This window comes from Podarcis melisellensis (assembly GCF_964234715.1).
Source record: "Podarcis melisellensis genome assembly, chromosome: 1".
Lineage (NCBI taxonomy): Eukaryota > Metazoa > Chordata > Lepidosauria > Squamata > Lacertidae > Podarcis > Podarcis melisellensis.
The window spans coordinates 85,436,587-85,577,716 of record NC_138528.1 but is presented as its reverse complement, the minus strand read 5'-3'; the positions used below and the strand labels follow the sequence as shown (position 1 = coordinate 85,577,716).

Genomic DNA, 141,130 nt, shown 5'->3' with positions numbered 1-141,130 from the left:
TTCTCACCACACCACAGAAAATGAGGGCAAGTTCACATGATCATGCTACACATAGTCAGCAGAAACCCTCCCTGCCTCTCCAACCAAGGCTGTGCTAAGCACGTAGCAAGTAAGTTGCCCAAACAGCTGCGTGTGGCAGCACAGCACTGCTTAAACCGCACAAGCCACGTGTCAGTGGGCCCTTGTGACAAATCCTGAGGATGATCCACTCGACTGAGTTCGCTTCGACTGACCCACCTCTCCTTCCCTTTATCTCCGTTCCTTCCAGGGGCAGCTGGGGCCCATTGGGATTAGGAGGGCAGAGGCCAAGGAGCCCAACAAGAGCTGGGGGCCAAGCCAAGGCCAGGCAGAGCCAATAAAAGCCAGTCTCCTTCCTATCTGCCCTCTCTCTGCAACACACCTCCTGTGAATGAAGTTGACAGGCCTGGGCACCCTTTGGCACAAGCAGTTTGGGGTCTGGCCGGCAGTAGACTGAGTTGGATGGGACAGAGACCCCTTCACCCTAACGGGCCAGCTCCTGAAATGGCTGCCGTTGTCCCCTCAGAGTCCTGCACACCTGCCACCACCCAGCTCCTTCTAAACCCCCTTCCTTTCCCTGCTTCCCTTTTATTCCTCCCCTCCCTTTAAAAAAAAAGTTTCTGACTCTTCTTAGCTGCCTCTCTCCCTTCACACCCCCCTGACTTTCTCCTCAGGGACTCATTACTCACCCTTGGCAGCTGCTTCCTTTTCTGAGGCGCCGCCGCCGCTGTCCCTCGGTGCCTCAGTGGCCCGGGCAGGGGAACGGGCCGAGGGCTCCCCTCACAGCACACCAGGCTCACGGTACATCCCATTCAACCCGGTTCCCGCGCAAAGCCTGCCAGGGGAAGGGGAGGGGACTGAGGCAGCGAAGAAGCCCCTGCACTCCAGGCTTCGAGAGCTCCAGCTGCCCGGAGAAGGGGGCAGCTCAGGGCAACCCAAAGCTGCAGGTGCTTCGAGGGGAGAGTTGCCTGAGTGTGGAAAGGGCTGCCTGGCTCAACCCGCTGGGCTGCTGCTGCTCCTCCTCCCCTCCTCCTCCCCTTCTCCTCCCTGAGGTTGGGTCAAGGTACCTTCCCCCCCTAGCTCACGCGCGCGCGCTCGAACGAACTTCTCCCCACTTCTGCGCCTCTCTCCAAAAGGGACGCGAGAGGGGAGGATTCAAGGGCGAACCCCCCCTCCACAAACACGCACCTCGCTTGGGGGGGCGGAGGGAGGGAAAGCTCACCCGGCCCGAGGAATTTCTCAGAATCAGGTGGCACCCTGCCTAGAGAGAGGGGAGCGATTGGGGTGTGTGGGTGTCGCCTATGGAGGCAGACGGACCCATTTGCTAGCGCAGGGACGGTGTCCCAGAAAGAGGGGAGAGAGGAAGCTCAGGGAAAGCTGGCACAGGCATGCACACACGATCCTCTCTCCTCAGGAAAGAACAAAGGGGAAACTGTGCAGGGCTGTGAAAGAAAGAGAGCGAGGGAGAGGGAGATGGCACAGTGGGGCAGGGCACCCTGACACTGGAGCGGGCACGCAGGAGAAGGAAGGTCGCAGGGGGAGAAAGAGCAGTAAACTCCCCCAAAGGCGCCCTGGCTGGCTCCCTCACAGCCTGTCACAGAGACCCACAGAACTGGCACCTGTGTTATGCCTGCCTTGCTTCCCATGGGATATATGCCCGTGCAGAGTGCCCATAATGTTGACTTCACGACCTTCATAGGAATGGGGATCCCTCTATGTACCGATTAGATTCGTGAGCTGCCGCTTCCTCTGGATGGAAACAGCTGTCCCTTCCTAGACTGAGCACAGGGCAGATGGCATTGTCCAACTCTTTGGAATCAGGAGCTGGGGAGCTTTTTCAGCCCTAGGGGCCACATTCCTCAGGGGCCACACACTGGGGTGTGTGGGGCCAAAGGCAAAAGAGGCGGGGCAATGGGTGCGGCTCTTACTTTTGCACTGTAGGCTAGGCTACATACCAGCAGCACAAAAAGTCAGAGGTTTCTAGGCTCAGACTCCCATCTCTACCATCTTCTAGCTAGACAAGCAAGAGGTACTACTTTTGCTCAAGGAAGAACACATTCCAGCTGGGCAAATGCACTTGAGGATGTGGAGCAGAGCCAGTGAGGGGTGTGACCTGGGGAAAGTCCTGAGGGCCAGACAGAGAGGCATTTGGCCCCCAAGCCTTAGGTTCCTTTCCCCTATTGTAAAGCATAAAGCGCTATCATAGATGCAGTGTTGCTATGGTAGCTGATCTAGTCCCTTGGGCTCGGCAGGGACTACAATTTGGGGGCAGGCATGTGGGGATGGATGGACATATCAGACAAAAGTAGTTATATAAGTCCTCACGACACACTTTGGGGGAAATATATCTATAAATGCCAAACATATAGGATCGATTACAATAGAAAACTTAACCATGTTAGCAACAATCTTCTTTAAAACTTGGAGAGAGCTGCTTCACTTCTAAGAAAATGGCATGCAAGTTTTGTTAGGTACAGTGAAACTTCATGGAAAACACAACTGACGCCACCCTGTATGAAATTACTGCAGCACTCTAAACCGTTTGCCCCGTGTGTGCACAGAAAAGAGTAGATTCAGCTGAGAGGCAGCACATGGAGATCTGCACTGACTGCTGCATTGCATTTTAATTATTATTGTTGTATAATTATAAGATTATTGCATAATTCTAGAAGTTTGCGTAATCTTAGAAGGGGCATGGCTGTGAGCAGGCATGGCTGCATCTATCAATTCTGCTTTTCTGAACTAACCACAGCTGCAAAGGATCCCAATAGCTAAAGGCTCTCATTCAAGACACCAAAGAGCTCTCACCAACCCAATATAAGGTAGTCTTCCCTCCCACCCTCCCTCCTTTCTTCCTTTTACATTTGCAAATAGCCAGGTTTAGGGTTGGGGGTTAGTTTTATTTCTATTACACTGTGTGAAACAGCACTGCTCCTTTAGAGAATTCCCCATAGTCTCCATGGTGAGAAATAACATAGGAAATAAAAAGAGACATGTTTACAAGCAGGCATAATTTCTGCTTGCGTGGGCGTGCAATTTCACAATTCTCACCAGAGATTTTGAAAAGGGATGCCTGTCCAGTTGTTGGTTGTGTCAAGCAAAGGGAAGAGACCTCTGCTTTTCTGAACACTGCCTGCTCCAGCTCTAACCTGTCCCGCCCCCCACTCCCAAATAGGTCCCAAAACATAACTGGAAACAGCTGGGGCAGCCTGACCCTTATTTGTCTATGATTATAGTTCTGGTTCTACATTTTGCACTGGGAAAATAGGTGCCTCTTTAAAGAGGTTCTAATTCCCTCCCCATAAAGTCCCTCACTACATCAGAACAGACATCAGGAGGGATACTGACCTGCTTTAAGCTTGTCCTTGAAATTATAGGCAAGTGTCTATATATACTCACTACAAATTCTGTTTGTGATGAGGTAGCTGGGCCCGCAAAAGGCCGGCGTGTTTACCATCAGTAAATGCTCTTGCAATTTGAAACAGCAGCCTTGGGCAGTGACCTAAACATACTTGAACCATGCATAGAATCATAGAATCATAGAGTTGGAAGAGACCACAAGGGCCATTGAGTCCAACTCCCTGCCAAGCAGGAAACACCATCAGAACATTCATGACATATGGTTGTCAAGCCTCTGCTTAAAGACCTCCAAAGAAGGAGACTCCACCACACTGCTTGGCAGTAAATTCCACTGTCGAACAGCTCTTACTGTCAGGAAGTTCTTCCTAATGTTTAGGTGGAATCTTCTTTCTTGTAGTTTGGAACCATTGCTCCGTGTCCGCTTCTCTGGAGCAACAGAAAACAACCTTTCTCCCTCCTCCATGTGACATCCTTTTATATATTTGAACATGGCTATCATATCACCCCTTAATCTCCTCTTCTCCAGGCTAAATATGCCCAGCTCCCTTAGCCGTTCCTCATAAGGCATTGTTTCCAGGCCTTTGACCATTTTGGTTGCCCTCCTCTGGACACGTTCCAGTTTGTCAGTGTCCTTCATGAACTGTGGTGCCCAGAAATGGACACAGTACTCCAGGTGAGGTCTGACCAGAGCAGAATACAGTGGCACTATTACTTCCCTTGATCTAGACGCTATACTCCTATTGATGCAGCCCAGAATTGCATTGGCTTTATTAGCTGCCGCATCACACTGTTGGCTCATGTCAAGTTTGTGGTCAACCAAGACTCCTAGATCCTTTTCACATGTACTGCTCTCAAATCAGGATGCCCTTGAGTCCATCATCCAAGTCGTTGATAAAGATGTTGAATAAGACCGGGCCCAAGACAGAACCCTGTGGCACCCCACTAGTCACTCTTCTCCAGGATGAAGAGGAACCATTGATGAGCACCCTTTGGGTTCGGTCAGTCAGCCAGTTACAAATCCACTGAGTGGTAACATAGTCAAGACCGCATTTTACCAGCTTCTTTACAAGAATATCATGGGGCACCTTGTCAAATGCCTTGCTGAAATCAAGGTAGGCTACATCCACTGTGTTCCCTTCATCTACCAGGCTTGTAATTCTGTCAAAAAAACGAGATCAGGTTAGTCTGACATGACTTATTTTTCAGAAATCCATGCTGACTATTGGTGATCACAGCATTCCTTTCTAGGTGCTCACAGACTGTTTGCTTAATGATCTGCTCCAGAATCTTCCCTGGTATTGATGTCAGACTGACTGGGCGGTAATTATTTGGGTCCTCTCTTTTCCCCTTTTTGAAAATAGGGACAACATTTTCAGTTCCATCTTCGTATCTTCATTTATGAAGATAAAAGCCTCTAAAAAAAGTTAGTCTCAATGTGCCATTGAACACATTTCTTTCTCTCTGCGTTATGAAAGGCTAGCATAGCTCTTCCGTTGTTTACACTTGGAAGAGGCCATCCATCCTGTCAGCTCAAGTGGATGCTTCCAGGTGGATTTATTTGGAAGTAAATCCACCTGGCTTAACACGTCACATTTGTCCCTTGTTGCGCCACACCCCTCATTGTTTCTCTTCTCATCTTTACACAGATATATTGAACAAATGCAAAAAGCATTACACAACAGGGGGGTAGGGGTGGAAAGCAGCAAAACAGGCTGGGTGTGGACCTAGCTCCCCACCCCCCACCCCGTGCAGTCTTTCTATTCTGCATTCATGCTGGTATCTGGCTGGGTATACTCGATCCTGCTTGCAAAAGTGTTTTTACCTGCAAAGGTTTTGGGGAGGGCATGCTGCTTTGCTTCCAGTTAGTACATGCGCCTTAACTTCCTGCTGAAATCCTCTTTTTATACCACAAATGTTCTGGTATACCTTTTGGTCTACTTCTGTTGCACTATATAGCACAAGTGTGCCTCTAAAGGCAGCAATAATACAATAATATTGGGGAAGCATTGCAGAACAATTCATAAGGCAGAATGAGGTATGAACAGACAGTCCAGTATAAAGGCACTAGTTTGAAGGGGTACCTATTCTTAAATGAGAGAGGCTCGATTTTGGCATCTAATTACACAGGCATATGTCCCAGTGTAGGGCTTCACCAAACTCTTTCTTTCACCACATGGATGTTTATACCGCTCTTGGATTTCATGTGGAGTATGGCAGAGTGGGGAGGAATCTCCATCCTTAAGATCTAGTCATGGACATATGCCCACACTCTTTTGTCCTGTCCCCAGATCTCACTTGTTGCTAGGCAAATCCCAGGCAAATGTTGATTAGCTTTTAAAAATAAATCTCTGTTTGAAAATTACAACTGGAAGTTCAGGACCTGCAGTTCTTTGGAGTTATTTTTGGTGTAGCTGGAAGAACTGGAACTGAGGCAAGAGGACTGGGTCAGCAACAGCAGCGAAAAACAGATGAAAGTCTGGAAGAGGAACAAGATGGGATTGCAGCTGTGTAAGTCCATGATTGTCTTCTTTTTGGACTGTGTGTGGGGACAGAGTCTGTGACCCTGATCACTGACAAAGCAGAGGGGAAGATGACTGCTGCGTCACTCTCTCATGAGTGGAGAACAACTTGGAACTCAGCCTCTTTCAGGCTTCAGTCCTTCAAGTGCAGCTACTATCACAGCATCTGCAACACAGACAGAGGAGTCCCCCACAGTTAGTGATAGCAATGATTAAAGCAGGCACTTCCCAGAGCCAAAGGCTCATAGCAGACCTGCATATCCTATGTAGGTAAATCATAGTGAAAGAAGTAGAACACGCAAAAGCACTCAGGCAAAATCTCACTATTTAGATCAGGGATGGGGAGCCTGCAGCTCTCCTGATATTACTGGGCCACAATTCCCATCATCCCTGGTCATCAGTCATGCTGACAGGGATGGATGAATGTTGGAGTCCAGAAGCACCTGGAGGCTTGCATGTCCCGTCAGATAAAGACCTGTCAAATTTTTGATGAGGTTTTGAATGAATAGCAATGCATAAGATGATGTATATGGTCTCCAGCTCTTCCTGCAATAGCTTTGAATGGCAAAGTCTTACACCATCAGGAAGTATCTGTACTTCTTGGCCTTCACCTGGACTCAGCCCGATTACCTGCGCTACAAATACAAGGCTACTTGATGGCAGACTAGACCTGTTTTGTCAGTTTATGCAGATGGGATGGAGTGCGCAGACAGGAGACCAGGATACCAGGGGATCAAGGGGCAGGAGAGGGCTCAGAGCCTATGGACACAATCCCAACCTCCACTTCATGTGTATTGTGTAAGGATAGGACCTACGTTGTTGCTTTGCTGACGTCTCCCCCAAGCTGCCCCAGGTGGAAATGAAAACTGCCAAATAAAACAATAAAGTCCTGATCCGCTGATCCAACCTTAATGGCCTTCAAATGTCAAGAGGCAAGAATGCAGCCAGGGGAGGGAGTTAGTCTAACTCAGACAGAGTCTGACCTCGTGCCTTCCCTCCCCAGCAGCGTTCACCATTACACCATCAATTTCCTTCATAGAGTGAAAGCCCAGGTCAGTCCCCTGCTTGGGGGGGGGGTTACATTCCTGCCATATCTCAACTAATTGAAATCAGGAGTTGACAGTCACCACAGGGCATGGGAATGGAGCTGGGCGGGTGGGGTTTGCTGGAGAGATCCAACTCTCTGAATTCAAGTTGTGCCTAAGAGTGCGCATCTAGCATAACCGTGTGTGACAAAGGAACTTCACAATTCTCCTGAAGGTCTTGCATGGAACCAACAGGAGGTGCTGCAGTTCATGATTTTCTCCTAAACATTCGACACTCCACCACTACTTTTAGCTGGTGTGTGTTTCCCAATCCATGAGACTTGAGCCTGCTTGCCTCTCCCTCCTTGTGTGACTGTGCTGTACCATTCGAACAGAGAAGAAAGGGAGAGGGCAATGGCTGAGCAAAGCAGAGGCATGGTGAATATTACCCGCAAATTATATTAATCAGATGAGACAAGAAGGAGCACAGCTGGGACAATGAATCATAGGCAGCCTACACACCATACATTTAAAGCTGGAGCTGTAGTTTGCCCCTTACAGAACTACGCTTCCCAGAACCTGTAACAAACTACAGTTCCCAAAATTCTTTGGAGGGCAAGTCACGTGCTTTAAATGTAGGGGATGTGTGTGCAGCCATAGATGGATGGGATGGAATGTTCTGATTGCAGAGGGCATCTGGCCCACTCTCTGCCCTGTGTAAGGAGCATTCAGAACTAAGCAAAGCTCTGGATGTGTACACTGAGCTTGTTTTCTCTATGATCATGCAGATGGCCATGAATGCATGTATTTTCTATGTCTAGAAAAAAAGGCATAATTCTACCTCTGCTTATGTTAACACACCTCTCTGTAAATCTCACCAGTGGGAAGCAATCACTTTGGGAAGAGCTATGCAAATCTCTCTTTTGACCTCCGCACCAGAAACTGTAAGATTTACAGAGGGAGCTCTTAGTCAGCACCCCCCTTACTCATGTATATATTCTGCTACATTGTTTTCTGTGTGTGTGTGTGTGTGTGTGTGTGTGTGTGTGTGTACGCACACATGTGAATACACATTAGCATGAAAGAGAGATGATGTCAGAGTTACCATAGGAAATAAATTGCCTTGAAGAATGGTGAGCTTTCCTGAGATGCTCCCCTCCACACACACATTTAAACATTAACAGGGACAGTTAATTAAATGCAATGTTCTCATCTGGAATTTATTACATCTGACTTTTCTCTGCACTAATCCTAACACTGGCAAGCTGTATACGTTTGTGCATTTGAAAGTGCCTGCACACATGTAAATCTGCATGAGAGTAAATCTGGGCATAATGTTTTTATAGACATCATCCACGCATTTCTGATTGGGAGGAGATTGAAGTTGATCAATAAGGGGTGATCCAAGCACTGGTCACTACTTTGGGGAAAATGCAGCTTGAAATCTACAAAACCTAATAATGGACAGATTGTTGCACTCAGACCTATAATCCGGTCTACCATGAAGTTCATTTGCTTGCTTTGGGCAAGTCACCATTTCCCATCCTACCTAATGGAATTGTTGACAAGAGATATGGAATAACCTCGTGGAACTTGGAGGGAGAAGTTTCCTGTTGCAGACTTTGTAAGCAGGAGACTAGAGTGTTCCTTAAAGAAACTTTCATTTGATCCGTGCTAACATGTACACTGGGACTGTGTCTTATGTGGTGTTCCCAAGAAATATGTCCCTCCTGTCCAACCACACAGAACAATTTGGTTCCTACTAATGATCCTATGACTGAAGGTGGGTTACATAGTTGAGAAATCATTTATAAGCCAAACTAGATCATTCCCCACTCTGTGCCAAAAAATATGCAAAACTATTATTTTATTTTTATTTAGTGCCTTTACACCTTTCTTGTATCATGGTATTCAAGATGGCATACATGGGATTCCCAGGCAATTTTCATTCCCGGCACCGACGAAATCCAGATGTGTTTGGCTTTAGTAAGGTGGCTGCACCAGCTGCACAACCCTCAGAAAACAACAGTCAAAGGTATTGGTGTCCTGTTTACACACCCCATAATGGTTCAGCTTCATTTTGAAGAATGAATTATTGGCATTAAGATTTTTATTGAAGTTTTTCATGCTATGGTAAGATATAGAAACCTAATGTAATTTTTTTTTTTAAAAAAAGGACAAACGCAGCCACATTTTCCTTTTCTCCTTTCCTTACTTACTCCCATTTTGCAGAATGAACTATTCATGACTCTTGAAGATGGACAACTTTAGGTGGTATGTTTGGTTGACATTGTTAAAATACCGTACTCCTAGAGAAGAGGTTGTGATTATATACCTATAAGCAGGCAATTAAAAAGAAAGTGGATTTAGTTTCTTACACAAGCCAAGCTCCCTAGAGAACTCACACTAGCTTCAAGTTTCTAAAGGAGTAGATCAGGGGTCAGCAAACTTTTTCAGCAGGGGGCTGGTCCACTGTCCCTTAGACCTTGTGGGGGGCCAGACTATATTTTGAAAAGAAAATGAACAAATTCCTATGCCCCACAAATAACCCAGAGATACATTTTAAATAAAAGCACACATTCTACTCATGTAAAAACACCAGGCAGGCCCCACAAATAACGCAGAGGTGCATTTTAAATAAAAGGACACATTCTACTCATGTAAAAACACACTGATTCCCAGACCATCCACATCTGGCCCCGGGCCTTAGTTTGCCTACCCAGGAGTAGATTTACCTCTGACTTGTGAGATTGGATCACACAGTTTGAATCTAGAATCTCTCTCTCCCAGCCCTTCAGGCAGTTTGGTTTCAGCAACATTCCATAGCTGGACAGCTCCATATGGAAAAGCAGAACAGGGTATGCTCCATACATTTAAAGCACTCCTCCCACAAGAACCCTGGGAACTGTAGTTTGTTAAGGGTGCCGGGAATTTTAACTCTGTGAGGGGTAGACTACAGTTCCCAGGATTCTTGGCGGGGGGACTTACTTTAAATGTATTGTGTCTGCGCTGCCCAGGTCTCAAACCAGAGTCTGATCCAAGACACACTCACAATATCTCCAATTTGTAGGTAAAATGGGGACAGGAGGAGGAGGAGACACAATTTCCCCAAGGAAAGTAGAAATCCTTGCAAGCTTCCCTTTAGCTGATGACTTCGCTCCCCTATATATGGTTGGTGTCTGTCCAATAAGACAGAATTATGTAAGGCAAAGTCCCTTGGTGGATTTTTAATTAAAACGTTGAGCATTAAGGGAAATTGAAAAAGGCATCCTAATTCAGGGCTCTTTGGAGGATGGAAACAAGAAATCTCCCTATCTTAATTGGCAAGGAAGTTGCCCACCTGGCCAAACACAGAAAACGCTCCTTCCCCAAAGAAATAGAGTCATTCACCAGCCCAATATTGTACGCGACTGTCAGCCCCTTATCGGTCCATCATTGCACACATCGCAACCTATAATTCACAACACCACCTGGCCAATATAAAAAAGAATTGCAACATTTAGAGGGTCCCTTTATTGCCAAGGAGAATGACCATCTGCTACAGAGGCCTGTGCTAACCATGCAATTAACAGTCCCAGAAATGAGGAGAGGGAACCAATGTGGGCATTTTGTAACAACAACAACAACAACCACACCTTCCCTCCTGTCCTTTAAGCCTATTCTGCAATGTCATGTAGAAGGGCTGCAGCTCAATGATAGAGCAGAAGGGCATTGGTCCAGTCCCTGGACTGCCTCCAAGTAAGACTAGGGAAAACCCCTACCTGACATCATGGAATCAGTATAGGCAATACTGAGCTGTATGGACCAATGGTCTGACTCAGTACAAGACAGCTTCCTATATGTTTGAGAGGAGAGTCCCATTATTTTCACCTTTTGTTCCGGCACCTCCTTCACTTTTTGTGGGCAGAGCCTGCCAGACCATTAAAAATGGATGGCCAATTGAAAGCCTTGTTTCAAGAGGCAATGTCATCTTTGATTGAGAAAGATACTAATGGCTACCCAGGTATCCTAGCTCAGAGGATCAATGCCTTTTAAGAAGCACTTGTCACTAATTAAATCATTCACAGTGTTTGCGTGAAAGGGAGGCAGGCATGTTATCAGTTGTTTAATTCTGTTACAGCTAACACTTTTTGGCAGTTCTAGGAGTCCTACAGTGCCTGCAGGCTGCATGCAGAGACTTGAAGCACTTGCTTTTGGCCGCCTGATGGCATGTGAGGAACTTGGACACAACCATCTTTCCTGCAGTAAATCTTCTCGTTCTCATCATTATGAAAAGTTTGAGTCTGAGATGGAGAAGGATCTTTCCCACCACCTTGCTTGCTGCCTGATACTTTTGTCCAGAGACCTTGACACAAGGTCATTGTGGGGTTGTTAGGGACTGGACCTTCTGCAGCGAAAGTGTGTTCTCCATCTGCGCAGGACCTGCCTGGAGAGCAGCCACATTCTTGCTGCAACACACAGAGTGAAGATACGGGGTATTTTAAGTGTTGCTCGTGCCAACCAGCAAACAAACAAACTTTCTCTTTGCCCCACAGCCCTGCCACACTGGCAACAGGAAGTCACTCCAGCAATGGGGTCTGCTGAGACTTGGAAATATTTGTCTGAAAGAAGGATTGGCACAAAAGAACCATCTTAGTCTGGTCAATTATTAATAAGCATTCCAAGCTGCAGCCAGACTGGGCCGGAAGCACATTTATCGGGCAACAAACACAACGTGGGAGAGTGGGGCTGGTAGATTCAGGATTGCCACCCGCCCCCTTGGTACTGTAAAAGCACTGCTTCCCCCCTAGACAATCGCCTTCAAAGGCTCCCTGGGATGTTCAATGGAGCTCTTGTCTTGGCAAAATACCTCTGGCTTCGCAGCAATCAAGCACTGTCCCGTCTCTGATATGCCTTGGCAGCCTCTGCTGGGTGACACGTTTTCACTTGTCAAGGCACAAAGGGATTGTGCAATGAAGCCAGAGCAGTGGGAGTGTTTTAGGCACTGTCCTGCAAACAACCATTACACAAACACACTGGCCAAGTCGTAAAAGGCAACTTGGCTGCAGCAATGATTTGGGAGGCCAGGAAGGGAGCGATCTGTAGGGAGCAACCCAGCTATGTGGCGGGCCAGCCTGAAAGAGGAGTTGCTTGCTAGTTTAGGAAAACAGGGAAGGCAGGCAAGGACCCACAGCCCAGGTAGGGCTTGCTAGCTCGGGGAAAAGGCATGTGATTCCTCAGCTGGAGTAGGCTCAGGACAGGTGAGGGTCACATGCGTCACCAAGGCAAGAAAGTATAAAAGAAAGCCAGCCTACTGGGCAAAGGCTAACATAGGTTGCTTCACCCATCTTTGTCCCTTACCCTGTTCAACAATGGCATATGATCCCTGGAAGTTGTCCAGAAGTGAAAGCAGCACTTGGTTCAAAAACAGGTTTTCCAACTGGATCAAGGTACCCAGGGAGTTTCCTGGCCAAATGGGATTGTATCCAGATCTCCTTAGTCCTAGTCTGATACTCTAACCACATGGTCTCCAACACAGCACCCCCAGACACCCCCTTGGGTGCCCACAAAAACTAACTACCCTTCTCAAATTTTATTTTTGTTGTATTTGGGGAGGTTGTCTGCTTGTTTGGTTTTTGTCTACGTTTTGTTTGTTTTGAGAAGTATAGGTGATTTGTCTGGATTTCCATGTGTGTTTCTGAATACCCTCAATTTTAATTTTGTATTTTTTGGTGGCCACAACAGTTTCTTAGATTGCCAAATGGGCCCTGGGGCTCACTTGATCTTATTGTACTAAGTGGCATAATCACACTTCACCTCTGTAATATTTAAAATTCCCCTCTATTGAGGCCTGGACTTTTATCTTCTTTGTAAGAGGAGTCTAGGCAGAGGGGTTACCTCCCTCTTTTTCATTGGCTCTGAATTAAGCAGATTCCAGGCTTGTCTTTTTGAAAGATAGTCTTCTGTTTTTCCCCTCTATGCCCAGAAGATGGTGCTACCATACCATGCACAAATAACTCCTGGAGGAAACACTGGGGATACAGTGCTATCTTGCAGAGGACACTTTTCTGGATTGAAGAGTGCATGATTTATTGTGCCCCAAAGCATATCTTGGGGTAGGCTTGGGGTATTTTTGGTAAAATTCTTGGCAAATTTTGGTGTACATAGATGTGCTTGACCATGCCTTGTGCCCATAGGAAACTCTGGACTTGGCAGAACTGAACACGATTACAAAGAGGAGTCTCTCTAGGATGCAGGTGTGTATGATCTGTAGCAGTCTGAAGTGTATTTTGGGATGGGAATTCCAGTTTTTACTTTTTTTATTACAATGTCGCCACACATTCATGAGTGTTGCAGAAGCAGAATTTGGAATGAAGGGCTTGCTGGGCTTTGCTGGGCTTGAACATGAGCTTTCTAAAGGAAATCAAGTTATTGAGCTTTTCTTGGGAAATCATGAGTGAAAATACCACATAAATACCACATTGCAAGGGGCAGGCTTCTGCGGGAGAGGTGGGGCGCAGAACCTCAGATATTTGAGTACTTTCAATGTTTTTCAATGATAATTGGGGGGGGCAGGGCCGGATTTAGGTTTGACGAGGCGCTAAGCTACTGAAGGTAACGGGGCCCTTTATATGTCCAGCTGTCCTTTGTCAACAACAAATTGTCGCCTTTTTGTGTTGAATATATGCTATATGGTAATTTATGGACCTAAAAGGTATCTAAAGCCATTTACACATAACAAAATATGTATTTTATCAACGTTCTAGATTCAAGTAGGTAGCTGTGTTGGTCTGACGCAGTCAATATATATATATATATAGAGAGAGAGAGAGAGAGAGAGAGAGAGTCCAGTAGCACCTTAGAGGCCAACTAAGTTTGTTCTTGGTATAAGCTTTTGTGTGCACGCATGTATCTGAAGAAGTGTGCATGCACACGAAAGCATATACCAAGAACAAACTTAGTTGGTCTCTAAGGTGCTACTGGACAATTTTTTTATTTTTTAAATATATTTTATCAAAGTAGTTGTTGAACTGAAATACAATTAAGAAGAATTATCCATTTTTACTTTTCTTTAAAATTTTTGGGGGCCCCCAAGAGAGTGGGGCCCTAAGCTATAGCTTGTTAGCTTATATGTAAATCCGGACAGCTCCCACCGCATCACATGGCTACGCCCATGGCCTCGAAGTCGAGAGTCCCCCAGTCCTAGAGATATATGATGTGGGGGAACCCCAAAGCTGATTTTGGAGTTCAGTGTGACGCAATGAACTTTTCCTTCTTCTTTTAGATTTGGAACAAATGAGGAATTGGGAACTAGTAACCAACTTCGGCATCGTCGAGAGCCTCAATTTTGCCAGATCAAGCGCGCGCGCGCGCGCACAGACACACACACACACACACACACACACACACGGCTCTTTGACTTGGCCCTTCCTCTTAGGGGAAGCCTTGGTGGCTGCGCGCCCGCAGCCCCAGTTGCGGAAAAGGCGCTGGTTGGAACGCCTTGCGCCAAGGTGGGCGTTGCTTCCTGGTTTCCGTCCCCAGGTACAGGTCGGGAGAGGCGGAGTCTGCTTTTTCCTCTCCTGTGCCAAGGATCGGAGAGCGAAGGCAGGAGGGTGAGTCTCACAGCCAGGCTGTTGCTTGGCTTTGCCCTAGACGAGGGACACTCACACAACGCGCCATTGCAAAGTGCCGGGCCCATATTGTGACCCTAACGCCTGCGCTCGGGAGAGTGTTTACACGGGAGAGTGGAGCCCCCTGTCGCTTTCACACAACCCGTTCGCCCCGCAAATAATCTTCCACTGTTGGGACTCCTTCATTGATACTTGCAAGAGGCTTCGCTGAAGTTTGTATCTCCGGTGTAGTCAGTTTCGGTTCCTGTGCAATTTTGAGCACCGGATAAATGCTCCCCCTCTTTGGCACAAGGGCACAAGTCATCCGGCTTTGAGAGAGAAAGAGAAAGTGTGTGTGTGAACAGAGAGAGAAAGAGAAAGATCAGCAGGGCTTTGCCCTTCTTTCGGTCCTGGCGTCTTGCTCCCTTTCCTCTCTACGAGGCTGCCCGTCGAGGGCTGAATGCCGCGCTGTGGCATTTGAATCGGGGCTTGCAAGCAGGGCCGGATTTAGGTTTGATGAGGCCCTAAGCTACTGAAGGTAATGGGGCACTTTATATGTCCAGCTGTCCTTTGTCAACTACAAATTGTCGCTGGTTTTTTTGTGTTGAATACAGTGGCGTAGCGTGGGTTGTCAGCACCCGGGGCAAGGCAAGTAACCCGTGGATTTGCGCCCCCTAACCCCCAGATGTTGCGGCCGGTGCGGCCGGCCCCCCTGCACCCCCCACGCTACGCCACTGGTTGAATATATGCTATATGGTAATTTATGGACCATTGTTGAACTGAAATACAATTAAGAAGAAGTACAGTCATACCTCATGTTACGTTTGCTTCATGTTACATTTTTTCAGGTTGCATCCCGCGGCGACCCGGAAGTACCGGAAAGGGTTACTTCTGGGTTTCGCCGCTTGCGTGTGCACAGACGTGCAAAATGACATCACGCGCATGCGCAGAAGCGGCAAATCACAACCCGTGCGTGTGCAGACGCGCCACTGCGGGTTGCATTCTTTTCATGTTGCGAACGGGCCTCCAGAACAGATCCCGTTTGCAACCAGAGGTATCTGTGAAATACAATTAAGAAGTAGTATATTAATAGTGAAATGATTATTAAGCTATTAAGGAGCCTATGCAACACAAAACACTGTTGCTGTATGTAGGTTTTATTTTATTTGTTTTTTATCTTATATTTTGGAAATGTACATCCAGGTTTTTCTCCCCTTAAATTTTTTGAGGGGGCCCAAGAGAGTGGGGCCCTAAGCTATAGATCAGGCTTCCTCAACCTTGGCCCTTCAGATGTTTTGAGACTACAGTTCCCATCATCCCTGACCACTGGTCCTGCCAAAAACATCTGGAGGGCCGAGGTTGAGGAAGCCTGCTATAGATTGTTTAGCTTATACGTAAATACGGCACTGCTTTTAAGGCTAAACTCCAGAAACAGTAGCTTGTGGGCAGGGCACTGCTGGCTGAGGCCTCCTCCCCTGCTGCCTTGTCTGGAATCCAGGGGGATTTCCTCATATGCTTTGCCTTTGGGAAGCAATGACTTGCAAAGGAAAGAGGAAGCTGCCAGCAGATGCCCCTGAGCTCAAACAGATGAGTCCTGAGGCACCAGGACAGAGACCAGCGCTTAATGCAGTGCTCTGCTGAGATCCAGCCTCTCATTCCAGGTATGTGTGGGAGCTCCAGTCCTCTGGCTACACAGGACATAGGTAGCAGTGTTCAGTGGTGGGATTTTGTCCAAGGAGGGCAGAGAAATCAGGGAAAGGGCCAAGGGGTGCCAGGAGGCAGGCTTCATCTGCATAAAACTCTCAAATCTGCCCTGATATCTCAAGCTGAAGATCTCACGCAGACACCGTGGCTAGTTCTCAAGTTTCTTGAAGCATTATATTTTCAATTCGTTGCAGGAAAAAAACGAGGTGTCTGTGAGTCAGGGCCCACCACACCACAGTGTGTTCAGGCTAGACCCACACCCCACGGATTCAGGAAGTAGGGAATATTCAGCTTAGATGTAAGAGAATCTTTAGAGCTGAGACCTATTCGACTTTTGCATGAGAGCATACGGAAATTCATGTATCTGCACACAAGACTTGTTTTAGTACCAACTGTTTTGGCAAAGGAGAGAAACAGGTAGCAGTTGCTATTGTGTGGCCAGCATTTCTCAGGCAAAGCTATGAGTAGAAAAGTGTGCTAGATGGCTGGAGAGGAATGGCATGTTTGTTTGGCTTTCTAGAGCAATTTTGGGAGTGGTGTTCTTGTTTTTCTCCTCCCACTCCAGAGTTGGTCCTGAGAATAGATGTGACTCTCTCTGTCTCTCCCTCTCTCCTTCTCTCTCTCTCACATGCACACGCACACAAAATTTCCTTCCCCACTCCATTCAATTATTAACATGTGGAAGGGTGAGTGACTGGGTTTCACCAGCAGTCTCTTTGTCATAGAATTTTTAGCTGTCCTGTAAGCAATGTTAAAAAAAAAAATTCAAAAGTGTGGGGAGGAGGCAGGAGGTCTGGGCCCCAGCACAAAAGACCCAAGGCTCAGGTCCCCTAGTCCACCTCTTCACAACAGCCCTGTATGGAAGGAGCCACAGAGATGCCTTAGAAAAGAAAAGTGTATACCTACGGTACATGTAAAGCATGTTTAAAGCACTTCTCCCCCCCCCCCACCGAATCCTGGGAAATGTAGCTACGTGAGTATTAAACTAAAGCTTGCATGATTCTTAGGGGGGTGTAAGCAAATGGCTGTATTGTGGGCTGGGTAAGGCTACAGAAAATACCACTACAGTTGCAGATGACATCCTTGTGAAAGGCCTGGCCTGGTCAATTCTGGCCACTTGAAACTAGTTGCTTTAGTTCCTTGTGTATTTAGGGAAGGAATGATTGCTCAGAATCTTGGGTCCTTTCTGGATGCAGGGAAAATGCACACCAGGTTTTTCCTTTAGCATTGCAGTAGTGCTAGTCACCATCAAATGTCATCAGCATGATATATTGCCTTCCCGTGAGCATGGCGGAGCATTGCTGCAAGTAATAGCCAACCATGTGCATATTTCCCCCTGTTTGTTTGTTTGTTTGTTTGTTGCCCAGGGTGCTGCTGTGGTCTAAACCACTGAGCCTCTTGGGCTTGCCAGTCGAAAGGCCGGCAGTTCGAATCCCCGCAACAGGGTGAGCTTCCGTTGCTCTGTCCCTGCTCCTGCCAACCTAGCAGTTCGAAAGCACACCAGTGCAAGTAGATAAATAGGTACCGCTGCGGTGGGAAGGTAAACGGCATTTCCGTGCACTCTGGTTTCCATCACGGTGTTCCGTTGCACCAGAAGTGGTTTAGTCATGCTGGCCACAAGACCTGGAAAGCTGTCTGTGGACAAATGCCAGCTCACTCAGCCTGAAAGCAAAATGAGCGCTGCAACCCCATAGTCGCCTCTGACTGGACTTAACTGTCCAGGGGTCCTTTACCTTTAACCTTGCTACACTTGGGCTCAGGGGACAAAAAAGGCTCTCCACCCCTCTCCTCATGAATGGTTGTTTGCTTTGTAGGCAAGCTGAGGCAGAGCTATGGCCAGTGACAAAGAGATTCTTCGTGTGGTCAAGGACTTAAAGAGTAAGTGCACATGATTTTCTTATGTGCTTCTTCCCTTTCCTCCATGTGAGCGCATGCATACAAAACATGATTTGGGGGTCTTTCCCCTCTTGTGTTAACTATCATGTGCACCTCCAAATCTCTGGGTTCCCCAGTGCTTGCAGATATCTCCCTCTTGTTTCCCAGAGATGCTATTTTGGCTATAAACCTATTGTTCTGCCCTGCATTACAGGGCGTAGTAGGGTAGCAGGGCTGGAACATTTAATGCTTTGGAATGTGGTTTAATTGCACCCCTTTCTTTATCTAGATACCGTGACCAAGTTAAACAAAAACTACCAGGAGCAGGGACTACCGGTGACAGACGGGAGTCGGGAGCTACAACAATTCTGTGCCCAGTTGGAGTTCCTGTTGCAGGTAAGAAACCTCTAACAGACTTGGGTTGATGATGTGATAGAAGCAGACATCGTGCAAACTGCAGCTTATGTTGGTGCACCCACAAAGTCTGCAGCATGTGACTCATGCTGCCCTGCTCTGGTGCTGCTCTTCCCACGAACCTTTTCTGCATTCTGTAGCAAAGTGCGGGTGATCCTCGAGGTTGTGTCATCTTAAGCTGAGTGATAAATATCTGAGAGGGCAGGTTTTTTGTTCGTTTCTATTTTTTCTGTGCTGCAACTGCAGCCCATTAATATGAATGCAAAGGGCCCAACTTAGTTAGCTATTATTGTTCTTTCAAAAGCAAATGTATGCCCTGCCCACACAATGCAGTCACAATGCTTGGAGCAGCTTACAAGAAGGTCAGAGCACAAGGCAAGTCCTGCTGGAGCAGGGCAAAGGTCCATCCAGTCCAGCAACTTCTTCTGACCATAGGCAACCTGATGCCCATGGAAAACCTGCAGGCGGGACCAGTTTGCAGCAGCAGTCACCCTGCTTGCAATTCCCAGCAACTGGTATCCAGAGGCAAGTCAACAATTTAAAGCAGTAAAACATCCACATGAGCAAACCTGGACCCTAAGATCTTGGGAGGCTTGAAAGTGTGATGGGCGGCTACTGTGAAAAGCGCCTTTTTGGTGGATGCCCCTCCCTAGAGAGACTGGTCTTGAGCCTATCTTAGCCTCTTTCCAGTGGCAGGTGAAGACTTCTTCATTTTCTCAGGCTTCTTGGAACCATACATTTTTATCCATGGAACCTTGCAGTGGTGTTGCTGTGTATCCTCGTCTGTTGTTTTACTGGTGGCAACTGAAACATCTGTGTAACTTCTTGTTGCTTTATTGATTGGTGTTGCATTTTAATTGGGAGTTTTTAAATATACAGTGGTATCTTGGTTCTCAAACTTAATCCGTTCCAGCAGTCTGTTCGAAAACCAATGTGTTCCAAAACCAAGGTGCACTTTCCCATAGAAAGTAATGCAAAATTAATTAATCTGTTCCAGATTTTTAAAAACAACCCCTAAAACAGCAATTTAACATGAATTTTGCTATCTAACGAAACCATTGATCCATAAAATGAAAGCAATAAACAATGGACTGCAATCAAACAATCAATCAGTAGCTGAACTGGGTTCCACACAGTCACAAAAACACAAAAGAGAGCTGCGAAAACACAAAAACAGACAGGCCTGCTTAACACTCAAAACGGAAGTGTGGCACTCAAAACGGAAGCATAACACTCAAAATTGAGCATGTTCAGCTTCCGATAAAAGTTTGCAACCTGGAACACTTACTTCCAGGTTTGCAGTGTTTGGGTTCCAGGTTGTTTGAGTATCAAGGCGTTTGAGAACCAAGGTACCTCTGTATATAATTTTATTAAGTTTTCTGTTTTACAATTTAAAATACTCATTTTACATTCTTAAGATATCAGTGACTTCCCTTCTTTTCTTTCCTTGGTTCATTTTACATATCACAAATCCCTGCATATTTTACAAAAAATATATACCATTCAGTATTCCATTATTGCATCCATCAAAACTTGTTTACACTGTTGAATTTATCTTAATGCTGCCAGAGTTTTCAGCATGTTGCTTTTTAATTGTTGGGTGTGGGATTCAAATACTACTGGAAATGAGTAAATAAAAATTATCTTTGCTTTCCCCCCACTCTGCCTGGTCATTATAGTATGATCTGAAAGAAAAGAGAAACCTCTTTGGGCAAAGGAAAGATTACTGGGACTTCCTGAGCCGAATCCTGACCAGGCTGCACAGTGGTGTGCATGCAGGGGTGCAACATGTCACCTCCCTCGACAAAGTAAGATTGGCTGATACTATTAATAGTATCGCCACTATTATTTATTCAATTTCTTACTCATTCTTCACTATATGGTCCCAGGGCATGTTACAACCATTTTAAAATACAATGTGAAAAACAGTTTAAAACAGTCAAGAGAATAGGGTGGATCCTCAAATTTGCATCTTGTGTTGTCAGAGGCCAGAGCTGCACCTTCAGTGTATGACAAAAACTACACAATAAATGTTCCAGATGCATCTTTGTGGGGATAAATTTCCACAACTTGTGAGCATTGGGGGCAGGAATGGGTACATGTGAAGAATTGGGGGACGAGAAAGGGGGACATGGGCATAGCCAGGGGGGCAACTGCCCCCCAATCAAGTAAATAAAGAAAAATACTTAATAAACCAACCAATTGCATCACAGGTAACTTGGTTCTGTCCCCCTAAAATAAAGTCTGCCCTCCCAGCTACGCCCATGTCTCCCTTTGTCCTTCCCCAGTTCTTCACATGTACCCATTCCTGCCCTAAAATAAATCCTGGCTATGCTCCCCACCCAGAAGTACGATGTGATGGCACTGTCTCTTGTCAACAGGATCTGCCTGAGGCAGTGCTTCTCATTCGAAGGAGATCCTGCAGAGCAGGGACCAGGAATCAGGGAGATGCTGCACATAATTTGTTCTAGTAATCAAAAGGATGCTCATATGAACAAAGGCAAACATCCCTTAGGGGTTATTTGATAAGGAAGCCTCCCCTAAATCTGGTGCCTTGGGCTGGGTGTGGCTGATGGGAGTTGTAGTGCAAAACATTTGGAGGGCACCAGGTTGGGGAAAGCTCAGGTGTGCCCTTTTAATGAACCACTACGGATTGCATTGGAGCATAGTATAAACAGTATATAAAAGAATTGCTGAATAATCACAGGGAAATCATGCCATATTTTCAGGGCTGGCCCTAGCATTGGGCAGTGTGTGGTGACCGCCTCAGGCAGCAAATGCAGAGGGGCAGTGGGCATAGCCCTTTGATTGTTCCTCTTGAACCCCAAACCCAGAATTTATGCCAGGCCAGATGGGGTAGAAATGGTGTCAATAAAGAATCACCTAATGAATAGGGCAACTCTTGGAGGCTTTCCCACCTTTGAATGTGAATCTGTTTCCCTTGGTAGCTGAAAACAGCCGTGGGAAAGGGCCGTGCTTTCATTCGTTATTGCCTGGTCCATCGGCAGCTGGCGGAGACCTTGCAGCTTTGTTTCATGGAGCCAGAAGTCATCAGGTAAGAGCTTGAGTGAAAGTGGCATGGCAGTGGGAGAGGAAGCTTGTGATGCAGGAAAACAAGGTTGCACACTATCCTCATAGTGCAAAGGAAAAGGGCAAAACGATGGGGAAGTTGGGATAGCACAGGGATCTCCAAGGGGACACTTGTGGGCACCACAGTGCCCTGAGATGCACACACGCACTCCTGGTAGCTGCCAAGGCTCTCTGCCCCTCCCAGTTTTTTATTCTTCAAAATAGTAAGACTTCTATGCCTTAGAGAAAGTTGGCAGGTGGTTGTTGTTATTATTTTCCATTCATTCATTCATTCATTTAAGGATTTATAAACCACCTCCCAATAAATGTTTCTGAAACAGCATGCAACTTATCTTAGTAAAAGTGGAATATATAAAACTTTTTTTAAAAAAACAAACTAACTTTAAGATAACAGCATTACAAAATTATGTATGCATTTATTTGGGCCAGCTGCTTTTATGCATCTGTGTTATTTGTTTGGAAGTTCATGTAGCTAGTTTTCCCATTGTTGCTGTCATCTTTTGGTTTGGGGAAGGGGGAGGTTTGAGCATCGCCAGTTTTGCTCTGTGAGATGAGCATTTTGTGGCACCCAGGACATTTTCTTAGATTTCCAAATGTGCACCTGGGCCCCAAAAGGTTAGAGTCCCCCAGCACAATGAGTTTGTTTAAAGTCTCTGCTATGTATGTATTTATGGTTTGCTCTTTGCAGTGAGTGGTACTACGCACGCAGCCCTTTCTTGGATCGAAAGCTGTGGACGGACATCTTGGGCTTCCTCTATGAGCTGGATGGCATGGCCTTTCATCTGGCCCTGCGCAGAGCAGACCTGGATGCTGCATGGCCCGTGGTCTCTGAGTGAGTAGCAGGTGCTGCTTATTTTCCATGGATGCAGATACAGCCTCCCCACTCTAAGCTTTCTGAGTAAGGCAATCGAAGGAAGCGGGTGAGGGGAGGGGCTTTGTTGCATGTTGTCACCAGCAGAAGGTGCTCTTCCCTCCTCAAAGGTTTTCGCACCAGAGCATTTGGTTCAGGTCTTGTTCTGCTACTGCTAAGCTTCTGTTATTTTGCAGGCGGCTTCACAGCATGAAGCCACGGAAGTGGTAAACCTCGTAGAAACAGAAAAAAGTACTGAGATGCAAGCTCTGCACTAATAGAATCAGTTCAGCAAACTAAAACAGTGAAAACAGCCATACAAATGCTAAAAATAACAAAACAATTTCACAAAATTGGCCTTCCATAAACGACTGGGCTACACCTCCGGGAAAGCCTTCCTAAACAAAAATGTCTTCATTTAGGCACCTAAATATCATCATGGGAGACACCTGTCTGATTTCAGCTAGTAATTGATCCCAGAGAGCTGAAGCTGCCAAAAGCCCACTTTCTAGTACAGGCTAAGTGCATCTCTGGATGCTAATACTGATTTCATCAGCATCCTTGCAAATCTGCTGCTCTGATCTCTTCCAGGGTTTTGCCACGATGTTCCAACCCAGCTTCTATGCACTCCAAGCAGAAGGAAGCACCCTCTGAGGTACATATTCCCCACTTCCTTGCTTATCCCATTGCAAAATACTTCCTGCCCTAAGAGCCCAGCAATGATTTTGGCTCACTGGTGTACCTTGAGAGCTTTTCATTTCCCTGTCATGAAAATTGATCTAGAACCTGCAACCCCTTCCCAGCCCAAACACAGGAGAGCTGTGGTGGTCACTCGTTCCCCATTCCTGGTTTAGGAAAACATGTCTTGGTGGTGGCATGGGCTGTAGCCAATCAACACTCTCCACAGCTGGCTTTTCCTCACCTCAGATGTGCAGAGCCAGTTTTGTGGAGCTCACACTAAGAGAGGAAAGGGTACATTTGTATTAAACACTCTGGGGGCACTTCAAAACCTGTCCTCATTACTTTACAAATGTTGTGTCTGTCTTTATCTTACCTCGCATTAAAAAGGGAGGGGGCTCCTAACTTGGCAAACCTTAGATTGTTGTTCAGCCTCTTGTTCACTTTTTTCATTCACAGTAGTTTAGAGGCCTTTATTCCTGGCTGTGAACCAACTTTTGAATCTAGCACCCATTGATAATATTCTAATTTCTTAGGATCCAGCCTTATCCCATCACTCTGTACCAAACAATTTATGTGTTTGTTGACCATAGGTTGGGAACTCAAACAGAGACTGCGGGAACCACCAAGGGGCCACCAAAGTTCATGAGAGCTCGCCAAGAACCACTAGTGACCAACATGCTGTTGAGCCAACTGCTGATGATCGACTCAGTACTGGGCTGGAAAACTCCATGGAGAAATGGGTTGGCATCTGGAGAAGCAGGAAGAACAGTCTGCTGCAGATGGGTGCTCTCTTGAAGCTGAGTCATTTTATGGAGGCGGATCCAGCTGCTGGCAAGGAGGTGCAGAAGGGAAATGGTGAGCTGCAGACCCAAGTGGAGAAGCTGAGCAAGGAGCAGCCAGGAAGCATCTCTTCCATCGAGGAACGATGTTCCCTGCTTCATCCCTCAGATCACTGCCTGTGTGGAAAGATGGAGAGGCCACCTACTGAAGGTGACACCAGGTGGAAGCAGGACTTCAAAACACTGATGTGGGAGCTTGCTGCTCTGCGGCAAAAGTTGGCCCAGCAGCAAGAGGAGAATGCATCTCTGAGACTAGCCCTTTTGGAGGAAAACCAGCTTCTGAAAGAGGAGCGGGCAAAACATGAGCAGCAACACAAGGAGAAGATGGAAGAGCAGGAAAAACAGCAGCAGGAGTTGGCCAAAACCATCAAGGCCCTCAGGGAGGCAGAGGACAAGGTTGCCAACCTGACTGGTGAATGCCAGGAGGCCTGGTCCAAGAGAGATGCCGCTGAGAGGTCTCTAGAGGAGGCAGAGCAAAGGCTGATTTCTCTGGAGACAGAGAGGAGGGAGCACTTGGCAGACATTGAGGCCCAAGAGTTGAGGCGCCAGCAGCTGGTCTCTCGGTGTCAGGTCCTGCAGGAAAAGCTGAAGGTGTGCGAAGAGAGCTTGGAGAAGTGGGAAGCCCAAGTGGTAGCTCTGAAAAGCCAAGGTGGCCAGCTGGGAATGAATGAGGAGCAGCCAGAAGGCATGAGCTGCAGGGCAGCAGAAAGGGAAGAACATCCAGCCATGTTGGAATGGGGTCCTCTAAGGGGGAAATTGGAGAGGAGCCTTGCTGAGATACAGGTACTAGAGAGGGAGAAGGAGACTCTTATGGAAACTCTGGTGTCCCAGGAGAAAAGTCTGGTGTTTTCAAAACTAGAGGTTCAGGACCTTCAGAAGGAGCTGTCGGCATGTCAGGAGCATGTTGCCACTCTCCGGACATCTCTGGAGGAGCAAGTGAAGGTCCTAAGGGTCAAGGAAGAAGCAGCTCAGGGTTTGCAAAGAGAGTTGAATAGCCAGTTGGCCCAGCTACAGGAAGCCCTGGAGAAAAACACTACGCTGGAGGCTCATTTAGAGGAAGCGGCCAGCAAGAAGTCTCAGCTGGAAGGTCAAGCTGTTGAGGAGCAGGCCAGGCATGAAAGGACTTTGCAGGAACTAGGGAACCAGCTGGGAACTTTTGAAAAGGAGGTGGCCACACTGCAAGAGGAGAGGCAGCAGCTGCGGGCCACCTTGCAGCAAGCCCTCAAAGAAGGAGAGGCCTTGGCAATGCAAGCTGAGAGCATGGCTTCTGCTCTGGACAGACGGACACAGGAGGCTACACAGCTTCGGAAAGAGCTGGAGGAGCTCAAGGCCACCAGCAAAGCACAACAGACATCCTTGCAGGAGACAAATGAAGTAGTGGCCTCAGCCCTAAGGGAAGAGTGCCTGCAGCTGAGAAATCAACTGGAACAACTGGAACAGGAGAAGATGTGGGCCACAAACATGGCGGAGCAGCTGAGCGAAGACTTGGAGCAGGGCTGGGAATGGCCCAGGGAGGAAGGCGCTCTAGAGAGGACATGGCCTCCTCCTGTCACTGTGCTGGACTCAGCCTGCAGGGCCAGAGATGAAAAAGGCAGGGACCTGGTCAGGAAGAGGGGCATTGCTGAGGAAAACAGCCATGGAGGAGCAGGGTCACGGCCAATGAACACAGAGTTTCTTCAGGTTGATGGGCTGCAAGATGCGGCAAGTCCTGTCAAGAAAGGGGCCGGTGCTAAGCCTAGTGCAGAAGCCCATGGGAAGGTAAGGGACTCATGTTCCATGTACAATGTGAAGATACATGATAGTTGAGAAACAGTGTGCTACTGATCCTGACCATATGGAGGCACTGCCTGCAACTGGCATCCCTCTTCTCCAGTGAGAGAAAGTCTGCGGAAGGGGTAGCCAATGTGGTGGCCTCCAGAAGTTGTTGGACTCCAACTCCCATCAGCCCTAGCCAGTGTAGCCAGTGGCCAGGGATGCTAGAAGTTGGAGTCCAACCACATATGGTGGGCACCATGTTGACTAGCTCACATGTATGGCAAGTCAAAATAACTATGAAGTTTGAGTTTTATATGTCAGGTGCTGAACTCTTAAATTTGGGGTGAATCTAGAGTTTCATCTAGGACTCAGATTTTAGGCAATCCTCAAATTTATGTGACAAAACTTGAATTTCAATACTCAAATCTGGAAATTGAAACTAAACATTTGGTCTCTAAAAACCAATCCCCTAATTCTGATTTATTTTTTTCAAAAATAAAATCAAACCGTTAACTTAAAAGCTATGTTTTTCTGTAGCATTATTTCAGGGGGGGGGGACATTGGAGACAGGAACAAACAGCGTGTGTATCAGAAAAAAGTAAAACCATTTTTTCTATGCAAAGTCCTGGTGTGCTGGTGAAGCTCCAGGCCAGAAAGTATTGTGAGCAAAAATATAGGCTCATTTAGAGTGCTGGGCAAAAAAAGCAGCTAAGTAAGTTCTGAAATTTAGCAGGCCATTACCAATGGCATTTTCTGAAGGAGTGCTGCCCCAGCAACTTCATTTTGCAGATGCTGCTACAGCCTTGAAAACGCAGCAGTCGAATTTGAAGCCTTGGCAATACCCCCACAGTTGCATGCTCCTGGGTCTGTGTGATCTCTCTAACTGGGACCCACTGATTTTCTATTGTGCTCCCCCCCTTTACCTGATTCCCCTCAGTGTCTAACTCACCATCTGAAGAAAATGACGGCTGATGTGCAGCAAGCAAAGCAAATGTTTGCTGCCAAGGAACAAACGATGATGCAGCTGATGGAGCAGCTGAGCCGGTGAGAGCATGAGCCTATTTCATTGGATGGTAGGTTTAAGGGAAGGGCTATAGCTCAGGGAGAGAGCAGGTGCTTTGCACGGAGAAGAGTTCATATCCCATCTCTGGTAGGACTAGGAAGACCCCTGCCTCAAACCCTGCAGAACTGCTACCGGTCACTGTACTGAGATAGATGGACCATTGGTTTGACTTGGTGTAAGTCAGTTTCCTGTGCTCCTATAAAGCAGAGATAGGGAACTAGATCTGGCCAATCACCTGTCAATCACCTGATGTCATAAAATGTCAGGTGATTCAGCTGCAAAGAAAGAATTGTGAGTGCCCTTCAGGTGCTCCAGGTCCTGTGTTAAGGAAATGCTGAAGAAATCATATATTACTCCAGGATTCTTTGAAACAGGCCATTGCAATTAAAGTGGTTCGAAACAACAGATGTTCACAGTGTGTATGTATTCAGTAGTTTCCTTTCCTCCTGCTTAGGTCTCAGCAGGAAAAAGAACAGTTGCTGCTTTTGCTGGAGAAAAGCCGACAGGAATCGGAGGAGAAGGAGAAGAGGTACAAAGGGGAGCTGTCAGAACAGGGGGAGACCATTTGCAACATGAAAGGAAAACTGCTGGAGTTACTACGGTGAGTAAACTGAGTCCATGAGGAGCAGAGGAGAAGGGAGCCGCAGTCCCTTCATGCTGCTGTCTTTGGAAATGCAGACTAGGGGACTGGGGTGGGGGGACTCCACAAAGATCAAAACACACTAGATATGCTAGAGACCAGCCAGAGTCTCATCTTCCCAGCTGGAATCCTCAGCTGCATAGCAGTGATAAAGAGCAACACACATATAAGCACCACAGAATAGCAATACAAAGCATAGTATTCAGTTCATTAAGATCAATACAGCTGCAATCTTATGTATAGGTTCCTGGGAGTGAGCTGCATTGTTACTTCAAACTGCATAGGGTCAGCTTGTAAAACACATTGAGTGCATTTCTTGAATTGACAACGGGCTACAAGAGATGATCTATAATTCTTTAAAGGCTCCATCTTTTGTCATGGGCTGGTGGCGGTCATTAGCTGCCTATAGAGCTAGAAAAAGTAAATTTCTCTGTCCTCCGTTTTCTTCTTCAGGGAAAAAGATGCCCTGTGGCAAAAGACAGAAGGCATTGCCTCCACAACAGTATCTCCAGCTCCTCAGAACCCAGGGGTGTGTGTTCAGTGCAAAAAGGATTTCAGGCTCATGTCGCGCCGATACCAGTGCAGGTAACGTCTGTCCTATTATTATTGTTGTTGTTATTATTAATTAAATTTATATTCTGCCCATCATCTGAAGATCACAGGGCAGTTCACAACATAAAAATACAAAATGAGAACACAAAATACATGATAAGAACAAGAACAAACCAATAGTCCCTCTCCCACAAACACATTTGAAATGGCATAGGCTGTTTAATTAGCCAAAGGCCGGGGAGAAGAGGCTGCTTGGTTCAGTGTAATGAAGGTGCCAGGCGAGCCTTCCCAGGGAGAACATTCTACAAATGGAGAGCCACTGCATAAAAGAAATAACTTGTGTTCAGTGAGGAGGACCAAGTGTGCAGGGCCGGATTTAGGTTTGATGAGGCCCTAAACTACTGAAGGTAATGGGGCCCTTTATATGTCCAGCTGTCCTTTGTCAACAACAAATTGTCACTGTTTTTTGTGTTGAATATATGCTACATGGTAATTTATGGACCTAGTAGGTATCTAAAGCCATTTGCCACTGTTGCTGTATGTAGGTTTTATTTGTTTTTTTATCTTATATTCTGGAAATGTACATCAAGTTGTTTTTTCCTTTAAAAAATTTGGGAGCCCCAAGAGAGTGGGGCCTTAAGCTATAACTTGTTTAGCTTATACATAAATCCAGCACTGCAAATGTGTCAAGAGTAAACAGAACTTTAGCCAGGAATTATGCTTTTTCCTCCCCCTGTTCTGTTTTTCTGCCCTACTGGATCCCACAGCATGTGGGAAAAGGGGGCTGGACCAGAGAATGGCCCTCCCCAGTGAAGTACCCCTGCAGATGGACCCCTGCAGATGGGTAGAGATGGGTCTCTTTGGTTTAGGTGAGAATGTGACACCATCAAGTGACAGAACATCCCAGTGTGTCCTTTTGCATGCGGGGACCTCTGGAGAGAGCTGACGTATATCTCCGTTGGTAATATTAGATAAGTTATGCATATCATTGAAGGGCACTCAGATGCAAAAAGGGCTGATCATTTTTTTGAGATTTAGGCACCATTCTTCTGTTACTACAGCCTCAAATTGCATTAGCTTTTTAGTCAGCTGCACCACAGCTCATATTCAGTTTCTGATCAACTCGGACTTTTCACCTGAAAGAAGTGAACAAGCACATCATAAATTAAGTGGCAATACCCTAAAACCACACTCTCATATCCTCTCCATCTCAAAAGCCTCTTTTTGTATCTTTTTCCTTGTACCATCATCCCATAGTGTGAGAAAGCTAGCTGTCAACAATTTCAGGTGCCCAGGCTGTGTCTCACATGATGTTTCCCATTTCTCGTCAGTTCTTCCCATGCTCACTTGTTTGTAAAAACCACAATGTCTTGTTTTGGATCACGACTTCTCCTTTCTACAGCTGCTGTTTACTAATGAAGGGTCTCCAGCTCCCTAGCAGGCCTAACTTGATGGGACACACATCCCCGATCAGATCTATCATCTCTCTACTTTTTAAATCTCCTGCCCTTGCCTTTAAAAACTTGTATAAACTCTTTGTTTACAGGGCAGCTAGATGCTCTGAAAGTTCAGTGCTGGTGACATGCCAGCCACCTGCCATCTTATTGTGTCTAGAGGCATCTATAGACAGGCCCTGTCAATGATCCAAGAGGACCAGGCCACTTCCAGCTTTTGAGACCCCTAGTCATAATGTGTGTAGTGCATTATCATGACTATTCAGAGCAGGTCTGGATTTTTAGCCCTGCCCTTTATGTCAGGTTGTTGCAGTTTGGCGATGGAACTGGGTAGTGAACTTTAAATAACAGCTTTGGTCTGCTTGCCAAAATTCAAGTCAAGTTTATTAAATTTGTGAGGTCCATGCCTTTACACAAAATACCATAAAACATTATTAAAAGATAAACAATAAAATTATAAAAATAAGCTAAAATTCAAGCCATGCTGTCCCAGCAAGGAAACTACCCCAAAAAACCCCACCATTCAGGAAAGAAGATACATGGCACTCACCCGAAGAGGCTTATGCAGCATGCTGGAGGGGATCGCAGCCTACTGTTCCCATAACTCACTAAAGATAAACTATGACAAAACAAAAATTGTGGTGTTCAGTAGAGCTCGCCACGCCTTTAGACGAACATGTGATTGAACAGTGCCCTTTTTTTAAATATCTGGGTGTTACATTCCAGGCTACATCTAGTTGGTTAGCCCACTTTAAGGCTGTAACCATCCTAACACGAAGAACAATTGGTGTCCTGCTTAGTTTCTTCCATACCCGGGGAGGTCAATTGGTGATCCCGGCATTAAGAGCTTTTGTTGGGAAAGCTATTCCCCAGATGTTATATAGGATAGAACTCTGGGGGTGGAACCAGAGGCTGTTGGAATGGCTTGACATTTTGCAAAATTATTATCTCAAGAGGATTCTAGGCCTTCCTCAAGGAACCCCAGCAGCTTTCTTGAGGGTGGAGGTTGGATTACCCTCTGTGTCTGTCAGGGCCCACTTAAGATTCCTACGATTCTACATCAACCTTGCAAACACTTCAAACATCTTATTGGCCAAACAAGCCTTTGTATCTCTTCAAAAGAACACCACTTGGCGTCAAAACCTATCTGAGATCCTGGTTAGATACACCCTACCAGAGTTTAATATTCTCAAACTGTGGAGCCCGGACAAAGTTCGGGAATGGATCCTGGAGAGAGATGCTCTGTTAGATATCACAAAAATACAGAACCCAGGGTCCTCCCACTGGTTTCCCCGACTGAAAACAGCCAAAACCTGCGCCAATTACTTGGCGAATATCACCAATCCCACCCTTCGGAGAGCTTTCACCATGGCCCGTTTTCAAACCATTCCTATGACCTATCTGTCAGGCAGATATGCAAAAATCCCAGTAGAGCAGCGTATATGTCCTTGTCATATGAGAACCAAAGAGGATCTCACACATTACATGTTGTATTGTCCCATCTATTCGGCCTTCAGGGATGCCATTCCCAAATCAATAGTCAATTCTGAGGACCAAGTAAAGTTTTTACTGGTGGACGCTGATCCACAGATTTCTCACGTGGTAGCGGTCTTTGTGGTGAAGGCTCTGAAAACTAGAGTATGGTTCCTGGATGAAAAGGTGAGGTCCCTCCCATTGCTTGCCAAAATTGATCAGGCCTGAAATGCTTTCTTCGGAAAAAGGAATGCAAGGATATAAAGATAAACAACCAGACCAAAACCTGAGGTCTTCCCTTGCAAGGGAATATATGGACAAAGAACCAGACCAAAAATGAAAGTCCAAAACTTTGTTGCCTAACAAAATGTTACACAGCTTTGGATGTTCTCACCCTTTTGAAGAAAAACACTGAAAAGGAGAAATAGAGATTAAAGTGAAGGAATTACTCAACCTAGCACACTAACCCTAATACACACGCAAACACACACACACACACACACACACCAAGGAGTGAGGAAGTACATACAGAAAAGAGTGTCCTGGCAAAGGAGCCTGATAAAATTAGGAAAAATAAGTAAGGCGGGAGAAAGAAGTGCCATGGTCACATCTTGCCAGAGGCGGAGCAAGGTGTGTACGGTGGGTACAGCGTACTCCAAGTGCCATCTTGACGGGGGTGACATTCAGGCCCTGCCCCCCACGACTCCCAAGCCTACAGCGAGCCGGGGAAACGGGGGAGCTGCAAAGCGGCAGGCAAGGCAAGCCTACCTGCTAGCCATCGGCTGCGTGCGGCTTTGCAGCTCCAGCTCTCTCAGAGCTACAACCACAAGCAGAGGACCCCACTGCCGTCTATACGGCACTCAAGCACCGCTGTCAGCAAACCGCCTGTTGGTGCATGTGCAGCACGTAGTGGTGCCGTGCATGCACCGTACATATGATGCATGCGCATGTGCTGTACATACGGTGCATGCACCACCAGGTGGTTTGCCACCCCCCGCACCGGGTGCCAGTTAGCCTTCCTTTGCCCCTACATCTTGCCTTTTGAAATCTCTGTTGTGCAATTATTTTCCAAATTTGCAATCCTCTTTGTGAATTGGTGTCTTCTCCAAATTGGCATTAAGAGGGATCTGTTTTTATAGGCACATAGCCTGACGAACAAAAGTTCTTTCCCATAGAATCCATAAAGCCAACTGACTTGTGAAAACAGCATTCTTCTCTGTCAAGATCCAGATTTAACTTGTCTTGAAATTGTTCTCTCCACATGCATGGGAATGTCCTCCATTTGCATAGGCCCACAGCTTCTGCATTTTAAAAGTAGCAGAATGCAGATTGCTTGCATCACAGTTCACACGCACAGCAAATCTTGTTTGCTTCTTAGCCCTCTGTAAGGGAAATCTCTCTCATGCAGACACACACAGAAAGGTAACTGTTCCATTCTGGTTGCCCTGTTGTCACTAGGGCTAGAACTATTTCTTATCAAATGTTGCTCTTTAAAGCTCACGACTTAAATTTTCAGTCCAACTGGGTTAAAAACACTGCTTACTTAATTTCAAAAATAAAAGGACAGGACAGAATTTGAGAGATATGATACATATTTTTAAGAAGCATTATATAAAGCATAAGCATACATGTCGTTAATAAACATTAACAAAGTGGTTTCCTGTGCGCACTCTCTCATTCGCTTTCTCAGGTTGTGTCGGAGCATGGTGTGTCATGCCTGCTCGGTGAGCAGCGGGCACAAGGAGCGCTGCTGCCTTCCCTGCTACCAGAAGAGAAATGGCCAGGGCACCTGACCAGACTCAGAGGTCTCAGCAAGGCAGCCCATTCCACCCAGTGGTACAGACACTGCAAGTCCAGAAAATGGCTCCCTCCCTGAGTGTCATGTGGGAATGGATGTGACTTCTGTTTGGGAATGGATGTGACTTCTGTTTGGGCATTGGTTGCAGGCTCCTCCAAATGAAGAGGGGCATATGGTGGCAGTCAGGGACATCGTAATGATAAACGGCTTAGAAATTAAATTTGTATCAGGGATGACTCTAAATATTCAGCGGGTTCCAGTGGTGTAGGAGCATCTCTCATTCTTTCCAGATCCAACACTATTAGTTAGAAGTCTCTTTTTATCTGGCGTTTCTGTGAGGCATGCAGCCAGGCACTCAGTTCAGCCATTTGCCTTCAGCCCCTGCAGCTGAATATTTCCCAAACTTCTCCTTTGCGGAATACCATGTGTTGACCCAACAAACAGTTGCTGTGGTTGGTTGGAGGTGCTGGGGACAGCAAGCACATGAAGCATGGATAAGGGCATTGTCCCAATGAACTGAGTCCATCGTTAAAGTTGAGCATATGGAAGCTGGCAAACATGGGATCTGAAAGTGAGCGACTTCATGAGCAGTTGCCCTCTTCTCTCTCAGCAGCATCACAGAAGGAGAAATTTTGTGGGATAATGCTGCAGCTACGCCAAATTCCCAAGCTAGTCCAGGGAAGCATTTTGCTTCCTACTGTACTGTTTCCTACTGCAGGTGGTGGGAACTCCTGAGGCAGCTGGGAAGATCAGGAAGAATTATGGGAGGGGAGGAGTCCCCATCGCCACCATGGATGGCAGGTGTCATGTTCCCAGTTCACTGTACTTTATTTTTACTCTGAAGATCACTATTGGAAACTGGAATCCATAATTGAATCATGTAATTGCTGTGGAAGAAATGATTATTTATGGGGTGGAGCATTCAGAAATTAAATTTTAAAGAAAATCATCTGGGTGGTTTTTGTGTTAGTTCTTTTCCTTCCTTTTTTGTGCAATAAAACATATTTTGTAGTGTTATGTTTCTCTATAATAGCAAAGGAATCCATAACAACAACAAAAATGTCAATATGTGTCAGCTGCTGCAGAAACAGTGACATTAAAATGTAGTCTTTCTCTCTCCCCATGCCTTACTTTAGCAAAGAAGGGGGGGAAGAAGCTGGTGGATCAAGCTACCTGTGGCATTTGAAATGCACTATTATATTCTCTATGTGAATGTCAGGAGGGATGTGGGTGGCACTGTGGTTTAAACCACTGTGCCGCTTGGGCTTGCCGATCGGAAGGTCAGCGGTTTGAATCCCCACGATGGGGTGAGCTCCTGTTGTTCGATCCCAGCTCCTGCCAACCTAGCGGTTTGAAAGCACGCAGTGCAAGTAGATAAATAGGTACCACTCCAGCGGGAAGGTAAATGGCGTTTCTGTGTGCTGCTCTGGTTTTGCCAGAAGCGGCCTCTGTCATGCTGGCCACAAGACCCAGAAAAACTGTCTGTGGACAAACGTTGGCTCCCTCAGCCGGTAAAGTGAAATGAGCACCGCAACCCCAGAGTCGTTCGCAACTGGACTTAACTGTCAGGGGTCCTTTACCTTTACCTATGTGAATGTCAATTTTTATTGCTCACTCTTAATGTTCATATAAAGAAGCTGCAAGAGTCAAACACATGCCTAACCAGGGCTTCAATTTGATCAACCCAATAAACTAGAGTGGAGGCACACAAATCTTTTTCCTGGTGACCACTTGAAATGGGCCGTTTACATGACTTGGTTACCATCCCATTTTGCCCAAGAGATCCTTCCCTAGAGTTGTCAAGTCAGCAGCATCCAAACTCTAAAACTCACAGGGCAAGGTCTAGTGACATCACAAGTTCCCAAGATTCTTTGGGGGAAGCAGTGGCTGATTCTGCTTTAAATGCATTGTGCAGAAGGAGCCTGATTAGCCTTGCCTTATGAGAAATAAGAACTATGTCCATGACACTTTCTCAGATTTCAAAATGGACCCATTGTCCTGAAAAGGTTGGCAACCCCTGTAAGCTTTTCCCTGCCCTATTTTTTAAAATAGTGCCAGTCCCATAAAATGGAGTGGCTACTCCAGTTTATTTATATTTTGCAATATTTCTATACTGCCTTTCACATAGTTCAAACCAGGATGGAGAACCACCTTTCTTCCTCTGTGCTTTTAACAGCAGCTGGATCTGCAAAGATTTCCATGGCATGAAGACTAGCACGATCAAAAAGCATGGGAGGAGCTGGTAAAAAAAAGATATGGCAATCTTAGCTGAAACAGATTGCCTAAAAGCACTTGGCCCTAGAGAGTTGAAGAATAAGAAAATGTGCGTTCAGCACATCCTCCATCCTGCTCTTTCTCTCTTGTCTGCAACTGTGAGGCAACTGGGTGCAACAGTGGGCAAGGGAGATGCCTCTTAGCCAACCATTTGTTCCCCTCTGCAGGCTTCCTGCTGTTCTTGCAAAAGGCTGCTTCAATGAAATCTCTTAAGCAAGAGGTTTCCCAGTGGCAACTGCAGAGGAAATGCAGAGCCTGTGAAGGAAGCATAGTCTGTACCTGTAAACGTATTAGGCCTGTCAGGTGATTAAATAAATATAAAGGCAGGGACCATGTCTACACAGAAGGAAGCCCCACTGACTTAGAATGTGTGGATAGGGTTGCAGCCTTGTTTGCTTAACTGCAGAAGTGATGAAAACTACAGGCATTTGCAAATGATTAAAATAATAGCTCTGAAGAATGAGACAAAGCATGATTTATTTGCTGAAACGATGCACAGACAGCAGGCACCATCTCAGAATAGGTGTCCTGTCCTGGGTGAGAAAAAAGCAGGATGCCTCTACAAGGGTGATCAGATGCAGTATTAGAAACTGAGATACGAAAGCTAGGAGCTAAATGGCACCTTAAACCTAGGTTATGGGTGCAACAACAGAATGTCTAGGTGCCCTTTTTATAACAAGAATACAATGCTGGAAATGAATGAATTGCAGCTGAAAACTTGTGTTCATTTTTTGAGGCCACCAAGCATGAAACGCTGCCTTCGTGTAAGGCCAGCTGAGAGGCGGAACCTATCAGCTTGCCTGACGCTGCAGTGATCTCTTGGAAATTGAGCAGGGAGGAATTTCTCCTCCCACACCCTCAGGGCCAGAAGCGGCAGTTTTAATCTGAAATCTTAGACGCAGTACCGTGGTCTGGAGCTGAGAAACTGCTCGTGTTTATGAAATTCCCTGTCACAAAACGTGCCTGGAACAATGGGAATTTCAAATACTGGGTGGGCACCATGGCTCTTTGGCCATGAAGTGTCTATACCAGCAGAACTGAATGGTGAAGTTCAGATGCCCTCCCAAATGTGCCTGTTGAGGAGATCTGAAATGTAGCATCACCCTCCCAGGATGCATCTCTCAGCTGTGATGAGTGAGGATGATGTCAGTTGTTTACAGTAGGTGAGGAGGATGTGGGGGCTTTTCTCAAAAACCAGTTGGGTAACAGCTGCTCTGGCATCCCGGAAATGACATCTGCCAGCAATCTCATAAGCACCAGTCTTGAGTACAAAGGTGGGAAATCCCTTTACAACCTTGGATTGCAACTGTCTCTGGGGCAGAGGACAGCCACTACTAGCTAGAATACCATCATCACAAAAAGGTCATAAATTGGTCAGAAAAACATCTAGTTTTGTTCAAAGTAGCTAGGGAACACAATTCTCTAAACCCAAAGGACTCTATAACGCTTAAGATAGTATCATCTGGAATTTGAGGACAGGCAAATAACTACAGTGGTACCTCGGGTTAAGTACTTACCGGTAATTTGTTCCAGAGGTCTGTTCTTAACCTGAAACTGTTCTTAACCTGAAGCGCCACTTTAGCTAATGGGGCCTCCCACTGCCACCGCACCGCCAGAGCACGATTTCTGTTCTTATCCTGAAGCAAAGTTCTTGACCTGGAGCACTATTTCTGGGTTAGCAGAGTCTGTAACCTGAAGCGTATGTAACCTGAAGCATATGTAACCCGAGGTACCACTGTACTCAAAAAATCATCACAAACAAGATGTAAATGAGTCAGAAAAATATTGTGTTTTGTCCAAAGCCTCTAATTTGTCCCTAATTTTAGAGACTGGGCAGCTCCTGCTTTGCTTATAGGTCCAGCATTGAAAATGCAGACATGATCCTACCGAATATACACATTGATTACATTGAATATGCACTAGTTCATTATTTTATTGGATTCTAGAACAGCTGTACACTTGTGAATGAAAGGAAATTTGTGGTCTCTGTTGCATCAAAAGATTCCAGTCATTATAGCAACATGATTTGTTGCAAAATACAGTCATTGGACATCATGTCCATCTGAACATTGACTAAACAAAAAAAAATCTGTTTCTGGAGAGGTCTGTAGACACATTCCCCACATCTAAAATATCTCCATCCAAAGACTGACTGACTTCTAAAGTTAAAAGACATCTAATCTGCTCATCAAGCTTTCTTCTTTCTAATGCAGTACGGAGAAATATGTTAACATTTAACCTCAGTGTGCACAGCTTGTGAAGACTCCATAGCAAGCACTTTCCTATAGAAGCACATGAGGTTTCCTAAACACTCCTTCTACACTGTTCCATGATGGTGATAAGTCCCACTAAGTTCAATGGGGCATTGTTCTGAGTAGGATGTATTGGGTTGTGCTATAAATGATTCAGGACTGCTTCCCATATTATGTGTTACTTGTATGGAAAGCAATTCCATGGACAAAATAGTGGGAAACCCATACACAGATTGTCATATGTTACATGCACAAATGCATATTATCCATTGGATGTTCATGTGCCTGGAAGCTTCAGTTGATGTGTTTTTGTGTATACACACAAACACACATATACATGCACAGACGTACACACATAAACACACACAAAAGAACACACACACACCTATTGGGAAGTGACTGATGCTACTTGGAAATTTTTAGAAACAAAAAATATTGCGATTTTTAAATGGATAGTGTAATCTGCGAGTTTGGAACCATCACATCAAAAAATAGGTGAAGTCACCTCAGTATTCAAATGGTGATGAAGTCTGCTGCCCCTGCCTCAGGAACCATTGTACTCAATTTAGTGATGAAATATTGAGAGACAACCAAACCTATGCCAAAAAATGGGCATAGGTATCAAGCATTCTTCTACAGCAGGCCCTTCTAAATGAGTGACCAAATATAAGACATGCAACTTAAGGTATCAGTGTATAATCTTGTAGAAGTCTTTTGTTGTTAGTGTTTTAATAACAACTTCATCGGATGCTGTACATGTAGAAAATATAAGAGAGATTGAATAGTTAAACCAGGATTCTTTATTGGGCCAACATCTTATATAATAAGGGAAGGTAACATGTCACCTGTTTAGAATTTGTAGGAATACATATCTACATAACATCAGCCAGACCTTCTTATTTCATACAGCTAGCTACAACACTGGCAGTATAGGCAGAGGCAGAGGGCCGATACTTTATCCCTGAGATATCATGCATCAACAGCCATGTAGACAGTTTGAAGCTCACACTAGGTCATCAGTTCTCTATTTCTGGCTGTCAGCAGCTCTCGGCTGGTTGCCCAGGAAACTATAAAGACAAGGAAAGGTTTCTTACAGTCCTTTTTTATTTCAAACTTTACAGAGAGAGGCTACAGAATCCAGCCTCTTGGATAACGGCATTGTCCCGAGTGAATCTCCATTCATCATCATCATCATCATCATCTCCTCTACAGGTGCCACTAAGTGCCCTCTGTCTTTGAGCTCTTTGCTCTCCTACTTTTAAGGCTCGCCAGGTTCTGGGAGATGGTGGGTCTGGAATGCTTTCTAGTGACAACGTGTCAGCCAGCTGCTGCTCCAACTCTGCCTGCTCCTCCTCTCCCATTATTTCTCAACTTTTCCTCCTCATCTGCCTCTGAGCTGTGACCTCCTGCAAACCACTGTTGTGAATCTATACAGTCTTCCTCCCCACTGGAAGGGTCAGGGTGGGGAGGGAGTCTCCACCACCCCTCCTCCTCTGCCCAGCCCCTGACACTGGCTCTAGATGTGCACAATGAACCTACCTAGCTTGACACAAGTGAATTATGGCAATCAGATCAATGCATCCTGTTCCTTAATTCATGGTATGTTCGCATTAGCAGCTTAAAACACAGCAAATGTTTTGTGAGGACTGCAGCAAACAGCAGTATGTCAAGAAACTACAGGATTAATATTAATTGTAAATAATGTGTGAATGCAGCTTCAAAAACTAGCAGTAGAAACACTGGATTTGGATTAAGCAGTAACGGGAAAATACCCTAACTATTAGGGAAATATGAGACCTCAGGTAAAAGTTATGGAGACGGGCCTTTTCCTTAAAGGCCATTGTGTGCATTATTCCTTATTACCACCCTCTTTCCATTGCATTGACCTAATCATAGCTCTGCAGGCAAATTTACAGCAAAATCATATTTCTATCAAGATGTATTAACAAATTCATTTTAAAGTAAACAAAAGAAAGATCTATAAAAGAATAATTAAAAATGAATTCGAGATAGAGTTGGAATTAAGTTTGTTTTCTCTCCATATATCTTATTTTTTGTTAAGCATATAAATCCACCCAGAATTTTGTCACAGGTTTCTACTTTAGACAGATTGGCTATGGAAGTACAGGATATTGTTTGGCTATCATTTATCAAAGAACTGTATATTATCTGCACTGGACATAACCTGGTAGCCATCTTGGTTTTAATGCACAGAATTCCATTTGAGAACATTATACATGTTTCTGGGTGTACAATACCTGATGTGCAAATGTTCAGGTTATTTGAATCACAAAAACTTTCTGGGAGGAAAATAGACATATTTGCTTTTCTGACAAGCATGTGGGGATGTTTTGTGTCATCAACAATCATTGCTGAATCTAAGCTAATACTGGCAGATTATTTTTATTTTATTTATTTTATTATTTCTACACCGCCCTATACCCAAAGGTATACATGTGTGTTTTTTAAGCATCTCAATGGTATCACTTTAGTGAGTCTGACTCTTGAAGCCTCGTTACAAGCATGGCTATTACAGAGTTGTAGAGGTGATGCCAGAGGTCGATGAGAAGGAGGAACCCCTTCTAAACCGAGTCAAGGCTTCTTTGCTGATGATGCCTCTTGTGACCAGGATCTTGAGGAAGTTGTTCCGGAACTTCTGCCCTATGAAGGCATATATGATGGGGTTTATGCAGCTGTGAGCAAATCCCAGGATTTCAGTACCCGAAAGGGCTGCATCAATGCTGTTGCGAAGGTCACAGGTTTCACCAATAGCCCCAGACCTCATTAACGTATCAAGAAGTAGAGAGATATTGTAGGGCAGCCAACAGACCAGGAAGACCAGCACCACAGCCAAGATGACTTTCATGGCCTTCTTTCTTTGACTGTTATTAGTCTGGTAGAGTCTGTGTACCGTCACACCATAGCAGAAAAGCATGATGATCAAGGGAAGAAAGAAGCCAAATGTTTGTGGCAGGATTCTCAGTTTCACCCTAATCTCAGATGTCTGATTCCCTTCAATATTTTCATAGCAAACGCACTTGTAGTAATCAGGTGGTAGGTAAGCCACACGGAAGATAATCCCAGGAAGGGAGAAGAGGAAGGAGAACAGCCAGATGCCAACGCAGACAAATTTGACCCAGCTCCTCTTCTGAGTGACTGCTCGGGTAGCATAAACTATTGCCAGGTAGCGATCCATGCTGATACAGGCCAGCAGGAGGATGCCGCTGTAGAAGTTGACTTCCTTCAGGAGTGACAGGATTTTGCACATGGGCGTGCCAAAGATCCATTCATGCGCTCTTTCTACAGCCCAGAATGGCAAACTAAGTGCAAAGAGGAGATCAGCAATGGCAAGGTTCAGAAGATACACATCTGTGGCAGAACGGTTTCCTTTATTGTAGGCAATCACCAGAACCACCAAGGAGTTTCCCACCAGGCTCAGAAGGCATGTGAGACCGTAGATGAATGCCACTAGGTACTTGAAAACATCTGGTGTAACATTAATTCTGCAAGGTGAGGCTGCTGCTGCTATACTGTTAGGGTCAAAGGTGCCGTAGATGTCACTGTAATTGCCATCTAGATAATAGTCCAGAAAATCCAGATCAGAAAGCACAACTGAATTTGCCATTATTGAGGTCTTGTTCTGGGCCTGTGTAGAGTATGAAACCAAAACAGACATATGAACGAGTTCATTAAGATCAGTGGGATACATATCTGTTATATATGGACCCAACCTAACTTTAACCATTCTCAAAATGCTTGAGCATTTTAACACAGAAGTTAAAACTGCTGCATCTTAAATCCTGCATATCAGTCAATGTTACACAAGAACCAAACAGTAGAGCTAAAAGGAACCTGGCACTCATCTAACATTTCCATTTCGTGCTAACATTCAAAACCTGTTGCTAAACAGAGTAGCCTTTGGAATCCAGATTATACTGCATGCAGAAAACTCTGCCACAAGTGACAAGAGTTTGCTTTGGGACAGGAGTGGAATTGTCTTCAGGCTGATTCAGGGAGAGATAACTGAGGAAAAAGATCTACTTTTTTCTATCCATACCCTCCAATATCTCACTGTTCAAAATCAGGATGCTCCATTTTTGGTCCTGAGCTCTTGGGGGAACCAGCTGACTCTTGCAGGAGGAGGTTCCCCATCACTGGTGTGTGAAAACATATAAGTGGCTGGCTTTTCCACACACAAAATTGCATTGATTTGATAAAACCAACCAGGCTTCTTTCCACACAAGAGCTTTCTGACAACATAGATATGATAGGTCAATTCCAGACAGATTCCAACGATGCAGGTTGAATGTGTGGCCATTTCTTCTACTTTTCCTAATGAAAACAAACACTGGGTTTTCTATCATTCCACAGAGGCCATAGATTGCAGCAACAGGGACATAATTTAATTATTAAAAGCATATTTTGTTCCCAAGAAGAGATGCGGGTGGCGCTGAGGGTTAAACCACAGAGCCTAGGACTTGCCAATCAGAAGGTTGGTGGTTCGAATCCCCACAATGGGATGAGCTCCCGTTGCTCGGTCCCTGCTCCTGCCAACCTAGCAGTTCAAAAGCACATCAAAGTGCAAGTACCTTCTGGCGGGAAGGTAAATGGCATTTCTGTGTGCTGCTCTGGTTCACCAGAAGTGGCTTAGTCATGCTGGCCACATGACCCGGAAGCTGTACACCGGCTCCCTCTGCCAATAAAGAGAGATGAGCGCCACAACCCCAGAGTCGGCCATGGCTGGACCTAATGGTCAGGGGTCCCTTTACCTTTACCTTGTTCCCAAGAGGGTTGTGCCTCCTTTTCAAAACTCTTTTAAGTTTTCTCTAGTTTTATTTATACCCCTTCCTTTCATTTCTCTTATTGTTTATTGTGCTTATTTTTAAAAATGTGTAATCGATCATGGATATCTGTGATTCCTGCACACAACAGGGACTCACACAGGTACTAAAGCAGCCAAAAAAAAAATTAACATATGGGAATTTCTGCAATAGGGGGATTATTTGGAAAATATTGGGTGCTTCCAGATGACCTGTTTACTGAGCACGCAAAGCTTCATTGCTCCAAAGCTTTATGGTGCTTTCCCCTGTCATTTTCCTTATACAGTACTGTAACAAAAAGTCAAAAATTGTGCAACATGAACTTGCCAGTACAGTGGAACCTCGGGTTAAGAACATAATTAGTTCTGGAGGTCCATTCTTAACCTGAAACTGTTCTTAATCTGAGGTACCACTTTAGCTAATGGGGCCTCCCGCTGCCGCCCATGATTTCTGTTCTCATCCTGAAGCAAAGTTCTTAACCTGAGCTACTATTTCTGGGTTAGCGGAGTCTGTTACCTGAAGCACCTATAACCTGAAGCATCTGTAACCCGAGGTACCACTGTACATGATTGAATCTCTCCCTAAAATAGCAACTGTCTGGAGGGGTTTATTGTCTATTCTGAGGACCAACCAGGGCTTTTTTCAGCTAGAACTCACCGGAACTCAGTTCCAGCACCTTTAAGGTGGACACAATTATAAGAGAAGAAGGGAGGCACTCATGATGAGTTCCAGAACTCATGCACAAAGTTTTCCTTTTATGAGGCTAAACTACATGTGGTGAAGAATTTGATATCTGTGCACACCAGAGATAGGCAGTATGGTGCTCTCTTTTTATCTTGGACTTCATCTCCCATTTGCTCCATTCCTCATTTCCCAATGGTCAGGGATGATAGGCGTTGTAGTTCAGCATTATCTGGAGAGCACCACATTGCCTACATCTGGCATATTACAACACACCATCATATGTGAAAACGGATCAAGTGTTTATTTTTATGTGATAAATTCAAAACATCTGTCATAACCACTGCCAAACACGTGCTATTTTGCTCTCTTCCTGTGGAGAAGATATGTCTGTGTAGCAAAACTACATGTGTGAAGTTTCACCTTTACGGCAATGTGGGGAAATCTGTGCCAATAACTTGGTTGCTTTTGCTGTTCTTGCAATAGGAAGTGTGAGCACACCTCTTTCTCAAGATGCACAGCATGTTTGCTTTAGCAGGTCTGCCATGCAAGTCTCATTCCTGAGGTCTGCGTTAATACCCAATGCATAAAGTTTTTCCTACATGGACCTTTGTTCTCTGCTTTAAGGCTAGGAAACAACCAACACTGGAGAGATGACTCCTTTCAGTATATATTCAAAATCCAGATTGACTCATTTATGTGCAAAAAATAATAATCAACCTATAGTGACATTTCCTGATATTCTTATCTTTCATATGATTTGTAAAATTTGTCTGGTGATGAGTTCAATGTAGATTTGGACATTCTGTTTCTAAAATGCTGCTGTAACATGGAATTGAACAGAAATGATTTGGCTCAGAAGCTGCCACTGAGATAGTCTCCTGTTGCAATTAAATGCTTCTCAGGGCTGACACTGTAAACTCCCTTTTGCTCGCTGGTCCAATGGAATACCCCATAATTGTTACATAGCCAGGCAGTACATGGCAGTTTGGTCTGTATCCCTGATGCATGCTGCGAAGAGTCAGGGGGAAATGTGTGGTACATTGCAATGCCAGTCTGTGTAATCACGAAGTCCTAGAAAATGCATGAGGAGACTCATGCACAGGTGCAGCTGCTGTTGAATACCTGACAATGATTTCCTGTATAAACAGGTCTCTCCTGTGGAGGCAGCTTCACTTTCGGGGTGTGTGAGTGTGAGTGTAATGAGTGTACTATTAGCTGCTTCCTTTAAGAATATAAGAGCAGCATCTTTTTCCCTTCACCTTTCTCTGTTTTTCCCAGTCAAAATTTATGCTGTAAGCTCTATGAGGCCAGGAACATGTCTTTTTGGCTTATGAAGGGTAGCAGCAACAGCTGTAGTAAATAGTTGTTGCAATTGTTGATAATGATGGTGCTGTCTATAGCTCATTATCACTTGCAGAATCCTACTCTAGATAGCTGTTCCACCTCAGAAGTCATTCTGTATTAGTTCCAAATATGTGATCTGCTTATAAACATCTACCCCACATCAGAGACAACTGCAATTCAGTATCAGGTGCATCACTTTGTATTCGAAATTCTCCATTATTATTACTACTACTACTACTGTATTATTATTATTATTATTATTATTATTATTATTATTATTATTATTTTCCCTGCCTTTTATCCCGAAGTCCCAGGATGGGCTACAACAATTATAACACAACATTAATACAGTATTTAAACACACAGTAGCACACAGTATTAGACATCTCTGTGTGTATTTTGTTTCTGATTATTCTTTAAAATTGGAAATACTGTATGCTCAATTGCAAGAAAAATATGATCAGTGCTGTAATATCACATGAAAAATGGGTTTTAGACTGGTATAATTTAATATGCTGTTCCAAATAATATTTAGTAAGATTTGAGTCTGCCGACTGACATCGCAATACAAGACAGATACAATCATCATGATGAACAGTGAGGATCTCACCGTCAAAATGCCACAGCAACTTAACTTTTATCATCTAGCTTGTTAGACATTTATGTAGAACTTTAGCACCCTGGAACACCAAGTTTTGCCTATCAATGCATTGTTCCCAATATATTAATGTATTGTCCTTATCATCATTCTCATATCCTCAGTCCTATGCAAAGTTAGACAGAGTCATCCACTTACCTGCCTGCTTTAGGGAATCGTCTTGAGGACACCAGCATGTGGTGCTGAAAGTTCGGGTTTTCTAGGAGGAACTGGCCTTTGCAAAACTTCCCTCCACAGAGCACATCAAACCCTTTGTTACATTACCTAAGAGGCGGGGTGAGGAATGGTCTGTGGATGACTATAACAGGAAACAGCTCCACTGTGAGAAGTATACTAGTAGGTGGCTCGCTCAGTTCCTTCACTTTGATTACCCCAACAAGATACAGTGCATTACCTGTAAACTTCCCCTGTATGCGAAGACAGGCTCTGGTGGACTGAGTGAATGAGACCAATAGTGGGCCCATTGGTCAAGAAGGCAGTTTCTGCACATGCTGTAGAGGGAAGTGAGAGGCAGATAGGGCTTGTCAACCTGGGTAGGTAACTCATCTAGGAGAAGGAAAACACTGTTCCTAAACCTCCACTGCCTTGTGGAAAATTTTTGGGAGAAGAAAAGGATAAGGCGTAAACCCTACATAAATGATGTTTACCAACCTCCCATCAAATTATGGCTAAGTGCCTATCCACAAAATCCTACTGCAACCATGTAGTGCAAATTCTTCGTGTTACACAACAGGATTTGTGAGGTCCACATCTGAGAACCAGGGCTGTGCAGGAGAAACGCAGATTGATGTAAAGCTTGGAGACTTGCGTTCCACCACTGCCTTTATCTCTTAACCTCACTATCTAAATGTAAAAAAAAAATTAAAGTGACTTAGGGCTCATGCCAATGAGCTATTCATTTATTCAGACTTGCTTGCACAAAGCTTACACAGAGGTTAGATTATCGGCATGCACGCACACACGCACACACACACACACACCCTAACTGGTGTTTTCTCATAGGCATATTCTTCAGCCTGTCAGTGACACAATAACAGTGCAATAGTAGTGGTTTTATACCAGACTGTCCACTCATCATTCCACTTTATTTGTTGTTATGTGACACTTCCCTAGAGTTACTGCATTATTGCCATCTGGAGGGGCACTCTTATGCTATAGTGAAGGGGTGACCAACTTCCAAGACACTTGGAACTTGGGGTTCAGGTCCAAAATCTTGAGCTTATTTTTAGGGGAGCCAAAGTTGTTGAGCTTCTTTGGGGGGAGCCAGTGATCTACCACAGACGTCCAGTGACCTACCTGTTGGACGTGCCTACATAGTGCAACAAAAGTGAAACTGCAGATTCTGCTACAAAAAAATTACAGGCAGAAAGCTATGGAACCTGCATCCATTGGAAATAAAGCTGTATATAACCATGGAGTATTACTCTGTATTAATTATGGATTATTATTCTAATAATGGATGTTGGAATTTCTTGGAGATAAAGTCATTATACTGGACTGGAGGAAGACTATTGTTGACTTTTAGCAATAATAACAATTGAGGAGCCCCTTTTGGACATTTTGTGTGGAAAGGAAAATGAATGAGATACCTGGGGTTGAATATTGGAAAAATACTGCCTAGCAGATTGATGAGCAGAGTGGTATTACCTTGGAATACAGCTGGATACTATTCTGAATGCTGAATATTTTGAATAATGTTTATATACATAATTGACAGACGAAGAATCAGAAGTCCAATTTATTTCCTTCTCGTTGCTCTCTTTCCTTTTATTTTTCATGAGCTTTACTTCTTGTGTTTTCTATTTCTCTTTCTTCTTTTATCAACTTTACTTTTGCTTTTGTTTTATTTTTTGAGGTCCTCTACTATGGGTTAATGAGGGCACACACAAGAAGGTGATGGATGGAAGGTGAAAAACCCTGCGTGAGAGACAGGGAAGGGTCTCCCAGGGTGGGAGGTTGGGAAAAGGGAAGCTCCCAGGCACCGCCAGAGGAAGAGGAGTGCGGGGGGGGAAGCGCACCGCCCCCGGCAGCTCTATCCCGGTGGGGTTCCATCGCAGCTGCTCCCCCGCCCGCACTGGGTGCCATGCCTCTGCAGGCGGCATGCCATGCCCCCAGGATACAGGTCACGCCCATGTGGGCGGCGCGCCACGCCCCTGGAACGTGCGCCAGCCCCACCCCTACCTGCTCTCCGCCCACCCACCCCCGTACCGGAGCATGAAGCTCCGCCACTGCTCACAGGTGAGAGCTGGGAGGGTCCACCCCCTTTTATGTGAGACAAAATATACAGTGGTACCTTGGGTTACAGATGCTTCAAGTTACAGATGCTTCAGGTTAGAGACTCTGCTAACCCAGAAATAGTACCTCGGGTTAAGAACTTTGCTTCAGGATGAGAACAGAAATCGCACGATGGCGGCTCAGTGGCAGCAGGAGTCTCCATTAGCTAAAGTGGTGCCTCAGATTAAGAACAGTTTCAGGTTAAGAACAGACCTCCAGAATGAATTAAGTTCTTAACCCAAGGTACCACTGTACTTCTGATAGAGGGCTTTGTATTTTCTTCTTCTTTCTCTTTTCTTTTCTTTTTTGTGGATTTCTTTTTTTACATTTTTATTTAGCTTAATCTGTTTTTTATTGTGTTCCATGCTGAAAAGTTTCAATAAAAATAAATTTAAAGGAAACAAAGCTGTATAGCTGCCCCAAAACATTTGCCAGTGTGAATGGTGCTGAAAGCGAGCTTGCATATAACCATCTCGATACCATCAAATCATCATGAATGCACAATAAAAAGGGATGTCTGAGAGGGGTCTTTGTTGAGCATTCATTCTGACTTGCTTGTTGGGTGGTTATGCAGCAACGAGCATTCATCTTGCATTCATCCTCATTTCCTTGTAAGGTATTTAAATGTAGATTTGCCAGGTCAGGAGCATCCCAAATCCTGGGGTTTCAGGGCCCAGATCTGAGACCTAAGGGCCCCGGTGATGCCACAGTGTCAGGCTTTAGAGAATCCGATCCCTCCCACAGTGGCAGCCAAGAAGCAGATAAATAAGAGGAGTCCTTACCAAGTAATTTATTCCATAATTCACAGGGAGACACAAAAGAATGCAGTCTCCCTAAGATAATGGCGTTGCTCCGAGTAAAGTCCAAGCACTCCATCTCTCCTATTCTACGTCACCCTTGCGTCGGCTAATCTGAGCTTTCTGCCTCTGAGTTTTCTGTTCTACTATCCTCAATGCTTGCCTAGTCCTAGGTTAGGGAGAGGTCAGGAATGCTCTCCAAAGACACCGAGTCTGTCAGCTGTCTCTCCCTTGGTGTTTCTTCTTCCTGCTGTTCCTCCAGTGGCATAGCATGGGGGGTACAGGGGGGCCGGCCGCACCAGGCGCAACATCTGGGGGTTAGGGTTAGGGGGCGCAAATCCACGGGTTAGGGGGCGCAAATTACTTGCCTTGCCACGGGTGCTGACAACCCACGCTACGCCACTGTGTTCCTCTCCCAATATTTCCCAGCTTCTCCCCTCTGCAGCCTCTGAACTATGACCTTCTGCAAACCACTGTTCTAAATCTATACTGTCCTCCAGTTCCTGGGAAGGTTCAGAAAAAGGGGGGCAGCCCCCACCATTCCTCCTCAGTCCAACTGCTGACACACAGAGGCAGGTCATAGTGATGTCATTAAGCATGACACATTAAGTATCAACTACAGGCACTGAGAGCAAGTCATTCAAATAGAACACATGAAGTCTAACAAATGTGCAAATACGTCACTAGTTGGAAATTAAAATAGAAACTTTAGTGTTCCTATGTCCAGCTGAAATGAGGGGGTTATTTTTTTTTCTCACCTCCTAATATAGCCTATGCTTTTTGGGGACTGCCCTTGTGAAAAATCATTGCCAATGATGCAATTGCTGTTCCGTACTGTATGCATTTAATTTCCTTCTGACCTCCTTGTATCTACACACACACACCCCTACGCTTATGCCATTATGCAATTTTTTATTCTTTCGGATGCCACAAGATATTATTGCTTGTTCAGAAAACAACAACAAAGAAAAGACATTTAAGAGTTCATAAGAAAACCTAACAACATACAATATTGCTTGCAGTGCAGGGCTACCTTTCTGACATATACAGTATATTTTTTATTTTTATTTTATTTATTTATTTACATATAAAAATATATATGTATAAACCTCTGTTCAGAAAAAGGGCAGTTTACAACAATCATACACAAAACCACGTGATAACAACCATATGAAAAAATAAAATCAGAGGTCAACTAAGAATTACAGAAGGATATTTTCTATATTGTCAGCAAAAGCTTAGCAGCATACAAATGTTTTCATAGGTGTTTAAAAATTAGAACAGAAATCAATATTTAATTTTAGCATAGTATGAAGAACAGTTGCAGAGAAAAAAACCACAGAATTCAAATTATTTTTTGTTACAAGATTAAGGGTTACCATAAAGTGTTAAAAAACATAAACATCTGTTTTCTAATTAATGTGAGTGTAGAAACAGGACTGTTTGTGCCAAAGGATGTGTTTAAAGCATTTGCTAGAGGGTTCGTGACTGACTTTAAGCATAGCACTGCAGTTTACAGCAGAAACATATTTCTATCAAGATGTATAAATATATTCGATTTAAAGTATACTAAAGACAGATCTATAAAATAATGAATTAAAAGTAGAAAGGGAATGCAGTTTGCTTACTCTCTCTATATCACATTTTTACTTAACCACATATAAAAATGATGGCTACATCCACTCAAAGTTTTGTCACAGCATTCTACTTTAGACGGAATGGTGGTAAGAGAACAGGAGATTGATTGGACATTGTTTATAAGGAACTCTGTATTAGCACTGCTGAATCTCCACTAATATTGGCAAAATAGTGGTTGGTTTTTATAGCATTTCAGTGGTATCATCTTATTGGACCTGATTCTTGAAGTCTACAAAGACCTTCATTGTAACAGCGGCTGAACATACTCTGTCTTGAGTGGTCCATTTCTCCCTTTCCCCCCCCCCCCAGCCTATTACAGAGTTGTAGAGGTGATGCCAGAGGTGGATGAGAAGGAGGAACCCTTTCTAAATCGAGTCAAGGCTTCTTTGCTGATGATGCCTCTTGTGACCAGGATCTTGAGGAAGTTGTTCCGGAACTTCTGCCCTATGAAGGCATATATGATGGGGTTTATGCAGCTGTGAGCAAATCCCAGAATTTCAGTACCCGAAAGGGCTGCATTGATGCTGCGGTGGCGGCTGCAGCTTTCAGCAATAGCTGCCATCCTCATCAAGGTATCAGCAAGCAGAGAGATATTGTAGGGCAGCCAACAGACCAGGAAGACCAGCACCACAGCCAAGATGACTTTCATGGCCTTCTTTTTTTGACTGTTCTTGGTTTGGTAAAGTCTGTGTACCGTCACACCATAGCAGAAGAGCATGATGATCAAGGGAAGAATGAAGCCAAACGTTTGTGGCAGGATTCTCAGTTTCACTCTCATCTCAGATGTTTGATTCCATCCAATATTTTCATAGCAAACCCATTTCATCTTCTCAGTTGGCAAGAAGGCCTCATGGAAGATAATTACAGGAAGGGCGAGGATGAGGGAGAGCAGCCAGATGCCAACGCAGACAAATCTGACCCAGCTCCTCTTCTGAGTGACTGCCCGAGTAGCGTGAACTATTGCCAGGTAGCGATCCATGCTGATACCGGCCAGCAGGAGGATGCCACTGTAGAAGTTGACTTCCTTCAGGAGTGACAGGATTTTGCACATGGGAGTGCCAAAGATCCATTCATGCGCTCTATCTACAGCCCAGAAAGGCAAAGTGAGTGCAAAGAGGAGATCAGCAATGGCAAGGTTCAGAAGATACACATCTGTGACAGAACGGTTTCCTTTGCTATAGGCAATCACCAGAACCACCAGGGAGTTCCCCACCAGGCTCAGAAGGCATGTCAGGCCATAGATGAATGCCACTAGGTATTTGAACACAGGTGGCATAACATGGATTCCGCAGGGTGCTTTTGCTGCTACGCTGTTAGGGTTGAAAGTGGCGTAGTAGTCACTGTAATTAGCGTCTAGATCTAGGTCTGAAAGATCGAAATCAGAAAGCACAAATGTATTTGCCATCCTTGAGGTCTTGCTGTGGACCTGCATAGAGTTTGAAGCCAAAACAGTCACATGAAGAAATTCATTAAGATCAAGAGATTATATATCTTTTATACATGGATCAGATTTACCATTGTCATTTTCAAAATGCTTCAAAAAGTTACAGCTCACCAGAAGTAAAACACACATGGCTCCATCTTAAGCCCCACAATCACCTTGGAGTAGCCTAAATGTGCCCTGGCCATTGGTCTAAAATGTCACATTTCTTTCACTGTTTGCCTGTGAGGTAGTCCATTGTTAATATTGAACTCCCACAGTTCTCATGTTAAGGAGAACATAGGATAACCAGCCTCATATACCCCAAATACATAAGTCTGATTAATTCATGAAGGGGTTAATTGTCCAGTCAAACTTAGCTATGCTACTTCCCCTTACCTTGGAAGGAAATGGGCAATCAGTCTTTGTTAGCCTTACTCTACCTGTGAACTAAGCATGTAAGGAGATTTCCAGCTCAGCCTCATGGCTTTTACCAACCTCTTGGTAAGGATTTAGGAAGTTTTATCACTTTGTAACTAAGCTACGTTTTACTGCCTGTGCAACTTTTCTGTTTGGTGTATGAAAAAGTACATGAATCTGACCTTTGAAGAGTTTGTTAGTAAATCATTTTTTAACCTACCAAATGTTTGGTCTTTTCCTATGCTGGGGAAAGAGGGAGAATTTGGAAATATTTTTTTTAAGAGGACATGTTGGAACTCACTTGGAAGAGCATACTTTAAAGGTCTAACAGCCTATATATATCCACCCTTCACTTTGTAGCATATTTTGTGACTTTAAATCTCTGCTGCGGACTATTTTGTGGGGTGGGGTAGAAAATGGGGTGAAGAGGAAATGGCACGGAGTTTTCTGGGAAAGGCATTTAAGGAAAGGCACAAAGGAAAACTGCTGAGGGTGCAGCTTGGGGATAAGTAGTGTGGACTGGGAAAGGGTGTGGCCTGGGGAAAGTGTCAATGTCCAGAGAGACATTTGGCCCCAGTCTGAGGTGTCGCCTCACTTAGGTATGAGAATATATACTTGGCTGCCTTTTCCAAAAAAAATGCATTGATTTGATGCAACTAACCAGGCTTCCTTCCATACAAAAGAGGAACTTTATGGCAACATAGATATGGTAGCTAGAGTCTAGAGAGATCCCAGCTATGCAGTTTGAACGCTGGGCCATTCATAAGTGAGATGACATTGCTTCAACCCTTTCTAGGATTTTTTTCTCATCACGTTCCTTATCACAGAAATCAGATCTTTTTGAGAAGTTGGTTTATTGTGCAAGACCTCCCGAATCATAATGTGCAACTTGAATTAGCCAGTATGTAATTGAATCCTACCCCAAAATAACAACCATCTTTCTACTGTGAGGACCACCTCACTTACCACACATTCCCTTTGCAATATGAACCTACCCATGGTAGGGAAATTGATATCTGTGTACACCAGGGCTCTTCTTTGGCCTTTGACTCCATTTCTCATCAGCTCCAGCCAGCATGGCCAATGGCCAGAGATGATGGGTGCTGTAATCCAGCATTATCTGCAGAGCACCACTTTGGCTACATCTGGTATATACTGCACACCATCATATGTGAAAACAGATCAAGTGTTTATTTTTATGTGATAACTTCGAAACACCTGTCATAACCACTGCGAAACATACATATGTGCTGTTTTGCTCTCTTCCTGTGGAGAGAATATGTCTGTGTAGCAAAACTACATGTGTGAAGTTTCATCTTTATGGCAATGTGGGGAAATCTGTGCCAATAACTTGGTTTCTTTTGCTGTTCTTGCAATAGGAAGTGTGAGCACACCTCTTTCCCAAGATGCACAGCATGTTTGCTTTAGCAGGTCTGCCATGCAAGTCTCATTTCTGAGGTCTGCATTAATATCCAGTGTAGCTGAAAACTATGGGCTGCTTCATGCATAAATACTTTCCTGCACTGACCTCTGTTCTCTGATTTAATGCTGGGAAACAGCCAACACTGGAGAGATTACTTCTTTCAATAGATTATCAAAATCCAGGCTGTCTCATTTATGTGCAAAGAAAAGTCAACCTATAGTGACATTCCCCAATACAGAGGCATAGCAAGGTAAGGTGGTACCCGGTGCGAAAAAAAATTGTCACCTCCTCCCCCCATCAATGACTCGGGGTAGGCTTAGGAGTCGCAGGCAGGCGGCGCACCGAATGTCACCCTGGGCGCGCCTCCCGCCCGTAACTCCCAAGCTTCCCCCTCAGCGATGACACCCAGGGCAGTTCACCCCCCACCCCCCTTCCTACACCTCTGCCCCAATATTCTTATTTTTTGTATGATTTATAAATTAATTTGTGGTTTTGAGTTCAATATAAATTTGGGCATCTTGGTAGGAAACAGAAATTGTTTGTCTTGGGAGCTTCCACTGAAATAGCTTCCTGTTGTGATTAGATGCTTCTTTGGACTGACGGTATAAACTCTCTCTTGCTCTGCTAGCTAGTCCAGTGGAATCCAGCCCAATTGCTACATAGCCAGGCCCCACATGAGAGTTCAGTGTGCATCACTGAGTTTGAATGTTGCAAAGAGTTAATTGTGTGGAACGTTGCAGTGCCTATCTCTGTAATGTAAATCACTAGAAAATTCACAAGGACACTCATGCAGAGGTGCAGCTGCTGTCTTTCTGACTTACGAAAAGCAAGGTATTGAGAGTGCTGTATGAGCAACAGCTGTAGTAAATAATTGTTGCAATTGCTGCTGATAATTCTATCTCTATATCATCACCAGTTGCAGGATCCTTCTCTAAGCAACCTTCCCCTCTCAGAAGTCATTCTGTGTCAAATCTATGATCTCAGTCTACCCCACATGAGAGATGCCTGATGTTCAGTATCAAGTCATAGAATCATAGAGTTGGAAGAGACCACAAGGGCCATCGAGTCCAACCCCCTGCCAAGCAGGAAACACCTTGCATTCAAGTGCATCACTTTGCATTCAAGTGCATCACTTTGCATTCAAAATTATCCCTTACTATATTATTATTATTATTATTATTATTATTATTATTATTGTCTTCCCTTCACCATAAAGTCCCAGGATGGGCTACAACAATTACAACACAACATTAATATTCAAATCCAGTATCGCATAGTATTAGTCATCTCTGTGTGTATTTTGTTTCCTATTATTATTTAAAATTGGAAATATTGTATGGTCAGTTGCAAGATAAACTATGATCAGTGCTGTGATATCACATGTAAAATGGGTTTTAGACTGGTATAATTTAATATGCTATTCCAAATAATATTTAGTAAGATTTGAGTCTGCCGACTGGCATCACAGTACAAGGCAGATACAATCATCATGATGAACAGTGAGGATCTCACCGTCAAAATGCTACAGCTGCTTAACTTTTATTTTCTAGCCTGTTACACATTTATGTAGAACTTTAGCACTCTGGAATACCAAGTCTTGCCTATCAATGCAATGTTCCCAATATATTAATATATTGTCCTTATCATTCTTATCCTCAACCTCAATCCTATGCAGAGTTAGGCAGAGTCATCCACTTACCCGCCTGCTTTAGAGAATTGTCTTGAGAGCACAAAAAATTTGATGCTGAAAGTTCGTGTTTTCTAGGAGGAACTGGCCTTTGCAAAACTTCCCTCCAGAAAGCACACCAAGTCCTCCTTTCTATTACTTAAGAAGCTGGGTGAGGAATAGGCTGTGGAGGACTATAACAGGAAACAGCTCCAGCTGTGAGAAGTATACTAGTAGGTGGCTCGTTCAGTTCCTTCACTTTGATTACCCCAACATGATGCTGAATGTGTTTACTAGTTCACAGCTCGTTCCTTGCAGATCTAAGATCAAGCTGTTCAGTCTGATATAGTGCAGAAACTCATCTACTCCTGTAGACAGTGTTTAGAAAATCTGTCTGCATACACTGAAAAATTCTAATGCAATCCGTGAAAATACTGGTATGGACTTCCATAACCATAAAAAGCATGTCCTGTTTCAGATCTGCCGGAGAGGGAAAAGCATATGTCAGAGCTGCCCAAGGTCCCAGCTCACAGAGGACCAACGCCAGTCCTTGTTATATACAAAAGTCTTTATTAAGGTTCAGTTTCGATTCCAAAGCCGCAGCGCGCAGCTCTACGTCTCAACCCTAGACCGCTGAAGCTCCGTCTGAATCTCCTCCCCCCAGACACCAGTTCAAGACCCTAGCACTGCTCCACCTCCTCCTTTGCTCCTTTCTCCTCTGGGTCCTTCTGCCCGCTGGGGTGTTGCCCTTTCTGGACTCTTCTGACGCTGAGTCCCCGGATTCTTCCCCCTGCCTCCGGCGCGCTTTAGGACCTGGCTCCCAGTCTGCGCTCCCGGCTGTCCCGCGCGTCTCTGCATTTGAACTTGGCGCGCGCGCCCAGCCTGTAACCTTCCTCCTGACCATTACACTGCTCCTTTCACTGCTCCCTCCTTCGTGGGGGCTAACTGGATCTGACTTCCCCTCTATTCCCTCACTCAGCGACAGGGGCGTGGTCAGCCCTGCCTCATCTTCTCTTTCCCCTAGAGTGGAAACCGGTCCTGACACCTGGAACTCTTCCCCCCCGCTACGCTCTGGTGGGGAACTTGGTCCCGATCTCCAGCTGCTGCTCTGGGAGTCACCGCTGGTTCCTTGCTTCTGGTGCCTCCCTCCCGGGAACCCCCTTGCTCTGGCTATGGGTGCCCCCTTCTGTGAATCTTCCGACTCACTGGACAGACTCATGGATTCTCTTGCCTCACAGTCTTCCTCACCTACACTGCCCTCGGATTGTTCCCCTTCGCTCTCCGTTTCCTCCTTCCCCTGTGCCACCACTCCTGAACCCCTGACAGCGTATTTTTAAGGACATTGTTGTTTATGATAGAGTTCAGGGGCTGCAACTGGAGGACATGATAACTGAAGGGTGTAGGGCAAATTGAACCTCCCTCTCTTTGAAAATGATGACGTATGATTCAAATGACCCCCCCCCCTATTTTTATCACTGAATGCATATACAGTAGAAGGAGATTTGTGAGATTCAATTATTTACCAATTTTGAACTGGACTTGTTCTAAGTATATAGTTATTTCTTCATTCTGGGCCAGAAGACAAGAGTAATTATTTCTGTGAGATGACATGTGAGTGACAAGCCTGAGTGAAGGCACTCACAGATTACCTGTTTGTTGCTTTCTTTTCTTCTTGATTTGTTTCTTGATTTGTTTGTGGGCAATTTAGATGATGTGTTTGCAGGGAAGTTAGATGATATGTCAACGCAAGTGGTTTCCCACATGTTCCAGGGCAGCTCCCCATCACTTTCCTTAATTGCAAAATTTTGATATTTGGGGCAGAAGGTTTTTTGCTCAAGACCTCCCAATCAAGTATATTAGTCCATCCTGAATTTTGAAGTATGTGAATCTCATCTCCAAATAGTGACAGTCTGAAAGTTCTTTTAGTTTCTTTTGCTGGACCAACACAGCATCTATCAGTACACACAATTTCTGCCCACAAATCGTTCTCTGCATAAAGGGCTATGAAACAACATCAGAGCTGCAATCACTGACAGGAAGATGGAAAGCAATTTAAAGATTTCACCAAATAATATTTTGCCATCCTAGCTGCCTGATTGGCATGCAGGAAATAATATGTGTCCCTTGATGCTCTCCTTAAAACTCCCCAGCAGAGGGAACTATTGCTTGTCTATGAAGCAGAAAGTTTGGGTGTTTTAGGGAAGCTATTTCAAATGTGAATGATTTCTGGCAATTTTTTGCTGGTGCAGGGATGTTGGGATTAGGTGATGCTCATCAAACAAAAACAATGGGACTTTTATTTATTTATTTATTAATTTTTCTGTTTTACAATTTCAAATAAACATTTTACAAACTTTAAAAAAATCCAATGACTCCCCGTCTTCTCTTTCCATGGTTCATTTTGCATATCTTACACCCCTGCATATTTTACAATAACCATTCCAATCGGTTTTCCACTATTACATCCATCAATAATTATTTACTCTATTGAATTTATCTTAATGCTGCCAGTGTTTTCAGCTGTACACAGTTATTTTCCATATACTCAATATATTCAATATTTTCCATATACTCAACAAACATTTTCCACTCTTCTTTAAACGTATATTCTTCTTGCTCTCTTATTCTATATGTTAAATCTGCAAGTTGTGCATATTCTGTCAACTTAAGTTGCCAAGCCTCTTAGTTGGGACCTCGCTCACTTTCCATTTGGGGGCTAACAAAACACGGGCCGCAATTGTTGTTTACATAAATAACCTCCTCTGACACCTGGGTATTTCAGTCTGTATATATTTTAGAATATACCGATATATATTCTATATATATTTAAGTTTTACATAAATAGAAAGGTCATGGATTGAGCTTTTTGGGGGGTATTTGATAACCATTTGGCCACACTGTTTACCATTTTTTAAATTAAAAAAAAAACTAATACTCTGTGTGTGCATATATTTGTGGGTATGACCACTGGTAAACAAAAGCTGATGCCATAATAAATATGTTAGCCTTTGGTGCCACAAGACTCTTGTGTTGTTTTTGCTACAAAGATTATACTTGATCTTTTCACACCTCACTGTCAGGCTGGCTAGCCAGTTTATGTGATTTCTGTTGCAATTGTGGCTCCTGGCCAAAAATGCACATATCCTCTGCGAATTCTGTTTCACAGTCACGCCCTTTACAGCAGCCTTACCCAACCTAGTGCCCTCCAGATGTTTTGGACTACAACTCCCATCAGCCAACTGGCAGGGACTGATGGGAGCTGTAGTCAAAAACATCTGGACAGCACCTGCTTGGGAAAGACTGCTTCAGAAACATGGCTTCTGGCTGATCATGACTTCTGCTCCAGCTCCAGCTCTGCAGTGTGTCCTATGAGTGGTGTTGCCCTAAATGCTAAGACGTCAGGTGTAGAGCCTAGCTTCTCCATCGCCTTTCTGCCTGGTGACCCTTGAAGACTGTATTGCCATCATGCCCCGAGTTGAATTCCCAGCCAGGAAAGGCTCCTTCATTTGGGGCCTGCCCACCTTGGCCATGCTTGACTTGCAAATAATGTTCTCAGGAGCTGTTCCCAAAAGCCTATTTCTGCTTTCATAAAGCTTGATTTGTTTTTCTGTGAATGTTTTCACACAGAGAGAACAAATATTGTCCTTCTGGCCCCTCCTGTTAGCTTTGGGGGTGTCTCTCGCCTTTTAGATACATTGGTAACTGAAGTCCTGCTGACAGGTAGAACCACATAATTGTTTTAATAGGGATCATAAAAACTCTCGGCTCAAATAACAATGTCTCATAAAATGCAAATCACTGAGATGGGAAAGGCTGATCTTATCCACCACTAAATAGCACACTACTCTCACCCCCTGGGCAAGGGAAGATACGCAGATGGAGTTCAGCAGGCCAAAAAGGAAGCTTCCTACATACTATGGATGCTGTATTTCCTGACCTATAACAGAAGCTTCTCCCCATAAAAAGTTGGGTGACTTGAAATGTAGTTGGCTTCAAATGTTTCAAGTTAGGTCATTCATGAACCACATTTTCAGTAATGAACAATCCTTATGAAGGAACAGGTTTGTTTGTGCAATGGGATGCATTTAAAGCAGTTGCTAAGGGGTCAGTTACTGACTTGATCATAGCTCTGCAGTCAAGATTACAGCAAAATCATATTTCTATGATGACCATATTCAGTTTAAAATGGCAAAGGCAGTTCTACAAAATAAGGAATTAAAGGTAGAGAGGGGATTAAGTTTCCTTGCTCTGTGTATTTTATTTTTAGTTAAGCTCATATAGAAATGATACATCCAGTCAAAATTTTATCACAGGATTCTATTTTGGACAGAATGGCTTTAGCAGAACAAGAGATGGTTTGGATTGTTTATAAGAAACTATATATAATATGCATGGCACAGAAGAGCATGATGATCAAAGGAAGAATGAAGCCAAACATTTGTGGCAGGATTCTGTTTCACCCTCATTTCAGATGTTTGATTCCATCCCATTTTTTCTCCCCCCCCCAGCCTATTACAGAGAGGTAGATGAGAAGGAGGAACCCTTTCTAAATGGAGTCAAGGCATCTTTGCTGATGATGCCTCTTGTGACCAGGATCTTGAGGACGTTGTTGCGGAACTTCTGCCCTATGAAGGCATATATGATGGGGTTTATGGAGCTGTGAGCAAATCCCAGGATTTCAGTACCCGAAAGGGCTGCATCAATGCTGTTGCGAAGGTCACAGGTTTCACCAATAGCTCCAGACCTCATTAACGTATCAAGAAGCAGAGAGATATTGTAGGGCAGCCAACAGACCAGGAAGACCAGCACCACAGCCAAGATGACTTTCATGGCCTTCTTTTTTGGACTGTTCTTGGTCTGGTAGAGTCTGTGTACCGTCACACCATAGCAGAAGAGCATGATGATCAAGGGAAGAAAGAAGCCAAACATTTGTGGCAGGATTCTCAGGTTCACCCTAATGCCAGATATTTGATTCCATCCAATATTTTCATGACAAACCCATTTCATCTCCTCGCTTGGCAAGAAAGCCTCATGGAAGATAATGACAGGAAGGGAGAGGAGGAAGGAGAGCAGCCAGATGCCAACACAGACAAATCTGACCCAGCTCCTCTTCTGAGTGACTGCCCGAGGAGCGTGAACGATTGCCAGGTAGCGATCCATGCTGATACAGGCCAGCAGGAGGATGCCACTGTAGAAGTTGACTTCCTTCAGGAGTGACAGGATTTTGCACATGGGCGTGCCAAAGATCCATTCATGCGCTCTTTCTACAGCCCAGAATGGCAAACTAAGTGCAAAGAGGAGATCAGCAATGGCAAGGTTCAGAAGATACACATCCGTGACAGAACGGTTTCCTTTGCTGTAGGCAATCACCAGAACCACCAGGGAGTTTCCCACCAGGCTCAGAAGGCATGTCAGGCCATAGATGAATGCCACTAGGTATTTGAACACAGGTGGCATAACATCGATTCTGCAGGGTGCTTTTGCTGCTACATTGTTAGGGTTGAAAGTGCCATAGTAGTCATAGTCACTGTAATTAGCATCTGGATATAGGTCTGAAAGATCCAGATCAGAAAACCATCCTTGCCATCCTTGAGGTCTTTCTCTGGGTCTGTGTAGAGACACAAGAACAAGTTCATTAAGATCAAGGGGTTCTATATCTGTTATACATGGACCCAATCTAAGTTTAACCATTCTCAAAATGCTTGAGCATTTTAACAAAGAATTTAAAACTGCTGCAACTTAAATCCTGCATATCAGTCAATGTTACACAAGAACCAAACAGCAGAGCTTAAAGGAACCTGGCACTCATCTAACAATTGCATTTCCTGCTACCACTCAAAACCTGTTGCTAAACGAAGTAGCCTTTGGAATCCATATATAGTGGTACCTCGGGTTAAGTATTTAATTCGTTCTGGAGGTCCGTTCTTAACCTGAAACTGTTCTTAACCTTTAGGTAATGGAGCCTCCTGCTGCTGCCGCGCCGCCGGAGCCCGATTTCTGTTCTCATCCTGAAGCAAAGTTCTTAACCTGAAGCACTATTTCTGGGTTAGTGGAGTATGGAATCCTGAAGCGTATGTAACCTGAAGCATATGTAACCCGAGGTACCACTGTAATACTGTGCTGCATGCAGAAAATCTACTACAAGTGGCAAGAGTTTGCTTTGGGGCAGAAGTGGAATTGTCTTCAGAATGATTCAAGGAGAGCCAAAACAGACACATGAACAAGGCTACGTATCTGTAATATATGGATAGAATCTAAGTTTAACAATTCTCAAAATGCTCGAGCATTTTTTAAAAGTTGAAACTTCAGCATCTTAAATCCTGATGTTGGGAGCATAACAAGTAATGTTATGCAATAACCAAACAATGGATCTGAAAAGAACCTGGCACTCATATAACAATTCCATCCCCTGCTACCATGCAAAACCTGTTGCTAAACAAAGTAGCCCTTTGAATCCATATTATACTGTGCAATGTGCAGGGAATCCTGCCAGAGGTAACCAAAAGAATTATCAATTTGGGTGGTAAAGTGGTGGTGGAATAGTTTCTAGACTGATTCAGTGAGAGGTTACTGAATAAAAACATCTACTTAGGAATCTGGTGCCATTGGCTCAGCAGGCACATTTATTCAGAATACCACAGAGAAAAGAAGATGGATATAGCTCGGAAGAAAGCAATAAATAAAATATAGTTGATGACATTGGAGAGGATTCCCCCCCCCCCCCGAACTGGGAGGATAGTGGCACACAATTTGGATAATTTCTACTGGCTTTGAAAGTATTTGAACAAGCATGTCAGAAACAATTTGGCTATTGATGGCAATCCCATGTGCACTTTCCTGGGAGTAAGACCCATGTAACAAAGTGGGTGTTATTTCCAAGTAAACATATATAGTATTGCAGTGTGGACTTGTCCAATGAAGAAACACCCTGAAAATCTAAAGGAGATTCATTGATTACTTCCTTCTACTGCTCTTACGCTGTTGACCTCATGGTATGAGGAAAAGCAACCCATCAAGATCATGTATTCATTAACTCAGACCAGAGTCCTATGTCAATGTTGAACGAAAATTAAACAGTCTCTGTTGTGATGTTTTGAAACTTTAGATTAAATTAAATTTATTTCTTTTTTTATTTGCACTGCTCTAACACTGTAAAATCTTAATTGGTTTGCCAAGCCTATCATCATTATCTTAACAAACTTTCAAGGAACTCTGGTTTGTTCTAGTTCCGTTCCTTCCGGGTTTATACTGAATTTAATTTCTAGACCAAAAGCATACCAGTAACACTGTTTGGGGAACCTGCAATTTATAAACAAGTGTTGCATTTGAAGAGAATTTAGTAAGAAGAAAAATAAACTGCCACATTGACAGTAAGGTTATGAATGGCTATGGAACTGTGTGCACACCAAACATTTTAAGCACACACCCCACCTGAAAGGCTGGATCGACCACTTCAGCACTCCAATCTTACAAATTTAAAACCATGGGCATCTGACTCCCAATCCTATAACATCACCCTCTTCATAGGCATATTTATCAGTGATTACCACCATCATTATTAACACATTCTAGGATAAGTGTCTACAGGAGAGCAGCCACTATCCCTCCATTTCAACAAACTTCAAGAATTGCTCTTCCCATCCCAATAATATTTTTTTAGATCTTCTCTGTTGAGGCACCTGCCATTCAAGTTTCAGCCAAAGCCACCAGTCCCACAAGCAATTGTTTTTTAAAAAAATAAAAAGCCTTTCCCTCTCTCCAAGTATCCACCCTCATATTTCAACAGAATCCCCACAAAATTATCCTCCCCCATTATCATTATTAACACATATGTATTTTGGTATAAGCAGGTGGTACTCAGTGTTAGTCCCATTAGAATGATTAACTTAGGTTCATTAAGTTCAATGGTTGAGTAGGACGTAGCTGAATTTAATGCAGCATGCATAGCAGAGGTGGGGAAATCTCCTTTGGTCCAAGAGCCATCATCCATTCTGGACAAGTTTCCGAGGTTCAAGTGGGCATGAATTTTAGTTTCAATACAGCGTTTTAAAATATACAGCTTGAAACTAAAATGCAACCCCCCCCCCAAAAAAAAAAAACTGTGAGAGGGCATTTTCTATCTGCAGCTTCATATTTAAATCAAAGAACAAGCACACAGAGAGCATTTTTAAATTTACACCCCCAAAATCAAATCAAAGGAGAACTATATAGGTTGCAATTTCAGCACATGCCTCCAGAATTGGGAAAAGTATTATTTTCTGCTTCCTGCACCCTAGTTTTGCAACAAAAGCAAGCAAGAAAAGGGGTTTTGCCTTCTTACCTCGGCCACTGAAACTTGTGTGAAGAGCTCTTCCCCAGTCCTCTGCCCTGCACTCAAGAAACAAAAGTAAAACAGATCCTCTTTCACCCTCACACAGAAGGCAGGCTAAACAGAGAAAATGGACAGAAGGTTCTCACTCATCGGGTATTGTGGGTGACAGGAGGGGGGGAATAGACCATGGCTTTGGCCCCAGCTATTATGGCTAATAATCAGGGATGATGGGAGATGTAGTATACAACATCTGAAGGGCATCATGTTGGCTACACTTGTGCGAGGGACAAAGACTGTGGATGCTGGGAAGTGGTCCACCAAATGCCTCTGGAAAGACCACAATCAAGCAGGGATGAAGGCAACAGTACATCTCGCATGTTGCCTCCATGTGTCCTTTGCAGGAGCACCTTGCTGACTATTGTTGGAAAGTAGTGTCCTGGGTGAATTTTTGGTCCGATACAGCAGGGCTCTTCTTAAGGAAGTCCTATTGATTTAAATAAGACTTACTCCCAAGGAAATAAGTATGTGTGCATAGAACTGCAGCATCAGCTCTGCCGTAGTCTGAATATTTTCAAATTTGTTCTAGTGTACAATAAAAATGTAAAATGCACCCAGAATATTGGGGGGGAAAATTCCAATGGCTGTTTAGGGAAAGCTTTGGTCAATTGCACATAAGATTTCTCTAAATATGGGTATAAGAGAGGATTGTTACCAAATCGTACCTAGATGGTATATTAGGTAAAGGTAAAGGGACCCCTGACCATTAGGTCCAGTCGTGGACAACTCTTGGGTTGCGGCGCTGATCTCGCTCTATTGGCCAAGGGAGCCGGCATACAGCTTCCGGGTCATGTGGCCAGCATGACTAAGCTGCTTCTGGCAAACCAGAGCAGCGCACGGAAATGCCATTTACCTTCCCGCTGCAGCAGTACCTATTTATCTACTGGCACTTTGACGTGCTTTCGAACTGCTTAGGTTGGCAGGAGCAGGGACCGAGCAACGGGAGCTCACCCCGTCATGGGGATTTGAACCGCTGACCTTCTGATCGGCAAGTCCTAGGCTCTGTGGTTTAACCCACAGCACCTTAGATGGTATATTACCCCTGCAAAAATACATGAAATAAACAGAAGCTACCAAGACACATGTCAGTGTGGTGTAATGATTAGAATGGTAGGATGCGGACCTCAGAGAGCAAGGTTCAAATCCCTATTCAGCCATAAAGCTTGCTTATTTGGAAGGTTCTGTGAAGAAAGATCATGTGGAATTGGCTTCCTACTCATTGGCAGCAACAATAATGTTATATGTTCTTATATGCACAGAGTGGTATGATAGAATTTGGGGTTATGTTTTGATGCCAAAGATAGCATCCTTTGTTAGATCTAGAGAACAAAATCAAAGACAGAATTATTTTTTGTCAATGTGGAATACCTTTATTCAACATTGTAGGAGATATGGATTACAAGTAACTTTTTGAGAAGACCCTTGAGAAGTGCTATGAAATGGGTTTTCGGCCAAGCCTTGCCCTTGACTAAAGTGGAAAGATCACAGCATGTGTTTTTTTCACTATAAGCAGGGTGGAGCCATCTCTTTGTTTAAGGATTACACCAGTGAAAAGAACCACAAAGGCGGAAGCTGCTACTGGGAAAGATGATGTTTTTTGCCCTCATATGTTCTGCAAATTTTCCGGCTAGGAGTCTTTCATGGTGACTACCCATCTATCTGAATTTTCCCATGGAGACCAATCCCACGCACTCCCAGATTACCAAATCAGTCAGCAAATTGCTAAAACTATAGTTTTAAAAACTACATGCTCTGGAAGCCGAATGTTTACATGATAGAGGAGGAAACTCTTAACCACAAGGGTTTGATACAATGAAACTGTTGATGGCTTTTGGCTCCAGCTTCTGTGGAATGTGTTCCAATATAATAATGACCAGGAAGCAAAGATCCGGTAACATATGCTAAATTCATTAAGGCTTTTTAATCTGAAAGGTTCCTTTTAAAGAATACTTCCACACCCATTCTCATCACACATTTGGCCAAAGAGGTGGGCTGATCTAGATGGTTTTAAAAGTTAATGGCACAATTCTATGCATATTGACTGAGAAGTAAGCCCTGGTGTATTCAATGGGGCATACTCCCTGGTGTGTTTAGGAACATAGCCTACCATCAAAATTGAGTGCTTGTTGAACTGTCAGATGAAATGGGCAAGAAACAGCAAGAAACCACTGCTTTCCCACTATTTGTTAAGGAAGCAAAGCTGACAAACAATTTTGCTTTAGAAGGGAAGACTTGCAGGTGGGGGTAGAGATATGTGAACCTGTCAGTTTCAGTTTCTTTCCATTTCCTCATTTTTCCGATCTTCAGTTTGCCAAATTTCCACATCAGTTTGTAATGTTTTTGTTTTTTTAAAAGACCTCATGAAAATTCATCAGCATCTTAGTGTGCATCTTGATGTACTGCTAATAGACACATTTTTGCAGAGCTTTCTATAATCTAATGCATTTTTGCATGCTATCTTCACTAATATTTGCATTTTTATGCATACTTTCCCATAATATATGCATTTTTGTACATGTTAGTTAGTTTACTTGGCTAGATAGCTGCATAGCAAAATATGGATAATTTTGAAATTCAGAGGGTAACCATGTTTTAGTTATAGCCCATCTAAGGGCTTTTCAAGCTTTTTTAACCATTTCCACCACTATTTTCGGTTGTTTGTGTGAGGAGCAAAGGAAGCATCATGTGCACACTGAGGTTATGGTACTGTTGTCATTACCTTTGCTTCCTCGGTCCTTCTCTGCCACAAAGAGGCAGAAATTAAGTGTGAAAACCTCACCCTAGGCTGGGCTATAACTAAGACACCACCCCTTCTCCCATTTAGGTGGGTGAAGGAAACAGACTTTGAGGCTGGTTTTCTGCTCAAGTACAAGTTGGGAACTTTGTTGAAGAAAATAATAAATAAAATGACTGGACTGTTTCACACACTAGTTTAAAAAATGTACATAGTATGTGTTGGGAACTGTCATGTTTGTTTTACATACAAATCTCCACTCACTCCTCTATTCTGCTCCACCCAATCCTCCTCATTGTAAGTATTTGTAGTTCTAAATAGCAAGTTGCCATTAGATTAATTGGTGTGACCATAGAATAGCACACAGTAGAGAGACAAGGACAACCACAAGTCCTTGCAAGATTACACACAGTCCTTGCGTTAGACATCTTAAAGAGACTGAAAATAACATGGCACCATTAAGCTAGTTGAAAAGAATATGAGAATGAGTGAATTTTAAGAGAAAGATAAATTTTGAATAAATAACATGCCCAAATCAGGGACTTAAGACTTAGACAAAAGTATTCAAAGTTAGGGACACAATATTGGAAATTTATAGAATAAGAATTGAAACAAGGTGATAAACTGCTGGTTAAAGCTGTATAAATTTGGAACGCAGGAGCGAGAGATGTGAGGAAGTCCAAATAGCGAAGAAAATATGGTTACTAAAAGATGCTAATTCTATATTTTCTTTTCTTGTTTTGTTTTCTGTTTTTTCTGTTATCTTTTCTATTGTACTAATAAAATCTTTAATAATTTTTTTTAAAAAAAGACATCTTAAAGAAAACGTTCCTTTTAAAGCATGGTTGGCAAACTTTTTCTGGCCCATTTTTTATCAGCCGCTGGAACCCTGTGATTGGTATGAATGTAACTTTACACATAGGTGGGTGTGTGCACGTGCATTTGTGCACACACATACAACACACACATACACACAAATACCACACATAACATACACAAATCCTGCATATATACCACACAAATCACATGTGCAGCCACACATCTAAGTGCACATGCCGGTGCACCTCTCTCACACACACACTCTGGAGGAAAGTTAGTTCTCTCAAATGGTTTTTTATTATTATTCACAGAAGTATCTGGACAGAGGATATGGTAACATTTCCACCCCTCCCCATTCCAGTAGCTGTGCTGGTGATTGAAACCCCACCTTTTATTCTTCACAAGCAGAGAGGTTTTATCTCCCCATCTCAGTGCCGAGCATCCAAGCAGTGATTGGTTGATAAAGCACACTCTGCCCACTGTTTAGAGAACACTCTCAAAAAAGCAAATAGAGCACCTTACCTCCCCATCTCAGCCCTGAATACCACAGCACTGAGATCAGGCAATAACACCTAGGAGGTGACAGGCTACTTCCTGTAGCTTTACAGGCCAGATGCAACCTGAAGCTTAGCCACCCTTGCCTTTCAACGTCATCACTCGGTGTGGCTCTATTAGGGTTGTAGTCCTATACATAGATGAAAAAAGCTCCATGAAGCAGGCCTCTGGGCAGAGGTTATTTAGAAACAGCTATGGATGTGGAGGGGATGTTTGGCTTTGCCAGGAATTGTTGACACAACGAGTAAAATTTAAAATCCAACCTACTCCACCCCACCCAATCCTCATTGTAAATAACTGTGGGTTTTCACTGTCAATTGCCAAGAAGAGTTATTTATTGCAAGTCATGTAATAAAAAGAAAAGGTAGAACAGTGTTCTTATTGTGGACAGCCATTACTACGTGAGGGAAAAGGGGCTCCACCTGTTTGCTTACTAGGGAGTGTGTGTTTGCTGGAGGGACAGGGGCCAGATTTACTCTTCCTTGTGAACTCTGATTTCTGAAGGGTGGAGAAATACACCTTTGACATATTCCCCCAAAATGCATAGTAAAACAAGTCAGTACTGTATTATACTTTTCATTTTTTAATTATTTTAATTTTACTGCAAATTCATGAGGAATGGGGAGAAGAGGGGGAAGGGAACTAGCTAAAAAAACAAGGGGGGAAAACACCTGTCAGCTCACATTAACAATACAATAACCATCACTACATCCATTTTAATTTACAGATTTAAAAGACGATTAGACAAATTTGCAGAGGATAAAGCTACCAGTGGCTAACAGCCATGATGGCTATGCTCTGCCTCCACATAGTTGGAGGAAGTAATGCTTCTGAATGGGAACTGCAGGAGTGGAGAGAGCTTGTGCAGCAGCAGCAGACTCTTCTTATGTTCTTACACGTAAAGCTCCGTAAATGCCATCCAAATGTTCAATGGTATCTAAGTAAGGTTAGCATTTATTAAAAGTGTGCTTAAATGCAGCTAGGAGGTTAAAGACTTCAGCCCCTTGTATAACAGATGAGTTTGGAGTGCAATAGTTTTACTTCAACAACCCTCCCAACATCCTGCACAAGAGCTGTATTACATTTTAAAGTTGGTAGTGAGTAGCAAGACTCACATGCAGGTCTGGAGATTCCCAACCCAGCACTCATTGGCACTATAAAGGTAAAGGTAAAGGTACCCCTGCCCGTACGGGCTAGTCTTGACAGACTCTGGGGTTGTGCGCCCATCTCACTTAAGAGGCCAGGGGCCAGCGCTGTCCGGAGACACTTCCGGGTCACGTGGCCAGCGTGACATCGCTGCTCTGGCGAGCCAGAGCCGCACACGGAAACGCCGTTTACCTTCCCGCTGGTAAGCGGTCCCTATTTATCTACTTGCACCCGGAGGTGCTTTCGAACTGCTAGGTTGGCAGGCGCTGGGACCGAGCAGCGGGAGCGCACCCCGCAGCAGGGATTCGAACCGCCGACCTTTCGATCAGCAAGTCCTAGGCGCTGAGGCTTTAACCCACAGCGCCACCTGTGTCCCATTGGCACTATAGTGCCCACAAATATCTTCCTGGTCATCTCGGTGCCCACAAACACAAGGCTGGTGACCCTCATGCATAGGATTCTTTTTTTATATAAAAAAAGATCATTTCTGTACAATTTTACTTTACCCCAAAACATATTAAGGCATTTTCAGTCTATCTTAAAACATAAAGTAAAATGCTACAATGTATTCTGAATTAAAATGTATAAGGAGAATCAAACCCCAAACACAACAAAGATCTGCATTTAAGGCAGTTAACAGAAAAACTAATTATTCCTACACCCAAAATCTGCAAATAAAAATCAAATACAAAAAGACAGTAAACTTTTTTAAAATTAGGGTTCAATTCCCCCCCCCCCCAGCAATGCTCCTGTGTCTTCAAGAACTACATGACAGGCAGAGATTCAGTATGGAAACGCTCTGAATTTCTGTCTGCTAGGCAGCTGTCAAAGGTGCAGGACTGGGAAAATCAGGTGGCAATTTAATTCTGTTTGGCACCACTGCTTTCCAGCAATGCCTCCCCCTCTGTGGAAATAGCAGAGCTGAGCAGTACAGTTGTTGGCAGCACACAAGAGCGAATGTTACCAGGCTTATCTACACAGTTATCATGTTGCACAATGAGGAAAATGGAAGTATATGGGGAGCAGTGCCGGATTTATGTATAGGCTAAGTAGGCTGAAGCCTAGGGCCTCTAAATCTAGGGGGCCTCGCCAGCCCTCCCACTCCTCAGCGGGCACTCTCCCCTCTCTCAAAATTGCAAACCCAAGACTTCATGCGAGGGCAGGGCAACTCAGGCCCAGCAACTATTAGACTCAGGGCTAGGCAGTGGGGTCCAATTTGAAGCGGTGGGATGCAACTTGATTTTTATTTTATTTTTTGTAGGGCCCCAGTTCACAGCCAAAGTCTGCAAAATCTTATAGATATAAATAAAATCCATCTAGATTACCCTGGTGCAGGGCCCCCCTTAAGAGCGGCCCATGGGGCCCAATTGCCTTAAGGTCAGCCCTGTTGAGACTGTGCAGGGGTTGGACTGACAAGCCCTGCACCTTCTAGGTCCCTGGTGCCACCATTCAGAGTACAGACTCAAGAACTTGTTATGGAAATAAAGGGGGGCACTTATTGGAAATCAATTTTGTCACCTCTTCCTGCCCCCAAACCCTGAGATATCGAGCCCAGCTACCTTTTATTCACAGTCGCATAAGGACTACACTACAGCATGGCCATAAACTTGTACGTTCAACCGCTGAAATATATACCCAATATGTAGCAATGGAGATTTATGTTACTACTTTATGAATGAACTTTGTGTTTTATGAATGGACTCTGTATTTTTTGAATTACCTAAGAACCACCAATAAGGAGCTCTAGAATCCGACAGCTAACCAATTGGGTACTACCAAACAGCGACCCCTATTGCTGAAAGCAGGTAACCATCTGGGAATGCTTCAGCTCAGCCTTTGCACTGTGGACTGAACACCCCCTGCTGTGCAGATAATGGAGAAAGCTCATAAATTGTATCCCTTCTGGCATCCTGGCCAACTCAATTACACTGGTGTAAACACTGGTGCACCAGAAGCACAGAATAGCAGCAAATAAAATCCGCTCATACGTCAGCAACTAATAGCAAGACTTGTCAACCAGTTCTTCCAAATCTTCCTAGTTTATAAAGCTCCAAAATACAGGCCAAAAGAGACCAGGTCTGGGAAGAGTGAGGCATACAATGGGCACCACCAGTGAAAAGGCCCTGCTCCATGTAACTCCTGCCCTGTCGTTTGATAGACTCCCCACTTGCTCTCCTTCTTGGCATGGAATGCTCTCTGTTGGAGTCTCCAGGTCCAGTACAAAGACCATAAGAAGGGAGAGCAGGGACCTTGAAGGTCCCAACAGCTGTTAAGCAAGCAAGCAAGGACAGAGGTCACCTTCATCACAGTCAGGACGCCTATGTCCTGGCCTGCACCCAATCTTGTTATTGTACAATCTTGTTTGTCCTCAGTAACCAAAATTATATTATCAAGATATACAAGCAGAAAAGTTGTTTTCCTTCATTTGCAAGGAATCGTACAAAATGACGTGGCACTAATAAAGAAAAGTTCCAGGGTGTCAACAGAAAGCAAACTAAAAATGCTTTTGCAGTTCATCAAAACTATCCAGCAACATCAAGTTATAGGAAAACTGGTGCTAGAAACAGTAATCCTTCTGGTTGGTTAATTGGTTTGGCAACTTCCATGCACATGACGTGTGATGGTAATTATTTCTCCCAAGTGTTAAATAACTGATCAGAGGCAGCTGCAGGAGAGCTATGAGATTCAGGTGAGAGTCAGGTGCCTTGTCAATCCCAGCAGGTATATCAGAGGACGACCAGCCTGCCCAGGCCTGCGGGGGGACGACACTTTTTTGCATCAGGATTTTTAACTTTTGCAATAAACCTCATTGCAATTTGGATCCTTTAAAAAATATTTTCAATATGTGTTTATCTTGTCTTAATTGCTGTGTTTTATCACGGATGCATCTGTAGCACTGGGATCTTTTGGGAGGCAGAACGCGATATAAATTTAACAAATAAAAAAAATCACATAGCTATCTCAAGAAGAACGCCGTGAGGCAGGTTAGGCAATGCCTGGCCTAAGCTCATCCAGGGCGCTCCAGGGCTGAATGGGGATTTGCATGGGGTCTGCCAAGAGTATTGACACTTTAACCAAGACACCCCTCTGGATGCCTGAGCTACCCAGCAGGCGCGTGGCTGGACGCAGCAGAACTGTCAGCAGGAGGCGGCGGCACACGCTTCCCGAGGTCACGCACGCGGCCGGCAAGAAAGGACCATCTGGCGGCACGCGCGAAGCTACAGCGGGGCGAGGGGGGCCTCCGGGACGGCAGCCGTCAATCATCATCAGCAGGCCCGACACCAAGCAGCACGCGCGCGCAGCCCACCGGAGACGTGAATAGCGCGAAGGGGAGGACCATACTAAGCAGCCACTACGTAGCTTCCAGAGCAAGGCTCCGGCGGTGGTAGCTTGAAAGGGCGCATGCGCACTTTCCTTCCTCCTGTTCGTCTTCCTCGCGCCCCCCCCCCCGTTCACAGCCCGGCCCTTCCCACGCCCGGAAGTGACGCACGGTGCCGGCTCGGCGAAGGTGGGTGGGGCCCCTGTGGCGGAAGCGGCTGGAGTCGGGCGGGTCCCCGGTGCGGCGCGCTTCTCAGCTAGGTGGTTTTTTTTCTTTCCCTTCCCCTCTCCCCCCCCGCCTCCTCCTTCCCCGCCCGGCTTCCGTACCCCTCCTCACCTCGTCCCGCCCGCAGCCGTCGCCATGATCCTGCTGGAGGTCAACAACCGCATCATTGAGGAGACGCTCGCGCTCAAGTTCGAGGGCGCGGCCGCCGGGTGAGAGAGAGAAGGGAGAGGGGAGAGGGAGTGGCAGGCGAGGCGGCGGCGGCGGAGGGGATGGGGGGGCAAAACGGGGCTCCCCGACAACCGCCCCCCACCACACGGGCTGCCGGAGCAGGAGGGAGGCGGCAAGGCTCCTTAAAGGCAGGGCGGGGATTCGGGGCCTACTTCCCCACGCACCCAGCCCTTTACACACACTCGCCCCCCACTTTATTTGACTGTCTGCCGGGGTGGAGTTGTGCTTCCCTACCCTGTGTGACTAGGTGCGGGAGAAGGACTTCCAACTTCCTCGCTGAGCTCCCTTCTTTCCACCCAGAAATAAAACTGACTCATGAAACTGAACCGTTTCGTATCGATTTTCCCTCTCCTCCCGCTCTTCCCAGTCTGTCAAAATGCCTTGTAGCTCTCCGTCGCTGTATCGGCATCGCATAACGTTAGGCAGCGGAAAGGAGGCTTGTGCCTAAAGGGGGGGGGGGGACTCCAAAGGGTTGGGTGGCTGGGTGGGTTCAGTCGGTGGTGGCCTTTGAATGCAGGTTTGCTGCAGAGCAGGCGGTATAGGCTGAACACACCACACGCTGCTGCTTCCCCATTCTCACCAGGAAGTGCCCTTTTCTCTGGGATCTCACTTGCTCAGCCTTGTTTTAACTTAGGGTGTGTCTCTGGATTTGCACATACAGTGTACGTTTCAGGTATGTGCGAAACGGTTGTAAAGCGACCGAGAAGCCAGGTGTTCCGTAATGGTTTAAGCAAAGCTACAAGGAGATTCTGAAATCCAATTTTGAGAGTTTTTCAAACTAGGAGCATGCAGAATTGTTTGAAAATAGTTTTCTGCTGTGTATGTGCCATGGGCACAGTGTTGGCGAACGTATCCCTGTTGTTGGAGGGTGTGGGTGCATTCAGCTTTTGCCTGTCCCTTAGGTGGATTGTTTCATAGAGCCGTTGCTCAGTGGTAGAGCATCTTTTTTTTTTCCATCCAGAAGGCCCCTAGTTCAGTCCCCAGTATCTACAGGAAGGGCTAGCAAAGACTCCTGCCTGAAATCCTGAACAGTTGCTGCCAGTCAGTGCAAACAGTACAGTGGTACCTTGGGTTACATACGCTTCAGGTTACAGACTCCACTAACCCAGAAATAGTGCTTCAGGTTAAGAACTTTGCTTCAGCATGAGAACAGAAATCGTGCTCCCGCAGCGCAGCAGCAGCAGGAGGCCCCATTAGCTAAAGTGGTGCTTCAGGTTAAGAACAGTTTCAGGCTAAGAACGGACCTCCAGAACGAATTAAGTACTTAACCCGAGGTACCATTGTTCTGAGCTACATGATCCAACAGTCTTACTTGGTATAAGGCAGCTTTCTGCATTCTTATATTGCTACAAGACTTCATTTAAGGTACTTAATACTGGAAACAAATGTTTCATGCTTATAATTTAGTTCCAAGATAACTGTCAGGTTATAAGTAATTCGTGTTACGTGATTCTTAATAACAAAACTGCCTCTCACGCCCACCTACTTTAGCATTCTTTGTAAGGATCCCAGAAAATTGGAGAAACCAGGTACATTGCATGTCAGTGTCCAGCAGACCATCTTCTGCTCATGCTTTGTATAAGAAATCTAAATGCAGTGTAGCTTTATACAATTTGTAGTGCTTGTTTTGTTCAAAAAGTAGTACTTTGAGTTCATGGGATGCTGGCTTCTGGTAGTAGCAGTGCCTTACAGTAGCATCACACACTCTTTGAGGAAAACCTTGGGAGGGCTATTCTTGGGGGGGGGGGGATAAAAATTTAATCACACAATATGTTGTACAGATCTGCCTGCTTACTCAAGGCTATAACAGTACATTGAGGAGCATTTCCTGTCAGAGGTTTTAAGAGTGTTTATGTCATTTCACTAATGTAATACATGTAGTTGAATGTGTAGTATTTGGCCAGGTTCAACCTCTTAATTTCAGCAGTCGTTTGCACACTACAATGTGAGGACTGTGTGAAGACTCCTGGGAAGCAATAGACATCACTAACCAGTTTTATGCTTGCACACAATAACACTAGCCATACTTGCTGATTCTGGATGTTCGTAAATTCATCACCCTCACATAATACAACGTCCTGTGCACAGAGTATCTTATTGTGGAATGCTTCCCATTTCTAAATATGTAGAATCTTAGAATTGATGCTGCATTCATGCACATGTACGAATTAACATGCAGATAGCCCAGGTGGTAGAGAATGAGACTCTTAAACCCATGGTTGTGGGTTTGAGCCCTGCGTTGAGCAAAAGAGACCTGCATTTTAGGGGGTTGGACTGAATCTCATGGTCTCTTCCAACTCTACGATTCTATGATTGCAGCACTTGTGTCCCAACTCTTTGGGCAGGATGTGCTATCTTAGGCCCTCTTCATGCATGAATTATGCAGAAGCAAGCCTTGGTTTGGCACAAGGTTGCTGCAGCTTCCTGTTTAGTGTACAGTTACAATTATTTGGTAAGTGCACTTAAGTATCTTTTTATCCTGTCCCAACTCCCAAGTAGCTCAGGGTAGCTCCTCTTTCTTATTAACTATGTGAGGTAGGTTAGGCCAACTGGCCTGGAGTACCCAGTGAGCTTCATGGCTGAGTAGCGATTTTATTTCAGGTATCTCCAGACCTTTGCATAAATTTATTGACTGCACCATACCTAGTAGCATGCACATTTGCAAACTTGTGCTGTATTTTTCACACACACACACACACACACACACACGACCACAAACATGGGAGAAAGAAATCCAGTCCCTCAATCTGCTCTTCTGGAGGGAGTTTGGATGGAGCAGAGATGCCCCTTCACCCAGCTTTTCAGGCAGGATGACAGGCAGGAGGTATTGCTAGTGGCATCCCAGAGGCTGAGGTTAGGGGTAGACTGGCACAGGATCTGTTGGATCCTGTGTGGATCTTGCTGCTACGATGCAACAGGCATGATCTGGGCCTTTACACTGCAGCAGCCTAGGATATTTTGTCCTACGGACCTAACCCCCCCCCCCAAAAAAAAACCCCTACTTGTGTGGACATTGGAGCTATGGATGCAGCACTGACTGGAACATTCCTTCAAACTCCACTGCTGCAGCATTATGTTAGGATTGCAGCCTATGTGGCCCTTGCACTAATCTCCTGTTGAATTCTTTTATGTGTCAGGAAATATAACAAAATGGCTTCTCTAGAACGGCAGTATGATTAGTATTTTAGGTATATTAGCTGAGAGGAAGTTGTGGGTTCTGCATTTTTTAAGCTGAAGGCTTCCATGTCCCGACAAGCTCAAAACCAAGACAGAGATCTGAAACGATTACTAAATTGTTTGTTTCAAGCTGAGTCATTCTTCATTTACGGAATGGGTGTATAGAGAACTTTTTCTTTCTGCATTTATACATCTGAGAAATAGTCCTAAGCCCCACAGTTTAGAGCACTACTTTGAAAACAGGCCCTTAATTAATGTGTGTTTAGTCTGAATCCAGTATATGGTACTGGTTTCTATCTCCTTGAATGTTTCAGACACATCCCTCAGTTGCAGAATGATAAGTGTAAATAGAGAAGTAATGGGTGCTTAAATGCCTTGGAAGTGGTGCTAACTAATGGATGTGCTACCATGCTTGCATTGGGGTGCACTGTTCTTGTCTCACAGTTCTATCATTTGTGTTTTAGTTTGAATATTTGTGTTTTAGTTTGAACTGGTCCCATTGCTACTTCACTTTATTTGATGGAACAGAAAATGCTGTTTGGGATAATTTTGGATAAATTAAGGTAGTGCAGTCAGATCAGTAAAATGAGAGCAGGGATCCATCAGTGTATGTAGTATTCTGTGGAATAAAGCAGAATATATTTCTAGGAAGGGCCTGGCTTTGGCACCAGCTTTTCCTTCATTGTGTGCATATTTGTGAAAACGCTTGCTCGGCTTTGCCCACGGGTGTTCTGGAACGTCAAGTTATCTGTGGTTTTTTATTTTTTTTAAAAAAGCACGCATATTTCTTGGGAACAGCCCAGAATACTATGCATTCCCAGCTATCACTGTTGATCTGTGAACATTATGCCCACACAGCTTATGCTGTGCTAAGTCACACTTAGTAGCCTGTTTTAACTGCTCTGGCTCCAGCTTTGGTTTTTAGTGTTTCTATATATGACATTTGTCATGCATTCCCAGATTATGTTGGACACAAAGTTACACATGGAATTAAATAACATTAATTTTACATTTTTAGCTCTTGATGTTTCCTGTCAATCTGGAAACTGTTTCAACATACTTTTTCAAATGTTCTGTTTTAGATGGTTTGGTAAGCCATGCAGAATGATTCTTTATTTGGGTCTAGGTTTTCAGTGCCTGTAGCCAACTTGGAACAAAATTTTGCATCAAGAAGTAGTGAGTTCTTTAACTCCACCCGGCAGCAGCTGATCAGAGGTTACTACATATTGGCAGTAGACAGAATTGATTAATCTGCAAGACTGTCATAGAAAATCTTTCTAATATATCTTTATGTAGATTTTTCAAGCTTTAGTTTCTTAATACTATCTAGCGGCTCCCTCTCTTTGGCTGTAATGGAGTCTCTCAACACAGCAGAAAGCCAGAAATAGGAGTGCTACTGCAGTAGGGTTGCACATTACTTCCTTCTCATTCATTTTATGTGCGTTGGATAATTCAGTATTTTCAGCAGCCCTTGGTATCTTCTTCAAGTCAGGTGATGCTGAAGTTACATGTACTATTTAATTTTATCCTGCTTCTCTTATGTCTCTTATGTGAAATACTGATATTACTCCATAAAGAATAAACAGACACAGGGTAGAACCATTGTACAGAGACAGACTATCTGAAAAAGGAAGGTAAAGTGATGGAAGGGCTGGACTTCAAAAAAACTAAAGTCATATTGCAACTTGTGTGAGTGGCTGGAGGATGGATGGTGGGTAACAGATTGAGGTTGAATTCTGACAATTCAAAGTGTTGGTGCTGACCTTTAAAGCCCTAAATCGCCTCTGTCCAGTATACCTGAAGGAGCATCTCCAGCCCAGACACTAAGGTCCATCTCTGAAAGACTTCTGCTGGTTCCCTCACTGAGAGAAGTGAAGTTACAGGGAACCAGAGGGCATTCTTGGGAGTGGTGCCCTCCCTGTGGAATGCCCTCCTTTCAGATGTCAAGCAGATAAAGAACTACACAACTTTTAGAAGACATCTGAAGGCAGCCCTATATCGGGAAGTTTTTAATGCTTGATGTTTTATTATGTTTATATATGTGCTGTAAGCTGCCCAGAGTGGTTGGGAAATGATGGTGAGGGTGAGGGTTACATTCTGGGGATTGCATGTAAAGTCAAAATCTATACAGTCAAAGCAACCCCAAAACTGGCCCCATGCAAGCATCCCCACCTTTAAACTTTCCACCTTGCTTGCCAGGCTGGCGGGGAGGGGCTCTTGCACAGGTTCTCAAAACTTTCACAAGAAGTCACAGGGCTGTGTGAGATCTCTCAAGTGCAGGCTTCCTCAACTTTGGCCCTCCAGATGTTTTGAGACTGCAATTCCCATCATCCCTGACCACTGGTCCTGCTAGCTAGGGACCATGGGAGTTGTAGGCCAAAAACATCTGCAGGGCCGAGGTTGAAGAAGCCTGCTCAAGAACTTCCCAGAGCCCAATAAGCAAGTCAAAGATGTGTTGAATTGCATGTGCCTTGCATGCATTTTAATTTGTGTGATATCAGTTTGCCAGCACCAAGTATGTAAAACTGGGATCACACAAGTTAAATGCATGTAAGTTGTGAGTTATGGGACACAGGTGGCGCTGTGGGTTAAAGCCTCAGCGCCTAGGACTTGCTGATCGAAAGGTCGGCGGTTCGAATCCCTGCTGCGGGGTGCGCTCCCGCTGCTTGGTCCCAGCGCCTGCCAACCTAGCAGTTCGAAAGCACCTCCGGGTGCAAGTAGATAAATAGGGACCGCTTACTGGCGGGAAGGTAAACGGCGTTTCCGTGTGCAGCTCTGGCTCGCCAGAGCAGCGATGTCACACTGGCCATGTGACCCGGAAGTGTCTCCGGACAGCGCTGGCCCCTGGCCTCTTAAGTGAGATGGGCGCACAACCCCAGAGTCTGTCAAGACTGGCCCGTACGGGCAGGGGTACCTTTACCTTTACCTTTAAGTTGTGAGTTGACTGTATCTGTTTAAGAGAATTTGTCTATTGTCCTTCCACTGTAAAACACAGTGTTTTGGGCAGCTGGCCTAGCACCATGCCAGGCTGACATACCATTTGGTGCTTTCCTTGTATCTGATGACGCAGATCTGCATAAGCTTTAACTCATTCTGAATGCAAAGATTTGTACTTGAAAGGAAATTCCACGGCTTTCATTGGGACTTCCAAGTAATTGTGCAGTATATGAGCCTGACAGCTCCACATACCCTCATACCCCTTGAGCATATGAGGGATTTAAAGTTTGTGCCTGTGAATGCTTGAACATGGGACTGGGACACTTTAACTAGTTATCTTAAATGTTGCAATTTCCTGTTCTGATGTTTATTTTTGGCACAGTGCTCTTACCAGATTCTACCATAATCTATATTTATTAGTACATCCTGTCCTGCACTTCCCCAAATCTGTATAGACTTGGTGGAATATGAACTGATCCCCTGTGCAGGGTGTAAGCTTTTAATTGGCTTTTTGTTTGTCCTACAGAAATGGGAGATTAAATTGGCCTGAAATCCTCAATTTCCTTTATTACTCAGACCAGACATTAATTGTGAACCGAATGAGCTCCTAATTAGGCTGCCTTTCCCCTGTATGCCTTCCTGTGTGCCTTGGCCCCCACTTCTGTCTAATGTAGCAGATGAGAAGCAAGTTCTGCACAAGATACTGTACATAATTATCTCTTTTCTCATTTCATTAATTTACTGTTAGTCTGAGGCATTTGGCTTGTGTCCGAGTGAAAATAGGGGAAATGCTGTCAGATGGGGATTTGACGTTGGTTTTAAGCATGTGTTGGCTTAGATCCATTCTAGCTGCCATTCTCTCTTACCAGTAGCTTTGGGGACAAAAGTCTGATCAGGAGTTCGAAAGTACAGCAACTTAATTTAAGGATGGCAAACCGCTATCATTAGGTGGAGGGAGACAGAGGAGTGCAGGAAGAAATTAGGCCAGCCAAAAGCATTTCTCATCATCTTTTGCATTAGGGTAGATGTCCTTGGAATCAGATTCAGAGAGGATTTGAATGGCCTGAACTCAGTGCCCATTAATGTTAATGGGGAAAACAGACAGATGCCTCTGGCTGAAACCACTACTGTTTTTTTTAGCCTCCCAAGTTCAGATGAGTCTGTCAAAAACAGGCCTGTCTTGCATTTAGAGTCTGTTACAGGAAGGGAACTGACTGCTGGGTGGTATTTTTGGTTTGTGAGCCTTTTTTGTTTGCTCTTTAGGGCAGATGCAGCTAAAAGAAAAGCTCCCTGTGTCCTCATGTTTCAGGTGGCTTGCACTGTAGGAAGCTCACAAAGAAAAACAGAGAGAGACTCACTTTAATCAGAATAGCAGAAAGCAGTGCTTTGTTGGAAAGTTTGGAGATAAGTCTGACTACTAATAAGTCATTTTGATTGGGAAGGGAGCCATCAGGAGGAGCAAATGGATTCATACATCACCAGTGAAGTAAAGCTACATGTAGAAAGCACGTCTGGCGGGAAGGTAAACAGTGTTTCTGTGCACTTCTCTGGTTCGCCAGAAGCTTAGTCATGAGCGCTGCAACCCCAGAGTCGTTCGTGACTAGACCTAACGGTCAGGGGTCCCTTTACCTTTACTTTATGCCCAATTGAACAATGTGGATCTTGTATTTGTGGTGCTGGTAGAACATGCTGAAGGATGGCTCCATATGATGGGTTAATGTTATCAGTCCCTTGCCTTGCCTTGAAGCTTGAAGCTCCCTTGCCTTGAAGCTTTAAACTTTTGTTCACACACACTAGCATCACTCTGCAATTGGAGGCTGGCAGAGCTTATTTATATGTTATGCTTATATCCCACCCCAAAGCAAGATCTTGGCCCACCCACCCCCCAAATGTGATGGAATGGTAGTTTGGATTGCAGCCTTACTGACTATGCAACATATAAACAGGAACAAAATATTCACTGCACGCAGTGGTGAGAAATAAGTGACATCGCTGATTTTTGAAGGTTTCATCTGAACAATAGTTCATTAAAGATAAAATCAGTTGTTCAGAATGTTATTTTACATAAAAAAGTTTATTGGTCTTCTAAAACTGTTTCTGCTTTGCAGTTGCACCACACAAGTATTTAATTGTATTTCGGGTGCAGAGAACAGTACTCTGGATTTAAGCATTCTGACTACAAAGATGAATTTGAATATGTGGGCAATGGCTGATGAAATCTCAGATGCCACAGGAACAACTTTTTGGTAGCAAGGAAGTACTTTATAGCTCCAGCTGCTCCTAGCCAAAGTGTATTCTTTGGTGAGAAAGAAGCCATTATATGCAGCTGTGTTTAAGTTGCCAACATCTTTCAGGATACCAACATCACCTTCTCTTGGTAGACGCTGTGTGTGCATGCACATGAGTGGGTGTATATTGCTAGCAGGATAACATAGAATCCCTTTTGTGTGCTTGAAGAATGACATATATTTTCATAGGCTAGCAAAAAGCCCTACAAAGGAAATGCCAAAATGGCTTTGACTGGAATTTTAAACATCTAGCAAAATAAGTGGAAAATATCTTAAATATCCACACTGCAATTGAAGCATGTTGTGGCTGAGTGAAGAATGTTTAAGAAGCACCGGCATATTAGTTAGTTCTGTAAGTCACAGTAGCCAGTTTGGGCTGGACACAGGTATTTGGACTTAGCAATCAACTGCCAGTTAGCAAGTTGGTAACTGATGGCCATCAGGCTGAATTTGTTCCCTCCTTGCTCTCCTTGAGTGTCTTTCTCCTTTATTATTGAGAAGCTGCAAAGGAAGAGATGTAGTCAGAGGTGAATGTAAGAGTCAAGAGGATAAGCCCCATTTTCATTCATTCTCACTAAGGAAGTACTTGAAATGAGAGCCAAAGAATGGTATGAGTGGCAAATCCCATTTTTGAGCCACCCTTCTGTTATATAGTATACAGCAATCATATACTATAGAGTGAAAACTGATCTGGTGGATTGAGAATGGTGGTTGGATTCTCACATTTTGCCAGCTGAGAAGTTTAAAATTGTGTGGGCACTATGTATCTTTGGGTAAACTAATTTGCCTTCATGTTTGTGCTCACAAAATGTGACTTACCGTAACTATATTCAGGAAAGGTTCTGGAATGCTTGGAGGTGACCAGTTTTGCTGTTTTAACCATCTGCATGGGTGCATTTTATGTTCACATAAGCTCTGCAGTGGAAATGAATTTGGTGAATGCATAAGAAACGATGGCTGCTTTTTATTCCTGCTTGAGAACTAGCAAGTGTGTGGGTGGGGAGCCTGCCTCTTTTGCTGCCTTCTGCTTCTAGCTAATAAAATGCTCTTGCTACCTCAATCCCAGACTGCCAGTCACACTTAGCTGCGTGGTAATGACTAGTGCTTGAAAATGGAATTTATCTTCTGGTCTGTGTTGATAACCAATGAACATAGATTAATTTGAGAGCATGTGGAAATGGCTCCCCACTCAAGATTGAAGGCTAAAATGGGGATCTAATTCCTGGTGTAGTAGACCTATAGTCTTAAACTCTAGTTGGTAAGCAAAATTTAAGAGTAGTCTGTAGGTAACTGGAAATAATTTCATATATAGGAAGCCATACTTCCATTTATTCCTCTTAGTTTGTGCACCGTATTTCCACTGTGATAACTGTCTAGAGCAATCTTCCCAACCTGGTGCCCTCCAGATGTTTTAGACTACAACTGGCCAATGGTCAGGGATGATGGAAGATATATTCTACAACATCTGGTGGGCAAAGGCTGGTCTTGAGCTTTCTAAAGTCTCATCATAGAATTCTAAGAACTGTCTTGAGCTTCTTAAATGCATTGAAACCGTACATGATTCTATTGGCATGGATGAAGAGGAGGTTGTCAAAACAGAAAGGGTTTGGTATTGATAGTTTATAATGTAGTGCCATATATAGACATAGCGTAAGAAATTTCACGGCTATTTTTGACTTAAGCTAGTGAGAAGGAAGATGCTTGAAGTTAAAATTCTGGGTACCATTTTCACTCAAACATACCACTCATACATACCACAATACCAAAATAAAATATGTAGTTCAGAAACCATGTTTGTCTTTTGCTACAGCAATTTCCTGCGGTTGTCTATGGTCATAATGAGCACTAGACAGAACTTAACACAATATGGACAAAACCTAGTTTCAATAGTCCCTCCACTGGTGAGAAAGGTCAACATGGAAGAGGCTTCCTTGACCACAAGCTTGGTCATGTTGTTTAGTCGTTTAGTGTCCGACTCTTTGTGACCCCATGGACCAGAGCACACCAGGCACTCTTGTCTTCCACTGCCTCCCACAGTTTGGTCAGACTCATGTTTGTAGCTTCGAGAACACTGTCCAACCATCTCGTCCTCTGTCGTCCCCTTCTCCTTGTGCCCTCCATCTTTCCTTGTGTCGTCCCCTTCTCTTTGTGCCCTCCATCTTTCCCAGCATCAGGGTCTTTTCCAGGGAGTCTTGTCTTCTCATGAGATGGCCAAAGTACTGGAGCCTCAGCTTCACAATCTGTCCTTCCAGTGAGCACTCAGGGCTGATTTCCTTAAGAATGGATACGTTTGATCTTCTTGCAGTCCATGGGACTCTCAAGAGTCTCCTCCAGCACCATAATTCAAAAGCATCAATTCTTCGGCGATTCTTTATGGTCCAGCTTGGTCATACTTTTGCATAAAAACTAAAATCCAGCTAGTTTGCTTGGAACTTGTTAAAGCTCAGGCGCAACAACAGATGTGGTGAACATTCATTGCATCCTGAAGTCAAGGTCAGTCACTCAGAAATGAGTTGCAATAATGAGAGGAATTCTTAGTTTCATCAGTGATACCACTGGATCAGCCAGTGCTCTTATGAAGGAGCTTGTTCTGTCACTGCAAGCAGAAGTGCTGATGCAAAGGTTTCTCCTTCTCCCACATTGTTCTGGGGGCTCTCCTGATCCTCCAGAGCGAATATCGGGGTGGGGGGCTAAGCTCCATTGTGCTAACAGGCGTCTTTGCATGAGTGGCTGAGGAAACCCAGCCAGATGGGCGGGGTATAAATAATAAAATTGTTGTTATTACTTCTGCTAATGGAGCCAGGTAGTTTAATCCAGTATGGAATATGGTACAAATCAAGTTCACTTTCCATTAGGACCCTTTTACAGTTGCTTGTGCCTGTTCTGTAGCCTCACAAAGTAACAGAAATATATCTATTGTTAAGCTATAGCACGCAAAGGGTAGAGCGAGGTTTGTAGGGCTGTTTAATTTAAGAATGTATGGGTCACGGTTATATTTCTAATCCTGGTCACTTGGGCATCAGAGGCTATTGGGAATCTCTGTATGCCAATGGCAAGGCTAATGTGCTGCAAATATAGATAATGGCTGCAGATATGCTAGAAAGTATATGGATCAAAAGCTGGCATTCAGCCCTTTGTGATTAAGTGTACCCCAGATCCTGTGAACTTTTGCAAGGGCTTCTGCTTATTTTGATTGCTTTTTCTCTGTGTGTGGTTTTTTTTCCAGAAACAAGCCTGAGGCTGTAGAAGTAACATTTGCAGGTAAGTGCCAATGTATTAAACTTCTTGGGATAAAGAATTGGGAGTAAAAACACAAATCCCCACATTGTGTTGCAGAGTTTGTCCTCATCAGTGAGCCCTGTGTCCCTTCTGCTGATGGGACTGTGTGTGTGTGCATAAATAAATCTCTTTTCTTGGTATATTAATGCAATCTAATGAGGAACTGTTCTGTGTTCATCCTGTTGGAGTTGGTATGTTATCTAGTGAACTACCCTAAGACCTTTTGATGAAGGGTGGTATATATATCTAATAACTAATGAGGATTATGATGGTGATAGATCCATCAGGTGGCTTTCATAGCCTTCTCAATCTAGACTGAGTGTGCTTTTAAGGGTGAGATTTGTAAGCTAAGAATATCATTCCATTAATATTTCACAACATCTGGTACTCCAGTGAAAAGAGTTTATCTCAAGTTTGCAAGCCCTGGGTTCTTAATCTTTTTCATTCTTCATAAAATGGCCATCATCACTCAACTCAGATAGTGATATGGCCTGGGCACCTATTGGCCCAGAACCACTGATAACTGTTGCTTTACCAGTGAGGAAGAATGTGGATACAGGTTTGCACTGAATAGTAAGAGTTTCTGCCTAAGGGTAGTGACTCAAAGGAGCAAGCGGTTATAAACGTCCACTGTTAACTTGGCTGGGCACCTGAGTGTGGTTTTGAAAATGCGCTTGATTCTAATAGGCCCAGGTGTCATCTGAGAGAATCTAATCACAATACAGTCATAACGTGATGGATTCTGCTTTGTCAGGCTGCTTTTCCTGTTCATGTAAAAGTCTTTTTTACTAGTAATTCAAAACCTTTATGCTGTGGTGTACATTATTTTAGAAAACATCCTTCCTTGCTGGGCATCTAGGTTCCAAAATACACAAGCACTCATCTTTCCAACGCTTCCTTCCTAGACTTCGATGGAGTTCTTTACCATATTTCCAACCCCAATGGTGATAAAACAAAGGTTATGGTCAGTATTTCTCTAAAGTTCTACAAGGAGCTCCAGGAACATGGTGCTGATGAGGTGAGAATGTAGTCTTTATCCTTACATTCTATTGACGGCCTCTATACCTGCCTTAATTAACTTTTTAGAAGCATTTGATTTTCTTTAATTGAATTACTATAAATAGGCATTGCCAATTCACTGTTCGTGGTGGAACTACTGAACACTATTGTTATGGGCGCAATTCAAAATGCTGACTTGCATAGCCCAAAATTGTTGGAGTTTGGTGTGTCTCAGAACACTTCCTGGTCCTACATTTTCTCTTCCTGACCTGCTAAGATTTTCAAAACTCTCACCCCACTTATAGTGATAAAAATTCCTACTTGAGGCAGCACATTCTCAGTGATCACAAGTGGCTGAGGAACTCTCTTCCAAGGGAGGAGTACTTGGACTCAGCCCCACATCATTAATTAAAATGTTCCCTTTCTGTCAAACTTTGGGAGATTGATTAGTAGGCTGACTTCACTGTGTTATACTAATGGTGTTTTTGTGGATAGTAGGACTTCATTATAAACTACTGTCCATATGAAAGGACGTCCAGGTAGCTTAAAATTTGGCATTTTGCTCATTATAAATCTCATTTAATGATTGGCATCCAGGTATTTCATCCTTTGTTGGTGAACGTCTCCTTAGCTTAGCTGTGTCTGACTTAAATCCATTTTAAACTTAAACTGATATCTGTGGAATGGAGAAACACATGATGCCAATACTTGTAGAGATAGTAGAGCTAACTCCAGTCTCCCTACTGCTGACTAGGGCAGTGTCATTAAAAGGTTTGCACTGTACCATTGATACCTGGAGAGTTTGTAAGGGAGAATCACTGTGGAAGCTGCAAGTGCTGGTTCTACTGTAGCAACGCTTTCAAAGCAGGATCTTTCTAGATCTGCTTGAATTTTTTTTAACCCACTTTGAGGGTTCTTAAAATCAAGTGGTATATATATTTTGTGAATAAAAAGAAATAATTGAATCTTTCTGCAAGCTGCAAGGGCTCTCTCTACTTAAGTCCCTTATGTGTGAAGTGGCAAATTTGGTTCATGTTGAGCAGCAGGTCTCTTGCTGCCATTTATGGTAGAAATAACAGTCCTCTCTGTGCCTTGTGGTTGCATCTCTCAGCAGAAAGTGTGACTCAGTTCCTGAAATGGTTTTCAGATGTTGCATAACTGAACGGGGGTTCATTCTGCATTAGCAAGAGCAGATGCTACAATTGGTACGGGGCATATGTAGAAAACTAAGGAAATAGTTCATAAAATTGCTTGAATCATGTACATTGGCATCTAAGAAGAGCCATGGGCTAAAAATAAAATAAAAATGAAAGCCTGGAAACGGCATGTTTTTAAAGCCCCGATGGCTTCTTTGTTCATGGAAAAGCAGTTTTGGGAGGATTTGTTTCTGAGCAGAAAAGTGTGTGAGTCAAGGGTGGTGATTTAACTCTTTCCCTGCCTGTTTGTTCTTCCAAATTTCTTCTCCTATTTATGTATATTTGTGTACATATGCATGCTTAGCCTTGCAAGTGTGTCTGGAACCATTCAGGATGCCTAAGGTGTTTCTTAAAGAGGGCTTGATTTGGAGCAGAAAATAAAAAGGAAGTGGTCTGTGTCCATTCAGTGGCTGTTCAATGCTGTGTTTGCTGAAACAAAGTGGCCATCAGTTGTTTTTTTAATACACACTTGCATGTCATGTCTTGTTCAGTCTCTGATTTTCTAAGTGTGAAAAATAAAAGGTAGAGAGAAACCCCAGCTGTATCAAATGAATAGGAGTATGGAGCAGCTTTGGCCTGAAGAACTCCAATGCCGCTGCTGATATCCCGGGGCACTAGGCTATTGCTTCTTCACTGCCTCCAGAGCAATTTTGCATCTTTCTTTTGTCTCCCTCCTGCTGCTGCCACTTAACAGTTGTCAAGATACAAGGAAGTTGCCCCAGTCTGGTTTTATTGAAAGCATTTGGTTGAATTGACCTGGAAAAATGTACTGTGTCTTTATTGCAGCTGCGATGCTTGACCCATCCATTTCTCTGGCCCAGCTGAATTACTTTCTAAGGCAGGATGCAACTAGGAGCAGAGGAATGGAGGAAAGGGAAATTCTGCTGTGGGGTGAAAGGAAGTGAAGGTCTGCCCAGAACACATGATGTATAAGGCTAGCCTTATACAGGAGGAAAACAGTCTTGGCAATGAACAGTTTACTAAAAGATTGCCATAGGTTTTTAACAATGGACTGTGTAAATCTTTGATGGAGCATGTTGGCATAGTACCTCTAAAGGGGCAGAGGAGGCAGGCAAATTATTTAAAAAGAGTTCAAGTTCAGTTTTGTAGCACCTGTTGTCTTGCTACTTTCCATGGAAAACTCTCAACCCAGTAAGAGTCTTAGGTTTTATCATATTTGTTTGAATGTGTGGTATCTAGTTCAGTCTTTCTGAGGACAGATGGCGTGAGTTAAGGAACTGATTCAAATAAACTGTGTGCTGCCCAGTTCACTCAAAGCCCAGTTCACTTTCTCCCTCTAGAGATACCTATTGCTTTTTTTCAAACTACTCACCCTTGTTTCAGGGGAAAAAATGTAAGTTTTGTAGCTGAGTCAACCAGGACCACCAGGTATTGGGGAAATGCATGAGCTCTAAAGGTAGCTGGTATGACACACTTTGTATGTCAAGAGCTTGCGCATTTCTTTGGTAAGCAGCTAATAACAGAATTAGTTTTATGGCTTTCAAAAAACCTGCCTGTGAAACCTCATTTCACACTGCTAGTAGAGTGGGAAATATTTCCTCATGAGGTCATATGTATGTGTGAATGGGGGGTCCAATTTGTGCTACAGATTTGAATTTTCTGTGAGTATCACTGTGAATGAAGCATTCCGCTAAAGCTCTTGCGCTAAGCCCCACCTTCGCAAGCTGTGCTGGGGGGTCCTTGTGCAATTCTGTTCCCAACCCTGTTAGTTTATAAGCTATCTGGATCTTCTCAGTGCAGTTTCAAGTGTATCTTTTTGCCTGGTCTGCATGGACACAGCTGCTGTCACACTTTAAATAACTGGGTTGTAAAGCTGCTCCTCAAAGGCAAGAGGTGTGTGTTTTGAAAATATAGAAATTCCATTCAGTGTGAAATACATGCATATAGGTACTACTTGTGTGTGTGAGATGGCATGTGGTTAGAAAAAAATGCTCTTTTCTACACTTGGCTGGCAGCAAATCACTTTCAATAATTGGATTTGGGACAAGACAAGATGTCAAAGCTCCTCTGCATATAGTATATGTTCTACCAAAATCTGGCCTGTAATCAAAGTGCTACCTTATTTTATGACTTTCTGGAAGCTTGTATATGTGATTCAGTTGTTTGAGTACTCCAGCCTCTCTTTTACTATATGAATCCAGACATGGATTGAATCCATAAACTCTGGCAAGATCGCTTGTGGCTTTACTCTTTCTTCCCAAATTAAAGCATCATGTCACCAGCAGCAAGCTTATTATATGTATGAAATTTATAGCTCAACAGGAAAAACATAATTGGCCTCTGAATATGTGGCTGGAACACCATAGAATTCTTTGGGATTAACATAGAATAACATTAAATCTAGAATCTGTCAACCAGGAAAAAAGAATTTACTTTAATGTTCCCAGAACTCAGAAGGTGAGAAATACTAAATAGTGAATAGTTTTAAGAGGCCATTTTACATTAATCTGCTCCTTGGAGTTTGTTGTCGGAACAGCGCAGTTATTGTTGCAGAAACCATGCAGGTTGTATTGCAATAATTCATTGCAGATCCACTTGTATTAAGTGCTCAATAACCTGCTTCCCCCTATGCCTTTCTGCATTAGTCAGCTACTTTTAAAGAAATATTTCTAAAAATCAAGTTACTATTTCAAGCACACTGGGTTCATCTGTTCTACCCTGAACTGAGTAGTGCCAAAATAAGTATCCCAGCTGAGAAGGCTTGATGCTGTTGAGCTATGCTGTTGGACGTCAGTATATTTTCCTTTGTTGTATAAGACTTTTAACTGTTAGAGCGTGAAGTGGTTGAAAAGAACTTTTAGGGCTTCTGGATAACTGCTTGGAACATCAAGAGTGACTGGAACAAGGGTTAGGGCTTTAAAAAGCACAGGGTGAGTGAAAGACGGGAAGGTGCTGAAGAGAGCACATAGGAAGACACGTCAAAGCTCACAACACTTTTCTCTGTCTATTTCCTAGTTGTTGAAGAGAGTGTATGGAAACTACTTGGTAACTCCAGAGTCTGGTAAGCCTCTGCATAATATGTGCCCTGATAACTTGTTCAGTTTGCTGCTCCAGTATAATTACTCCCTGCTTTTCAGAAAAGGAATTGCTTTCCACCTTTTCAAGCCAGCTCTCTGTTGCGATCTCCTTGTCACAGTGCTATTTTTAAAAAGCACCGCCTTCTCCCTTCAGTGTTCCACATGGAAGGCTGAGAACATCAGAGCTTTATTTCTTAGCAGAGCAAGCTATGATTCTGGATCCACCCCCAAGCAAGCCCCCGCTCCTCTAGTTAGGGATTCTTTGTTCTGTGTAAAAAGACTGACAGGCATTCAGAAGCAGTGGAAAACCATGGTTACCTGTGACAGTACTGCTTCCCACTCATTTGTTACAAAACACAGGGGTTGGATCTACTTTCCCAACTCTGAAAGAAGGCAGAGAAATGTTTTCCTTTGGTGGGAGTGGGGTGGGGTAGGGACACATTAAATGAAATGTATCAAACACTTATTTTGAATGTCCTTCCCTTGGCATGTTGGGTTGAAATAATTATTGAATGTATGATTCAGCAGTGCATTGCTTTCTCCAGAAAGTGATCCATTCAAGACTGACCAGGAGGGGAAAGTTGTGATCACAATGTCATTTGCCTGTTCTAGGTTACAATGTCTCTTTGCTGTATGACTTGGAGAACCTTCCTTCTGCCAAAGACTCCATTGTGCACCAAGCGGGCATGCTGAAGCGCAACTGCTTTGCCTCAGTCTTTGAGAAATATTTCAAGTTCCAGGAGGAAGGAAAGGATGGAGAGAGGAGAGCAGTCATCCATTACCGAGATGATGAAACCATGTAAGAAATAACTGGCCTTCCGTCTCCCGCATTTTGAAATTGGTTTCCAAACTGTGAGGTTTAGAGATGTTCAAAGGATTCTGTATTCAGTTGCGCACTGATCTTTGTCAACCAAAAGCTCCTTTAGGGTGGTCAGTAGCAAAACATGACTGCATGTTCTGAGGTGTAGCTGCTGACCCTCAGTTGGGCTGAAGCTCTTAATTTGCAAATTCACAGCTCAAGTAAATATATACAAGTACCCCATATAAGTTGGAGGGGTCAGACAAAAGGATGTGCCATAATCCTCAGAGATGAAAGACATTGCTGAATTGAGCGCTTGCCTACTTGGTTCTGTCCCCCCCCCCCCCACCCCAGTTCTATGCAGTTCTCTGTGCTGTTAAGACTGAGCTGGTAATGCAATAGGATAAAGGACCTTCAGCCATTACCATAAAGGGGAGCAGGGCGTTGAGGGGATAGATTGCAGTGATAATTGCTTTCTGAATGGTACAGCAAGAAAGTAGTGGCCTGTGGGGAGGGGCATCATTTTGGCTGCATTTAAGGCAGCAAAATGTTCTGAGCCAGCATTCTATGCTGGCATGTGGGGCAGGGGCAGTCACTATTGGCAACCTGGCCAGTGACTTACCGTGCGGAGATCTCTGCTGTGGGAGGCAACTTAAAACGCCCTCCACCTTGTGGTTATCTCACATGCACGGTTCCTTTGGTACAGGGAAAGATGTTGCGCATTTCATGCCTTAAAGGTCTTCTTTGTTCCCTGCATTTGGGTGGGTGGCAGGAGAGAGCAGGGAGAAGGCGGCACTGTACTTTGGTCACTGTTTTTTAAATAAACTCCACAAGGAGCTCCTGATAGCTGAATAATATGAACTGAATAGTGACAGTGGTTCACACTTGTAGGGTTGTTGTTTTTAAACCCCTGTGGGTTTTTCACATTGAAGATCTGGAACGCCTAAGAAGTCTCCTTCTTTTCACCTCCTTCCTAGGTATGTTGAATCAAAGAAGGACCGTGTCACAGTGGTTTTCAGCACGGTATTTAAAGATGATGACGACGTAGTGATTGGAAAGGTGTTTATGCAGGTATGCCAGTTCAAGGTCTGTCAAATTCTAGTGGTGTATGACTTGCACATTTATGCCAGGAGTGCCATTGTGCTGCTAACTTTGAAGCGAGTTCCTTACCCTGATAAGATTGATTGACATTGGTGGTGCTTTTAGGAACCTGCTTGTAAGGATATTATGCTAGGCTCCTAAACTCAGTAGGGGTTGTGCAAAGAATCCTGCCCACAGGTTTGCAGTATAAAGGAATGTGGAGTGGGGGTATGGAATGACACTCTTGCAATCACCTTACCACCTTTGACATTGTATCACCTAATCGAATTCCAGAACCCACCTCTTTCTAATCTATGATGAATCACCAACATGCTTTAGGCCAGGCATAGGCAAACTCAGCCCTCCAGGTGTTTTGAGGCTACACTTCCCATCATCCCTGACCACTGGTCCTGTTAGCGAGGGATGATGGGAGTTGTAGTCCCAAAACATCTGGAGGGCCGAGTTTACCTATGCCTGCCCTAGGCATTCTATGATGATTAAAAGGTAAAATGGTCCTACAGCACAAGCTTATAGTATACTAAAGTCTAAATGCAAAAAGGGGGGTATAGGAAGGACACAAGGAAAGCCAAAGAAGCGAGTCCTGAGGTGCCACTTGGTAATAGAAGAAGGAAGTGAGTGTGTTTGGTGTAAAAGGGGGCCCTAGCAGGGCTTAGAGAAACATTAGACATAACTGACAAAATAAAAAAGCCTTCCATTTTGTAAGAGTTTGTGGCCCAGGCCCTGCATTTGTTTCCTCAGTATCGTTGGTTTCTATTTTAGAATATAGGAAGGAAAAATAGATGAAATTGCTCCTCCACAGGTGCAGTGTCCTTCTTTACCAGGTTCCCTACACACTACTGAAGGGATTCCAGATGAAGGAGTGGTTCTAAAAGACCTGAACCTCAGTATCGCTCTTCTAGAAATTAAGCACTGACGTAAGATATTGGTGTCAGTAGCTCAAAGAGGATACAGTAGAATAGAGCATGGTGAAAGCAGAGGAGAAAAGCCCATATATAGGAGCAAGAGCATGGAGCTGTTTACTTAGTGTGAGAATTTTGAAGTAGAAGAGGAAATCAGCAGAGAAAAAGAGGAACAACACCCAAATTATGTCAAGAAAATGTAGACTACAAATTGCATTTAAAACTAAGTGTAGTGGCTTAAAAATGAAAGTAAAGAATCAAACAAAAGTAATCATAGTTAATGCAAGAAATGCCAAGAAAATGAGCTTTAAAATTAGGAATATTAATTCTACATATACTATGCTCTCTGAAGCATATGTTAAAAGGCCTATTCCTCAAAGTAATGGGAGTTTTCATTGAGATGATTTGTATGTCACACTGTCATCATTTGATTTAAAACATGGCTTAATTGTGGATACATTCAGCACTGTGCCTCTTTTGACTACATAGTATCAAAGTATCAGTAGCTTATCTTGAAACTCAATGGACCCAGATTCTTGTGCAACAAGATGTTTTTCAAGCATTTGAAGCAGTGCAAATGTGTGTGCTTCACCTCCTAGTTGATACCCAGTTTATTCATCCCAGATAAGGTAGTGTGTGCTGTTAATATTTCATTTATGTTAGCTATGACGAGTCAGATTCAGCTGCTCCAAATACCCTGTCTTTAGTCAAGCATTTCTTGAAGCAATTATGTGTGCTGATAAAATGACTGGATCTTGGCAGTGAATAATACAGTTGTAAAGCACCTTGGTCAAGAGAAGGAGTAACCCTTTGTGGTGATAGCTCTCAGCTACTCTCTCGTGACCTAGTCTTAGATCATGCTTCAAGTGCACTGCCATTCTCCTGTGTCTTTGTACAGTGGTGCCCCGCAAGACGAACGCCTCGCAAGACGAAAAACCCGCTAGACGAAAGGGTTTTCCGTTTTGGAGGCGCTTCGTAAAACGAATTTCCCTATGGGGTTGCTTCGCAAGACGAAAAAAATCTTGCATCCCCCCGTGGTTTTTTCCGCTTTTTTCTCCCTTTTCCTAAGCCGCTAAGCCGCTTATCAGCTGTTCCGCTGATAAGCCGCTTAACAGCTGATCGCTGGAAGCCGCTTGACAGCTGTAGCGCTAATCCGCTAAGCTGTCAATGGGCTTGCTTCGCAAGACGAAAAAACCGCTATACGAAGAGCCTCACGGAACGGATTAATTTCGTCTTGCGAGGCACCACTGTATTCTTGATGAAGCTGCTAGCAAAGGATGTTAAGGCTTCTAACCTGAAGTGCCTCGGGGTTCTGACACTAAAATTAATCTTAATACCAGTGTGATGAAAACACACATATACTATTTTGAAGGATAGTTGTTGAAGTGACCTTACCAAGCAGTTTTGATTCTAGGCTGAGATATGATAGAAGCTCAGAAGTTATACCAGTTGGGGAGAGGGACTTAATAAATATTTGGTTCTGGGCATCTGCATTCCCCAGAATAGAGAACAATTAACCCAGGCTCAGAAAGGGGATGCCTGCTGTTTTTAGTATCTGATTCATATTAACATTCTCTCTCATCCTTTCTTGTCCTAGGAGTTTAAGGAGGGCCGTCGTGCCAGCCACACAGCCCCCCAAGTGCTCTTCAGCCACAGGGAGCCCCCTTTGGAGCTAAAAGATACAGATGCAGCTGTAGGAGATAATATTGGATACATTACCTTCGGTAAGTGGGTGCTGCTCTCATCTAGGTGACCAGCCAAGTTGAAAGCTATTTTCCCATTGCAATCCTGCTTAGTTTGCTAATTGCTTAGTATCTCTTTTTAAGAGTTATTTCACTTATGCATAGCTTCCTATGATGCACCTCAAAGCAATTTCACAATATAGGCATCCATAAAACAATTTCATATATAAAAATAATTCCAAATCTAGTACAGATAACCAGCTGGGATAAAAATATCTACTTTGGCTCATTGAAAGAGAAAGGTCTTCAATAGGTGCTGCAAGTACAATAGAGATAGTGCCTGCCTGAAGTGCAACGGGAGGGAGGTTATAAAGGGCTGACACCATCACTCTATAGGCCAGTCACATGGAATGGATCTACTGATAAGATGATATCTGCCAGACACCCTCTCATACATGGTGCAGTGCTCTGTAGGGTATATGAATGGTGAGACAATCTTATAGGTATCCTGGTCCCAAATTGTATAGGGCCTTATACACCAGTACTAGCACCTTGAACTTAGCCAGTGGCTGATTAACAACCAGTTCAGCTTGTACAGTGTAAAAGCCTTGCTTGCATATCTCAGAAGCCAGTGGAGCATTGGAAATGGCTTTTCATTTAGAGCTGTGGTGGTGACATGCAGTCTCTAGCATGCTTGATTTGGGGAGTGCCAAAGAAATAGCTTGGATATTCCTAATTCTGTAGTGCAGTTGACAAATCCAGAGCTCCGTCTAGTCCTGTTTTACTGGGTGAGGAATAGTTCGTTTCCTAGTACCAAGTTTTATAAACAGAATCACTGGAAAGTAGCACGCGCGCCCCCAGTCTCCATGGTTGTACAGTGGTGCCCCGCAAGATGAATGCCTCGCAAGACGAAAAACCCGCAAGACGAAAGGGTTTTTCGGTTTTTGCGACGCTTCGCTAGACGATTTTCCCTATAGGCTTGCTTCGCAAGATGAAAGCCCATAGGGAAATCTCCGGGGACCTCTTTTAAATGCTGGCGGTGGGGAGCAAAGCCTTTCCCCCCCCCCCTCCGGACTTCAGAACAGGTCCAGGAAGGCCGGCGGGGGCGAAAGGCTTTGCTCCCCACCGCCAGCATTTTAAAAGCGGTCCGGGATAGCAGGGAAGCGCTTCCCGCTATCCCGGACGGCTTTTGAAGGCAGGCGGGGGGGAGCAAAGACTTTTGCCCCCCGCCAGCCTTCAGAAGAGGTCTTCAGAAGAAGTCTCTGCTCCCCCCCGCCTGCCTTCAAAAGCCATCCGGGGGCTTTTAAATCGCCCCGGACAGTCCCGGGGCGATTTAAAAGCCCACGGTTAGGCAGGCAGGGGGGAGCAAAGACTTTTGCCCCCCGCCAGCCTTCGGAAGAGGTCCTGGACATCTTCTGAAGGCGGGCGGGGGACAAAAGTCTTTGCTCCCCCCTGCCTGCCTTTCCGGGAGAGCGGGAAGGCAGCGCTGCCTTTTCCGCTCTCCCGGGAAGGCAGGCAGGGGGGAGCAAAGACTTTTGCCCCCCGCCAGCCTTCAGAAGAGGTTGGGGGACAGACTGTCCCCGGACCTGGTCTGAAGGCGGTTTCCATAGGAATGCATTAATTGATTTTTAATGCATTCCTATGGGAAACCGTGCTTCGCAAGACGAAAAACTCGCAAGACGAAAAGACTTGTGGAACGAATTAATTTCGTCTTGCGAGGCACCACTGTATTTCAGTTAGACGAGGTCTGCCCACTTGACTGCTCCTTGTCACTTTTGGCTTATAACATCTGGCGCACCATGGTTGGAGGCAGCAAAGCTTCTGAATACCAGCTGTTGGGAACTGCAGGTGGGTGGAGTGCTGCTGTGCTCTTGTCCTGCTTGCAGGCTTCCCACAGGCGCCTGTTTTGCCACTGTGAGAACAGGATGTTGGACCAGATGGCCATTGGCCTGATCCATCAGACTCTTCTCATATTCTGCACTACTGTCAACAGTGGTCTTCATCCTTGGAACAGTTAATGAAAACTTTTCCCACAGAAGCCTCTGGATGTCTAAGAAACTTGTCACTGGCAGGACTTTGCTTTGGAATATTAATGTATCTTGTCATCTCCTGAACATTTATTCTCTATGACAAAGGGGATAAGAAACTCAGTCTTGGCAGTTGCCTTCTCCCAGGTGCTCTCTTACTTTAGCAAATTGTGTTAAGGAGGAGAAACTGCCAATAATTGTTTGTGATGAATCTTAGAAATAGAGAAGGCAACTGTAGAGTCTGTTAACTGAGAGGCATTTCAACACATTTGGATACAGATAAAATAAGTACTAAATATTATATCTGCAAATAGTTCCTTGTGAATAATATTTTCTGGCTCTGGATCAGTGAGAACTATATTTTGTCCCTAAATAGTGAAAGGCTGCATAATGCCTCTTCCTTATTCACACACTAAAGAGCCTGTGAGGGTGCAAAGCTCATTGTTTGGTTTATCTAGCTGCCTAGCAGGAATAAAGTGGTGATCACTGAAAGCTGTACAAGAAGCGCTCAGGGAAGGACCATTAGGAAAGATTCAGATGAGCAAGTTTGTCACTGATGCCAGCATTTTGTGGGACTGAGTGGCATAGCTAAGCCTGATCAAATACTAGGTTGAGTTCCTGAGTTGGAGTTGTGGAGAGATGTTGATTCCAAAGACGATGCCCTAAAGGCATCCCATTAAGACAAGCTTAATCCTGGTGTGCAGCATGGATAAGGACTTCATTATAGCCCTTCCGTGCAAATGCTGCACATTCATAACTGTACATGCTGTTGGCCTTTTGAATGTATCTCTGGCCCGGGACTAGTGAGTTCCCTCATAGCTTTGTGAGTGCTTGGTAGAGAGTAACTATTTTCTGTTGCCTTCTCCTTTGCAGTGCTGTTCCCCCGCCACACCAGTGCTGCTGCCAGGGACAACACCATCAATTTGATTCACACATTCCGGGACTACCTGCACTATCACATCAAATGCTCCAAGGTACAGGAAGAGTGTTATTATAGAATCTTTTTTTCTGAAGAAGCTATGCAAAACTTCTCTTTCATATGCCTAAAATGATTCCTGACTTTCATCTTCTCCATTCTGGCATGTAGATCCTTTAGAGTGCTTAGATGAAATTTGAAATTCAAAGTACTAAGATAGATCTGCTTAGCTGCCTTTTGTATTTTGACCTATGTGCAGGCTTACATTCACACGCGCATGAGAGCAAAAACATCAGATTTCCTCAAAGTGCTGAATCGTGCCCGGCCAGATGCAGAAAAGAAGGAAATGAAAACAATCACGTGAGTATCAGAGGAACAGTTTCTTCCTTCTGCTTGTGTCTTTCTTGTTTTATTGTTGGTATAGCTCACACCTGAGGAGGAACAAAAGACTACCTTGTATTGCTGTTTAAATAATGGCAATACACAGATTGATTTGATAGTACTTTGTGTAATATCCTGGCTTGTTGAGAAGTCCCTATAGTTTCCTGCTTTGAGTAATAGCAAGTCTTTAACTGCAGCTTCTTGAACTTTTTTTCACCCATCATGCAAAGGGGCTGTGTGCAAGTGCAGAAAGCTCATCATATTTTGGCTATTAAGCAGAGATGTGATCAGATATAATCAATGTCTCAAAAGTTGAGGCCTGACAATAAGGATTAATTAATCCAGCCATATTATCTGATAAAGTTTTCTGCAAATCCTTGTGAGCAGTTCCATGCAAACGGCAAGGCATTGCCCTAATTCACACCATGCAGCAGACAGGAATGGGATGGAGGCAAACTAAAAAAATTAGTTTCAAAACTCGGCTCTATATAGTGGAGAAAAAAGTGGCCATGATGCTAAGGGGAATCAGTGGCTAATGTTGAATGAGAAGGATGAGGAATGTTAGAAGCAAACTCATTATCATCACTTGCTTGGAATGCAACCACTTTGGCAAGTACATTAGCAAGAGATAGATCCCAGCTGCCACTGATTGGTTCAGTCGGAAGGTTAGCTACTGCATCCTTGGGCTCAAAAATAGAATTGTAGGTTAGAAGCTGCATCTGTAATTTGTTTTTGTTCTTAATATTCTCTCTCCTTGGTTTGCTGTAACCAGGCATGAAGAACTGTGTGGTTAACATGAGGAACTGAAATCAGCAATTCAGCTTTGCAGTGCTGATTCTATGGAGCCAGTGATTTTTATTTTTTTAACTTTCAACACTTTGAAGGGCTTTCAGTTCAGGGTAGTTAGTACTTCTCTAGTATAAACCTGAGATGAGTTTTGTACACTACAGGACTAAAGAGCTGCATAGGGCAAGTCAGAATATCACTGGTATTTAATGAGTGGGGTGCTTTCTTTTCCCTGGACAAGAGAATGGAAACTAATCCACTGTATACTGCTATTTTATTGACAGGGTGGGGTGAGATAAGCAAGCAAGATAAGATGGGAATAAACTTGCTGGTCACACTGGTTGTGGAGGGTATATATATTGCTCTTAAGAGCTCTTCTAGCATAGCATACCTGATCTATTTGGAGGGGAAAACGTATGAATTGATGTCGATGCCCCTGGCACTTCAGGGATCAGATTACAAATTCATTCCTTGTTGGTGCTTATATTCTACTTTTCTAAGACCCTCTTTGCCAAGTCTTTTATTGGTGATTCCTTTTACCAAGCAATGACATCCAGGGGGGCCAGCGGTGTAGTTGTGAATGAAATGGGAGATTATAGATAGGACTAGTGAAGAAGCTGACAGGTTAGCTCAGCACTTTTTTCAGCTTGTGAGACAAGGGAGGCAAGCAAGTTTGTGAGAAGATTGAATGACTGTGATGGGCCATATAGCAGGATGCTGCTAACCGTGCAGGATGTTTCTTCTCTGACCTGGGGCAAATTGCTAATCTTACAGCCAGTTTTCAGTCTGATTTTCTTACTGTGCTGAGGCACCATAGTGTGGGGGTTTGGCAGAGCTGGTAAAATTAAGATAATAAGCTTGAATTTAGGCCTCCTGGGGGGGGTGGATTAAACCAAACAGGCTCCTGCGGTCAACCCCAAAGGCTAGAATAATGCACAGCTGTGATTAAGAATGTTAAAGGATGACTCATGCCGTACCCGGAATCAGAGCACATAACATCTCTTTAAAGAGGTATCTGATTTCCTTCTTAGTAGCTCCGGTTCTGTGTTGCACAGCCTTTGGCTTTTGTATGAATTTTTTTTTATCTTTAAAGGAGCAGGGATAGATGCTTTCTGTGCTGATGGGAGGTTGTGACCCCTTAGGAACAAACTGGTGCTTGCAGCTGTTCAACATCTCCTTTCTTTACTTTCTGTGCTTCATCTATCTTACTGCATGATATACCACCTGGCTATTTCATTTAAATATATATATATTTCTCACTTTATAAATATTAAGGTAAAGGTAAAGGGACCCCTGACCAATAGGTCCAGTCGTGACCGACTCTGGGGTTGCGGCGCTCATCTCGCTTTATTGGCTGAAGGAGCCGGCGTACAGCTTCCGGGTCATGTGGCCAGCATGACTAAGCTGCTTCTAGTGAACCAGAGCAGCGCACGGAAACGCCGTTTACCTTCCCGCCGGAGCGGTACCTATTTATCTACTTGCACTTTGACGTGCTTTCGAGCTGCTAGGTTGGCAGGAGCAGGAACCGAGCAATGGGAGCTCACCCCCTGGCAGGGATTCGAACCGCCAACCTTCTGATCAGCAAGTCCTAGGCTCTGTGGTTTAACCCACAGCGCCACCTGCATCCTTTATAAATATTATGACAGCAATAAATTTACACATCCAATTTAAAGCACTGAATATTAATATCAACCCCCCCTGCGGATACATATTTTATATCTATTGCCACTGCATTTCCAGTTCAGATCTATTTTACTCTTCATCCATTACATTCTATTTAGTTTATTTTCACTGCACGTTGTTGTGTCAATCCTGCTAATGATTTAAGCTGTTTACAAAAAATTTTCAAATAGTCTTTATTAAATTGTTTCTCTTCTTGATTTCTTAATCTTCTGGTAAGTTTCACCATTTCTTCATACTCCAGCAATTTTTGTTGTCAATCTTCTTTCTTTGGGACTGTTTCTTCTTTCCACTCACCTGGCTATTTCACTTCCGTAGCCCTGTTAGCATCTGACAAAAGTCCTGAGAGGCTTTCTTCACAAATCAACAAATTTAAATATTCAACTTAAACAGCTGCGGGTAGGGCATGGAGTGTAACCCCTGATTTCCAGGTCTGCCCTTTGACTTTTTCTGAGTTCACTCCATACTCTGCAGCAGGGATAGGGATCCTCTGGGCCTTGACCCTAGTCCAGACCTCCAGGTTTCCCAATCTAGCTCCCCACCCCTGCAGCTCTGTTGCTCTGCATAGGTCAGCTGAGGAGTGAAAAGGCCCCAATGTTCATCCCTAATGCGGCCCACTGAGTGAGGTGCTTGAAAGGAGAGAGAAGACAGTCTTTGAGTGTTTGGAGGTATAGTTGGTTGTGTGCTAAGGGTGTATGATTATTGTGTGTCTGCGCAGAAGCAAGAACCTGATAGTTTCCCAGTTGCTGCTTTGGTGGATGTTAAACAGACAAACAATGAAACAGCATGTGTGGTATCAGCTTCTGAATCCAAGACCAATTCTGTGTAGTAGGAGGAGATCCTTTCAGTGCATTCTTTGTAGCCCCCTTTCCCTTGATCTGTGAGTTTATAGAGTTTAGCAAGCGCTGGATTTTTTTCTGGATAATGTGGTATACCCAGGTATCTGCAAGCAGGAAAAACTCAGTTGTGGTGAATTCATCCACAAAATCAGTCTTGCATTCTTCATTCTGAAGCTTGGGATTAGAATTGTTGTTATTAGTGGTGCAGGACAATGAGCAATGAGACACCTGGGTCACTTGTATGGGAAAAGTAGTAGGTATCTATGCTATGAAGTCAGGAAGGAGTGTAATGATGTAGTGACAATGTACTGGAGTCAACCTGATCTTTGCCCTCTGATTTTCTGCCAGGGGGAAGACCTTTTCATCCCGTTAACTCCTGAGGCGAGGTGAAGTGAGACAACTGTGGCAGAAGGCTGGAGCACTTGCTACCTGATAATCGTAGCTTTTTAACATTGCACCTCTCTGGGCTCTTAAGGAAATAAATCCAATCGGGTTATGTTTTCTACACAAGTTTGGGAATTGATCTGCGGAATCGAGCTGTGCTTGCAAGGACTTAATAGTTCAAACAGAAAAACAAACCTTAATTCCATTTTGATCAACCTTTCTTTCTTTCTTTCTTTATTTTCCCCCCCTCCCCTTTTTCAAGCTGTTTTGCTTTGCAATATGTTTACCGGTAATGAGTTGCAGTATTTCTTATGAGAATAATGCAATATTAACTTGTTTTTCTTCTGAGTATTTTGAGTTCACAACTCCTGTATCTGAAGAAATATTGTTGGGGTTCATTAATAAAGGAGATCTTTCTATCTTACCAATCATGGTTTGTGAGTATTCATTTGTAGATGTGCATTATTAATTTATTCTTGTACAAATTCAGAAAAGGCATATGGGAAAGGCTATAAATAAGATGCCCAGACTTTTCAGCAGCTTCTGGCTAATGTGTGACAGGCACACTTGAAAAGAAAATTTTATAGTTTGAAAGGAAGGGGGAAATGACCCTGGCAGATTAAGAGTAGCAGTGTTTTCTTTTGAATTTTAATTTCTCCTCTTCCTAGGATCAGGATAATTTCTGGGCATGGGAAGGGTCAAGTCTGCTGATTTCACTCCCCATTCTTTTAGCAAATACGGGTCTGTCAATACTCCTAATGGAGAACTCTGCTGATAGACCACTAGGGCTGTATTCTCATGAGAGGTGATGTGTGTGAAATGTGATTTGAGGACTCTAGTAGGTCATGTAGCAAGCCTGTGTTGCCAAGGTTTAAGTAGTTAAAATCAGCAATAAATAATATGAGAAAGTCTACCATAGTGTTTGACAGTTCTGATGGCATAGACCCTCACTGCTGGTACTTCTGATGCGGTGGGGAAGCAACAGTCCTCTGAAAAGAAGTATAAAATACCTTCTGCTTTCAGCTTTTCAGGAATTAGTAAATGTGCACTTGCCTGTTCTCCATTGCTGCCATATGGGGCTCTAGCCTAGTAGATGAGGGACAGCAGCACTTGTTCACTCGAATGCTAATGTGGTTTATGCAGGGTCCAACCTCTGTATTCCAGGTTGTCTTTTAATATAGATTTTGACTAATCACAGTAAGCTGTGCAAGCAAATGTCATGACAGGATGTCCAGAGTTGCTAAACATTGTTTCTTTTATTCAGCAGTAAAAGGAACTTGATACAGGGATTAGCAAACATCACACTGGACAAGCCTACTGAATCACTTCCTCCGATCTCTGAGTCACCACTCGCCCATCCACAATTTCTTGTGTGGTGACCACCACCTTCTTAATGGTCTGTCTCCTGGTGTCTGCAAAAGAGGAATAAAAAGTAACTGGTTAGAGTGCGAAGCCTAGGATGGACTCGGGAGACTAGATCAGAGATCAAAAACTTGCTTTTTTAAAAAAGGAAAAAGCCTGAAGACTGCCTTTTGACGCTGCTAAATGCAACCTCCACCTTGAGGACACCTGTGCAGCTTTCAATTGAGACTGCAACTGCTGCTTGTCAATGAGAAACAGGGCTGGTTCCTAGGGTACACACTGGTAAATATGAGTTCAAGCTTTGTATGTGTGCATTACATCCTCCGATGCATAAAACTGACTTCCTGAAGATACTTGGGTACAGCCAACTGGCTTGATACAGCACTGTGCTTGGAGCCCCTGTGCATGTTGAACAATTTACTCAGTTTAGAGTTTTTCACACCAAGCCACAGCCAAAAGAGTCCTGTTGGTAGAAAAGCAAACAACAAAGCCTGGGAGAGTGTTTGAACTGTGAGGCCAGGAGAACAACAAGCAGGTTTCAGGCAGACACAGACATGCAGAAGCAGGCAGCACTGTTCTAAGTAATGTCTACTGCTACATCATAGAGGAGAACTTACCTGCTTTGCCTGAGTTCTGCAACTCCCCTCTGAAAATACAAAACATGGCAGCAGTTCGTTTGCTTCATCCTAGGACAATTTGCTTACCGTGAGGACTTCCTGCTACAAATTTGCTTACACACCTGTGCCACTGAACGCATTGCATTAGCTTCTACAGCCACATTTCCCATCTGCTGCCTTGTTTCCTCCAAAGTCAGTGCGGTTACTCAAGGGACTGAAATGATAGCAACCTTTCTATCACTCGTAGCTTGACAAAATGAGGCTGCCAGCATCAGATGCCATGAGGGCTTCTGCAGCTTTAGTAATGGTTTTAGAGACAAAATTTCACTAGTAGACACCTTGTCACATCACACGGCTACAATGATAAGAGAAACAGCACCAGTGGGTTTTCCCCTTTATGCTGTTCCGAAAGATGCAAGTGCCTTCCCATTCTATACCTTAAAACCACCTGTCTTAGCTAATGGTCTTCCTCATTCATGAAAAAGCAGAAACTGAGTTGGCTCCTCTGTCCCACAAGGCAGTCAGCTCAGAGACAGCTAAGTCATGAACTGGTTGCAGCTCTAGCTATAGAAATGAAGGTGGCCTAATTAGGATGTAGATTTACTTAATCTTTTACTACCCTGATCTAGGGAAGAACAGCAAAGCACAAATGATTAATAATCCTATCCTCCTTTCTTTATAATCTTGTAACTTGATGCTATGCCCAATATGAAGGTAGCTCCTGGTATATTTTTATTAGGAAGCAAGTATTTTCAGATGCATGCAGTGCTAGAAAAATTATGTCCTATGGATAGATACATCACACAGAATTTTGACTGGATGGAGTGGCTGGAAAACTAGCAGATGTAGATTTCTGAAAACATGCCCCCCTACCAATGTCATATTGTGAATCAAATTTGGTAGCATGGATCATACAGGAAAAACCAACCAGGGAGCCAGGAATGGCTGCAGCTTCCTGTCAAATGTAGGTTGGGGAAGGGAAAGCGAGCCTGGTGGAAGAACTCCAGGGACATTCAACAGGCATATGACGAAGTACAAGGAAGGAAGTCAGGGGCATAACCCTTTGTTACCTGTCTGTTGCCCCCTCAATCAAGCTACGGTAGTGTTCAATCTCATTCTCTAGCTTGGTCTTGAGGTCTAGCAGGGCTTCATAGTCTCGGGCCTGCCTCTCCAAGTCAGCGCGGCAGGCTGCCAGCTCATCTTGCAGCTTGGCAATGATATGGTTGAGATTGGTCATTTCATTTTGATAGTGCTCTCCTGTGTTCTTCAAGGTATTCTCCAGCGTGTCTATCTGCATCACAAAATGGTTTGGGCTTATGCAGTGAACAAAATTTGATACCCTAACTTTTATACAGAATTAGGCATATAGCAACAACAAAAATGAGTGAATATTGGCCAGGACTCCACAAATTCTGTAAGAGCAGCTCTCTTACTTTAATGAGTTTTAGATTTGTTCTTTCAACAGTAGTACCCTCATGTGTGTTGACTCACAAAAAACAGCTTCTGAAGCTGAGCAGAGCTTTAAGCATAGGTTGCTTTATTCATAGAGAAAGAAATCAACTATTCAGGTAGGGGAGTCGATATGTTCCATGGGGCGAACTAAAGTCTCTGGGGTGAATTTAAGTCTCTCTTGGGATTCCACCCAGTGCTTGTGCAGCTTTCAGCCATTGCCACACCTTTAAAGTTTAAATTATATTAAAATAGACATCCGTGCCAAAACAAATGACATTTAATAGGCCCAGTCAGTAATATTTATGCAGCTTGGGGAGGTAGAACTGGTGCTGCTTGTGAAGCAGATGTAAGAAAAGCTGCATCCTTCATTCACCCACAGCTGGAGCAAGGAGCAAAAGTGTGTATCCTTTCTTACAGTAGCATCTGTCACTCCTGGAGCCCAGCAACCACAGGTGTGAGAAGCCTGGGCTGACTCAATTTGCATAGGGTGCAGTGGCTGTCCTAGAAAATGGATACAGAGGACAGAACTGTGTGCAGTGCATCACTGGTCCAGCACCCCTTAGCTAGCCGGCTGACCTCTGATGTGAAGGACCATGAGCCATTGCTAGTGTTGAAGTCAGGTCAGCTTCTATACATAGAATGGGGGTGAGCGGAGTCATCACAACATCTCTCTTTAGCAGCAGTAGATCTCAAGCCAGCTCTGGGTGCTTGATAAGGCATTAGTCAAAGCAATCTTTCTCACTTCACTCTTCACTCCAAGTTGATTGGTCATAATAAAGGTCTTTTGCTTTGGAGGTCAGTTCCTTTAATTCTAAGTTCAACCCTTAGCTGTGCATTCTGATGCAACAGACCTCTTATTTGATGGATTTCATCTCTGAGGAAAAACTATCTAGAGTCACTGGGGGTGTATTGGTTACAAGTGCTGAATTAAGACCCTGGGTGGCCTTGGGCCAGTTCCCAACTCTCAACCTAACCTACCCCACTGGGTTGTTGTGAGAATAAAATGGGGAGGTGGGGACAGCCATGGATGCCAGCTTGAGCTCTTTGCAAGGAAGTTGGGATAGAATTGTAATAATAAATGAGTAATTTTGATTGGCAGATGATTGACAAAGAGCACAACAGGAGACGACACTCCTGCTATAAAATAAGTAGTGGTACTTCTTCACTGCCTGTTGCATGCTTATAATTTTCAGGACGAAGTTATTCACTGCTCAGGAGAGCCTCTTATGACCTATACTGGGAATTGGGAAGGAAAGAGGGCACCCCTCTTCTTACCGTTTTCTGCAGAGTCTGGCGTTCAATCTCTATTCCCTGGAGCTGCCGACGAAGCTCTGTCAACTCGCTTTTGGCTTCTTCCAGCGCCTGGGCATGCACATCTGCTTCTTGAGACATGGAGTCAAACTGCAAGGGTGAACAGTAATGGCAAAGGGAAGTTAGTGTGGGGCAGAGAGCCATGCTCCCTCCTAGGGATGAAGCAATCTTGTTGGTTTCCCACAGTTTTCCGATTTTCCAATCATCAGTTCTCCACATTTCCATGTCATTTTGTGATTATTGTTTTTTAAAGGTCCCCACGAAAAAATGCATCAGCATTTTACTGAGTTACTCCTTATACACACGTTTGTAGGCAAGTTCACCTAATATACTCATTTTTGCAAAGCAGCCTCCCCAAATACAATGATTTTCGGTACGTTCTTTCCACTGCTACCTGCCATTGAATGCATACTTTACCTTAGTACAGTGGAACCTTGGTTGTCAAACATAATCCATTCTGGAAGACCGTTCAACTTCTGAAATGTTTGACAACCGAGGTTCAATGGGCGATCGGCAAATTCCATTGGGAAAATGTAGAAATGCGCCTCGGAAGCCATTCGACTTCTGAGGCACGTTCGAAAACAAGCATTCGCTTCCAGGTTTTCGGCGTTCGGGTTCCGAATTGTTTGGCTTCCTAGACGCTCGAAAACCGAGGTTCCACTGTATATGCATTCCTGCTTGGCTGGAGAATGGCACTGCAAAATTCAGAGAAGCATGAATTCTGAACAGTGGCTGGGTTTCAAGTTTGCGTATTGTTTTGGGGGGAAAGTGAATTAGGTAGATTTGCCTTTAAATGTGAACTCAACCCATTTCTTGTCCCGTCCCTGCTCTTCCCCTTCCCTAGCGCCCTCCTCACCTTGGTTTTATACAAGTCCTCAGCCTCGGAACGGCTCTGCTCAGCCATTTTCTCATACTGGTTGCGGATCTCAGCGATGGTCTCGCTCAGGTCATGTTTCTGTGGATTATCCACCTGCACCGTTATGTCAGATTTGGCGATCAGAGCATTGAGAGCCTCTACTTCCTGCAGACCATGCAGAAAGGGAAAAAGCCTGTTAGGGGGCAGAGGTCAATATGGCCTTTGGGGGGAAGCATTTGTCTCCACAGAGAAGCCTGAAGTATATGTACACTTTCCTATTGTTTACTACTGTCTCATCTCCCTTCTATTTTAAGAGTTTAAATCGTAAGTACTTCACTGCCAAATGTCCCCACACATTTTTCTCAGAACATGATTCCATGGGATCTAGAGATCTTACTTATTATTCTTACTTTTATTATGTATTACATGCTTTTTATATTGGAATTTTAAATTGTGAAAAGCCCTGAGATTGATGCATAAAGGGTGGTCTACTACTACTACTACTACTAATAATAATAATAATACTATTAATAATAATAACTGTCTGCAGCATGAGATATTTCTCGGCTGTATCTGTTGTAACAATGGATGCTAGTCTGGACTTTTTACATGGTTTATTACTGCAGATCATGGCACATCAGTTGCAGCTGTCATAGCTTTAATATAAAATATACCCCTCAACAAACTATGCACAACTCTGGTACCAGCTCCTACCTTAGACATGACCTAATAGGGGTAACAGACAGTTTTACTGTAAAGATCAGCATACTGATCTCTAGTTTCCAGAAAAGTTTAATCATCACTCTCCCATAAGAAGGAACTGGATTTCACATGGGCAACAAAATCTTCTTATGACCAAATCAGGTGTACTCACTCTCCATGTTTAGGTAGGGCCTTTATTTTACCCTCATAATTAAGGTGTGTATGAACCGTAGGGCTTGTTGCCTTCATAGTTGTAGCCTGAAGCAGCATCTTTCATTCCGTGTAAGCTTTCTTTATTCCTCTGGTGTGTGTGTGAATGTCATTATTGGCTATAAATTATTATTATTATTAGGATAAGGGCAAGCATGTATTTACTATGGACACACATACTGACTACATGGGAAATATTCCAATCCTCTCAGAGCTGTGTGTTGAATACCTGGGGATGGACACACGGGTGGGTTCAGACGCAGCCCTCGCCATACTGTTACCTCATGGTGGCTTTTGCGCAAGTGAGCCAGCTCCTCTCTGAGGGACTCTAGTTCCCCTTCCAACTTCAAGCGGGAATAGTTGGTGTCATCGATCATTTTGCGCAACCCATGTGTGTCCTTTTGCACGCTGTCACACATAGCCTGCTCTGCATCCAGTCTGGAAGAAGGGAAGGAGGAAACAAGAAACAAATGAACAAACAAGTTGCAAGGCTGAAACCAAGTGCAAGTAATGGAACAGACTTTCACTTAACCTTTTTGACCCTGGTGTAAATCATGCTCAGGTATTTTCCCAGACCACCTCCACATTTGGGGGTGAGGGTTAACTTTATTTAAATATTGATATTAGTATTTTAATATTTTAATCTATTTTCATGGCCATTGGGATATAGCTGGTACTCTGTTGTCTCCCTGGTACTCTGTTGTCTCTTCTGGCTCTGGTTGAGTATAGGATTAGACACATGTCTCACTCAAAAATTTAGCAGCTTTTCAAACCTTTCCTGACTGCCACTTTCCTAGATGATAGATAGATAGATAGATAGATAGATAGATAGATGATAGATAGATAGATAGATAGATAGATAGATAGATGATAGATAGATAGATAGATAGATAGATAGATAGATAGATGATAGATAAAGAAGGCTCACAGGTTCACATAGTCATATGGCTTATATGTGTATGTTTTAAAGCAAATGTTAAATTTCTATCCCATCATTCAGCTATGAAATCTAAAAGCAGTTCATGTGATAAAAGCAAGCTACAAAGAATAAAACCACCAATCAATCAATATAAAACTGACAAGGAACAAGAACCCAACAAAGACCACTCCCCTCCTATTGAGTCAGACCACTGGTCCATTTAGCGACACTGGCTGTCCTGGTGTTTTAAGCAGGAGACATTCCTAGCCCCTCCCTGGAGATGCCAGGGAGTGAACCTGGGACATGGTGGCTCCAAGCCACATATAATCAAATTTACAGAATTTATCGTGAGGTGCAGCATAGCTGAAGAAAGAGATGAGTAAATAAGGTGCAGGAAGGATGTCAGGGTTGGAGGTCATGAATAGAGGTCCCAAGGAACAGACAATTAGCCATGTATACAACAGAGATTCTATCCTCATGACCCAGGTATCTCTTACAGGCAATGCAATCATAAGGACAAGAAACATTAACAATTTGTAGTTGTGTGTCAAATACCAATTTCAGTGTAGAACCTCAAGAACTGCACTAGCAAAATTACTCCACAAAAAGTAACATACGCTAAAAGTGTGATAGCCAGTTAACACTGAAGAGTGTTAAATTAATTGATTAGAAAGTGAGAATGTTTCACTTTGAACCTGTGAGAAAGCAACATTTTCAAGGGATCCCAATTTTTATTTTTGAATCTTCTTTGGCATATGGAATTCAACACGCAAACACCCCAAAGAGACTTCATTGTGATTTCTCCTCACATTTAGGTGTCTGGAATAGAATTATACACTCTTTCCCCATGCCTGCTTTTATGGTACAGTTTTTGTAAAGGTTTGTAAACAAAACAACTTACTTATGCTTGAAGTCATCAGCTGCCAACCTGGCATTATCAATTTGCAGAAGCAGCTTAACATTGTCCAAATTGAGGTCTTCCACCTGACATGGGAAGGAGCAGTTGTATATCAGTAATGCATGTACAACACAATCCTATGCAAAAATCCCATCGTTTTCAAATAGGTTTGCATCAATCCCATATTCTCGGCTCCTGTTGAAAATCAGCTGCACCTAGAGGGTTGCAGTCTGGATAATCAAATGTATTTGCAAAGCAAATGAACCTATTTGTTTTCATGTGCATGGCAGACATGTTCTTTGAACCATTGCATTTGGTTATACAAAATAAAATCTAGGAACCGATGGCTGCAATGTTTGCTCTGTGCTATCCAGAGTAGGCCATTTATGAGACTCCATTGTGTTGATGTGTAACTTGTTGGTAATGAAAATCTGAATGACTGAATCTTCAATTCAGTGTTCCTGTTCTGTCATAAACCACTACATCAATAAGATGTGTTGTTTTTTCTCTACAGGCTGGGTGTATCCTAGCTGCATCATGTTCCCTGTCAAACATTGTGTTCCAGGAGAGCCCTTCCTCCTTTCTCTTTTAAACTGATGTGAACCACTTTGGGAATCAATGTCTGAACAGTGGGATAAGAACATAACTCAACACACAAACTACCCCTCCTTTTGAGCCACTCTAGTGCATTATGGATGGACTAGCCCTTGCAAACCACCTATAAAAAGCTGATGAGCTGCTAGCCAATGCTCAGCTCTGGGAAATTTCCTATGAATGAATCTACCTGGTTAGATGCTGCACATCTCAGCACCTTTCAACCCTGGTGTTACAAGAACATGCTGAAAACCAGTTGGGCAGAAATGTAGATTCCACTAGGTGGTCAAACAGGTAATCCAAGGATATTAGCCTGAAAAGAAAGCTACACCTACCAAACCAAGAGCTTGGATTTCCAGCTACACTCAGCTTTTTAAATATGAGCTTACAACAGGGAAACAATTGGAGTTGTATGCCTCACTATGAAACCAGTACGTTACAGCTGTGCTTTCTTTTTTGGGGGGGTGGGGGGAGGCAGGTGTTAGAAAGGGGAGGACGAGGTGATTTTTTCCAAGGAAGTTATTACATCCCCACATTTTGGGAGTGTCTGGACCCTCCTTTGTTTGGACATGCAAGCATCCCGTACAAGGAAGAAAAGAAAGTCTATCAAGAAGGGGTTTTATTTCCATACAACTCTTATAGAAAGGGAGTGAGGGAATAAGCTTGTATTTTTAACCAGACTGTTACCAAATTGTCAAGCGAAAACAGGATCAAAAAGTTATAGGGGTGTGGAGAGGGTGCTTGGTTGTTTCTGGAAAAGCTGGGGAAACATTTAGACTGCACACGCACATACACAACACTTTATTCTAGAATCCAAAGTGCATCTCCTCGTGACAGACTCTGGGGTTGCAGCGCTCATCTCACTTTATTGGCCAAGGGAGCCATTGCACAGCTGCTGGGTCATGTGGCCAGCATGATTAAGCCACTTCTGGCGAACCAGAGCAGCACACGGAAATGCTGTTTACCTTCCCGCCGGAGCGGTAGCTATTTATCTACTTGCACTTTGACATGCTTTTAAACTGCTAGGTTGGCAGGAGCAGGGACCCCATCACGGGGATTTGAACTGCGGACCTTCTGATCGGCAAGTCTTAGGCTCTGTGGTTTAACCCACAGCACCACCTGTGTCATATGCTTTTCATTGGTGTTTATATGGATTGTGGTAATACCATGTACATGAAGTGCTCTGTGGCACTTTTAAAACACTGGATATCCATATCGCAAATGGGTTTAGGGCTGAGTCTGGCTCCTTTGCACCAGTTCTCCTCCAGCTCTGCTTTCCACCATTCTCTCTTGCCCAGTTTCTGACCTTTCCACCCATGCCTTTATCTTTTGCACTTGCCAGAATTGCCTGGATTTACCTGCAGTACAAACACTGGGCAGCAAAGCGCTAGCAATCACGCTTTCCAGTGAGTTCCATTGAACATAGTGGGGAAGAAAACGTGCGTGGAAGGAACCGTGGCCTTGGTGTGTGTAGCTGTGTTGGGGTCCTATGAAGTGCTGGAATGATCTGCAGATGACCATCCGTACCTGGAGATGGAGAATCACCTGAAAGGCGCTCTACTATCCTCTCTTGCCAAGCCCACCGCTCGCATCCCTTTCCCACCTGCCAGGTGTTTCACCCCGTCCCTTTCAGCCGCGCCCCTCACCTGCTTGCGCAGCTCGGCCAGGGGCCTTTCGCAGGCTTCCCAGTCTTTCTGGCCGATGGCGCCGGCCTTGCGCGCTCGGATGGCGGCGATCTCCTCCTCCAGAGCTCGGTTGGCCACCTCCAGCCCGCGCACCCGCTGCAGGTAGCCGGCCAGGCGCTCGTTCAAGCCCTGCAGCGCCTGCTGCTGCCGGCCTGGGCCCAGCCAGGCGGGAGCCACATCCGCGCTGGCCCGCGCCGCCGGGAGCGCCGCGTGCAGCCGGGACAGCGAGAACCAGGAGTCGGAACCGCTGGAGCTGCCGCGCACGGAGCCCGCGGAAGAAGCCGGATAGAAGCGCCCCGAGGCCGCGGACAGGGAGCCGCTGCGCGGACGCGAATAGAACGACATCGCGCCACTTGGCGCGCTGGGCGCTCGCACCGGCCCGTTATATCCTCCAGGATGCTCATTTGCATGCCCAGGTAGCGGCCAGCCAATGGGAGAGAGCCTAGCTGCCACATTGGAAGAAGAGAATCCGTTTGCCTAAGCCTCCTTTGTTTGCACGAGGGATTTTTTTTTTGGAGGGAGGGGCTTTCGCACAAACTTTGGGCAGCCTTTCAGGCGCTCGTCTTGGACCGCCGTAATAATCTCAAATAAGAAGGACCAAAGGGGCGGAGCTATGCAAACAAGTGGAACGCACTCGTAGGTGGTCTACAGAACACTGAGCTGGCTTTAGCGGTGTCGTGCGATTGGCCGTGAGAGGCGATAGGGGCGCGGCTATGTTAATCAGGGTGCAACTCGATAGCGCGGATGCGTGAAGCGCAAATTGATGTGCAAATATACCATCGCGCTCCACGTTACGTGAAGCCCTGGGAAGGGGGGGGCGCTGATATGCCAATAAAGTGCCCAGGTGTGCAAGGGGCGGGGCCTTCTGCATCTCTCCTGCTATTAAGCTCGGCCCAGGTACTGAACACCTGTATTCCTCTTACCCTTGTCCTTGGAGAGCCAGCGCTGCAGCCCGCGCACCATGAGCACCAGTTACCCTCGCCCGGGGAGCCTGAGCTTTAGCAGCCGCTCCCACGGCTCCCTCTCCAACCGAGGCTCTTTGTACCGGGCCAGCCCGGGGAGCTTCCAGCCGGGGCTCTTCCGACTAGGATCCACCTCCAGCGCCTTCCCCGGCTCTCCCCTGTCCGCCTCGCCCGCTTTTCTTCTCTCCTCGCTGCCCACTTTGGAGATCGACCCTAAACTGCACCAGATCCGGACGGAGGAGAAGGAGCAGATCAAAGGGCTCAACAATCAGTTCGCCTCCTTCATCGACAAGGTGCAACCAGGATGCGCGCGTGGGGTGGGACGTTGCTCTGGGGTGGGGGGTGCGAGAGAGGGGGGGAAGGGGTTTGGTGGTGCCTATTGAAATGAACATGCCCAAGCTAGTGTAAACCCATTGAAACGGATGGGCCGAGTGAAACTTAATTTACTACCACTCAGAGAGATTGCCCCTTTGCGCAGGCAATGCTGCTCCAATCAGCGTGGAGAATACGGAGACGGAAGCATTTATGGAAGTTCCAAGTTCGTGTCAACTTGTATTCAGGTGTCTGAAGTTATGGGACCCTGTTGTTAACATCTATCCTTGTTGTTATCACTACGCAGAGCCCAAACCTCTGCCAGGCACAGTTTCAATAGATGTTAACCTAACGCTGGCAATTACTTGCAATTACTTCCACTAGGTAAAGTTTGGAACACACCAGAAAAGGGTCTTTCACGCTCATCCCCAGTGCATTTATTTATTCACAGCGCAACAAAAAGCACAGCTGCAAAGAGCAGAAAAGCCATTAAAAACCAACAACACAAAACTTCATAAATTGATTTCCATAGGTGCTTCCTTCTAGAAACCACTAGAGATGGTGCAAGTCAGAGGATGCAAAGGAGATGCTTGATAGGAGTACCTGTTTTCCCTAATGGGGCAAGTAATAGCTTTGGAGAGATAAGGCTTTATATTGGCTGAGGCTGCAGTCTTGTACCTGAAAATAAGCTCCACTGTGAACAGTGTTATTTCTGAGTAGATGTGTACAAGATTGCACTGCAGATGTTTCAGGGTAAGCTGTTAAAACTCAGGTCTCCCTGAACTGTGATCCCAGTGTGACGTGGGTTCTCCACACAGCTAGCTTTTAAAATCTTTAAGGAGATGGGAGATATGATCACAGATCTCCAGAGTATGATCTACTTTGGCTGTGAGTCAAATACTGCATTATTTGACTAGAAGACTTTTCAAGGCCTCTTTCCAAGATTATAAATTGGCGATTCCAAGAATTGGACTTTCATGGAAAGTATTACACTCTGTTTATATACAGTATAGGGAATGGAGTTAGATGTATACCCAAGTCTAGAACATTGAACAAACACATGTTCACATGACTGTTGCAATAAAGATGGACAAAGACTGGTAAGGGGGTGGAGGAAGAATTTTTCATCCTTCAATATATACATACTGAAAGAGTGTTTGGGAAAACTGTGCCAAATATCACACCACCAGTCAAATATGATGCTCATATCACTAACAAAGGGTTTTCCAACATCCCAATTTCCCCAAACTAAGGTGGAGTATGTGTGTGTTCATCTTAATCATTCATGTCGTTCAATCTTCATGTAAACTGAGGAGTAGTTGAAACTTAAGTTGTTTGCTTAAAATAAAAGATCAAGCTCTTTATTCTGGGACCAGGAAGTAAAACAAGATCTGATGTAATTGTGAATTGTAGAATGTGGATGTGCAGGTTCTAAAAGGAATATGGATCTCAAAACTGACAGTCAATTTACTAAAGTTTCCCAAGGTGTGAGCTACAGGAAATTGTGCAAAAGTATTTCTTTCATATACACACTCACTATAAATTGATTATTTTAATCTAATATGGATTCCCCCCTCCACAAAAATGTTCTGTACTTTAGTGCAATTCAATAAGTGTCTACACAGAAGTCGCAATTAATTCAATGGGGCTCATTTTCAGATACAGAATTTCAGCCTCAGTTGTACGTTAGTCTGTGTGTGCATGTGTGTGTGTGCTGGGGGAGGGGTTTATTTTTGATCTAATAAAATACTGTCTTTAAAAACTATTTATTTTGAAACTATAAACCAGCTCTAGGACACACTGCTTACATAACGTTAATTAATTTTGCAGTCCAGAAACTTCTAGTTTCTAACAGGCACACTGTCCACAGAAACATTTAACAATTTTGTTTTAGGTAGCTGCATAGACACCATACATTGAAAGCACACAGCTTCCTCCCAATACTACTGGGAACTGTAGTTTTCCAAGGGTAATTGTAGCTCTGTGAGAAGCAAACTACAGTACATTGTTTGGGGGACATCGTGTGCAGTGTGTACACAGCTGTTATCAGGAGGATCGCCCCACCTGTGAGGGATGCTGTATATGTATCAAAATTCCTACAGAGCAGCCAAAGATGCAAATGCTGCATTGTGTAGGAGACAAAATTTATCCCTCCTACATAGCAAGCTATTCTTGCCAACCTTCCCAGCTATTAAAGATGCAGGATGCCTGTCTGTACTCTCCTTAGCCAGTGAACATCCTACATGTTCACTTGTGCTGAGAGACAGTAGCCATTTGTTGCATTCAGCAGTCCAAAATATCTGAGGGATCATTGCATTACATGGATTCACACAAAACCCACCGTGCAAATCAATGCAGACCTTTTGAAGGCACAAAGCAGCCTCCAAAAGCTGCTTCTGAAATATCCCTAAGCATGGTACCTGAAAAAAGTGAGATCTTTGGATAGGTGTTTGGAGTCCTCAACTATGGCTCAATGGATTGCTTATTTTACTAAAACTATATGTGTTGCAAGACAGTTAAATGAAGGCTCCGATCCTACTTCTAATGTAATGCGTCATAACAATGAAACAAAGAGGATTTGCACCCCCTGGTGGACAGATGTGTCAAATGCTAGTGCTTGGTTTTCAAGAAAGGTTTCACTAAAGAACCACCGCCGCTACAATTCGTAGAGCTAGCTTATTTCACACTCCTCCTTCTGATACAGAATCCTCATTTCGAGGAGTGGGTGCACAGTGATTTTGCCCCTACTCCATGTCTCTAAATCTTTCCCCAAAAAGGGGAGACGACAAAGGGGAGGGCACATTTCCAGCAATCCCAAATCTGAGGAGTTGGGGGCCAAAACTAGAAATCTCTTCTCAACTGTTTATGCCAGGGGTTGTCAACCTTGTCTCTACTGCCCACTAGTCGGCGTTTCAGGATTCTAGGGGGCCGTAGGGGGTTCTACGGCACAAGCTGAATACTCCTTCCATCGAGCACTGGTGGGCGGTAAGGAAATTTTACCATCAAGAAAGATGCAGTAGTGGGCGGTAGGTATACAAATGTTGACTACCCCTGGTTTATGCAGTATCACATAGCACTGAAACATTTTGAATTGGAAGACTGAAGGCATTGGTCCTTCTCTATTTCCTATGTTCAGGCATGAGTGCTGTTGCTTATGTCACCAAACGGGAGAAGTAGAGAAGTAACAGCAAGCCTAAGTATGGCTGCCTAAGCCACTCCTGTTTAGTCTCCATTTGGGGTGCTCTCACCACTGTTTTGGGAAGAGGTATACACACAACATGAGCCACAATCCATATCTATCCTGTTAAAGGTAAAGGGACCCCTGACCATTAGGTCCAGTCATGGCTGACTCTGGGGTTGCGGCGCTCATCTCGCTTTATTGGCTGAGGGAGCCAGCGTACAGCTTCCGGGTCATGTGGCCAGCATGACTAAGCCGCTTCTGGCAAACCAGAGCAGCGCATGGTAACGCCGTTTACCTTCCCGCCAGAGCAGTACCTATTTATCTATTTGCACTTTGATGTGCTTTTGAACTGCTAGGTGGGCAGGAGCAGGGACCGAGCAATAGGAGCTCACCCTGTCGCGGGGATTCAAACCGCCGACCTTCTGAAGGGCAAGCCCTAGGCTCTGTGGTTTAACCCACAGCGCCACCCACGTCCATCTATCCTGTTGTTCCATAGTAAATACTGTGTTTTAATGCCTCCCCTGCCCCAAACCAGCTTTGATCCAAATGGAAGAAAAGCAATGGTGTGGCCATGTGCACAGCCCAGCACTAAAATGAGACTGACTAGTATGGCAACATATCCTTTCTGTCCTGTTTTGCTCTAAAGGAATTGTAGAAATGAAGGCAATGAAGGCAATGAAGGCAATGGAGGGTTGGGGGCATCACACAGAAAATCTACCATTTCTCAGTCCTGTAAACAGTTTGCATGTGAGTTAGTTTGTTTCAGTGGATTAAAAAAAAAAAAAAGCAAGGATTTCAGGCAGGATGTGATGCAATGAATGAAAGTAAGTAGTCATTAGATTTCCTTTTGAATTGCCCGCCCTGTGGAATGCCCTCCCATCAGATGTCAAGGGAATAAACAACTATCTGGCTTTTAGAAGACATCTGAAAGCACTCCTGTTTAGGGAAGTTTTTAATGTCTGATGTTTTATTGTATTTTTAATATTTTGTTGGAAGCCGCCCAGAGTGCCTAAGGAAACCTGGCCAGATGGGTGGGGTATAAATAATAAATTTTATTTATTAATTATTACTATAATATTACTATTATTGAAATGCACTGTATTTCTGAATGGTCATCTCATCGGAATGAATCAAACACAGAGCACATAGTGGGTTTTTTAAGAAACCAGTCACAAATGGCCAGACAGAAGCATTGCCTGAGTAACCACTGAAAGGTGTGGTGGGATTCTGGACCCTGAACAAGGCTGCTCAGGGCTCCCTGCCCCAGTGCCCATTTCATTTTATTATTTATTTATTTATTTATTTATTTATCCATCCATTCATCCAACCCCCCCCCCCAGGTGCGAAAGTTAGAGCAACAGAACAAAGTGCTGGAGACACAGCTGAGGCTCCTGAAGGGCAAAGACCAGTACAAATCCAATGTGGGGCGCATCATGACAGCCCACAGCCAGCCCCTCAAGCAGCAGATCGATGCACTGAAACAGGACAAGGTGAAGCTGCAGAATGAGCTGGACCACATGCAGGCCTACCTGGATGAACTGAAAAGCAGGTGGGTTTGCGAGGTGCAAATGAGATGCATCTCAAATTGAGATCTTACATGCCTAGCAAGGCAGGAAGTGGCTAGCAGATACTTGGAAGAGGAGCTACAAGTGCTGTGGAGAAAGGAAAGAAAGCCTGGAGGGCAAGGGGGTTGGAAACCAGGGCACAGATGTTCAGCCTAAATACCCTGTTTGCCAAGATCAAACAGCATCTCCTCTCCCTCTCTTTGTAGGTATGAAGATGAAATCAACCGGCGTAACCAACTTGAAAATGAATTTGTGCTTACCAAGAAGGTGGGTCTTGGAGGTGGAAAAAAAACATCTACACATAGAACTTGCAGGGCATAGGGTTCCAAGGCAGTTCTCCCTATTCCCCACACCCAGGATAGCCAGTGGGTGTCCTCAAGGGGTCCAAATCCCAAGATATATAAGTCTCTTAGCAAAACACTCACCAGCCAAAGGCAGTCCAAACAAACCAAGGCAAAGAACAGGAATCAGTCTAGGTTCAAACCATGATCCAGAGGCCAGGTCCAAGGTCACTGTTCAGCTAAGATATAACATAGCAAGGCAGGGGAACTGGAACCAGGAGCCAGAGACTTGTGCTGTTTCCAATTACCAAAAGGCTCAAGAGGGAGAATTTATATATTCTGGCCTCCTAGAGCACACCCTAATCACAGCTGGTGGTGGTGAAGGGGTGTCAGGGTTTTGTTACTCATGAGGAGATACCTTACTCACAAGCAATGGTACCGGCTCAGCAGCAGACAACAGGGCTCAGGAGCCATGATTCAGGAAGTCAAGAGCAGAACAAGAAGTTCAGAAGTGGATGGATGCAATTAGGATGTTTTCCTGCCCCTCCCGCCAAGCTTTTAAAGACGAGGCATGCTGCACTTTCTTGCCTTGTGGGAACAATGAGATTGCAAGCATGCACTCCATCAGGGTAGGTAAGGCAGCTCCCATTTGTGGAGGCAGTTCCCAAGCGATAAGACAGCATGGCTTAATTATTAGAGTGTTGGACCTGGGTTCGAATCAGCACTTGGTCATGATGCTCACTGGGTGACCTTGGGCCAGTCACCATCTCTTAGCCAAATCTACCTCAAAGGGTTGTTGTGAGGATGAAATGAGGAGGAGGAGAGCCATGTAAACCACATTGAAAGATAAAGGTGGTATATAAAATGCAATAAATATAATAAATAAATAAAAGACTGCTGTTCAATCACTGTCATCTCCTGGTCCACCTTCCCCTGCATCTTGGCAGATCAAAGGCCTCTCCAGATTCTACTAAGGCTCTCTGCTTTGCAGGAATGTCAGAGGGGAGATCTGGCATCCCTGCTCCCCCTTCCAAAGTGATTGAAGTTGTTATGTACTGAGTTGAATAGGATCCAAAAAGCAGCAGTCTGATTGGTCCTAGAACAATAGGACCTAGAATGCAGCAGTATTGATTGGTCCACAGGAGCCACCCAATCCAGCTCAAGGTGGAAGTGAATCCGCAACCTGATTGACCTACAGGAGAATCCCGGAATTAGCCAATTACGTGGGGCCCATTGTGTAAATAATGTATATAAAAGCAGACATTCTGGGGGAACTTCCATTCCTCACTACTATGAGCTGAATACAGAGCATGAAATCCACACTTGACTCTGAGTATATTTCAGAAGTCATGAGATCCCCTCTCCTCCAAGCCAGCTTCCCGCAATTCACCCCTCTGCTCTGTTTCTTCTTCCTCTGTCAGAGCTGCTTACCCAATCCTGCTGCAGGGCTCATGACAGGTGAATCCTGTTCTGACCCAGGCATGGGATCTGCTGACTACTTCTCTCCCATGACAGGACCTAGATGACATCTATGTGCAGAAAGTGGTTGTTGAGTCAAAGCTAGAGAGCACCTCCAATGAAATGAAATACCTCAACCAGCTCTTTGAAGAGGTGGGTGACAAATGGGAGAAGAGTGGTGGGTGTGTTTGGTAGGGGTGAGTGGGAAGAGGGTGGGATTATTGTCCCATCCTCTGGGTCGAAGGCTCACAAGGCGTACTCAGAGGAGATGAGAAGGGCTTGGGCTTTGCTCCATGATTATGTTCTCCATCTGAGATGACCTGTCATCCCAACCTCATCAACAATGTCATTATTTCTCTCTCTCTCTCTCTCTCTCTCTCTCTCTCTCTCTGCTCATTCACACCCAGGAGACCCGGGAGTTGCAACCTCAGATCCAAAATGCAATGGTCACTGTGGAGATGGACAATAACCGGGAGTTGGAGATGAAGCATATAATTGATGAGGTGAAGGAGCAGTACCAGGCCATGGCTGCCAAAAGCCGTGATGAGACTGAACAGTGGTACAAGAACAAGGCGAGTAGCACATTTCCATCACATGGAAGTGTGTGCATGCAGGCATGCATAACATATGTATACTGTTGAACATAACATTTTAAAGAGAACTGGCTGGTACCTGGATGAGGCTGTTGACTAAAACCTCCTGGTTCTTCTCTTTACCTTCCAGTGTGATGACATAGCAAGACAGACCCAGAAGAACCTTGAGGATCTGAAGAGAGCCAGAGGACAGATTGCTGAACTGACACGCTACGCCCAGCGCCTTAATGGGGAAATTGAGGCCCTGAAGAACCAGGTGAGCTGTCTCTGGGCAGAAAACGAGTCTTATTTAAACTATTGGTGAAAGTTGAGAGTTTACACTAACAGGGGAAATCAGACTGCACTTACATCCCCTTACACACTCTACCTCTCATTCCTGAGCCATCCAACCATTATATGATTGCATTTCACAGATAGGTTATACCTTAGGTCTGCAGGTAGCATCATTCTTCATAAAGAAGTGGAACAGCTGGAGGGGGGATGAGAAATGGGTAATTTGGTCTTGAGGGGGGCATGCTTCATGGATCCACTTCATGTCCCCATTCCAAATACACTGCTAAATGAAATGTGTGGCCCAGAAGGCTTTCAGCTGCTTCCAAAGGTCTACAGCCCAAACACCCATCTTTTTGATGGGTAACTTAGGGCACTTCCAGATGACCTGCTAATTGAGCATTCATCCTCATTGATTTCCATAAAGTTTGTGGGGAGGTTAGGTGACATGGGCTGTTCATTGAGCACAACCTGAATTTTCCATCATGGGATAGACTCCCACCCACAAAATAGCAACTTTCTGGGCGTGACCTTAGCAATTTGTTATATTGAAAGAGCTGAAGAAACTGTGGACACTTCGACTGTCTCTCTGTTCAGGTGAGATTCATTCACTTGCTGGTCAATTCATGTTGTGCAATTTTAAACAGATTAGGAGGTCTTGTGCAACAAACCTGTTTGTCTAAAAGATCAGAGTTTCTGCAATAAATAAAAGTGATGGGGAAATGCACTGGAAAGCATAGGGTAACACCTGCTTTGGCAACATCATCTAAACTCCCTGCAAACAAATCAGAACGAACACTCGGTAAACAGGTCATCTGGAAATGCCCTGTATCCCCAAACTGAGGAACAGGAGAAGGGCTTGTTTTTGCCAAAGCTTTCTCAGCTCTTCCTTTGCTATTCAAATTGGCAGCTGGGGAAAATAGGACAAGCAGCCGCAGCCAAATTGGAGCAACCATACAGCCCCAAAACAGGATCTTCCCCACCACGCTACAATAAGAGACAGGCCTACTGTGGGCTTCCCACCATGGTGTTGGCGCTGTCTCACAGCTCCTCTCTCCTCCTGCCCAGCGAGCCAACCTGGAGAGTGCTGTGGCGCAGGCTGAAGAGCAAGGGGAGCAGGCTGTGCAGAGTGCCAAGGGTGCCATCCAAGACCTGGAGGAGGCTCTGAGGCGGGCCAAGCACGACATGGCTGGCAAGGTGCGAGAATACCAAGAGCTGATGAATGTCAAGCTGGCCCTTGACATAGAAATTGCCACCTATCAGAAACTGCTGGAAGGAGAAGAGAACCGGTAAGCAAGGTCCTGTGGGCGGTAAGCAGTGGTAGTCCTGTTGAGAGAAGACTCATTGAAGCTGATAGACATGAGTCCCTTGGATCCATTCATTTCTGTGGGTCTGCTCCAAGTAGGATTTAGTTGGATGCAACCCTAACTTTAGAGGAATTCGCCATGCATGGATGGGGTGGGTGGGAGGCTGGTGAATCAGTCGCTCTGCACCTGGACATCTAGGATTGGCTGTCCTGCGTGACATCACTATGGTGTCACATGGGAAGCTGCCTTCTACAGAGTCAGACTGACAGTCTATCTAACTCAGTATTGCCTACATGCCATGGGCCACAATCATGGTTTTTGCAGGTTGTTTATACTAATGGGTGTGTGGCCACCCCACTCTGTTGTTTGGTCTGTGTCTATCATGCACATGCACACACACACACACACACACACAGAGAGAGAGAGAGAGAGAGAGAGAGAGAGAGAAATGTTCCTCAGATCATCTGTGCAGATCAGTTGAGGGGGGTGTTAGCATCAGCCCCCCTCCTTTCATCAGATGCACAAACTGATTACCAGGGAGGGTGCTATATTTAACCCTATCAGTTGTTTTGCTCCACTCACCCCAGCTTTCTCTCTCTGCATGCGTGTGTGTATTTGCCATTGCCAAAATCAGCAGGGGGTTGGGAGGTAAAAAAATAAGTGTGGGGTGGGGGCACTTGAAACACTGAAACACCCTTGTTCCATCACATGTTTCCCCCCCCCTTCTCTCAGGATGGGTGGCCAGGCTCCAAGTCAGCAGTTCAGTGCTATAGACAAACTAGGTAAGTATATTTCCTACTCTGATTGAAGCTGTGCATGAGGTTCCCTAGAATAGTCCCAAGCCTGTGGTAAAAATTGGTGCTCATAAAATGGAAGCAGCTGGTAACTCCACCAATCTCTCCTGCCATCCTCTGGATTCTTCTGGTAACGCGGCAGCCTCATCCTTGCCAAATGGGTTCCTTTTGAGCTTTTCTAGGTTTCCTAAATGACTAATCAACAACAACAACAATTTTGCTATTGTCATCACTCATCACTGCATTTTTCAAATATTTGTTGAATATTTGATATCTCCGTTGGATACTGGAAGACATTCGATTTTAGCATTTGGTATCTGGCAGTCTGATACTGATTACAGTTCTTGATAGTTGATTATGTGTCATGGCATTTGGCATTTGACAGGGAAGACTTTCCACCAAGTGTGTCTGCCATGATGTGGACCCAGCTTAGTTAGCTGTTATCTTGAGGTCTCAGTATTAAAACTTTTACATGTGTTAGGTGAACAGAAAACAGTAGAAATATATTTTAAATGTAATCAAGAGATTTTGTCCATGCACACACTTCAGAAGGCTCCAGAACACCTCAGTTTTTCTTATGCTTGTTTGGCCTGCCTCTTGACCTTAATACTGAATGATGCCCCACAAGAAGCCAGAATTTCATGTAATATATTGAGTGCCTCCTATCATCTGTAGGGTTCTGCATCCTCCTTATAATTCCACCTCTGCTCAAGTCCCTTTGGGTTCCTCAGAATGGTATCCTTGCTCAGTCTCCATTAGTGCAAAATATATTGGTCCCATTTCTAGTTCTATATCTGGGTCTGGGTCTGGGTCTCTCTCTCTCTCTCTCTCTCTCTCTCTCTCTGTGTGTGTGTGTGTGTGTGTGTGTGTGTGTGTGTAAATTCATGTAGATCACTCGCTTAGTGCAAATGGCCAGTTGGCCTTCTGGCTCCTGGACCTGCAGCTAACTTGCTTGAATGGCATTTCTAGCTGCCTCTTCTTTCTCAAATCACTTTGGGGAGTCAAATCAGGAGTCTCTTGCTTAAAGCCATCCCTCTTTGATCTCTTGACCCAGATTTCTAAATCCATCCATTGCTTATGCAGCTGGGCTCCTGACACAGGGGATGGCGCTGCCTGCCCACAACATGGCACCTGGGGGGACTTCCTTGACCAACAACTCACTGAAGAGGCCCTTGCTCATCAAAACCATCGAGACCAAGGATGGGAAGATCCTCTCTGAGGCCAGTCACTTCTCAGAAAAGTAGCCGAAGCAGAACAAGCCAAAGGGGCAATCAGGCCCCAGTGCTTAAAAATAAATGAGTGTTTTAAAGCCTTCTACAGATCCTTGTTTTCTTTACTTGTCCACACAGTGGGTCTATCTCCTCTCTAAGCCATCATAGGCAGGCCAGAACCCACTGCTGGTAGGCTGCTGTGGGTGATGCATCTCTTTAACACAGGGATGGGGGAACTGCAGCCCTCCAGAGCAGGCTTTGTCAACCTCGGCCCTCCAGATTTTTTTTTGGCCTACAACTCCCATAGCAGGACCAGTGGTCAGAGATGATGGGAATTGTAGTCTCAAAACATCTGGAGGGCCAAGGTTGAGGAAGCCTGATCTAGAGGTTGACGAACAACAACTCTCATCAGCCCAGCCAGCATGACCATTGTTCAAGGATGCTGGGAGTTGTAGTGCAGCAAACATATGGAGAACCAAAGTTTCCCCCATCCCTGGTTCAACTCCATCAATATTCTCCTCAGCTGCACCAAGTTTCTTGCATGAGTCCTGACAGCAGCTCCCTAATCTTCCATTTTTGCCCATGCGTCATATAGGTTTATTTTTTGCTTGCGGTGAAGCGGGAGTTTCAGATCTCCCTAGATAAAGTGTACAACAGTGGATACTGGACATTTTGCAGCCAGGATGATGGCTCTTTCTTGGATGCTGAACAAGGCTGAATTCCTGTCTTATCCAGGCCAATCCTGAGCATCTGGCTTTGCTAGTCATTCCTTCATTCCCTTGTTATGCTAGAGAGGACTGGCCCAACCCTTGGGGTTTTGTTGAAGAAACAACTGTCATTGTTTGCCCTTAAAAGGCAAGCTGGTACTTTTGGAGACAAGAGTGGGGCATAACTTATGTCTTTTATAGAAGAGAGATGATGTTCCTAGGGGAGAAACATCATGGTAGCCTACAGTTTGAAAGTTCAGATGCATTTGGGGTGGGGGGAGGTAGCCTGATATGCAATGGATAAAATGCTTGGAATGGCCTTCTCTTCTTTTCTGAGCAGAGGCTTTGCCACTTTTGTGTTCTGAAGAGAATCCAGTACAACACTGAAGCTACAGAAAGAAAAGCAGGGATGCAGTTCAGAGCTCTTTGTACCGAAACTTGTGCAACCATCCATTTGGGGGGGGGGGTTAATGGGAATGGGATGGAGCATGACCCTTAAGGGATCCTACCGAGAAGGGTTTGAATCTTGTAATTCCTGCTCCAAGAGGGATAGGAACAAAAACAGCTGCCTTATACAAAGTCAGACCACTGGTTCATCCAGCTCAATATTGTCTACACTGCCCGGCAGCAGCTTCAGGATTTCAGACAGGGTACATTCCCAGCACTATCTGGAGATGCTGGGGATTGTACCTGTGACCTTCTGCATGCGAAACAGATGTTCCACCACTGAGCTACAGTGCAGGAGAACCCAGGAACACTCAGGTCCTGCTTGTGGGCTTCCTGTAGGCATTTGGTTGGCCTCTGCGAGAGCAGGATGCTGGACCAGGTGGGACTTTGGCAACATCCAATGAAGCTCTTCTTCTAAAGCCTGTCTCTGAGCTTCAGTTCAGGAAGGTTTCCTGCTACAGCAAGAATGGGGATGCTGTAGGACTCTAGCCCATGAAAGCGTGTGCCGTAATGCAATCTGTTTGTCAGGAATCTGTAGCAATAAAATAATCTGCATCCCCTTAAAAGTGGATTGTGAGCAGGAGCAAATGTGTGATACGAAAGAACTGGGTTCTGGGGTTTGACACTAGCAAGAAGACAGCTCCCCTGCCTGCCAGCTGGAGAGACCTGATTCCATTCTATGTATTCTGTATAGTTCCATATCTTTCAGCAGCATGCATTGCAGGGAGTTGTACTAGATGACCCTCGCAGTTCCTTCCAACTCTACAATTCTATGATTCCATGTGAGCATAACCATTGCAAGGCTGTCCTGCAAGCCCAATCCACGTGCTCCGGAGCTGAGTTTTTGCATTAAGAAAAATAGGACGCTTCTGGGCTGAGCCCCTGGCTTAGATAAGTCCTGTTTGGTTGCCCTCCTGTGTGAAAGCCAAAGCACTTTAGGAGAATCTGCAGGACCTCAGCTTTTTGCTGACTGTGTCCCTAATTTACCGCAAGCCTCCAGAGCTATCTTTGCACCATAGGCTAGCTCAGAACCACTAGGAGGCAGATGAGCCTCTAAGCAATCAGACCCTCCACAGGCCTGCAATTTGCTAGCAGCTAACAAGGGGTGTGACTATACAATCTGGAGGAGGGAAGCAGCCTTTCACTGTGGTTTCCAGCTCCTCTTCTCCCCCACCCCACGCCTGCTTTCTCAGTTCCCTTTTTGGTCAAAGATGGTCCAAGATACGCTACTATCTGATAGCAGCTGAAGATGGGCCAGCCCTCGAGCAGAGCGAGGTATCCAAGAAGCACCTGACAAGTCCTCGCTCACATCACCACATGGTTGGGTGTGCATTGGGAACTGGTGTCAGCAGGAGCTTTGCCCAGGGAAGGCTGATAAACCTCCAGGTTAGTTTGTGCCTGTCTGGCCCTTGATATTTCGCCTTGATTAGGAGGGTGGGAAGGAGGGAAGGAAGGAAGAACCCAGACCAGTTGCCAGTCACTGGGCTGCATTACTCAGCTGAATCCATTCGCACAAGGTCACAGGTTCATGGAGAGGAACTCACAGTAAACCTACCCAGGGGAAAGGATGGCTATGTCTATTTTGGTTTCTCATTTTTCCAATCTTAAATTCAGTTCTCCACAATACCACATCAGTTGGCAAGTTGTCTGTCTGTTAGTTTTTAAAGGTCTTCGTGAAAATTCATCAGGATTTTAGTGCAACTTTTTCCTAATATTCAGTTTTGTATACTATACATGCTTTGCAAAGAAATTTTGCCTAATATGATGCATTTTTAAATGCTATTTTCACTGATAGATGCATTTATATGCATTTACCCTAGTACGGTATATGCATTGTTATATATAAATTGGCTGGAAAGCGGCACTGCAAATTTCAGACAGGTGTGAATTTTGAAGGGTGTCTGTGTCTCAGTTCATGCACTATTATTTTTTTGAAAACTTGAATTAGGCAGCTTCAGTGCGAGATTACCAGATAGGAAAAGTAGGCACCAGCCTATGGGCCCCATGGCTTTTAGGGGTCCTGCGACAACAGATCAAAATAATACTGTTTTGTTCTTGAAAGAAAATTACAATCATGCTTTCTTGGTTCAATGTTATCCCACTAGAGTGGGGGCCTGCAAGATTTCAACTGCCTAGGAGCCACAGGGTTTAATCCAGCACTGGGCAGGTTCGCTTTTAAATGCTAATGAATGAAATTTATCCTCCTTACCCAGGAGCGACTCATTCATGCTGAAGCACAGACCACATTGTTTCCCCATTAGCAATAAAGGATTCTAAGGGTTACCAAAGTTCTCGATTTTGGGAGTAGTGCTCATATTCCACAGAGGCTCACTATGCAATCACACTATGACTCCATGGCTATAGAGCACTGACAGAAGCCAAGAACTGGGAGTGAGCAGAGCAGTGTCAGGGACAGTTGGCTGAGGGTAAGTCCCATTGAAACTGAAAGCAAAAAAAATTCCAGAGTTCCTTAAAATATTTCGCAAGCAAAATTTGCTTGGTGGGTTGTTGTTTTTTTAAAATGGCTCATTATTACATGAAAAATGCTGCCCTTAAATGATACTGGAGAATCAGGATGTTCCCGTAAGATCCACACATTGCTCACTGTTTGCTGTCTCCCGCTCTCTCCTACAACTCCCATCATTCCTGACCCTTGGATGTGTTCAGTGTCTGGAAGGCAACAGGCTCCCCATCTCTGTGCTACAGTTCATTTTTGGTTTTCCTCTAGGGTCATCCCTGTTAATGATTTTTGGAGGTTAATCGGTACTGCTTCTGGGGCCAGCCCTTGCAATCATATCTGTATAAAAATAAAAATGTTGCCTGCCTTCTCTCTCAAGCTCAGCATGCACCCCATGATTAATCTGCATCATTTCCATTTTTAATAAGTTAATATCGAACTTATTTCTAAATCCTTTCCTCTCATCCTTCTTTCTCTCATGCCTCTTCCCCTGACTGCTTTAGAATACTCTTGTCCATTGCATGCAGCTGCTGACTGACATATGAATAAGGCTTGGGCACTGTACTAATTATTATTAATACTTATTGTAAGTGAGCACATCTACTGGCAGATTAGCATGTTGATCCCATTCACAAAATGATTTCTGCTGAATCATGCCCAGCAAAATACCAGGCAGGAAATCTTTCACATGGTAATTCCCAGACCATGTGTGAAGCTCAACAACAGACACAAATTACTGTTGATATATTGCAGGAAATGAAATGCCCCTATGAGCTCCAAAATGCCCACCAACAGAAGAGGCTGCTTATTGCTTCTCTAGATGATTCACTGCTCTGAATCTTGCCTCTATTCAAGCAGAACAACAGTTCCCACAGGGGCCCAAGGCTTAATAATTATTGTTATCATTTAAATAGACAGTGCAATCAGGATGCCCCCATTTCCAGGCAAGTACCTCACCTTTCCCATTTCCATTGCTAAAGCCCTGTCATTATTTGAAGAAAAGACACTTTGCATATGTTCTCAGTAATATATATTCTCAGTTATAGATGCATATAGACCCATGCTTCAGTATCAGAAGCATGGGGGCGGGGCTCCCTGCCTATTGATATTGGGCAGTGTACAGTGGTACCTCTGGTTACGAACTTAATTTGTTCTGGAGGTCCGTTCTTAACCTGAAACCATTCTTAACCTGGGGTACCACTTTAGCTAATGGGGCCTCCTGCTGCCACCGCACCACCAGCATGCTATTTCTGTTCTCATCCTGAGGTAAAGTTCTTAACCCCGAGGTGCTACTTCCGGGTTAGTGAAGTCTGTAACCCGAAGTGTTTGTAACCTGAGGTACCAGTGTACTGTTTTCGGCGCCAGCTAAGTGTTTTTGTTTAAGCAAACCTACCTAGACATGTAAATCTGACCTGTATTTTAATGCAGTATGTAATTTTATTCTAAAGTGCAAATATTTTAAAAATACTAGTATTGTGTTGAATTTTTTTTAGCATCTTATTTTATTGGCGATTTTAACATATATCTTATATTTTCTAGAAACCATTTAGATGTTTTGAGGATTAAGCAGTATGGAAATTCTCTTCACAAAATCTAACCGATGAGGCAAAATTCAACCCACGCACATGCAAGAAAAGCATGTGTGTGGGTTAAATTTTCCCCACAGCACCTCTGGTTCACTCTCACACACAGTCCTCATCTGGACATAACTCTATGCCAAAAAATGGTTTACTGTGAATGAGCAATGCTCCTCCCCTGAGGTTTTGCTCCTGCACTGTGCTGAGCTGTGAGCAAACCATGAGCCAGGGCTTGGATGACACACTAAGCCAAACTATAGCTCAGTAGCAAAACAACTGGGGAGGGACAAAACACCACAATCTCATCTCCATGACCACTAAACCATGGTTTGGCTTAGTGTTGCGTGTGAACCAGGGGTTTTGGGGCGCAAAAATGAATCTAATTTCAATCGGGAGGAAGGGAAGTGTTATTGAGCTGATAGTCATTTGGCAAATGCAACTTTAACAGAATAACAGATTAACCCTTTGTGCAGGCTATCATTGCATGGGTAGGCTTCTCTTTGCTTCTTAAGCTGGTTGCTCTTAAAGCCCCTTCAAACCACTCTGTCAAATGATTCTTTCCTCATTTTGTTCCACTTTGTTTTCAGCCTTTCGAGAAAGACGGCAGGGCCTCAGCAGGGATGATTTCCGCTGGCAATTATGTCACTCGAATAGCTTAATTGACTCTCTTAAACGCAGCCAGATGGTAGGAGTCTCCCTCTAAAAAGCCTGTTGCCTCTTCTTTATGAGTGTCTTAAAATAACACCACTGGTTCTTTTAGTGGCTCTTGACTGCAGAGTAGCTGCAACATGAGGTAATGCCACACGTATTTATCCCGGCCCTCAAAAGCTTTGCCATACAACTTCATGATGGTCTTCCTCCTCGAATGTTTTTCCTAGGCTACATCCACATCATACATTAAAAACCCTATTATTATTATTGTGGTACCTTGGGTTACAGACGCTTCAGGTTATGCGTTTTCAGGTTACGGACTGCGGGAAACCCGGAAGTACCGGAAAGGGTTACTTCAAGGTTTTGCCAATTGCGCTTTGCGCATGTGCAGAAGCACCAAATTGCGTCATGCGCATGCGCAGACGCAACACTGCAGGTTACGAACGCTGCGGGTTGCAGACGTGCCTCTGTCACGGATTACGTCCGCAACCCGAGCTTCCACTGTATTCAGCTTACAACAAAAATCCAAATTCTCCGTCAGGCAACAGCACGCAACAAATGCCAAGGTAAGTATTGTTCATCCCGCAAGCAAATTTAAAAATTGTACAAGCCAGATATTCCAGAATACTGATGGCACAGGCCAGCTGGTCTCTTCCTTATTCAAAAGGTCATGAAACTCTGCCACTCTGTTGCAAAACAGTCCTTTTTCCTTCCGGTCTCTAGCTGTTCATAAACAATGATTCAATTTCTCAACCAAAACTCTAGTCTATGCTTTCGTATACTACTGTTTCACAGTAAGCCCTTTCAGGTCCTTCCAATATCCAGCTATCGGTCTTCACTGCTACCAAAAGGTAGCCAATCAATACATTAGAAATTTCTAAGCAGGTCCCAAAATCGAGGAATTTTTTTTTTTACAGCTCCACCACATGTGAGTAAAATAACCCACCTCCCCACAAATCCCTGGAAAGAGGGATTTATTGAAAAACCTCTCTGCAAATTGTAGCTCTGTGAGTCAAATAGGGGGTCTCATAACAACTCTCAGCATCCTTTGCAAACTATTATTCCCATGATTCTTTGGAGGAAGCCATGACTGTTAAAGTGGTATAATAGTGCTTTAAATGTATGATGCAGATGTGTGACCCCAGTTGCTCCTTAGCACCTAATCTGTGGCTTCCAGGGCCCTACCATTAGGCAGAATAAGAATGCCTCAGGTAGAAGATTTTGGGTGTCGTGAAAGGGTTTCAAGTAGTTAATTATTGAATTTATGATTGTTGCATTTTTCCTGTCAAGGAGGAGTGTTTGTGGGATTTATCTGCCTCAGGTGTCAAAATAACTTGACCAGCCATGGGTACTATGCCCCATGATCTGAGATGGAAGGTTACTGCACTGCCATAGGTAACGAACTATCTTGAGCCATCCCTGCCTCCTGCACTGCTCAGAGTTGGGAAATGATTTCATCTCCTAAGACAACAGCTTAATTTTTAAAATTCCATGATCTTATGGCTGGACAGTCTCAGAGCATTTCCCAAAAGGATATGTCATGAGTCAAATAAAAATGTCTCTGGGCATTTAGGTTTCAAAGGTGGTCAAAAGGACCATGGACTTCACAAGAGATTTCAGGGCTGTGGGTCTCAGTGAATGAAGTCTCTCTCTTACTCATTTTCTAACTGAAGCCTAACTGCAAAACACTTTGGGGCTCTTTGTAAAGACTGCTAACATTTGACATGCATTCTGAGAATGGGAATTTTGGACAAGCTTTCCCTTCCTTGATTGCCTGGTCCAACTGGTTTAAAATATTTCTTCACTTTTTTTTTCTTAAAAAAATGAAGCCTCCGGTTTTAATTCTGTTACCAGATCTGCTTACGTGTCTATAGATCTGCACCCTTGACAGAAATGTCACTTTTAGGGATCTTTACTGGAAATTATCAGACAAGACAAATGCTATTGCAACAGACATGATTACGTACTTTTTTTTTTTTTAAAAAAAAAGACCAGTCTTGTCTTGCTTATTTGGGAGAATGAGCAAGAACTATCAAGTGCTAGTCTAAATTAATATCACTGTTTATTACTTATTTATATCTAGGGGTAACTAATCCCATTTCAGAGGTAGCGAGTCTAGGGAACTATAAGGAAGGTAGGATAGGAAGGGGGTGGGATGTCCTGAGGAAGGGAGAATTAAGAGCACTGGCTTTTTGAGTTTCACCATGACCTGCAGGGGCCCAATCATGGCCAAGTTCAGCGTTTCTGCCCAAGGCTAAATGTTAAATATTTAGTGGCCAGCCCAGCTAGCTATTCCGCACCCTTGCCATAAACTTTTTTTGATGAATTCAATGTATGCGATGTTTTAGTCCTGTCTTTTTAAAATATGAATGTGCTTTTAGTTTTCACTGTGTTTTAGTTCTATGTTGGCTTTAATGTATGTGTTATTTTTTCTGGTAAGTTGCTCTGAGTTACATTTGGGGGGCAGGGGAGTGGCAAATAAAGCCAATAAATAATACAACAATAATATCAGAATTTTTGCCCTATTGACACAGTAGCAATTATGTTGTTTTTTTAATAGATTTAGTAAGATTGTGCTGTATAAGACACACTTAAACAAGATGTGGTGTTGCTAATTCTTATGCTGAATTATTGCATTGATTTATTTATTTAGAACTCCTCAATGTGGGATTGATTTTTTAATAACTAAATATAATCATGTCAGTGAAATATTTCTTCTTTGGCGATCACTCATAGCCAAGTAAGTTTGTCTTTCATATACACGGTTTTAAAAGTAAGTCTGTAAGTGACTGTGGAGGCCAATTCTGGATCCACATGTCCATCCACAGCGGGGACATAGGTTTTTGGGCAGGAGTTGATCACAGTGAGGGTTTGCCAAGCGTGCTTTCCTCTTAGCACGTTTCTCCCTTTCATCTTGAGTTCCTGCTTCTTCAAAGTCCATGACACCTTTGGTAAAGGCTGTTCTTCAACTGGAGTGCTCACAAGCCAGTGTTTCCCAGTTTTCACGGTTCATACTACATTTTTAAAGATTTGCCTTGAGAGAGTCTTTGAACGTCTTTTGTTGACCACCAGTATTACGCTTACCATTTTTAAGTTCAGAATAGAGTAGTTGCTCTACTCTATGGAAGACGATCCATAGAAGACGATCATCAGGCCACAGTGGTTTGGAAGTGAAATGTAGTTTGCCAAGCTAACCTTCTGGCTTTGCTGAATAATAACATGGGGTGTTTTCTCATTTCCATTAGGAAGTCAATGTCGGAAGGTGCAGAGGACAGGGGAGTCCTCACTAGAGACACAGAAACTATGACACAAAATATCATCATCTGGCTCTCAAGGCCCCTGTCAGCCTTCATTGTTTTGGCCAACATCTTCCTCATCCTTGGGATCCTCTTCAACCGTAGACTCCGCAACACCACCAACTGGTTCTTCCTGAGCCTACTCTTTGCTGATCTTCTGGCTGGCTTATTCCTTCCCAATATTCCTGAGCTGTCCTCGACGAAGGATTTAAACTACCACCTCTGCTTCTTCAACTATGTGGCACCTAACTTCATCTTCCTTGCTTTCTTAGCCAACCTGCTGGTGGTGCACTATGTTAAGTATGTGTTCATCATCCACTCACTGCATTACCACCGGTCCTGGGTGTATCGCTGGCCTGGTTTTTACATATTCATAGCCTGGACAGCTCCTTTGATCTTTGCATGCCTCCCACTGGCTTGGAACCACTGGCGGCCCCATGCCAACTGTTCCTTTGGTCTGGTCTTCCCTATTCCTTACCTCTATCTAGAGACCTATGGCTTCCTCATTCCATCCATCCTTGCCATGGGCTTCATGTGCATCCAGGTGCTGTGCACATCCCGAAGGCAGCTTAAGGACATCACAAGACTCCTTCATTCAGTGAACCAAGGCCAGCCCCCTTCAGAGCTGGAGCAGCAACTGGAACTGAGGAATGCTAAGAAGATCGCTAGTGTCTCCTTCATCTTCGTGGCCTGCTGGGTGCCCTATATTGTTTGCCTGAATATCTCACTGCTGTCTATAGATCATAATCATAACATCCACCCTCTCATTATTCCTATCGTCACCTGCATAGGCACCAGCAGCGCAGCTGCACTGCCTGTCATCCTCAGCCTTGGCAACAGACAGTACACACAATTTTGGACAGACATGGCCACCAAATGCTGTGGGGGCTGTTGTCAAAGACAGGGGCGCAAGGAAAGGAAAGCCAAAGCAAAGGCCCACTTGCCACATGGTCATCATTGCCCTGCAGAGGCAGACCTCAATGGGGCACCAGGCTGATACCTTCGGAGGTAGCAAATTGTCACTAGAAGCAAGCAAAACCACACTCTGAGTAAGATTGTATATGTAGACAGATCTTGGAAATGGGCCCTGGTCATAATCAGTAGGTCACCCGGTGCTCCTGTTGCCTAGAGGAAAGAAAGTTACCTTTTTTTTCTTCTTTATTAAATATTTTCTTGATTTACAAAAGTGTGTGCAATCTCTTTCTCTCATATTTTTTTCCATGTAAGATTTTTACAAATCAGTTTCATTTGTTGAGACATTAGGAAGAAAAGGGGGAAAGAGGTGGGGGGGGAGATGGGTGGGGGTGAGATGGGGTAGCGATGTTTCTATTTTACTTACTATATGTAGGGTTTGGCGTCAGCGTCGCTTGTGCAGGTTATTTGCTGTTCACTTGTGTTCCTTTGGTGGTGAGAGAGGTTGGGGTTGGCCTAGGGTGTGGTTATTCATTTTTGGTTGGCTGTGGTGGTCTTTGTTTTCATGTGTGAGTGGGGTGGGTGGGACAACCATACGAGAAATAAGTAAAATAACCAAGCAAGTATTAGAAACCACCCCAGAATTGGCCTTACTAAACACCTTCCAAGACAATAATGCCCACTTACACCACAAAGAACTCATAACCCACTTACTTTCAGCAGCCAGAAGCATCATAGCCAGACACTGGAGAGACCTGTCAGGAGTAAGCATGGACCAATGGTACCAAATAGTATGAGAAAGTTATTTTTCTACCCCTGTTTGGATTCTCTGACTGGACTGGAAATTTCCCATGAATAATAATCGTTTTTGTGTTGGTTGGTCATTCATCAAATCTGCCACCCTAATATCAGATAGATTGGCTTGTTCCCTCAAGAGTGTTTGTAGTTTCCTTACAGTATCTGTATTTGGTCTGTACCCCTTGTGAGATAGCTGCTCCCCACCCCATCCTGCCCATTGGCAGAGGAGAAAGAGGTGGGTCTGTTGTACCACTTGGAGAATAATGCAGCAAATATTTCTGTCTCACAGCTAGCCACATTTATGAAGATAGTATAAGCACTAGCTTTCAAACTGCACCACACCTGGAAAACTATATTCAGTTCTTCATTAGGATGCTTTAATAATGATGATGGTGATGATGACAGTTGCAATTAATGAAAATTAAGGTTTTTTAACACTTCATTGCAAAGCCTTACTGAGTTCAAAATAGTTTTTTGTTATTGTGTTTTCTCAATTAACACAGCCTAAAATTACAGCAATTAGCATGTGGGGGGGGGGGTATTTTTTGAGGTTAAATGGGGGTCCTCATAGTCATAAAGGCTGGGAACCACTGGGTTATACCTTTGGGATTTTTATACTGACTTGCCATAATTTACTTTATGTTTTTAAATATGGGTTACCACATTAAAGATGGCTGATTAAACTGCATTTATGCTATTTATTTTAAAACATTTTTATAATGCACTTCATTTAAAACAAAATTCCAAGGCAGTGTACATTATTAATATAAAACCTTTCCATAAAATTACATCAAAGTAAGATGCAGTATACAAATACAGTAGGAAGAAATAGCTACTATTGAGAAAATGCCTGGTCGAATAGCTGCATTTTTAACAGATGGCAAAATCACATTACTGTAGGTGCTTGCCATATTTCAGAGAGGAGGCTTTTCCACAAAGCTGGCACCACCACAGCCGAGGCACTATGCTGGGTTATCACAAGGTGGATTAATGCACTTAATGGCCCAGCCAGGAAGTCCTCCTTTGAAGATCTAATTGAATGGGCAGGTTTATTTAAAAGAAGCATTTTTTCCCAGGTTACCAGCTCCCAAGTTGGTTGTAGCTTTACATGTCAACAGAGGAAAATTGACTTGGGACCAGATTGGCAGCAAGTGTGGTTACTTCAAGAGGGGAGTTACATGCATGCAGCAAGAAGCTTCAGTCAGTAACCTAACCACGGTATTCTCATATCCTCCCACATCTATCCAATGAAAATAGGGATGTCCTAAGGAAATGTGGGACATTCCAGGATCAAATCAGAAACTAGGATGACTTCTGTAAATCCAGGACTGTCCTTGGAAAATAGGGATGATGATGATAATAATAATAATAATAATTTATTATTCATACCCCATCCATCCGGCTGGGTTTCCTTAGCTACTCTGAGTGGCTCCCAACAGATTAAAAACAGAATAAAACTTCAAAGATTAAAAACTTCCCTAAACAAGGCTGCCTTCAGATGTCTTCTAAAAGTCAGACAGTTGTTTATTTCCTTGACATCTGATGGGAGGATGTTCTACAGGGCAGGTGCCACCACCGAGAAGGTTCCCTGTAACCTCACATCTCTCTGAGGAAAGCAGCAGAAGGCCCTTGGAGCTGGACCTCAGTGTCTGGGCTGAACGATGGGGGTGGAGACGCTCCTTCAGGTATACTGGGCCGGGACACTTGGAGGGGCTGCATTCTGCACCAGTTGCAGCTTCCAAACCAGGTCTAGGAGCTGCCCCAAATAGAGTACATTACCGTAATCCATTCTTGAGGCTTTCAGTGCACAGGTCACCGTGGCCAACCTATCCCTATCCAGGAACGGTTGCAGTTGGCATACCAGTGAAACCTGGTAAATCTGTATATATAATTAGATCACCCATCATGATCCTATCCTACTTGGGCACCAACCTGGATGTTTCGCCCACGCTGACAGAACAAATAGAGTCCGGTGGTGCCTCTTCTCTCACCACATCCCAGGGAGTTCCCCCTACCAATGTTTGCTGACCGCCAAGTGGGCTGTATCGATAGCAGCATCTGCCACTGTGTTTGCTCGAAAGAGGATTAGCTAGCCATTCCACCCTCACAGATGGGGTTTGATGGCTCATGATCATCCCCTGCTCTCCGCAAGGTGATGGATGAGAGCTCGTAAATATTCCATTAGGAAGCACACTGCCCCCAGGAAAGGGGCAGCAGTCACACCCTGTGATGCAAAATGTTCAAGTTAATCTCTCACAGCTTCCTGAAACGCTCCAAGGACACGCCTGTGCCACTGAAACACAGCGGCTCATCCATCAGCCTGGGATTTCAATCAGAAGGGACTGGAGGCTGCAACACGAAAAGGGCAGCCGGTCAAGCAGATGTAACGCAAGCTACAGCAACTGCAGATATGTGTAAATTGAAGTTGCAACAGCTTTGCCTGATCACGCTGTGATAAACTGCGGCTCCCTGCAGCATGCCAGGAGCAACTGTCATCTGTATTAAATGAGAAAAGTCAGTACGGGCAGAAGGCTTGCAAGCGCTGCCTTCTCTGCAGTTTGACACAGCAGCCCGGGCGCTTTCAGGAACTCTTGCTGTTTTCTCATAGGATAAATGGCAGCGCAAGGAATTCATCCCTGCTCTACCCAGCCCAGGTCAGAGCTCTGCTTTTCGTTGACTTAATACCAAATAAGTTCTGCTAAGTTTCAAGTGCGAGCAGTCAGAAGAGCTGGTCTGCTGGATGCTTCTCTTCCCTGATGACTCTGTGATCTGAGGATGTAGGGAGGGCCAGAATGCTTGAAAAAGAACAGCCCCTACCCTCTGTTTATTATAATATCTGATGCTGTGCTAGCAGCAGCAGCAGCACTTCCTGGAACAGATCAGAGAAAGGGCAGCACAGCAGAGGCCTGCCACACATCTCTGCTGCCGCCCCCACAGTCCTCACTCTATAATACTCTGATCTCTCATTTGCAACAGGAGAAAAGTCTCTTACCTCCCCTGTATTTTAAATTAAGGATGGGGAGCCTGCAGCCTCCTCCAGATGTTGCTAGACTCCAGCTCCTTTTGTCCCTGGCCATCAGCCATGATGGCTGTGGCTGATGGGAGTTTTGAGTCTAACAACATATGAACGGTCACAGGTTTCTCAGCCCCACTTTAAACTGCAGTGCTACCCCCAAGATTCAGGAAGCTTGGAAAGGGAGGCAAAACTGAGCTTTATCAGTATTAATTGCCGCCATTCAGAGATCCTGCCTATGTGTCCCTTATGGTACTTCCCGTTTCCTTAATATTAAACTGGGTAGGAATCTTGGAACAACTTAATGATGAAAAGGTGGGTAAATTGTCAGAACACTTCCACAGAGGCCATAGCATATTATACCATGCACAAGCTAAGCAAGCCAAGCTTCAAAATACAACCGTTTAAGCAGAGAGCATCCAAAGCAGGTCACACTGAAGCAAAAAGCTACATTTTCCCATGCCTAGGAAAGAGGAGGGGAGAGGCCACTGCTCAGTGGTACAGCACATGCTTCTTATTCAGAAGGCCCAGCTTCTACCCCTGCCTAGTGGAGCCATGGAGTTGCTGCCTATTGGAGCAAGCAATGTTAATCCCGAAGAACAAACAGGCTGATCTAGTATGAAAGAACTTCCTATGACCACTAGCCAGAAGGTCCACTAAAAGCAAAACAATCCCTCCTTCGAGTCTGCAGGTGGTGGTTGCCCCATCTTGTCACTTTACCTTACCCATGTTATATTTGACAGGTGCACACATACATACACACACACACACACTCCAGTGATTTGGGGGCGCAGCGTTGACCACTGAACTTGACAACCACTTGTAAGAGTTGCTGTTAATAACTTAACCAACGTACAGTATTTGCTAGGTTCCACAAAATGCTCTTTTTGGAGACCTCTGGTAATTTAAGCTTTACATGTATTTCTCTGAACTTGTGGTTCCGTGGAACAGAAACCCCTTTCTTGCACACACTTTGTGTGCACTCTGGTTTTTCCACATTGCTGTCACTGAAAGCTGAGGTAGGAGGAGTCTTCATTCACCTTTGACTAATTTCATTACAGAAAGGCAGCCTGCTAGTTCAGGAGTCCTCTGAATTCAACCATTTTACTAACTTTGATGTGGTCTTGCTAGCATCTCTGAACAACAGTGCAATCCTAACCATGTCTGCTCAGAAATAAGCCTCTGGTTCAATCATTTTGCTTGCCTCTCTCAAAGCCCACACCACCATCTGGACCTTGAGGGATTGGTGTATGAACTAGATAAGGTCGCACTGGCCCTCCAACGTCACTTTGTAACTATCTAAGTTCAGCTCAGTTCTGGACTGCTAGATAAAGGCCAACATTTTCCCATGAGAATCGCTGTTTACATATCTAGGAAGAAAATCTGTGGCTTACATTCCCAGAAACAAATATTATTGCATGATATTCATATACCGTACCGGGAAACAAAACCAAGCAGTTTATTTTAAGACAGACTCAGGCATTACATATTCCAGAGAAGCCTAACATGTAGTCCTGCAGATGTTGAACTACAACTCCCATCATTCTTGACTACTGGCTGGAGCTGATAGGAGTTGGGTGGGAGCCCAACAATTTAACTGGGAACCCAATAACTCCCAGTTGGAGGCCATCATATTGAAAAGACTGATATACTCAGTATCATCAGTAAAAAGTAAGAGAACTGGATGTTCCATTCTTCATTAGGCACAAAATATACTTCCATGTAAGTATTTCTTCCATACAGTACTAGGCATACTCTCAGTGGTGGACCCCTGGTGACAGAAAGATGCTCAGAGAAGGAGTGGCTAACCTGTGCCTCTGCAGATGCTGTTGTGCTCAAGCAGGTCAGGAATGATGAGAACTGTAGTGCAGGAAAATCCCTATTTGCACAGGGATTGTGTTCTGGGTCAATGCGCACATCAGTGGTCACATGAAAGTCTATTCCACCCCCTTCTGGTGCCAAAAGCAACACACGTGTCAGTTGCGCATCAATTGGACACACACAAAATGGTTGTCGCCTCTATGACAACATCTAGAGGGTCACATGCTCCAGATCTGTTACATCTTCCTGGTATTTTAATCTTGCTGTTGCACATGCGGTCTTTTTCCATGTCTCTTCTGCCATGAGAGCGACAGTCTCTCATCCACAACAAGAGACCCATTAAGGCTTATTAAGGACAACCAGAGAACTGGGAACATGTCGGTTCAGTTTACAAAATAGATCTATTCTGAGCCGAGCTGTCTTGCTCAAGAAAAAGTGGTGAAAAGGGGTTATCACCCTAGGTGACAAGGAATTGCATGCAGGTGAACACATGTAGAAAAACGATCATGCTGGTGGAGTAGAGCATGTCATTTTAGGGGGTGGAATTTAATTTTTGCAAATTTCTTCAGAGGTCTTGAAAATACATTTGGGAGCGTGAGGTATTCAAATCTGCTATTATTTTTTATGGGTCAACATTTAGCTTGGTAAATCTACATTTGATTAAAAAGCACATAAACTGCTCTCAGAAAAGCAAATAATTTTAATTTTACCTTCTGAAAATGTCAGGTAATGCTAAATCATAACAACAATATTTATATAAAACTTACAAGTACTTGGCAATCATTTCTAATGATTTCTATGCAATTTTACACATTTTACGTATTAAGCGTAATTATATTAATTTAACCAAAATATCTTTGGAATTCCCAAGTTACGTTGCAACTTTTTAGCAAATTCCTCACTTTTGGAATTTGAAAGTTGAAAAATTCAACAATCCCTACTACTGGAGGGGGGTGGGGAGGACAGAGAACATCTTCCTTCCTCAGATCACCTTAGAAACCAAGTAGGGCGCCTGCAAGGAAGCCCACCCCCCTCTGCCATGCACTGGACCAGCTGCAATGGGAACAGGGGCCTCTTTTCTGACAGCCCCAGCTGGCTAACAGACATTTCTGCAACTTTTGTGGGCTTGTTGACAAGGCTGATTTAAGTCAAGAATATCAAGAGCTCATGATCTGCATTCCTCAGACCAGGAGGTGCAGAACGGTAGTCACTGTGTGGATGGGTTCGTTGCTGGCTTGAACTTTTAAGAAAACGTACAGAGCAATGGTGTGGCTCTTCATGTTTAGTCCTAGTGCAGGACGCTGCTCCATGGAAACGTAGACATTACACAAAAGCAAATGATGCTAGCCTGACTGCTGGGGGAACAAAAGTTTCTGAGGATTTGGTAAACAAAATGAACCTTGCTTTGTGAACAAGCAAATTTCAAAATTTGCCAGACAAACCAATCATGACTAAAGGCATTGCTATACACACAAAACATATTTGCATGGAAAGAAAAGAAGCGTTGTTGGGTGGTTGCCTATGCAACAGGCTTTGCCCTCTTCACGACCGTTCTAAGCAGCAGTGCTAAAACGTGCATGCATAAAAAAATAAAAAAAACCATGGCAGGTGATGCAACCCAATTACAAAAAGTCATTTTCTATACTTTTTTCAATAGTTGACTGTTGAATTCCCACCACCTGTACAAACATACACAGGGCAGAGCCACACTATACATTTTAAAGAATATTCAACGGACATCTGAAGTATGCAACTTCCCCCAAACAATCCTGGTAATTAGAGTTTCCTCCTCACAGAGCTAGCATATCCAGCACCCTTAACAAACGACAGTTCCCAGGATTCCTTGCTGGAGATCACATGCTTTGAAATCCAACCATGCCACCATTGTGCTCACAGATTAGCTTTTAGTTTGGTGAAGACATCCACTGAAGTAAAGGAGAATCCATTTTCCCCTTCTTCCCCTGCAGCCCCCCCCCCCCGCAAGCCATTTTGGAGGGTCCCCACCACCACCACTGTAACAGGGGGGCCTCTGGGACTGCAGTGAGAAATGACCAAAAACCACGTCTCCTTTTCTCAAGTTATCAGATGAGCTTGATGGATCAAAAACTGTTTCACAAGTGCAAAGGCGCAAGAGGATTTCACACCTATTTCCCAGTCCACTTCTAAACACAAGGGACACCTCCATAGCACTCAAATTAGAAACCAATTGCCTCCTAGTGGTGGGACAGGCTAATCCATCTGTCCCAGGATATCCTAAATAGATACTTGGCATTTTGTTTAAAATACTAGCATGTCTTTCCAGCCCCAGTCACACTTTATTTAGTCAGTAGCTACAGAGACAATTCAAAGCTAGATCAGTCAACAGTCTGCTGCAGTATAAGATAGCTTTCTATGTTCACCTTCTACACAGGACCCTCCAGCAGGTCCTCTGAACAAGACTTTTATGGCGACAATACACACACAAAATGAGCAGCAACTCTGGGAAGCGGAGAACATGTTAGTGACAATCTTCCAAAGGCTCATGATTGGCGAAGACTGCCTTCAAAGAAGCCTCTTGAGCTGTTAGTGGCTGTAGGGCAGGTAGTTACCACAGGCAGCGAAAACTGCACCCCATGAACTTCCTCCTGCTACCGTTTCTCATAAGAGACACCGCACCCCCTCTCTCATTTTCTGTTCCCGCCTCCCTCAGCGCAGGGCAGCACTTTCAACGAATAGCTGGCAAAAACACAGAGTGGGATG

The 141,130-nt window shown here is 44.3% G+C and overlaps 7 protein-coding genes, 1 long non-coding RNA gene and 2 pseudogenes across 26 annotated transcripts in view; 5 read left to right on the top strand and 5 right to left on the bottom strand.

Annotated features, from left to right (window-relative positions):
- The window catches only part of TNS1 (tensin 1), a 323,516-nt gene extending 322,671 nt beyond the window's left edge, over positions 1 to 845 (bottom strand). For all 11 annotated transcript variants that reach the window (XM_081885288.1, XM_081885304.1, XM_081885307.1 and 8 more), the window contains exon 1: positions 708 to 845. In XM_081885288.1, coding sequence (XP_081741414.1) covers positions 708 to 830 — 123 coding nt within the window. In that variant the 5' untranslated portion in view covers positions 831 to 845. The remainder of the gene's footprint in view (positions 1 to 707) is intronic.
- Positions 846 to 14,365: 13,520 nt separating this feature from the next.
- RUFY4 (RUN and FYVE domain containing 4) lies at positions 14,366 to 33,648 on the top strand. Of its 2 annotated transcripts, none has more exons than XM_081907963.1 (12): positions 14,366 to 14,514; positions 18,030 to 18,093; positions 18,380 to 18,486; positions 20,184 to 20,312; positions 21,453 to 21,559; positions 22,283 to 22,426; positions 23,036 to 23,099; positions 23,716 to 25,722; positions 26,657 to 26,763; positions 27,237 to 27,383; positions 27,876 to 28,007; positions 32,592 to 33,648. In XM_081907963.1, the coding sequence occupies exons 2-12, from the start codon at positions 18,048 to 18,050 to the stop codon at positions 32,692 to 32,694; spliced, it is 3,093 nt and encodes a 1,030-aa protein (XP_081764089.1). In that variant the 5' UTR covers positions 14,366 to 14,514; positions 18,030 to 18,047; the 3' UTR covers positions 32,695 to 33,648. The 2 variants fall into 2 exon arrangements, with proteins under 2 accessions (XP_081764089.1, XP_081764090.1); XM_081907964.1 differs by lacking the exon at positions 14,366 to 14,514 and adding an exon at positions 14,561 to 15,049.
- Positions 33,649 to 38,010: 4,362 nt separating this feature from the next.
- Positions 38,011 to 44,935, bottom strand: LOC309378538 (C-X-C chemokine receptor type 1 pseudogene; annotated as a pseudogene). Its single transcript, XR_014173390.1, has 2 exons — positions 44,870 to 44,935; positions 38,011 to 40,871 (listed from the first exon to the last, which is right to left on the bottom strand). The product of XR_014173390.1 is annotated as a C-X-C chemokine receptor type 1 pseudogene (transcript).
- Positions 44,936 to 48,937: 4,002 nt separating this feature from the next.
- LOC309375162 (C-X-C chemokine receptor type 1 pseudogene) lies at positions 48,938 to 71,442 on the bottom strand (annotated as a pseudogene). 2 transcript variants are annotated; one of them, XR_014173368.1, is made up of 3 exons: positions 71,096 to 71,442; positions 62,690 to 62,794; positions 48,938 to 50,866 (listed from the first exon to the last, which is right to left on the bottom strand). The product of XR_014173368.1 is annotated as a C-X-C chemokine receptor type 1 pseudogene (transcript). The 2 variants fall into 2 exon arrangements; XR_014173379.1 differs by lacking the exon at positions 71,096 to 71,442 and adding an exon at positions 67,961 to 68,004.
- On the bottom strand, positions 56,742 to 67,997 carry LOC309375132 (C-X-C chemokine receptor type 1-like). Of its 3 annotated transcripts, XM_081920626.1 has the most exons (3): positions 67,961 to 67,997; positions 62,690 to 62,794; positions 56,742 to 59,977 (listed from the first exon to the last, which is right to left on the bottom strand). In XM_081920626.1, exon 3 carries the CDS (start codon positions 59,824 to 59,826, stop codon positions 58,882 to 58,884), a length of 945 nt encoding a protein of 314 aa, XP_081776752.1. In that variant the 5' UTR covers positions 59,827 to 59,977; positions 62,690 to 62,794; positions 67,961 to 67,997; the 3' UTR covers positions 56,742 to 58,881. The 3 variants fall into 3 exon arrangements, with proteins under 3 accessions (XP_081776752.1, XP_081776751.1, XP_081776750.1); XM_081920625.1 differs by lacking the exon at positions 67,961 to 67,997 and having other exon boundaries at positions 62,690 to 62,824; XM_081920624.1 differs by lacking the exons at positions 62,690 to 62,794; positions 67,961 to 67,997 and having other exon boundaries at positions 56,742 to 57,564; positions 57,610 to 60,132.
- Positions 71,443 to 71,587: 145 nt separating the features above from the next.
- ARPC2 (actin related protein 2/3 complex subunit 2) lies at positions 71,588 to 100,595 on the top strand. The gene is made up of 10 exons (XM_081920851.1): positions 71,588 to 71,744; positions 83,392 to 83,426; positions 84,350 to 84,462; positions 88,616 to 88,661; positions 89,290 to 89,476; positions 90,454 to 90,547; positions 93,074 to 93,200; positions 96,059 to 96,159; positions 96,361 to 96,461; positions 100,136 to 100,595. The coding sequence occupies exons 1-10, from the start codon at positions 71,671 to 71,673 to the stop codon at positions 100,158 to 100,160; spliced, it is 903 nt and encodes a 300-aa protein (XP_081776977.1). The 5' UTR covers positions 71,588 to 71,670; the 3' UTR covers positions 100,161 to 100,595.
- On the top strand, positions 71,755 to 73,128 carry LOC309375337. Its single transcript, XR_014170831.1, has 2 exons — positions 71,755 to 72,825; positions 73,054 to 73,128. It is a non-coding gene; the product is annotated as an uncharacterized lncRNA (long non-coding RNA).
- Positions 100,596 to 101,408: 813 nt separating the features above from the next.
- Positions 101,409 to 111,297, bottom strand: LOC309357246 (keratin, type I cytoskeletal 18-A-like). Of its 2 annotated transcripts, XM_081889363.1 has the most exons (8): positions 110,739 to 111,297; positions 108,502 to 108,584; positions 106,963 to 107,119; positions 105,770 to 105,934; positions 104,878 to 105,003; positions 103,221 to 103,441; positions 102,151 to 102,179; positions 101,409 to 101,583 (listed from the first exon to the last, which is right to left on the bottom strand). In XM_081889363.1, the coding sequence occupies exons 1-8, from the start codon at positions 111,120 to 111,122 to the stop codon at positions 101,486 to 101,488; spliced, it is 1,263 nt and encodes a 420-aa protein (XP_081745489.1). In that variant the 5' UTR covers positions 111,123 to 111,297; the 3' UTR covers positions 101,409 to 101,485. The 2 variants fall into 2 exon arrangements, with proteins under 2 accessions (XP_081745489.1, XP_081745490.1); XM_081889364.1 differs by lacking the exon at positions 102,151 to 102,179 and having other exon boundaries at positions 110,739 to 111,292.
- A 285-nt stretch (positions 111,298 to 111,582) lies between these two features.
- LOC309375107 (keratin, type II cytoskeletal 8-like) lies at positions 111,583 to 122,817 on the top strand. 2 transcript variants are annotated; one of them, XM_081920553.1, is made up of 9 exons: positions 111,583 to 112,032; positions 116,573 to 116,781; positions 117,004 to 117,064; positions 118,594 to 118,689; positions 118,944 to 119,108; positions 119,260 to 119,385; positions 120,468 to 120,688; positions 121,439 to 121,488; positions 122,555 to 122,817. In XM_081920553.1, the coding sequence occupies exons 1-9, from the start codon at positions 111,739 to 111,741 to the stop codon at positions 122,560 to 122,562; spliced, it is 1,230 nt and encodes a 409-aa protein (XP_081776679.1). In that variant the 5' UTR covers positions 111,583 to 111,738; the 3' UTR covers positions 122,563 to 122,817. The 2 variants fall into 2 exon arrangements, with proteins under 2 accessions (XP_081776679.1, XP_081776678.1); XM_081920552.1 differs by having other exon boundaries at positions 111,587 to 112,032; positions 122,584 to 122,817.
- A 2,228-nt stretch (positions 122,818 to 125,045) lies between these two features.
- Positions 125,046 to 133,036, top strand: GPBAR1 (G protein-coupled bile acid receptor 1). Its single transcript, XM_081920735.1, has 2 exons — positions 125,046 to 125,251; positions 131,797 to 133,036. The coding sequence occupies exon 2, from the start codon at positions 131,804 to 131,806 to the stop codon at positions 132,842 to 132,844; it is 1,041 nt and encodes a 346-aa protein (XP_081776861.1). The 5' UTR covers positions 125,046 to 125,251; positions 131,797 to 131,803; the 3' UTR covers positions 132,845 to 133,036.
- The last annotated feature ends 8,094 nt before the right edge of the window (positions 133,037 to 141,130 follow it).

Excerpts from the sequence above, each read along its gene's own strand:
- LOC309357246 (XM_081889363.1), bottom strand. The coding sequence starts at position 111,122 with ATGTCGTTCTATTCGCGTCCGCGCAGCGGCTCCCTGTCCGCGGCCTCG. Across the intron at positions 108,585-110,738 it reads TGGCCGAGCTGCGCAAGCAG|GTGGAAGACCTCAATTTGGA; the intron begins GTGAGGGGCGCG and ends TTCCCATGTCAG. Across the intron at positions 105,004-105,769 it reads AGGACTTGTATAAAACCAAG|TTTGACTCCATGTCTCAAGA; the intron begins GTGAGGAGGGCG and ends TCACCCTTGCAG.
- GPBAR1 (XM_081920735.1), top strand. The coding sequence starts at position 131,804 with ATGTCGGAAGGTGCAGAGGACAGGGGAGTCCTCACTAGAGACACAGAA.
- RUFY4 (XM_081907963.1), top strand. The coding sequence starts at position 18,048 with ATGGCCAGTGACAAAGAGATTCTTCGTGTGGTCAAGGACTTAAAGA. Across the intron at positions 20,313-21,452 it reads ATGTCACCTCCCTCGACAAA|CTGAAAACAGCCGTGGGAAA; the intron begins GTAAGATTGGCT and ends TTCCCTTGGTAG. Across the intron at positions 21,560-22,282 it reads ATGGAGCCAGAAGTCATCAG|TGAGTGGTACTACGCACGCA; the intron begins GTAAGAGCTTGA and ends TGCTCTTTGCAG.
- LOC309375107 (XM_081920552.1), top strand. The coding sequence starts at position 111,739 with ATGAGCACCAGTTACCCTCGCCCGGGGAGCCTGAGCTTTAGCAGCCGC. Across the intron at positions 119,386-120,467 it reads TTGAGGCCCTGAAGAACCAG|CGAGCCAACCTGGAGAGTGC; the intron begins GTGAGCTGTCTC and ends CCTCCTGCCCAG. Across the intron at positions 120,689-121,438 it reads CTGGAAGGAGAAGAGAACCG|GATGGGTGGCCAGGCTCCAA; the intron begins GTAAGCAAGGTC and ends CCCTTCTCTCAG.
- LOC309375132 (XM_081920624.1), bottom strand. The coding sequence starts at position 60,060 with ATGGTTAAACTTAGATTGGGTCCATGTATAACAGATATAGAACCCCTT.
- ARPC2 (XM_081920851.1), top strand. The coding sequence starts at position 71,671 with ATGATCCTGCTGGAGGTCAACAACCGCATCATTGAGGAGACGCTCGCG. Across the intron at positions 71,745-83,391 it reads TTCGAGGGCGCGGCCGCCGG|AAACAAGCCTGAGGCTGTAG; the intron begins GTGAGAGAGAGA and ends TTTTTTTTCCAG. Across the intron at positions 96,462-100,135 it reads AAGGAAATGAAAACAATCAC|GGGGAAGACCTTTTCATCCC; the intron begins GTGAGTATCAGA and ends ATTTTCTGCCAG.